Source organism: Bombina bombina, chromosome 3, assembly GCF_027579735.1.
Source record: "Bombina bombina isolate aBomBom1 chromosome 3, aBomBom1.pri, whole genome shotgun sequence".
Classification (NCBI taxonomy): domain Eukaryota; kingdom Metazoa; phylum Chordata; class Amphibia; order Anura; family Bombinatoridae; genus Bombina; species Bombina bombina.
This window is the reverse complement of record NC_069501.1, coordinates 891,991,294-892,135,472: the sequence shown is the minus strand read 5'-3', so window position 1 is coordinate 892,135,472 and position 144,179 is coordinate 891,991,294.

The following is a 144,179-nucleotide window of genomic DNA, read 5'->3' as shown; positions in this document are numbered from 1 at the left end:
ATACCATACAAACTAAAAAAGGTATCCCAATATGGGAGTTCCTTAGACTGAGGCGAAATTGTACGGATGACAATATTTTCTACCAGAGAGTGAAAGAGCTCCAAAAAAGACTGAAAGATAGAGGATACACTCGAAAAATCATTCACACTTCCTTTCAGAGTGCAAAAAGAACATCTCGAGATTCCCTATTGACCCCAAAATTCAAATCAAGAGGTGTGGAAAAATCTGTGAGATTTGTGACCACGTATAATGCTGAGTACAATACCATTCACAAAATATTGAACAAACATGTGGATATCTTGAAGTCAGATATCGTTCTTTCCAAATATGTAGGTGAGAAAATTAAAACAAGTTGGAGGAGAGCACCAACTATTGGAAACTGACTGACGCAAAGTCATTTTGTGAGAAAGAAACCACATAATAAGAACTTAAGCGGTACTTACACCTGTGGGGGGTGCAGTTTTTGCAAATACATTAATAATGAAAGAAAGTTTCATACTGTAATTGGTTCTAAATATATGTATGGATTTGCAAACTGTAAAACCAAGAATATTGTATACTGTTTACTGTTTACTGTGGGGAAAGATACATTGGAATCACGACACACGAACTTCGCGTAAGGATAGGTGAACACATTAACAGTATAAAAACTGTGAATCAGATAAACTGAAAGGCAAGAAATTAACCCTGTGGCCCGACATTACTTACATCAACATGGCACAAGACCACATGTGCAAGTTTGTGTATTACAAGTGATAAAACCAGGGATAGGAGGTGGTGATGTGGAGACCATGCTATTACAGGCTGAATGCCGTTGGATATTCTGGCTCAATACACTTGTACCACATGGACTGAATGAGCAGGATGGTTTTGGCTCATTTTTATAATCCAGATAGCAAAACACTATTTTATATTCTATTATAATATACAGCTTTGGCTTATTGCAAACAAACAGCCAAATAATTTTATTGGAACAGAACCACAATATAATCATCAACTCAAAGGGGTTACCCCATTGCCTCGCTATTATCCCAATCTACACGATAACCTTGATCGCAATGGAAAGGCTTTAAGAACAATGATTTCCACATATTGGTACATAGTTTTATATGGTGAAAAGTTATGATATAAGTTGGAAATGAGATAAGAATTAATTGAAACTGCCCAGTGATAGAGGTTCTATTTTGCTTCAAACAACAAAATGTAAATACATATAAATGTGCCTTAAACTAATAGCTGCAATATGAATATGGACTATACGTGTACCTTGGACTTTTCTTATCACAGAGGATCATCATCAATGCAACACACTATACTGATGATATTAATGGATGCATATTTGTCATATGAAAATAGCTTCTTATCATACCGTACTCTTATCAGCATTAATAGACAGTTTAAACTATACGCGCGTTCAGATATTTTTGTCTACTGTGAAGGATGAGTATGACATATGGGGAATCATATCATTTATACTTTATTTATTTTTTACAGCATATCCGTTTTGATACATAATAAGATACGCAATGGACCCTGACATACTGTTAAGTATGATGTTACATGAAGTATACGATTACTAATTGACCGAAATATTGGTAACTGTCACATATCTATGCTAATTTGAGAATGAACCTATCAGTGGTTTGCTAGTGGGCAAACATGCTGATATCGAATTGATCTGAAGGAGTATGTAAGCCAGTATTTTCCAATATTATATACAGTGAGATTATTATACTAATCCTTTGACAATGGAGATTTGATGATAAATGCCAACCATCTGATATTATTAGATCTGAGAAACAGACACTATGATCAAGTATGAGAGATTCCAAAAGAAGTTAGTGGAGGTGTATGCAGGCAGCACAACTTAGTTAAAAATTAATGAAGTTTATTAAATCATTTAAAACTGATACAAGCACAGAAACAATTGTTACCCAAACACACAGGGGAAAGACTGCCTTCCGACGCGTTTCCTGCTCAGACTGAGCACTTCATCAGGGATGGCAGGTGTCTCCCTTCTAGACTATTTATTGGAGTCGAGAAATTTAACCCTTAGTGTACTACACTATGAAAAAACATGTTCAGTTCAGCTTTTCAACAAATGTTACTACTGAACAAGGGTCATGAATCCTCAATTCCAATAAATCTCACCTTTTCATAACATAAATGCTACATAAGATTATACAATATTTACATTAAACAATTGTAACTTTTTAATTCGGTTGCAATTAGAAGGATAGATGTGATTTCATTGATGATGGGAAGTGCTTGATTTTACATTAGGCATTATCTAGATAGCAAGCAAGTTTAGACCCAGGAATATATATAGTGATTATTTTACTGGGAGCTAGCTCTAAGTTTCAAAATCAGAAAACACATTTAGTTTATTGAGACTGTAATAAATTTATGATAAGATTAATCCCATAGGTATATTTGGCACCAAATATCTACTGATTTGACGGATTGCAAACAAGTTTTTAGTTATAATAAAATTATTTGAGCTATCAATGTAAAAAACTTTCAATTTGAATATGTTTCTCATTGTCGTCAATTAGTTGCCAGTATATAGCTGTAAGTCCCATATTTTGTTCATCCCATTGGGAAATCCTGTTCTTAACTTATGTATCCAGAAGGCCTCTTTTTTATTTAGTTTTGCTAACCTGTCTCCTCCAGAGATTCTATTTGGCACCCTATCTATGATTTGAAATTGAAACATTCTAAGTATCTCTTCTTGCATACTTTTATTATAATTGGTTCCATGTCTATGTGTTGCAAAGTGTCTAGCTACAGGAGTTTTGGGTTCCTTTGCCTCAATAGACAAAAGATGTTCACGTATTCGTTCCTTTACAGCCCTTATTGTATGACCTGTATATTGCTTGCCACATTTTATGCATGAAACCAAATATACTGCATAATCTGACTGGCAGTTGAAATGAGAATCAATTGAGAATTCTTGTGCAGTGGTATGTGATGTAAATTTTTCCCCCATTTTTACGTAATGACAACTTTTACAGGGTCTTACACCGCATTTAAATGTGCCTATTTTTGGGTTTAACCAGGTTACCCTGTCTTTACTATTTGCGATAGAATCAGAGAAATTTCTATTTACATATTGGCCTATTGTCTTGGCTCTCCTTGAGACAAATTTTACACCATCTACAGAAATATTGTCAAGTGCTGATTCTTTTTCTAATATTGGTAAGTATTTCTTTACTATATTACAAATTTTGGGGTATTGAATACTGTATTGTGTGGAAAATACTATTTTATTTTCTGAGTTAGAACACTTACTTTTGTCTTTCAATAAATCTTCTCTGTCCATTAGGCGCACCTCTCTGAGTGTGTGTTCAAGTTGGTTCTTATTGTACCCTCTATTTATGAGTCGCTTTTTAAGTTGTTCTGCATGTATGTTATAGTCTCCTATGCTACTACAGTTTCTGAGTAGACGCATGAACTGACCTCTGGGTATTGCTCCTTTTAGGTGTCTAGGATGATTGGATTCTGCCCTCAGGATTGTGTTACCTGCTATTTCTTTTCTGTAAGTTTCCATAATGACTGTCATATTGACTTTATCTATTTTAATTTTGAGATCTAGGAAATTAATACTTTCTTTAGCATAGCTCCAGGTGAACTTAAGGTTCATACTATTATGATTTAAGGTTTTAACAAAACTTTCTATCTGCTGAACGCTACCACTCCATATAATGAGCACATCGTCAATAAATCTTGTATAGAATTTAATACACTGTTTATGCTCATTAAGCTCTCCAAAGATTTTAAAAAATTCAAAGTAACTCAGATAAATATTTGCATATGAGGGGGCAAATTTTGCCCCCATGGCTGTCCCTCGCTTTTGTAAGTACATTTTGCCTTCAAATACAAAATAATTATGTGTCAGCAAATAGGTCACAACTTCTGTAAGGTAGCTTATGAAGATAGTGTCATAATTGGTGTATAGTTTTAGATTTTCTTCTAAGGCTAAGATTCCTTGTTGGTGTGGTATACATGAGTATAAAGATACTACATCTATTGTTAGAAGGATATCAGTATCATTTAATGCAAAGCCTTCTAATTTTCTAAGAAGTTGCTTGGTATCTCTAAGATAGCCTGGCATATTGACTACCTCCGGTTGTAAGTGGCCGTCTATGATCAAGTAACAGTGTATAACGGTTAATAAACGCTAAGTGTCCGATACAGTGACAAATACGAATGCATGTATTTATAAATCCCAGATTCACATATACTTTGATACAATTGTGACCATACTATCTCATACCCTTTATGCTTATTATCTACTATGTACTTTTGATCAAAACAATCATCATGCACTTGATATCAGTCTGAATTATACTATTAATACTTTACACACCAATCAGATGGTGGCCACAATAGGGTGGTTCAATCATTATACACTGAGACTGGTTGTCGGGACTGATGCTCTAAACATATTTCGGTTCACTTGAATCTTTGTTTACATTTAGCAATGACGTTTCAATCATGTGTTGTTCTCCATCCAATGGGAACACACACATCGGATAGGTTGACGATGGATTTAAAGGCCAGGAGAGTTACCGCGATCGGGTTAGCCTTTGAGGAAGCCGGTACAACGGCGAAATGCGCATCAGGCGTTAAACAAGGGACGATATCCATTAATTGGGCAATTGTTTGGACATTGTTCCATTTCCACACAGACCGGTGCTTACTTGAGCTCTTTTATGCACTAATTTAGTTAATATTGTTGATGGGGTCAATCCCCTTTGCAGTTAATATTGTGGCATTGAGCCTTATTTAAGTTTGCACTGAAACTGTGTGGATTATAGCACTTCAGTTATATATAGTTTCTATGGATATCGATCTCCTTCTAAGATTTTTAATCTAAGTTTTAAGACACTACATACACTCGTAGGGATACACCTTATACATCTTATTGTATATATTAACTAATCCAAATAAACGTTAGGTTTTATATTTAACCTGACCTAGTCGACTCTTCCCGCCACCCTCTATATGACCCATTGATTGCAACAAGAGTGCTTGTATACTGTCGCTTTTCTCCTAATATTTTCTTTGATATTACTTGACAGTTAGCACCCCCCTATCTCACATAATTGAATTTATTGAATCATAGTTAGATCTAGTTTTCAGATAAATAATTCATTCAAATATTAGTGGTTAACATTAGGGGCTCCCATTGATTAACGTTATCCCATTTCTTCTATTTTTCTGAATACACTATGTCCTTTGAACCCTGCTTCTATATTCTTTAGATGTTCTAACAGTCTCGTTTTGTACGCCCAATATACTGCAATTTGCAGGAACATTCCTGGGGGTTTGAATAAATTGTTTTAGTTGTTTTTTTTTGTATCATAAGCATGTTCACATCCTTTTTCAATTGGCCCTGTTGCATTTGAAAAACCCTTTTGTGGTTGAAGTTATCCAATTTGACTTGGATTTGGGTTCTTTTAATCTGCTTGGTGCTATGATTTGTTTAAGATTTCTATTTTTTCTGAAGGTTATTTTTGGAGTAGGTCCTATACTATTTTTTAGAAACTTGTCTTGTTCTAGAATAGCCCAGTATTTTTTCAGAATTCTTTTTATTTCTGGTGCTGCTTCATTGTAAGTAGTTATCATCCCTATAGTATTATTTTTGTTAGTATGAGTACCTTTCTCTTTAATCGAGATTAGTAGTTGGTTCCTATCCATATTTCTAACTTTATTCAGGGAATTATCAATTAGTTTTTTTGGATACTTTTTTGTACTAATTTTTATTTTAATAGCTGTGCTCCCTTATTGTAGTCACTTTCTTTTGTACAGTTCAGTTTTAGCCGTTGAAATTGTCCATATGGTATGTTCTTTATCCAAGGCTTATAGTGACCACTGTCAGCTCTAAAATAACCGTTACTATCCGTGGTTTTCCGATATAATTTTGTGCATATTTGATTATCTTCAAAAAACAAAATAAGATCTAGGAATTCGATATGCTCTTTTGAAATCTTTGATGTAAATTGTAAGTTAAATGAATTCTCATTGATATATTATAAAAATTTGGTGGTGGCAGAGTCATCACCATCCCAGATAAGTATAATATCATCGATGTATCTGCCCCACCAAATTATATTATCTTGAAAAGGATTGTTATAATATATGTATTCCTTTTCCCAAGTTCCCATGTAAATATTTGCATAGCTGGGTGCCATGGTCATGCCCATTGCTGTTCCACTGATTTGTAAATAGAATTGATTTAAAAATTCAAAGTAATTTTTTTCCAAAACAAATCTTATACAGTCTAAAATGAATTCCTGATGTTCTTTGGTTAATTCTGTTTCGCTTAATGTATGTTTCATAGCCAAAATCCCTAGTTTATGGGCTATGATTGTATAGAGGGATGACACATCTAATGTCATCAATCTGTAAGATTCTTTCCATTATATTCTACTCACTTTTCTAATTGTATCAGTCGAGTCTCTAAGGTAAGAAGGTGCTCTTCTAAATGTGAGTCTGTTTCTTATTTCAAGATTTACAAGTTTTGGACCAAACAATATTGGGCCATGTGGCGCTTCTGTTTTTTCTTATCTCTAAAGAAGACAATTTAGGAACTAAAAATAAAGTATATATATATATATATATATATTTTTTTTTTTATTAAAAACAAAGTAGCCTTTTTTTTAAATAAAAAAACTGCACAAAGCAAAAGTTGGTGGGAGTGGGGGTGTTAGAAAAAAAAATGTCACTGAAAAGTGCATTTACATTGTGGTCTATGGGGAACTGTGTGTTCCCTGCAAATATATATGTACATGCTTATTATATACATATATATTTATATGTTAATATGTGTATATATACACATATTAACACATAAATATATATGTATATATTTATATACATATATACTTATATTTGCTGCCCATCGCTGCATGACCCCTTTGCTGTGCTAAGTTCTCATGCTGTCTCTCAAGGCATAACAACAAGGTTGCTATTGGAGCCTAAAGCTTCCATGCAATGCGAACATGAGGTTGGTTTCACATTGTGGCTAACTTGTAAACCAGCGCACATTTTCGTGTGCTGGTATTACTAAGTGGAGCGCTAATACCGCCCTCGTAAAAGCGATATTTTGCTCTCCACTTGTAATCTAGCCCATAAAGTTTATAAAGGTTGCAGTCATTTTTTTGCTGGTTGCTGTGGCACAGATGTAAGCCCTACAGGTTACATATTGAACAATTCTGTTTAGGAAGTTACTAACTGTGCAGTGCTCTGCTATATGTCATTATTTAGATATTTAAATAAAACATTATTGTTTCAATACTTTTGTGAACCTGTAAATCTCTGTAACATCTGAATGAGAACACATGTCTGGGCAATGTGTGCTTTTAGCATTGCAATCAGTCACTTTATTTTAGGACTTTTAATTATAATTGATATGGTTATTTTAATCAGGCTTAAGTTATTCCAACCACAACATTTTATAAACTGAACAGGAAATATTAAGAGAGACCATATACCCAAGCAGCAAATACATTGCATTTAAATGTGTGTGTTGTGTTTTATTCTTCCTTTTATTATTGAAGTTAGCAGATAAGACATGAACACAATATGATTCAAATAAATAACACAAGGAGTTCACAGTGTGCAAAATAAAATACAGGGACAGATTGCCTCTTTAGGCAGATGATGAATAATGTATGCATCTGAAAAACAAGGTTAATCTGCTAACAAAATCATAAAGTGACATAAAGTCATATATAAAGAAACAATCTCAGATCGGGGGTATGTCAGAGTTGCCCTACTCTAAGTCCTGAATGTTTAAAGCGACAGTCTGGTCAAAATAAAACTTCCATGACTCAGATAGAGCATGCAATTTTAAACAACTTTCTAATTTACTTTTATCATTTGACAGTTTATGCATTTGAAAGTTTTTTACAGTTAGGCAGTGCTAGTTCATGTGTCATATAGATAACATTGTGCTCACTCCTATGGAGTTACTTATGAGTCAGCACTGATTAGCTAAAATGCAAGTCTGTCAAAAGAAGTGAGATAAGGGGCAGTCTGCAGAGCCTTATAAAAGGTAACCATAGATGTAAAAAGTATATTAATTTAACAGTGTCTAAAAATGGGTAATAAATGTGTTATCTATATTTTTAAACAATAAAAATGTTCAATTAGACTGTCCCTTTAACTGTTTGATCTGTTCTGAGCTGGGGTCCTGTCTCCTCTGTCATCTAAGTATTGTTGTATGGATTCCCAATAAAATGTACGAGCTCTTCAGGAGGATGAGGCTGGAACCTGAGTAGATTTACAGTTTCGTGCAATCAAGGAGCACCAGCTAATAAGTCCAGTTTGTAGAAGGTCAAATATGTTTGTTTTTTTTTTAATCAACATGCTAATGAAAGAGCATTCAGAATCTTTTTTCCCCTAAAAGTTAAGATTGAAATAAATAAAGTGGCATCAGTTGTACAATGCCTACAAATCACAGGTAGTGGCTAGTAGGATTGCACTAAGCCATTATTTTACCAAAATGGGCAGTATTTTTAAGGTTCAGGTCAAACTTGAACATAAAGATTAAATATAGAAATAAAGATGATATCATGGTCAAGCTTAATCTAAATCTAATTGTAAACAAATGCTAATTTAAAAACAGTCAAACCTCCTTTAATTCCTGATTTATGCTGTATAATTATGTATACAAATGTATGTTGATTGGAGTAGCCGTGTTAGTCCATTGATTTAGATACAAAAATAACAAGAGTATTGCATTAAGCAATGATACTTTATAATTGGAATAACTATGCATTTACAAGTTGACAAGCTTTCGGAAGTATTCCTTCCTTTTTCAAGTCTGAAGCAATACTGACCAATTTAATAGAATTTACAGATTATATCTTGAAACACAGAATAGCTAAAAGGACAATAAGTGTTACAGAGGTCTGAGTGCAGGGAGAGGAGTGGGTGTCGTAAAAATCAAGAGGGGGCTTAGGTGACAGAGGCAGACAGTGCCCAGTGTAGGAGAACAGACAGGGGAAAAACTGTATATAGTTTTACATAGAGCATATACTGACATAAAGTTATATATCAACATAGAATCAATATGTATAAAGATGTGAAATGTATATAGAGAATATAAAATAGTAAAAAAGAAGAAAGGAAAGAGGAAGAAGAAAAATAATAATAATAATAATGCAAAAGTGCATCCTTACCTGTGTACCTATGTATAAAGAGTGTGGAATATACAGACTATATTACAAAAAAAAAATCGATAATGTGTTAAGAACCCAGAGTCCACATTTAGTCCAGAATTTAGTGGGTTGAAGTGCATTATCATTTTCATTTTAAATGTTTTTCTTTCCATGGTGTTTTTGAAAAACTTTTGAAATGAAAATGATAATGCACTTAAACTGACAATTCTCCAGCTTGGAGATATTTTGGCCCCTCAAACCATCCTCTTCACATTGTGTTGAGAGAATATAGACACATGTCCTATTCCAGGTTGATTCATAACATGAAAATGTATTATTCTGAAAATGACTGGAACTTCTTAATGATTGCCCTGATGGTGGAAATGGGCATTTTCAATGCTTTTGCTATTTTCTTATAGCCACTTCCCATTTTGTGAAGCTCAACAACCGTTTGCTGCACATCACAGCTATATTCCTTGGTCTTACCCATTGTGATGAATGACTAAGGGAATTTGGCATATGTGTTACCTCATATTTATACCCCTGTGAAATAGAAAGTCATGGTTGAACAATTTCCTGTTCCTAGTCACACAATGTAAAATATCAATGGGAATATACTATTTTTTTCTCATATGAATTCATAGAGGTGCCAATAATTGTGCCACACATATATTTAACAAATATTTTTTTGGGATAAACCTGTTTTGTGTTTGCAATTGTTTGATATCCATACGAGTAGAGTCTTTTTGTGTAATTTTTGAACAAAAGATCAAAAGGTTAAGCAATAAAGACAAATTTTCACAGCCTTCTTTGCTGATATTTACCAAGAGTGTGAGTGAATATATATGTATATATGTGTATGTCTGTATGTGTAAGGTGTTTTAAAAATGCAAAAAATCATAGTTTGTCAGCTTTGTGGAGTAATTTTAATTTTATTTTTACATAGGGCTAGAACAGGACTGTCCCCAGTATGAGTGAACATTCAAATACTTTTTTTCCTTTACTACTTTTTCAACCAGACTATCTTTTCATTCTGCAAGTCTTTCTGAGAAGCCAACCTTCTAATTATTTATTTAAAGACCTTCAAGCCTTAGCACACCTTTGGTTTAGTGCACAAGCTATAGCCGATGTGAGTTTTTCAGAGCTTCACTTATTACGTGAGCGATTTAGAGCACCTGCCCTATCTAACATCCAGATCTTAGTGCTCCCTAGGTTTTTGCTAGAGTGCTAATAAATTACTTTCAAATATGAGCTAAAAAATAAAAGCACTATTGTTTTACTTGAGCGGTGTTAGCGAACAATTATTCTTTATATAGAACACACCGAAAGTTAGGACAATGGTAGGCCAAATAGGAGAAGTGGAATAAATGGACCTGCCTTGGGGCTCCACAAAGTATGGCCCTGACTGGAAGTACTACTACTGTCCATAACCTCAAACAGTTTCCTATGGTGTCTGGAAACATGTACAGCAGAGAGAGTTTTTTCTGTACGTGTGCTGTACATCACTTTAAAAATGGTGGTTCATTGCAGGGTGGATTTGATTTAGATGAAATTGATTTAAATCATTATTTAAATCACAATTTAATTCACCAGACAGTAAGACCGATTTAAATTGATTTAAATCAAGGTTTTCATTTTTAGAATAATACATTTTCGGTTGAATTTCTGGTTCTATTAATCTGAAACATTATTATTCAGCTGTACTTTATTGGAAGGAGACAAATAATGATTACCTTAATAATAACAATTTAAATAGTTTTGTTTAACTTAAACAATATTATATTTAATTTTGAATGCTTCTCCCTCCCTCCTCATACTTAAGTCCTTGGGCAGATCTATTTAACTCCAAACAATCTTCTATTCAGTGAGCTTCTTGAAACTTAGGGAATTGATCAAGCCCCGAAAAAATGCGCCTAAAAAGTTGCGATTATTTCCGTTGAAGTTCGCAATGTGTGAAGTCAAAAATGTCGCCAGTATTTATCAAAATTCTAGAGACATTTTGGGGCAAAACTTTTTTGCAATGTCAAGCGAATAGCTGATCCTAGTTTTCTTGCGAAAATTTCATTTTCACTTTATTTATCAATCTTAATTTTAGACACCAGTAAATGGTTTATTGTTTTAATCAAGTGATTGTTTGTAAGAATATTATTTCTTATATATTAAAGTTATTTTTATTTTGCCCCTTCTTTGGCTCTTTTTCATTGAGAAAGGTTGCCCGTTTTTTGGAGCTTATCTTCGTTCTTTTTAATACACTTATTTCAATTGCACTTAAATTATTTTACTTTTTTATAAATTTGTGTATACGTTTTTGTTATTTATTTATTAAAATTATTCAGGTTCTGCGCCTTGTTTAGGGCAATTTCTAACCCTAGATACAGAAAGAAAAAGACATATTTCCATTTTCCCTCTAGACAAACAACATCGCTCTTTAATTTTTACCCCTCGCAACCTACAAATTGGCGAGATTAAAAACAGTGAATTTTGCATGCGCCACTTTTCATAAATATATGAGAACTGAGAATATATACGGGCATTTTAAAATGCCAATAGAGATTAATACAAAAATTAGGCATTTCCAGTCAACTTATTTGCATATATTTAAGATTTGCGAATGGTCATGAGTCAAGTTGTTTGCACATATGAAAAGTTGCGACTTTATTGGCGCATAACCTTTAATAAATATGGTGATATCATTTGTTAGGTTTTTTGACGACAAATGGGAGAATTTTCTTATTCTCACTTTGATAAATCTTGCCCTAAGTATGGGTTGATTCTGTGTACATAGATTTACAGGGGAGCAAGGTAAAAATAAGTTTTCATGATCCAGGAAGAACATGCAATTTTTAACAATTTTCCAATTTACTTCTCTTATATAATTTGCTTTGTTCTCCTGGTATCCATTATTGAAAAGCATACATATCTAGGCTCAGAAGCAATGTGCTAGCTGCTTGTCACTGTCTCACCCAATGTGTTCAGCTAGGCCCCAGAAGAGCATTGCTTTCCTTCAACAAAGGATACCAAGAGAATAAAGCACATTTGATAATAGAAATTGGAAATCTGAAAATTGTATGCTCTATCTGAAACCCGAAAGTTTTCTTTCATGATTGTGTACATTTATTTGAAGATGGGGCATGTTATTTCTGCATACACAAATTAACAGTTTTGAGAACTACAAAACCAATAATATGTGAAACCTCTAGGAGAGCATTACATTGTGAATGGATTAATGGAATTAACTTACCAAAAAAAAACAAAAACATTACAGCCATGAATATACAGCTTCTTGCTATATAATTAAAAACCAATCTATATTTTAGAACAAAAAAACTGTAGATTATAATCTTTTTTAAAGAGAAACTATATTTATACAGATTTTTCCTCAAAAAGCATTTTAGTAAAAAAAAAAAAAAAAATCTGATTTAAATAAAAAAAAATCTCATATAATTTTTTTTTGTAAATCATAGCCTAGCTCACTGGCATCAAAACAGAGTGTAGAGGGTGCTTATACTGGATATAAAGAACAGTTTGCTCCTTCTTGCCACCCTCCCTTGTGAATCTTTTCTATTACTATATATATATTTTTAATATGTATTTTATAATATAGCTATGATGTATGTACGCAATGTATACCAGCATTTTTTTATTTAATAAATTATCATATTCAATGATAAAGCAACTGATCAGTATGTTGCTACAATCAATCAAAGTTATTTTTATTAAATTCCTAATTAAATAAGGTTTATTACCAAATTCCAAACTCTTTAGTATAGGTTTGGCATCAGATGTATGATAAGATCTAAAGTTATTTTAAATGCAAAACAGCAGATTTATGCTATAGTTAGAAAACGCACAAGCACTCCCACTCATTATTTTAAACAAGCTATAATACATGTGGTCATTGATTCCTCAGGTTGTCTTTGAAGTTTTTTTCTTAATCTTTCAACTCATTTTTTGGTTTTAGCAAAAGAATTCCTAAATAATCACAAGGGAATGCATTTTTAACCTTTAGCCCTGATGTTGGTGTGCAGGGTATGTATTGCATTGAAAATTAAATTCACACTTTCAACTCAGCAATAAGTATCAGTTAATTATACAGATGTGCAATATGAACCAGTTTATGATATTTCACTGTGAGCAATATGAACCAGTTTATGCTATTGAATTTCTTCCTGTACCCACAGCTCTCTTTAAAGCCTCTTATTTTAACCCATTGCAGAAGCCAGTTGGCAAAGCTCTGCATCTTTAAACTGGGTGTCGCCATCTAGTAGCTTGCGTATTGTTGCATTCTTTGTTAGAAGTGTTGCACTTCCACAGATCAGTGATGTTACTGGCTTTGTGACAGCTGTATCTTGCACTTTATATTATCTTGCACAATAGAAAGCAGAAGCTTTAGATAATTCCATTTTTAACACAGTTTAAAAGTTACATACTAAATATAAAAAGCACTAAGGAATGATATAGAAAAATGCAGCCACTGCAATAATGTACAGTTCCCGCTCTGTTGTATTGTGCCCTCTAAATGGAAGTGCACAGTAATGCTTGCCAAGAAGACAACAATATCACAGATCTGTGAATGCACACTGCTCTGTCGCAAGTGCATGACTTAAACTCCAAGATGGCAGCTCCCAGGGGAAAGATGCAGTTTCACTAACCAGCACTTGTAAAGGGTTAAAATAGAGCTTTAAATATAGGTGCAGGCACAAGAGGAAGAACAAAAGCATAGTGACTAGTAAAGTAGTTGTGTCCAGCAGTTTAATGTCCCTTTAACATATTCCCTGATTAGGGCATTTATTTACATAAATAATGGGCTAGATTACAAGTGGAGTACAGTTGATACCGCAGGTGTTATTTGGTGCTTGGAGCCATGCTAAGAATAACACACAGTTTGGTACTGCAAGTGGATAATAAAGGATTACCAGAAAATCTGAACGCGACTAATGTTTTTTAGTGCACCCTATGCTTTATATGGATAGCAAAGGGAGTGCTATTAGCGCTTATATTACAAGTGGTGAAGTATTGCTCTTGAACGCAACACTAAATAGCGATGAACATTTTGCACTTTTGTACACCTGAAGGAAAGTGTTAATGCTTAGTAATATGCATAACAAACACATCCACAATATATTAAAATAATGTATTTCAATTATATTTATGAATATTGAATGTAAAATAAAAGTTTTGATAATTATATTACTATTAATAGCAAAACACTTTTCTGCCAGTTTTTTTTAAAGACTTTTTGGAATTTTTAAATGCAACACCCTGAAACTGTTAAAAAACAGTTTTTTTTTATAGTCATTGTGCATGCTCAGTAGGAATTAGGTTGCAAGGAATCACACATAATTCATTAATGCTGTTTTTGAACTTGTGTTAATTCATTAATGAAAAAAACAAGAGTTTTGTATGTATAGGTTTTGTAAGGCTGACATTTCCCTGCATCTTACATATACATTCAAATGGATTCTACCACTTCTTACACAAAAAAACCATATTAAATACAAGTTACTCCTCACACATGTTTCAATATTAACAACTGAATAACAATGATATAATGAAAGACATGTTTTCATCCATTTACAACCGTGTTTTTAGAAAACAACATAAAATACAACTATTGCATGGCCAAATCAGTTCCAATATGGATTGCTCTATCCCTCGTGGTTATTTTGCTATGTTGTGGAGAATGAGAAGCCCTGGCCTGTGACATATACAAGGCTAGGTAGAATGAAAGAGTGAGAGTTGCAGTGCCAGAGAGACTGAGCAAGAAGGGAACAGTCTGTGGAAGGGACTTTGGTTTAAAGAATTAGAGGAGTGGGAGTTTTCTAGCAATAGAGAGTCAAGGCCAGCCAGATATACAGAAGAATATAGTGAACCAGCTTGCAAGAGGGGCAGGTCTAGTGGATGCAGGTGAGAAACAGATGTATGACTGCAAAGTAATTAATAATTTGTCAAAGGGTTCTGCTTCATGGGGTAATAAATAATGAAATAGAATGGTATAGGCTCCTTTGCTTTTATAACCTACTTAATGAGATCTTGGAGTCAATACCTCAGCCTAAAAGGCTAATCAGCAGCTAGCTCCTATCTCCTGAGCATGCCTAGGCATGATGTTCAACAAAGGATACCAAGATAACAAAGCAAATTAGATAACTGAAGTAAATTTGAAAGTTTGTTTAAAATCAAATGCTCTGTATGAAACGTGAAAGAAAATTTTGGAGTTTCATGTCCCTTTAAGGACTTGTCAACCGAATGACTTATTCAAAGTTTCTGATACCTAACTTTACATTTTAGAGGGGCACTGCAGGTGGTTTATTTTCTATCTATCTATTCCTGTGGGCATAGGATGGAATGTCATGAGAGCCACAAATTGTACCCTTTTAAAACCATTAAAGTCATGCCAAGAGAATGAGGAACATTGTGGGAACCAGAAACTTTGACTCAATGATAAACTAATTAGTGATTATTCCATGTATATCATTAATGCTTATTCAGCATTCTTTGAAAGTACTTGCTTCCATATTCACATTCCCTGTCATTAGAGATGACGGGGAATGTGATTAGTATCATCTCTTCCCATTCCATGTCATTCCTGTGGGAAATCCTCCACCAGCCTTTTCAAAATTTTCAAATGTTAATAATTGTTATTTAACTTATATTTAATATGAAAATGATAAATTGTTGTTACGGCAATAGCGATTTCATTAGAGATAAATAACACAAACAGCTCAGCATTAGATTACCATTCCCCTAATTTAGACATAAACGTATAGGCATGTTTACCTTATTATGGAATTATGGAAATGATTTGTTGAATAGCCCTACATGGAATTATTGTAAAAATAAATAAAATAAATAAAACTATGATAACGCATGTTTTCTGATATAAAGTTCCCCTCATGTTCATAAATTCCTTTAGTGAATAATCAGAACTAGGGAACAGGATACAGTACATTTTGCATACAATAACAGCCATTTCAAATTCAGCTTGTGGCGCGCAGCACGGGGCACTTTTTATTAAAAAATGTTCTTATATGAGGTTTTAGACTAAAATGTTTGGAACCAGTTTAAAAAAACAGTTACACAATAAAGGAAATTAGTTGGAAGTCATCTGCATGATACCATCTAAGAATTGCTTTTAATGTTTATTAACAAAAAGCATTATTATTAAAAAAAAAAAGAAAAATCAAAGGCTACAGCTTATTAAATGTATTCAATATTTTGCATGTTACTAACGTTTAAAGATAAATTATTGTCTTTAAAGGTCTTAGTTTCCTAATATTTCCAACATGGGTTTCTGCAGAGATGTTCCTAGTGTTGGAGCAGGAACTAAAATGCCCTGAACAAAATCACAAAAGTGGAAATAAATATCGTCGGCAGGAGAGATCTTGTTGCACAGCATGTTGTTTTAAAAATGGTGTTTCATTTGCATAAAATGTTGGAGGCTTGAAGAGACACTAGCTTCTGATGTACATTTTCTTGATTCAGATAGAGCATGCAGTTTTAAGAAACTTTGCAATTTACTTCCATTATCAAATTTTGCATAATCTTTTTATATACACACTTTCTGAGGCACCAGCTCCTACTGAGCTTGCGCACAAATTCACAGTGTATACGTATATTAGTTTGTGATTGGCTGATGGCTGTCACATGATACAAGGGACCAACAAATGGGAAAAAATATATTTGTCAGAAAAAAAAATCTACTGCTTATTTGAAATTCATAGTAAGTGATATTGCATTGTCTTTATATTATGCATGTGTTAATTATGCAACTCTACTTGGATTTAAAGAACAAAAATCCACCCTTGGCATCTGCTCCCTTTTGACATCCACTACAAATGCTCATGAATTCCAATCTAATAATTTCATAAGACCACCACAGTTGGTAATTACAATGCAGGAATTATGCAAAATGCATGATCAACATATTGCTATAGTACTGGTAAGATCAGAATTCCTCTTGTTATAGCTGAAATTTAAGTTCAAACAAGTTCTCACATTAAAGGGACAGTAAACACCCTGAGACTTTTATATAAATTGTTTAGTTATTCCTAATGACACAACTTTGCAATATATTTTCATTAATTATTTTTCCCTCCTTTTCATGTTCTTAAAATTAAGCAACTTCTAATTTTCATAACTTAAAATGATCCTTGATGACTTCTCAAGGCTATGTCTGCTATATACTGTAGTTGTCCCTAATGGGCTTTATCTGAGAACAAGAGCAAAACAGAACACGGTATATTAACCTCATGACTGGGGTTAGCCTTGCTGTCTGTTGACCAAAGACCAGATTGTCTCCTCAAAATAAGGCAAATGGTGGGTAAAGTTTAGAAATTGATAAATAACTGCAGTAAAAATGATATTAATTTGTTTTAAAACATTAAAGGGACACTGTAGTCAAAAATGATATGCAGATAACATTGTAGTATAGTTTTAAAAGTACTATTTTCTAATGTATATCATTTATTAAATATGTACCCTTTTGTTAATAATTTACTTTGAAGTATTAATTGTTTCCCAACCTACTTGTATGTCAGCCGTTACGGATTCCCAATCCGTGCTGACAATTGCAGTTGTAAGATGGCGTTTTTCGGAAGTAATGCGCATGCGCGAGTTACCGCAGCGTCACAGGAAACGTCACCATCTGCAGTAGAATAAGGCAAGTGGTTAACTTTGGCATCTAGGATTACAAATGCGCATGCGCGATTTAGCCGAATTGATGCGCAGGCTTATTAGGAAGGGTTATGCTGCTAAAGATATGCATAGGATCGAAATGTAATTGGTCAATCATTTCATATACACACTATGCCGAAAACGGTGGGCTGGAAAAGGTGACGTCATGGCCGGGTAATATTTATTAAAAATATAAGGTTTGTAAACTTTTAGGTTATATAGGTTAGTAGCTTTTAATAGATGATAATTATACAAAATATGTGACTAGTGTGTAACGAAAAAAGTAAAAAACAGTAATCCTTTAAGAATTGTCTGATTTGTTATTCTATAGCAGCACAACAGAAATGTCATGTAATTACCGTCCCTTTAAATACTGCTGGACAAACACTTTTAAAGGCCCATTAAAGGCAATAGAATTGTATACAGTATTTGACAACTTCAATGATCAAGGCAATTTTCTAACTCCCAATCCCCCTTCAAAAATTCATGTGGATGCCATATATGAGATATATAAAATAATGAATAGCTATTAATCCTAACTCTTTCAATTGCAGTCGGTATCTTATTATTTAATTCTATTTGTCAGTGTTTATGTATTGGAAGACACAATTTAAATGCACTAGATATAGACAACTATAGAATAAAGACAACTAAAGGTTAGTCATATGTAACAGCTTAATAAATTAAAGGGACATGAAGAGATTATTTCAAACAGCTATTTAAAAAAGTGTTTGCAGTAATATTTAATATTTATTATATGTACTCATTTTAAATGTCATAGATCATTTTTTTTAATATATTTATTTTCATGGAAAATAAATTGGCTGCCAGGTATTCAGATCGGTTTTCTCACTAAACATTGCAAAGGCAACATATTAGCACTTGGCAGCACATTTTGCAACATAAGCAGAAATTCACTAATAATTCTTTCTGTGCTTAATACGTCTTGCGCTGGGTCCCTCTGATATTAAATACTCAGTAATTTCACCATCGATTAAACACTTTTCTTGGCTATTATTGCAATTTATTAAAGTAGAATAAAATGTTAACTATTTCTGTACATTGCTTTCTACTTTATCTGGTATTTTGTATGTCAAGATGTCTTTACATAAGTAAAATTCTAAGTATCTTTCGGCTAGATTACAAATGTTGCGGTACGGCCTTTAACGCTGAAAAAATGGCCATTCCAGCGTAATGGCCAGGAATGCATATTACGAGTAGTGTTGGTAGAAATAAGATATACCACAAGCATTTTAGCTTGTTACGCAACGTCCATCCCGCACTCAAAAAAATTACGTTTATGTGTGGGATTTTCATAGAGCCTGTATTACAGGTTGTGCGGTCCGACTAAAATGCTTGTTTTTTATTTTTCGTAAGTTAGTGTTTATTATTTATTGTAATTTTAGATTTTTTTATTTTTTTCGTAGTGTTAGTTTTTTTAAATTTGTAATTTAGATTTTTTTAATTGGTAGTATTTTTATTTTATTAGAATAGTAATGTTAGGTTAATTTATAGTTTAATGTTAGGTTCATTTTTATTTCACAGGTAAGTTTTTATTTATTTTAAGATAGTTATATTAAAATTTTAATTTTAAGGTAGGGGTGTTAGGTTTAGGGGTTAAGAGTTTAATTTAGTGTTTTGCGATGTGGGGGCTGGCGGTTTAGGGGTTAATAGGTTTATTTAGTAGCGGCAACGTGGGAGGCCAGAGGTTTAGTGGTTAATAGGTGTAGTGGCGGCAATGTGGGAGGCCGGAGGTTTAGTGGTTAATACACTGTGTGCAGAATTATTAGGCAAATGAGTATTTTGACCACATCATCCTCTTTATGCATGTTGTCTTACTCCAAGCTGCATAGGCTCGAAAGCCTACTACCAATTAAGCATATTAGGTGATGTGCATCTCTGTAATGAGAAGGGGTGTGGTCTAATGACATCAACACCCTATATCAGGTGTGCATAATTAGTAGGCAACTTCCTTTCCTTTGGCAAAATGGGTCAAAAGAAGGACTTGACAGGCTCAGAAAAGTCAAAAATAGTGAGATATCTTGCAGAGGGATGCAGCACTCTTAAAATTGCAAAGCTTCTGAAGCGTGATCATCGAACAATCAAGCGTTTCATTCAAAATAGTCAACAGGGTCGCAAGAAGCGTGTGGAAAAACCAAGGCGCAAAATAACTGCCCATGAACTGAGAAAAGTCAAGCGTGCAGCTGCCAAGATGCCACTTGCACCAGTTTGGCCATATTTCAGAGCTGCAACATCACTGGAGTGCCCAAAAGCACAAGGTGTGCAATACTCAGAGACATGGCCAAGGTAAGAAAGGCTGAAAGACGACCACCACTGAACAAGACACACAAGCTGAAATGTCAAGACTGGGCCAAGAAATATCTCAAGACTGATTTTTCTAAGGTTTTATGGACTGATGAAATGAGAGTGAGTCTTGATGGGCCAGATGGATGGGCCCATGGCTGGATTGGTAAAGGGCAGAGAGCTCCAGTCCGACTCAGACGCCAGCAAGGTGGAGGTGGAGTACTGGTTTGGGCTGGTATCATCAAAGATGAGCTTGTGGGGCCTTTTCGGGTTGAGGATGGAGTCAAGCTCAACTCCCAGTCCTACTGCCAGTTTCTGGAAGACACCTTTTTCAAGCAGTGGTACAGGAAGAAGTCTGCATCCTTCAAGAAAAACATGATTTTCATGCAGGACAATGCTCCATCACACGCGTCCAAGTACTCCACAGCGTGGCTGGCAAGAAAGGGTATAAAAGAAGAAAATCTAATGACATGGCCTCCTTGTTCACCTGATCTGAACCCCATTGAGAACCTGTAGTCCATCATCAAATGTGAGATTTACAAGGAGGGAAAACAGTACACCTCTCTGAACAGTGTCTGGGAGGCTGTGGTTGCTGCTGCACGCAATGTTGATGGTGAACAGATCAAAACACTGACAGAATCCATGGATGGCAGGCTTTTGAGTGTCCTTGCAAAGAAAGGTGGCTATATTGGTCACTGATTTGTTTTTATTTTGTTTTTGAATGTCAGAAATGTATATTTGTGAATGTTGAGATGTTATATTGGTTTCACTGGTAAAAATAAATAATTGAAATGGGTATATATTTGTTTTTTGTTAAGTTGCCTAATAATTATACACAGTAATAGTCACCTGCACACACAGTTATCCCCCTAAAATAGCTATAATTAAAAACAAACTAAAAACTACTTCCAAAACTATTCAGCTTTGATATTAATGAGTTTTTTGGTTTCATTGAGAACATGGTTGTTGTTCAATAATAAAATTAATCCTCAAAAATACAACTTGCCTAATAATTCTGCACTCCCTGTAGGTTTATTTAGTGGTGGCGATGTGGGAGGCTGGAGGTTTAGGGGTTAATAGCTTTGTTATAGTGTCGGCGATGTGAGGGAGTGGCGGATTAGGGGTTATTAGCTTTATTATAGTAGCTGCCATGTTGGGGAGCGGCGGAATAGGGGTTAATAACTTTTATTAGTATTGGCGATGTCGGGAGCGGCAGATTAGGGGTGTGTAGACTTGGGGTTTATGTTAGGGTGTTAGGTTTAAACGTAACTTTCTTTTCCTCATAGACATCAATGGGGTTGCGTTATGGAGATTTTTCATTTCGCACTTAAGGTGTTAGGTTTTTTTCTTACACTCTCTCCCCATTGAGGTCTATGGGGGGAAAGTGTACATGAGCACGTCAAAGCAGCCCTTGGATTTTGTGTGCTTAACGCCACCATATCTCACGCACAAGGAGGCTTTTCAGTAACTCATAATGGCAGCGCTATGGAGAGTGAAATAACGCACAGGTGGATTCTTTCACCACCCTAAACATTCCAAATAATGTGGCAGCAAATGTGAAGTCAAATAGGTTTATTCAGCACAGAAGACACATGCAACGTTTCGGGAACTCCTTCCCTTAATCATACAATAACATTTGTGGTAGAAACCTTCAAATATATGAAGGGACTTAATAAAATAGAAGCTGAAAGCATTTTTCACAAAAAAATAAATGCCAAAACAAGGGGTCACAATCTAAAGAGAGGGTAGCAGATTCAGGAGAAATTTGAGGAAGCATTTTTTTACAGAAAGGGTGGTGGATTCATGGAATAAACTTCCATTTGAGGTGGTAAACACAAAGACTGTAAAGGAATTTAAAAATGCCTGGGACATGCATAAGGCTATCCTTAGAGAAAAGTAACATGTAATATGGGTAGACTTGATGGGCCTTTTTGGTTCTTATCTAACGTCAAATTCTATGTTTCTATGTTTCAAAGCATCCTAATATACCCCTCAGCCACAAGGAGGCAATAGAGGGTTATTTATATATTTAACTCTTTAACGGCCAAAATAGCTCTAGTCAATGTATCACAGAAAATAGAATGCAACCACAATAGAAACAAACTGATACTATACAATATCATATTAAAATCAATACAAAATTATTCATAACAATGGTTACATAATAATGTAACCAAAAATCTAACAATTTAATTCTCTTTACAATATATACATAGATACAGCAAGGAATTTACCTAACCACAGGCAATAAAAGTAAGTCATAATGATTTTGCTAAATACAGATAAATCTCCATCATGGGAATTAGATTATAGGAATTCAATTATCAAAATTAGATTAAAAAAATTGGTTTAAAAAATACAGACAAGTCTCAGTCCTTATTAAAACCAGTTGGTTCTAAAGTGCCTAACTCATATATCCAAAAGCACTCTTTTTGATGGAGCATGAGTTCCCTATTACCTCTTCTGGGTCTAGGGATAAAATCTATAATTTTGAAATGGAGTTGATTAATAGCATGTCCCATTAAATTAAAATGACAGGCTATAGGGGCTAATTTATTATTGGTCCTAATGGAACTTTTATGAATAATTTTGTATTGATTTTAATATGATATTGTATAGTATCAGTTTGTTTCTATTGTGGTTGCATTCTATTTTCTGCAATACACTGACTAGAGCAATTTTGGCCGTTAAAGAGTTAAATATGTAAATAACCCTCTATTGCCTCCTTGTGGCTGAGGGGTATATTAGGATGCTTTGTACACAAATTTTATTGCATGATTAAGGGAAGGAGTTCCCGAAACGTTGCATGTGTCTTCTGTGCTGAATAGACCTATCTGACTTGACTTGACTGACACATTTTCTGCCACAATGTTTTGGAATTTATGGTATGGTGTGGTGGTATCCCTATGTGGCGTGCAGTGACCTGTGTGCTGGACTGTGCTTTCTTTCTATCACCACCCTGCCATTTTTGGAATCCACCGGGATGCAGCAAAGGCAAATGAAGCATTACAAAAAAAATAAAAAATGCCTGCAATAAGTATATAAAAAAAACCTAACCGGGGGAACTTCCGGGCGGCGCCCATGATAGGTCACAGTTTTGTGTGCTGCTCCAGCCTTGAGAGATTTGGCTTGATAAAACACTGAAAAAAGTCGCCATCTGGCAAAAAACTAAACTTGCTGCAATCAAGCTAATCATCCTTTACCTGATGATCCTAAGGATAGCTGCCAGCACCAGAGCATAAATTGAGGTTGCGGCCTCCAGCTAAACCCCCCGGCAGAGATCCCTCAGGGCTCTACCGTTGCACAGCACAGTGGTTGCGTTGCAATAACCTACCATTTTGGAGACTTTCCTAAAATACTACAGTCCATTCCGAATCTAACAATCTTTGGGGGAAGATTGCAAGGACTTCACAATGGAAGACTTCTACACCACTATGCAAGCCCTCCTAAAACAATATGAGGGGATGATGGCCGATAGATTCAATCAATTCGCCAAGCTTGCCAAATCTACAGATAAAATCACAACCGCATGCCTTGCAGACAAGACAGGAGAAATGGAGCAAGTTGAACGCACAGATCAGCAGCAGCACTTGCCAGGCAAACATTCTGATCGTGACCGAGACATACACCTCTCACTCTACGCCACTCCAGGGGGTTCGGCTGGCCCCCAAGAGCAAGACATAAGCCAGGTACAGGAGCGATTGAGGACCCATGCTGCCACAAATATGCATTCAGTGCCTTCATTTACCTCTATGCGAGGTGGATTGCCGTTGAGACCTCTTAACAACCTAGCCCAAGGGATGCAGCAATGATCAGTCACTCTTAGTGGAGTGGGATCCTCTGGGCTGCGGCTGCTTCCTATCCCCAAGCAACAATGATCTAAGCCTAGGAACGATATAACCTCAAAAGCGAATCATCCATACCCTAATCCGCAACTGGCCAGACTCTGGTACACATGGTCACAGACCGGAATGCCATCCCAGTCGACTGCAGCACATGGAGGCCCCTACTTACCACAGACAAGAAATCCATCACCACTGGCGGTCTCGATTTCCTCTGGTTGCAACATTAAAGTTGGAGTAGGATGAGCTAGACCTCAGGCACTAAGACTACTACATGGGGAATATGGATGATGCAACTTATTGAGCGCTACCATCTCCATTGGAGGCAGGCTGATCGTTAGTATTATCTACGCTGTAGACTCTATTAACTGTAGCTACCAGTCACCAAAGGCTGGTATAGGCTGACATTATGGACACGATCTCCTGATGGGTATGGTGGACTACTGGAATTCTGCTGCCCACTATACTTCTTAATGCGGTTAAATATTTGTTAGATGGGACCATTGAGGAATCGGACATTGAGAATAAGCATATTTTGTGAGGTGTTTATATATTGGTCTGCCAATGTTGTGTGTTATATATATTATTTTTGAGCCCTATTGTTATATACTGATACAAATTCAAGACCTAGTTAATCTTTAGTGATCCTATATATCATGGGTATTTAAGCTATAAGCTTCTATAACTGTTACTCCAGTCATATTACACTAGTTTGGGAATCTATTATAGATTGTAAAGCTATCTAATGGTAACTCCAGACTAGGGTTTAAGTTCCCTTATTTACCATATATGGATCATATTCAAGCTACTAGATCTCCATGTCAGCGGCCGAGACTAGGGAGTATAGTTACTTTTAAAGTGAAACTGACTGGTTCTAACATTACTATATCTAGAGTAGATCAATACTAGAAACAGTAATATGATTAGTCCCCTCTATTCCTTTATGACTATTATTGCTAAAACACAACTTGTGATAAGGAACGTTGTATTTTATATAACAAATAATGTATCCACCTCCATAAGGCCCCTGATTTATATCACTACTGCCTACTTTTAGCCGCTTTATATTTACTATACCTTTACTTCTTTAAGTCCAGCACGATTCCATTAGAGAATTCTGTAAGGTCTCTCAATTCTTCTTATGCAGGGGGCATATAGAAATTCTGTTTCATGTGATATATGTACTGTGTCTAACCAGCTCCATACTCATCTGTCTATCCCACCAAAGTTATTTACATACAGTGCCATGCTAAGCTAGCCCTAAGAATTGTTTGATATCTCCGTAATTATTATGATATGATTTCATATAGTGCCTTTATCATAAGCTTTTATATCTTTAAATGTTGTTATATCACTTATATTTTTGTTACCTTTGTTTTACACTAACTAATGTTATAAGATTCACAGTGCACCATATTGTTCATACCCTCTACATTTAGTTCAGAAGTTGGGTTTAAGCGAGATATTAAGGCGTTTACTAGATACTACATAATTGATTATAAGCTAACATAGGTCCAAGAGTGACTATATATTTCATTCAATTCCCTCTAGATGCTAGTTTAGATAATATGGGTCGAAGAGTGACTCACTGCAATATGAGAGGGATTTAAAACATTAAAAAAAAAAATGAGGTTTCAGTTTAGCTTGTTATGCACATCCACCGTGATTTTATTTATTGTCTTCTTTGAAAATTTTCAACTACATGTTTATTTATTCTTTTGCAGTATCATATTGTAAGCAAGTGAATATGCTTTCAAATATTCCTGTAACGTGTATTTTTAAGAATGTTTTTCTAATAACCTCAAAAAAAGTATTAAATTAAAAAAAAAACCTAACCGCACGCAATAAGTATTAAAAAAAAAACCGAAGCGCCCGCAATAAGTATTTAATAAAAAAAAATAACCGCCCATATTAAGTAATAAGAAAAAAATAAACTAGCGGCCTGCACAAAGTATTAAGAAAAAACAACAACTATCTAATAAAATTATTAACCCCTAAGCGCCCACAATAACTATTTTAAAAAAATAACTGCCTGTACGAAGTATTAAGAAAAAAAAAACTAACAGCCCGCACAAAGTATTAAGAAAAACAAACAAACAAATACCTAATAAAATTATTAACCCCTAAATCCGCAAACCCCAACATCGCAAACTACCTAATACATCTATTAACCCCTAATCAGCAAACCCCCCACAACGCATTAAAGCTAATTTACCTATTAACTCCTACACCGTCAACCCCCACAACACAAAAAACTAATTTAATGACTAAGCCCCCTAACCTAACACCCCCTAAATTAACCGCCTAATTATATTTAAAAAATACATTATAATTAAAATAAATTAAAAAAAATATTACATTAAATTAATCCAAAATTACACAAAATAAAAAAGGCTAACATTGCAAAAAATAAGCACATTATCCAAAATAAAATTTTTTAAACCTAATCCCTATGAAAATAACCCCCCCCCCAAATAAAAACACCCCTTAATCTAAGAATAAACTACAAATATCACTTAAAAGGGCCTTTTTGAAGGGCATTGCCCTAAGTTTAACATATTTTTTGCATAAAACTTACTAAGCCCCCCTCTAACAGTAAAACCCCCCATCCACCAAACCCCCCAAAATAAAAAAAAAACTATTGCAGCAGAGCACCATCGCAGAGGATCGGCACATCTGGGAACACCCCTCCGCATCTCCCCTCCACATCGCCTTCGCTGTGGATGAAGACGATGGATCCGTCTGAAAGAAGACCTTCAACGTCGGACTTCAGCAACCATGAGTACCTATTTGGGGCTTTAGTGTTAGTTGTTTTTTTTTTTTATTTTTTTTTTAAATTAGGGTTATTTGGGCACTTTGAAAAAGAGCTGAATGCCCTTTTAATGGCAGTGAAAAAAACTGAATGCCCTTTTAAGGGCAATGCCCATACAAATGTCCCTTTAGGGGCAATAGGTAGTTTAGGTTTATTAGTGTTAGTTTTTATTCTGGGGGGTTTGGTGCATGGGGGGTTTTACTGTTAGAGGGGGCTTAGTAATTTTTTATGCAAAAAGCTGTTAAACTTAGGGCAATACCCTACAAAAAGTCCTTTTAAGGGATATTGGTAGTTTAGCATTAGATAAGGGTTTTAATTTTTTTTTTTTTTTTTTTAAAGGGGGTATTAGATTAGGAGTATTTTTATTTTTTCATGGGACTTCCATAGCGCAGCCATTACGAGTTTTACGGTGAGGCTAAAACCCTATACTGACAAGATCAGTTTCGCAATCTGAGAGCAGTAATTATGAGTTTTATGCAACAAAACTGTTACATAAAACTCATAACTAAACTGTTACAAAGTACACTAAACACCCATAAACTACCTATTAACTCCTAAACCAATTCCCTCCCGCATCGCAAATACTATATTAAAGTTATTATCCCCTAAACTGTCGCTCCCGACATCGCCTCCACTAATAAAATTTATTAACCCCTATTCCGCCACTCCCCGACATCGTCACCACTATAATAAAGTTATTAACCCCTAAACCGCCGCCCTCCCACATCGCAAACACTGTTTAAATATTATTAACCCCTAATCTGCCGTCCACCCACATCGCCCCCTCTATACTAAAGTTATTACCCCCTAATTCTGCTGCCACTATAATAAACCTATTAACCCCTAAACCGCAAGCCCCCACATTGAAATATACTAAATAAACCTATTAACCCCTAATCCGAAAGCCCCATCATCGCAATAAACTAATTTAAACTAGTAACCCCTAACGCCCGCCCCCCTAACTTTATATTAAAATTACAATTTCCCTATCTTAAATTATAACTTACCTGTCAAATTAACAAAACTAAGTTTAAACTAGCAATTAAACTAAGCACAGGAAGGAAACAGCGCTGTCCACTTCTACAAGATAGCGCAAATGAATATATATGGTAGATATGTATGTATAATCTGTATATTAAAACAAAATACAAACAAATGAGAAATTATTTAAAAATGAAATAAATTAATATGAATAAGGTCAGATACGGAGGTCATGAATAAAAATATATCTTAAAGGAACAGTACTTGTAAATCCAGAGTAAGATATTACAGTGTCCTTCTTGCTCCTTTTTTGTCCGGATAAAAATCTTCTTTAGATCTGAAATGTAATAAATTCAGAGGATGAGCCTAGGGGTGTAGAATGCAATTCTATCTGTCCTCCGCAAGCTTGCTGCCCCTTCAGAAGCGTTTATCCGAGTAAACACCAAATGGTAGCTGAATAGGAGATAAAAAGGAACAGGCGCAACGCCCGACTCAAGTGTAATTAAAACAAATTTATTAGGCCCCTAACAAAGTAATGTGCTTACAAGATAAAAACAACAAATGTGCATATAATAATAAAAGCAACTGTCTCAGTCTCACTCTCCACCACTGTCGTGGATACCATTACACTCAGGGAACACGATCCGTGGATACTCAGTCCTTGGATGTTGGTTGATATTAGAGTCTCCAGTAGTTCTGGGTATACCGTCCATTATGGGGAGAGAGTCAGTAAGGAATGATCCCACTAGCTTATTTAGAGAGCTAGAAAAATTACTTATGAAAGATGCTAAGGAATGGCAAGATCTGGTCTTATTAGATAATTATGTGTTACACAATGTGATCCCGAGAGGGCTAAGAATATTCAAGTTTCCAGCATTTAACCTAGATGAAGTTGAGTACCAAACAGAATGGGAAACTATTCTCCATAATTGTTCTATTGCACTAATTAAACTACTCATTAAATATCGTGAAACTGAAATTTATTCCAATATTGAAAAAGTACAACCTTTTCAACATATAGAGAAATGTAAAGAATTAAATACTAATATTCAGATTAAAGTTTTTACTTTGATACAAGAATTAAAAGCCACTAAAACCAAGAAACTACACAGGGATTTAGAGGATTTTAAAAAGGACCTGGTATACACATACAAAACTAATAGGGAATCATCAGAAGAAGTCAAAGTCCAAGGTAATGGAATCCTAACCCTCGGACACCAACAAGAACTTATACACCTCACAGGGGAGAGGAAAAAAAGGCAAAATGCAAATAGGATAAATATACAAAATCCCATTTTGACCTCAAATAGATTTGCACCACTCAGAAAAAATGGGTTTAAAACCCCAAATAAACCCAGAGTATAAATAAGATTTACCCCCACTGGCAGAAACAAGGAGCTAAACGGAAAGAGAAGAAACAATATCAGGGGGGGGGGGGGACCATAATCACCATACCAATGGAAGTAATAGAAGTACGAATCAATACAATCTCTATAATAATAAAAAAGAGAAGACATATAATAATGGGTATAATGGGTATGGTGGAAATATTCAAATGAATAAACCCCATTTTTTAGGGACCAAAGGGGAACAAATATGGGATTACCATCCAAAAGAGGGACATATATGGGAAAATCAAACACCGGTCTCAGGACCAATAAGAAATCAGAAAAGACCTAGAGGGAGTAGAGGTGGGAGGAAATGTAGAAAAAAGAAAGAGAACAAGATGGAATTAGAAAATGGGATGAAATTAATCTTCAATCTCTCTAACCGTTCTTTTTCCAGAGAGAAAACATTTCTATTGGTGAAAGGCTTGAATTTTGCCCCACGAGCACAACCCAATTCATTTGATGTATATATTGATGTACAACGATACATTAGAAATATAACATTAAAACGTTATTTTAGTAACTTCCAAATGAAAAATACTGAATTTCATATACAATCTGGAGATAAGGACACAGTCCTAACTTTTAAAGAATTAGAATTAGAAAATAGAAATTTTATTCAAGAGAGTGATGCTGCACTTAATTATGTTGAGTTAGATGATATGAACCTCTCTATTTATGAAAAGGAGACATTAAAAGTACAACACTGTCCGTTAAAACGCAAATCCATTTTCTACCTCCTAACTGCCCAAAGTGAGTGTATAAAAATATATAATAAATTGGTCTGTGAGGATCTAGATAGTGAAGTATACTTTAGCACTCATTTTTGGAGATACAATAAATTTACTGATAATTCTAAAGAACAAAAAATATCCAATGAGAAACCAAAAACTACTGAACTAATTAAACCCTATGAAGGAAATTGGAGAACATATAATCCAAGAGTTAATTATGAACCAAATCAATCTCATGTTGAACAACAATAAAATAAATATCGGTATAGTAATATAGAGAGGAGACAGTATTCAAACTATGAGAACAATGTACAATATAAAAATAATGGATATAATGGTTATAATGACAATTTTAGACATAGAAATAACTATAGAAATAATGTATACCAGCCTAACAGGGGGTACGAGAAACAATTTAACTATCAAGGTAACAGATTTAATGACTATAACCATGCTAATAGACAAACACATGGAAATAAAACTAGGTATAATGGGTCCTACAATAGATATACACAAAATAATAATACAAATTATGAGTCATATAATAGATTTGAACCATTAAGATATGAATCCATGGAAAATATATCAAATAAAGAACAAGAACAAAGTACCCACAATAAGGATTTTTTAGGAATAGAACAAAGGAGAAGAGAGGAAGTACCGATAGAAAAAAGAGATTTAAATCCAAAAAAGAGAAAAGAATCAGAAAGAGAGGAACAAGAGGAGGTAATTTACATAAAGCCAAAAGACAAGAAGAAAAAATAATAAGAAAAATTGATAAAAAAGTAGTAAACGAAAACTCAGATTTTAAAGGTATTTTTAATCTAAGTAATTTAGAACTAAGTAATGAACAAAAGGCTGTCCTTAATAAAGGTCTTTCATTTGCCCCAAGTAATAAGTTGAATAAGTTCAACACTTATATAGATGTAAAAAAATATGTAAGATCACTTTAAAAAGATTCTTTTCGAAAAATCCAATTGAACGAAACATATTAGAAAACAATACTGAACAAATAAATAAAATTAAATCATCAGGCCTAAAAAAGAAATCGACTTTCTACCCGAAACATGAAAAGGGTCCTTTTCTAGAAACGTTTGAAACTCTAGTCTTAGAAGATCTAAAACAAATTAAAATACACAGTCGAAGTAAAAAGGAATTGAATTTAAATAAAAAAGAGAGAAGTGTTCTTGAGTCTTTAGAAAATAATTGAGAAATCATTATGAAACCTGCAGATAAAGGTGGGGGAATTGTTATACTTGATAGAGGTCACTATGACAGAATTTGTAAGGACCTTATTGGAGACACAAGAACTTATAAAAAGTGCATAAGGAATCCAACCAGTTTTTTATAAACTGGAACTTAAAATGATTTTAACTGAAGCAAAAAATAATGGAATTCTAACAGACCAAGAATTTAACTATCTCCTACCACAATTCCCAAAGATCCCATTGTTCTACATTTTACCAAAAATCCATAAGTCGGTAATAGACCCACCGGGACATCCGATAGTCTCTATCAGAATATGTATATATCTACCTCCAGAAACAATTATCTCAAAGATTCTACAGATGTTATAAAACTATTAGAGGAAATCATATGGAATGATGAGATGTGGCTCATAACCTGTGATGTCACATCATTATATACATGTATAAGACATATTAACGGTATAAAAGCAGTTGAACACTATCTAGAGTCAGATGATGATTTAAATACACTTCATAAGAATTTTATTTTGGAGAGTATTACATTTATTCTCACACTTAATTATTTCCACTATGATGAGTCATTCTATGATCAAATTTGTGTAACGGCAATGGGGACCAGGTTCGCCCCAAGCTATGCAAACCTTTTTATGGGTTTCTGGGAAAGTGATTTCCTTACTAATACAATGGTTGGGGCGAACCTGGTCTCTTACAAGAGATACATAGATGATGTTTTAATAATTTGGAGAGGGGATAAGAGTACATTTGAATCTTTTTTTAAGAAAATGAATGATAATGATGCTAATTTAAATTTTACTTATGAGATTAATAAAGATAAGATTACATTTTTAGATTTGGAATTTTTTTATTGAGAATAATCAAATTAATACAAGAACACATTTTAAACCAGTAGATAGCAATAATTATATACATGCCGAAAGTTGTCATTTACATCAATGGAAAAGCAATATACCAAAAGGTCAGCTATTACGCATACGAAAGAACTGCACCAGAGATAAGGATTACACAGAACAATCAGCGATTCTGAAGAATACATTTATAGAAAGAGGATATCTGAGCAAATGGTTCCAAACAACTAAGTGTAAGTTGCACAATTGGGGAAGTGGTTTCCCGGCACACAGACGGACGAGTCACTGGCAGGATCCTCCTGAAGCTAGCCTGCACTTCCGGTAGCGTTTGAGAGACGCTGAAGAACTGTATGGACTAACTGTAAGAAGACCGGACCTGGAGGTTTACCATAACACAGTAAGACTCTGTTGCTATAATAAAGATAACCGCTTTGTCTGGATGGATTACAAAAGATCATTTGCATTTACCGGTATTTGCATTTAAACGTTACGTTCTAACATAAAACATTTGCATAAACGTTATTGCAAACCTTGCTTAGACGAGATAGTAGCTCTTTGCCAAATACTACTAGTATTATTTTTTAGTGTGATATTTTATCGTATCAGTGTACACTTTATAATATACATTTTATATATGTTGTTGATTCAGATTAATATTGTTTGCTTTAAGACTGGCCAGTTTATTTGTAATTAGGGTTCTTTTAAGAGATTAATTTACTGTTTTTACAATTTATTAAATTTGAATTATCTGATCTGATATATATTTTTTGTTTTATATTTATTTATATCCCCTTTTTTCAGTGTTAGAGATTACTCCACAGTACTCCACTTTTAGACTATATTGTTTACCTAATATAGGTTTACATTTTAGGTGCAATTAAGCTTATTGTCTTTTATACATTGGGGGTCTATTATCAATATTGAGGTTTTTTGTTTTAGCTAAGTTGTGTAGTGGACTATTGTATATCCTCTTTTTGTGTTCTATCTAATTTATTCTATTATACAATATTAAAACCTTTCTTAGAACATAAGAGAGTGACTTTAGGAGTTTAACCTCTTTTTAAATATACATATATTTTCTAAATTTATATACTATGGCAAATAATTTAGATGTGTTTAATTTAAGATCTACTATATATGACAGTCTAAATAATATATTTGAAGAAATTAGCACGCAAGATGATGAAAACACTACAGATATTATAGAATTAATTAATAAAGAAAATAAAGGGGATATTAACAAGAAATTAATGAAAGATTTAGAATCAAAACTGACTAATGAGATGAGACAAAAAGTAGAGTATGCCTTCCTAACAAAATATATTGAGGAGAAATGGGTTCCACAAGGACTAAGAATAAAAAAGCAATGCTCTTTTAAAACTGAAGATAAAATATTTATTCAAAAATGGAGAGAGATTTTAGAAAATGCCTCTATCAAATTAATGGAACTAATTAAAGAGTATTAAATTAGGTAATGAGATTAATGATCTAGAGAGTAAGTTACAAAAGTTTAAAATGGATAAAGAATATTTGGAGCATGAATTAAAATTAAAAGAGATGATGAAAAAACCCAAAAAGGAACTATTAGATATAAAGAAGAAAAAAATTGATTGTGATAGAGATGATTATAAATATTTTAAGGAAAATGAGGGTGAAGTATACTTTAGCACTCATTTTTTGGAGATACAATAAATTTTACTGATAATTCTAAAGAACAAAAAATATCTAATGAGAAACCAAAAACTACTGAACTAATTAAACCCTATGAAGGAAATTGGAGAACATATCATCCAAGAGTTAATTATGAACCAAATCAATCTCATGTTGAACAACAACAAAATAAATATCTGTATAATAATATAGAGAGGAGACAGTATTCAAACTGTGAGAACAATGTACAATATAAAAATAATGGATATAATGGTTATAATGACAATTTTAGACATAGAAATAACTATAGAAATAATGTATACCAGCCTAGCAGGGGGTACGAGAAACAATTTAACTATCAAGGTAACAGATTTAATGACTATAACCATGCTAATAGACAAACACAAGGAAATACAACTAGGTAAAATGGGTCCTACAATAGATATACACAAAATAATAATACAAATTATGAGTCATATAATAGATTTGAACCATTTAGATATGAATCCATGGGGGGGCGGAGCCAACTGCAGTGCAAAGCAGACACGTTTTAGAGAAGCTCCTCAATAGTGTTACCTAACTAAGTATATTTTCCACTCTATAAGCATATTTTATACCCTGAAGTGCCTTCGTATATATCAGAGAAGGGGTCCGTTACACTTGGAGGTGTTTGCGAGTGTGAAGCTGATCTTGCGCCGTGGAGGACAAGTGTGAGTTAGGCCTGGCAGGCTAGTTCACATGGACATACCGGAATCAACGCAGCTCCAGCAAAAGACCGCCACGCCACTCCGGAAGGTCGGGGCTCCACTCCGGAGTTTGACTTTGCACTAAGCGGTGTGTGGCTGATGGCGATGTCCTGATTGCTGGCCTAAGATACCCCTCGCAGTGGACTAGACTTGCACAAGAGATCCAGAGGAGAGTAAGTGTACGAGTCACCACATAGCAACCCACCCGCTAGTAGACACCAAGCCACATACCTCTCCATACTACAACCATCACTTTTGCAGGAATATACGAGACACTACCTCTTACCTATAGCTGTAGTCTGGAACATTTGTTTTGGCAAAAGTCGCCATTTTCCCCTCTTCACCACTGCAACATACAGTGCAGACCCTCTGGTTGCGTGGTAACCTCATTGACACCACAACAAGCTTTCAAATAAAGGGTTAGGAGATACCTAATTGACTTTCCTATTCACTTACTAAATAGTGGGATATACTGCAAGGGAGGAATCCCTTTGAGTATAAAGACCGCAAACTGAATGTAACTTTATGTGGAACACATGGATTTGCTTTGTCTGTGAGTGTACTTATGGATAGTGGTGTTTGCTCTTTGCTATCCGGATCCTTTGAATTGAGGGCATAATAAAACACCATAGTACTATGGATAGGATTGGATCAAGGGCTATCTGCAACTCAACTACACATTCTTGTGTTAAACACTAGCACACTGTGCACATGATGTGCTAAAGGCACTACTTGCTGGGAGTGGGGGGACCGCATGCCACTGGCCCACGTTGTATTTCACTGACTCACATCTCACACTTCAGCTATTGTTGTTCAAACCCTCTACTGTTGTATGTGGTCTTATTATTTATCCTAAATTATACCCATGGCGCAATCTACAAAGAGAAAGCCTAAACCTGCTACAGGGCTCAAGAGAACTGTAGCAGACCACTTTCACTCTGTTTCACAATCTACAAATGAAGACTCACAAGACAGCTCAACCATGTCTACATCCATGTCTGACACTGTGGCCACTACCCTCAGGGCTCTGCAAGATGCTGCCCCAACAACTGTGACTCCTACTTTTATTTTAACATCATTACAGTCCTTACTCGAGGCTCACCACTCATCCTTTCAGGCCCAGATCACTGCTTCTCTGTCAGAACTAAGACGTGATTTAAATTCTAATTCAGAGCGCCTGGACATTGTAGAGAGGAAACAAGAGGTTTTGGTGGTAGACAAGGCTAATGTTCTTTCTTATGCTCAAAGTCTAGCGGAGCAACTTAGTGCATTAGAAAACAAAATGGCAGATATCGAAGACCGATCCCGCCGTAATAATTTGCACCTATGGGAAATCCCTGAGAGTGTGGCACCGGCGATCTGGTCGCCTTTTTATCTGAGTTTTTTGGCTGTTTAGCACCATCATCTACTCCAAATGAGGGGCTCATTGATCAGGCCCACAGGGCCCTGTGCCCCAGAAGTGTGGCTTCTGATAAACCAAGGGACACTATAGTGAGACTACATTACTTTACATATAAGGAACGGTTAGTCAGAGCTTCCTTTGCCAAACCTGCCCTTCCAGATCAATTTAAGGATATTAACATCTTTGCAGACCTGTCCTTCCATACTCTGCAGCAGTGAATGCTGTTTGGAGAATTTACCAAATTTCTCAGAGCCCAAGGAGTTAAATATAGATGGGGTCACCTGACCAGACTCTTTGTTCTTAGAAATAATCAGCAGCATGTTATTACCACAATGAAACAGAGCCAGCATCTCATGAAGCTATGTAGATCCAAACCAACACACCAAGACCCATCACCAAGCTCTTTGGACCCATTGGTCCCTCAGTGGGACCCGCTCCCACAAAGGAACTCCAAGAACTCTGTTGCTCCAAACCAAGCTCAAGAAGAAGAGGACGGTTAAGTAGAGACGGTATAATGGGTAATATGTTTGATAAAATGTGTCTCTAATATGCTACCCTACTAAGACTGTATGTTACTTCCTTTAATAGAGCCTTGCCACTCTCCACTCTCCATTATTATGTTTTAAGTGAGTCAGTGTAAATAAACGGACCCTTTTTTTTTGTGTTTGTTGTTGTTTGTTCCTCCTTGTGTGTTTCCCTGATTATTTGTCTGGCCTATTCTTTCTTGTTCCCATCTTGTTTCCCTTGTCCCTACCTTGTCTGTTATGTTTTGTCTGGTTTCCCCTGGAGGTCATGTGCCTGGCCTAAGCTTGTGCTGTTTAAATCTTATATTACCCTATCTTTTGGATTAGAGTGTAGATACAGATGGTATATGTCTTAGATGTGTTACTATGCCCTTTTGATATAGGGGTTTACACCATTTTAATTCTGGGAGGGGGGAGGCGAGTCACAGCTATTTCGAAGTTACACCATAAAGATACCAGTCATTACCTATAATGCCCTCACTACGCAATTATCACTGCTAATATTTCTTACTTTAGAGGGTGTATGAGAGGAGGTGTATGAGAGGATGGGATAACTTCCTGCCATATCTCCCAGTTTGGGATGCTTACATTACTCCTAGATGCCAATAACAATGTATGAAGTTGTGGATATACTAGCCGTAGTGATATAGATCTCCCAGAGCAATGTCATTGTACAACCTTGCAACTTCCATAGTTAGACCCAACGCCCTAGCCTCGACTTGCCACCCCTTATGTATTGGTTATGAAATCCAGGAGACTTTGTGGATGATAGAAGGGAAGACAAACTGTAGATACCCTTTCGCTTAGCCATGCAGCTCCTTAAGTGACCATTGGACCTCTAGGTTCTAAGGTGGGCCAAACACAGTACTACTCTCGTTATGTTACTGATCATCTAGTTTTGCACGTAATGGTACCCCACTATTATTTCTGTTACATGACCGTTTTATGCACTGCAGTTTTTGGTTAGAAATGTTAAACTATGATTATATCCAGATATGTTAATAATACTTTGATACACCAGTTATTGCGATAGCCATGTACTGTGTTCAATTATATTACTTGTAATGCTTATGCGGCTGGGGCTTCTCCCTTTTTTTTTCTCCCTCCCCCCCCCCCCAGCTGCAGAGGTTAGGTGTCGATACAAGTTACCTACATACTCCAGGTTTTACTTATGCAAAGTGAGGTTTTTGTTGTATTGATATTAGCCCTCTAATCTGCCGCACAATAATGTAACAGTGGTTATCCATGTTCCATAAATGTTTTATATCCTATAATATTGATCAACAATGTTCAGGCTTCATTGTAACCGAATGTTTCATTAAGGGTTGCTTGCAGGTACATATTCCCCCCCCTTAAAGTACTCTGAATTATGTTTCAGAGGCTACATACGCGGTTTATCTTTACCAAATACCGCATTCATTTGTTGTTCTTAAATTTTATACCATTGTTGTAGATATTTGTGTTGAGTGCTTTTAGCTCTGTTGTTGCTGAGCTTCACTTCAAACCCTTTTTTTTTCTCTCTCTCTTCTTCCCTCCACCCTTCCTCCCATATTTCCCACCCTTCTGACCCTCCTCCCTAACTTCCTCCCGTATTGTGACAGGAGTAAACCCCATTAAGAAAGTATGCCATACAACTGTGTGACCCAAAATGTGAAGGGGCTTAATTCCCCAACCAAACGCAGCATTTTTCTCCGATCCTTGGCTAGAGCTAGAGCCCACCTGGGTTTCATGCAGGAAACCCACTGGGTGAAAGGTATGAAAATCCCTATCCAATCTAAGCTGTTCCCAGTTGTTGAGGCTGCCAGCTTCTCACAAAGTCTAGAGGGACAGCTATCTTTATTCATAAGGATGTTTCTTATTAGAATATTTTTATTGAATCTGACCCTCAGGGTAGATACCTAATCATTATTTGTAGGTTGGATGGTGTCACCTACACCCTAGCCTCATATTATGGCCCCAACAAGCAACACATTTAAATGTTATGTAGGTTCCTTCAGAAACTGGAGTCTCTGCGCCAGGGCCTTCTGCTCATTGCCAGAGATTTTAACATTGTCTGGGACCCATATGTGGATAGGAAGTCAAATGTGACCCGTAAACCAGCTAAGCCTGTAATTGAGCTATCACATAAATTTTGGAACCTAATGTATCAATTTAACCTGTTTGATATATGGCGTGCCCTTCATGCATCTGCTCGTGATTACACCTATTTCTCCTCGGTACACCATTCATACTTACGAATAGACTTCTTTTTTTGTGACCCAGGACTTTTGGATAAAGTAGCTAGGTCGTGGATCCCCCAATGCCCCTGGTCGGACCATGACCCAGTACATATTACTTTACACTCCTCAGTGGAATTACAACACTCCCCGATCTGGCGCCTGTCTCCTCATCTATTCTCCTCTCTGGAGACTGTAGCCTCCATTACTAAGGATCTTTCAGATTTTATACTGTTGAATGATAATAACGAAGTAGATGATTTTACTCTGTGGGCCTCATTAAAAGCGTATATCCGAGGCTCATTTATAAAGATTGCGTCAGCTATGAAGAAACGTAGAGGGGATACTTTGGCACAGCTCCTAACGAGCTTACATAAAATAACAGATGATCATAAAACTAACCCTTCACCCCATCTCCTTAAAAAGCTAGTAGACATCAAAGCTCAGATAGTCCGACTTGAAAATGAAAGGTTGGCAGAGAGGCTTCTTAGGCTTAAAGAAATATATTATCATAAAGGCAATAAAGCCAATAGGTTACTCGCTAATAAGTTGCGACAGAGGACTGCGGCAGCACGTATAGCCGCATTGAAAGTAGGGGGACAAAATGTTACCAAGCCAAAAGATATCGGGAATACCTTTGAAAAATACTATGCTTCCCTCTATAATTTAAAGAAGGACGATACACTCCCTCCTCCAGTCTCCAATGTCATTGATGACTTCCTTACCTCCTTAAATCTTCCTCAGGTTTCCCAAGATCAGGCAGACATCCTGCAAAACCCCATCTCTGTTCTGGAGGTCAAGACGGCTATTAAGTCTCTTAAGGCTTTTAAATCACCAGAGCCAGATGGATTCACAGACATATTTTACAAAAAATTTAAAACACAGCTAATTCCCACTTTAGTGCATTTCTTCAGGCTGGCAAGTTGTAGAGGCACTTTCCCAACCAAGTTTTTACAAGTGGTTATAATCACACTTCCGAAACAAGGGAAAGATCTCATGATGTGTGAGAGCTATAGACCCATTTAGCTGCTAAACCTTGACGTTAAGCTATATGCTAAAATAATAGCTTCACACCTTAACAATCTTTTACCCACCCTGGTTGACCCTGACCAGGTGGGTTTTGTTTTAAGATGCCAAGGCCCTGATAACACAAGACGACTGTTGAATGTCTATTTTGAGGCTCATAGATTACACTTGCCCTATGTCACCCTGTCGTTGGACGCTGAAAAGGCCTTCGACAGGGTGGGCTGGGAATATATGTTTGCAGTACTGCAGAGGTTTGGATTCCCATCATCTTTTATCACAACTATAGCAGCACTGTACTCGAACCCATCTGCAAAAGTCAAGGGATTAGGATTTTGTTCTGAACCCTTTTTCATAACCAATGGTACCAGACAAGGGTGCCCGTTGTCACCTCTTATATTTACTCTCATAATGGAACCTTTTGGCTACAGCCATTTGATCCAACCCACAGATTAAAGGTGTGGAAATACACCATGTAGAGCAGAAAATAGCACTTTTCGCGGACGATCTGATGGTTCTAGTATCTGATCCTCTTACCTCTTTACCCCACCTGTTCTCTCTATTAGAGAAGTTTGCTCTAGTTAGTTATTATAAACTCAATGTATCCAAAACAGAAGCGTATACTATAAATATCCCAGAGGACACCCTTAGCACACTGAAAAATAAATATAAATTTCAGTGGTCCACATCACACATTAAACACTTAGGTGTATATCTCTCACATAATATATCGACCATTATTGACTTAAACTTCTCTCCTCTATTATCTACCATTGCAACGTCCACTAACACATGGAATGTTCCTTCTTTATCCTGGCTTGGATGCATATCAACTTTTTAAATGAGCCTTCTCCCAAAACTGACCTATCTTTTCAGATCTCTGCCCATCCCAATCCCCAGAGCTATGATCCATAAGTTCCAACAGCACTGTAGCAGGTTTATTTGGTGCAATAAAGCTCCTAGAGTGGCTACCAGTACTTTACAACAGCCTATACTAGCTGGGGGGGGGGCGGCAGCTCCCAACATCTTGAGATACCACGAAGCAGCTAGATTGTCACAAGTGACTCAATGGGGTTCGACCGTGCAGAGTAGATGGGCTGAGATTGAACAAGCAGCTATTCCGGCGGGGTTTGCCTTACGAGATCTAATATGGCTCCCCAAGCATACCAGACCATCCGCCCTCTCGCTTAATTATATTGTGGCATCTAATTTGAAGTTATGGGACAAAATACATAATTTATTTCCATTGCTCCCCATTTTTCACCATCCCATATGCTCAGAGGGCTGTTATTAACCTTACCTGACACCCATCCAAATCTGTGGGCTAATCTAGGCTTAGCCAGGGTGACAGACTTTTTTGAAGGGGATAGTCTGTTAACCTCCCAAGCATTTATTCGGAAGTTCAATCCACCTACCATCTTACACTTCGAATTTTGGAGGCTATGTAGCTATCTCAAATCATGGAGATTTGATAAAAGCCCCTTGAGAGCTAAAACTAGGTGAGAAGTTAGATGGGATGCGGCGTCTCCTCCAACAAGGCTGCTTTCAACTTCATGCCTAGATCTTGTGAATCCCCCTATTTTTTATAAATCATCCCCAATAAGACACTTGGAAACTTCCTTAGCTCTTACATATGAACCACAACAATGGAAGACTGCAACGCAACTAACCAAAAAAAAACGGTTCATTGTACAACTCTATATGAGCTGTTCCTCAAAATATTACTACAATGGCATATGACGCCTCTGCGCCTGTTTAAGATCTCACCCATCAACTCTCCTAAATACTGGAGAGGATGTGATGCACTGGGGACTCCATTACATATTTGGTGGACATGTCCACAAATCCAAACTCTCTGGCAAAGAGTAGCCCAGTACTGTACCATGAAAGGTATCCCAATATAGTTGTCTCCAAGCATGGGCTTGTTCCATATGCTACCTGCATATTTGACGCTACCACAGAAGAAGTTCTGTATATACCTATTCCTAGCAATAAAACTAGCTCTGGCCAGAATGTGGCTCCAACAGACCACACCCTCCTGGGAAAAGGTGGTGGATATTCTGAGCTTCGTAAAGACGATGGAATCATATGTTTCCCACATACATGGTTCGGAGGACCTCCAGATTATGATCTGGGAGTATGGCCCTGAATAAATCTCAGTTATAAACCTCATCTGCTCTTTCACCCATGATACCTCACAACCTTGTGAGTACTTCCACTTACCCATCCCCCCACCTTCCCTCCCCCCATTCCCTCTTAATGAAACCGTCCCACATCCCCTTCCTCTCCCTTTTTTTGTTGTTGTTGTTTCTCTTCTTTCTTATTTATACTTCGCTCAGCACCGATCTAGAGGTCAACTTATTATCCTATATTAGCACTACAATGGTTAAATGTTAATGCTGGTAAGAACAATTTTTTTTATGTTCTTTTTTTCTTTTTCTCTCTTCTTTTAATTTTGTCATATCTGTACAATGTTAATGCACTTAGACAAACGTAAATCGGAAATGAGACTGTCCACTTTGAAATGTTTGTCTTGTCTCACTATGGTTGGTTCTTGTTAGCCTCTCCCGGGTAATTCCGGGAGGAGTTTTAGATACCTATGGACAATGGTTTTTGTCATCCAGATAACCTTCCAATGGATGTGTATACTTTGTTAAAAATAAAATAAAAAATGGTATATTGAAAATATTGCAATGTTTATCACTGTTAATTGTATACCTGATTTTGCTGTTATTGTTGTTGATCAATATAAAAAAATATTTAAAAAAAAAAAGATATGAGTCCACGGAAAATATATCAAATAAAGAACAAGAACAAAGTTTTTTAGGAATAGGACAAAGGAGAAGAGAGGAAGTACTGATAGAAAAAAGAGATTTAAATCCAAAAAAGAGAAAAGAATCAGAAAGAAAGGAACAAGAGGAGGTAATTTACATAAAGCCAAAAGATAAGAAGAAGAAATAATAAGAAAAATTGATAAATAAGTAGTAAACGAAAACTCAGATTTTAAAGGTATTTTTAATCTAAGTAATTTAGAACTATGTAATGAACAAAAGGCTGTCCTTAATAAAGGTCTTTCATTTGCCCCAAGTAATAAGTTGAATAAGTTCAACACTTATATAGATGTAAAAAAATATGTAAGATCACTTACTCTAAAAAGATTCTTTTCAAAAAAGAATTGAACGAAACATATTAGAAAACAATACTGAACAAATAAATAAAATTAAATCATCAGGCCTAAAAAAGAAATCGACTTTTTACCCGAAACATGAAAAGGGTCCTTTTCTAGAAACGTTTGAAACTCTAGTCTTAGAAGATCTAAAACAAATTAAAATACACAGTCAAAGTCAAAAAGAATTGAATTTAAATAAAAAAGAGAGAAGTGTTCTTGAGTCTTAAAGTTTAGAAAAAAATAGAGAAATCATTGTGAAACCTGCAGATAATTGGGAATTGTTATACTTGATAGAGGTCACTATGACAAAATTTGTAAAGACTTTATTGGAGACACAAGAACTTATAAAAAGTGCATAAGGAATCCAACCAGTTTTTATAAACTGGAACTTAAAATGATTTTAACTGAAGCAAAAAATAATGGAATTCTAACAGACCAAGAATTTAATTATCTCCTACCACAATTCCCAAAGATCCCATTGTTCTACATTTTACCAAAAATCCATAAGTCGGTAATAGACCCACCGGGACGTCCGATAGTCTCAGGCATAAGCTCTCTGACCTCAAATCTATCAGAATATGTAGATATTTACCTCCAGAAACATGAAAAAAACCTAGACAGTTATCTCAAAGATTCTACAGATGTTATAAAACTATTAGAGGAAATCGTATGGAATGATGAGATGTGGCTCATAACCTGTGATGTCACATCATTATATACATGTATCAGACATATTGACGGTATAAAAGCAGTTGAACACTATCTAGAGTCAGATGATGATTTAAATACACTTCATAAGAATTTTATTTTGGAGAGTATTAAATTTATTCTCACACATAATTATTTCCACTATGATGAATCATTCTATGATCAAATTTGTGGAACGGCAATGGGGACCAGGTTCGCCCCTAGCTATGCAAACCTTTTTATGGGTTTCTGGGAAAGTGATTTCCTTACTAATACGATGGTTGGGGCAAACCTGGTCTCTTACAAGAGATACATAGATGATGTTTTAATAATTTGGAGAGGGCATAAGAGTACATTTGAATCTTTTTTTAAGAAAATGAATGATAATGATGCTAATTTAAATTTTACTTATGAGATTAATAAAGATAAGATTACATTTTTAGATTTGGAAATTTTTTATTGAGAATAATCAAATTAATACAAGGACACATTTTAAACCAGTAGATAGTAATAATTATATACATGCCGAAAGTTGTCATTTACATCAATGGAAAAGCAATATACCAAAAGGTCAGCTATTACGCATACGAAAGAACTGCACCAGAGATAAGGATTATACAGAACAATCAGCGATTCTGAAGAATAAATTTATAGAAAGAGGATATCAGAGCGAATTGATAGATAAACAAATAGATTTGTGTTAATCCTATTGGTTCCAAACAACTAAGTGTAAGTTGCAAAATTGGGGAAGTGGTTTCCCGGCACACAGACGGACGAGTCACTGGCAGGATCCTCCTGAAGCTAGCCTGCACTTCCAGTAGCATGTGAGAGACGCTGAAGAACTGTATGGACTAACTGTAAGAAGACAGGACCAGGAGGTTTACCCTAATACAGTAAGACTCTGTTGCTATAAAAAAAGATAACCGCTTTGACTGGATGGATTACAAAAGATCATTTGCATTTACCGGTATTTGCATTTAAACGTTACTTTGAAAGCAAAGTTTTTATGTTTGAACATTTAAAGTCCTGAGTCTGTTACTCTTTTGGACCACTTGCCTCATTGGTTCTAACATAAAACATTTGTATAAACGTTATTGCAAACCTTGCTTAGACGAGATAGTGGCTCTTTGCCAAATACTACTAGTTTTATTTTTTTAGTGTGATATTTTATCATATCAGTGTACACTTTATAATATAGATTTTATATATGTTGTTGATTCAGATTAATACTGGCCAGTCTATTTGTAATTAGGGTTCTTTTAAGAGATTGATTTATTGTTTTTACAATTTATTAAATTTGAATTATCTGATTGTGTGTATATTTTTTTATATTCTTCTATATATATATTTTTTATGTATATTTGTTTTATATTCATTTATATCCCCTTTTTTCAGTGTTAGAGATTACTCCGCAGTACTCCACTTTTAGACTATATTGTTTACCTAATATAGGTTTACATTTTAGGCGCAATTAAGCTTATTGTCTTTTATACATTGGGGATCTATTATCAATTTTGAGGTTTTTTGATTTAGCTAAGTTGTGTAGTGGACTATTGTATATCCTCTTTTAGTGTTCTATCTAATTTATTTGAGGATCTAGATAGACTTCTTAGTCCGGAAAACAGACACTTTTTAAAATATAGGGATAATCTAACCGGAAAGGGAAAGAGTGGCCCTAAAAAAATCTAATGAAAGACTCCGAAATTGTCGTCAAGGCAGCTGACAAGGGGAAGCATATAATATTCTTAACGATAAAACCACTTATTGTACCTTAATGTACAATCCAACAACTAAACACAAAAGTGAACTAATGAATATGTTGATGAAAGCTAAAAGCATGAACATTCTTAACTAGAAAGCATTTGATTATGTTTATGGTGCAAAACCAATATTAGCATGCTTCTACCATTTACCGAAGGTGCATAAGAACAGCAAAACAAAAATCTGGCAGGCCTATAATTTCAGGAATTGGTTCCTTATGTGATAATTTATCAAAGTATAGAGATTATTTTTTTACAGCCTTTGGTTCATAAAACAAAAGCATATTTAAGAGATACAATAGATGTTATTAAAAAACTATATTAAATGCATTGGGAAGAGGACTTTTTATGGGTTACGTGTGATGTACAAGCGCTCTATACTAGCATACCACATGATAAAGGAATATTAAGAGTGGGGGCGGAATGTAACAAAAGTGAACTACCAGAAGATCAAGTTAAAGGGCCATGAAACCAACATTTTTTCTTTCATGATTTAGAAAGAGAATGTAATTTTGAACATCTTTCTAATTTACTTATATTATCTAATTTGTTTTATTCTCTTAATATTCTTTGCTGAAAAGCATATCTAGATATGCTCAGTAGCTGCTGATTGGTTGCTGCACATAGATGCCTTGTGTGATTGGCTCACCATGTGCATTGCTTTTTCTTCAACTAAGGATATCTAAAAAATGAAGCAAAATAAATAATAGAAGTAAATTGTAATGTTGTTTAAATTTCTAGTCTCTATCTGAATCATGAAAGAAAGATTTTGGGTTTAGTGGCCCTTTAAATTCATTATGGAATCAATCAATTTTATTCTCACACATACTTATGTTATATTCAAAGGTGTTTTCTACAGACAATTACAGGGGGCGGCGATGGGGACTACGTTTGCCCCATCATACACCAACTTGTATATGTCCAATTTTGAGAACAATATTGTCTGGAATGATAACCCATTTAGTACAAATATAGTCCAATATTTCCGTTTCATAGATGATATCATGATATGGCGAGGAAGTGTGGAAGAAGTGGATAAATTAATGTTGTACATGAAAAGTAACAAATACAATCTAAAATTCACTTATAACCATTCAGAAAGTTTCATTGACTTAGACTTAACCTTATTTCATAATAACACTGACAACACTGTAGCAGTTTAAAACTTTAGGAAGTCAACAGATAGAAATGGCCTTTTAAATGCCAATAGCAGACACCTAAAGAAGTGGAAAAACAATATCCCCACAGGACAATACCAACGCATTAAAAGAACATTTTACATACTAGATTTAAAGAAAAGGGTTTAAAGATTTAAGAAATTTTACATACTAGATTTGAAGAAAAGGGTTATAGTGAAGGTTTGCTGAGAACAACTAAAGATAAAGTAGATCAGATGGAGCATAAAAATCTGGTTAAAGTCAAGGAACCGTACACATTAAGTTCACATTACAAAAACGAAGAGCCACTGAAATTCGTAACCAAATATAATGTTCAACATCATATTATTAAACAGATTATGAATAAACATTGTCAGGTTCTGCAGCAGGATCCCATCCTATAAAGAGTTTTAGGCAAGGAACCTAAAGTTAGATTTAGGAAAAATAAAGACCTAAAAAATGTACTAGCACCCACTAAAATTAGAAACATTGGTACTAATTTATCCAATCCCTTTGAGTCATGGGGGGGGGGGGGCGCGGGGGGAGGCTTGTTTAAATGTAAACCTAAGAATTGTGTAATGTGCCCTCATATAAAATCCCCAATGGTGAATTCAATAATTTCAATGACACCAAAAAAATCACCTGTAAAAGCCGGTGTACTTGTGATAGCACTCATGTAGTCTATCAATTGAAGTGCAAGTGTAATCTAATCTATATAGGTAGAACTAAGAGAAAGATCAAATATAGGTTTAGAGAACACCTAAGTAATATTGAAAATGGCCTAGAAAAACATACGGCTAGATTACGAGTTGTGCATTAGGCTTAAAAAGCAGCGTTGGCCGGTCCCAACGCTGCTTTTTAATGCCCGCTGGTATTACGAGTCTTGCAGGAACAGGTGTACCGCTCAATTTTTTGGCCAGACTTGGAAATACCGCAAAACCACTTACGTAAATTGCGTATCCTCTTTTTCAATGGGACTTGCATAGCGCCGGTATTACAAGTCTGCCAAAAAGTGAGCGGTAGACCCTCTCCTGTCAAGACTGGTACCGCATTTTAAAGTCAGTAGTTAAAGGGACACTGAACACAATTTTTTTCTTTTGGGATTCAGATAGAGTCTGCAATTTTAAGCAACTTTCTAATTTACTGCTATTATCAAATTTTCTTCATTCTCTTGGTAAAGTGCTAAAAAGTACACTAACACCCATAAACTACCTATTAACCCCTAAACCGAGGCCCTCCCACATCGCAAACACTAAAATAAAACTTTTAACCCCTAATCTGCCGAACCGGACATCGCCGCTACTATAATAAATATATTAACCCCTAAACCACAGCACTCCCGCCTTGCAAACATTAGTTAAATATTATTAACCCCTAATCTGCCGTCCCTAACATTGCAGCCACCTACCTACATTTATTAACCCCTAATCTGCCGCCCCCAACGTCGCCGCCACTATACTAAAGTTATTAACCCCTAAATCTAAGTCTAACCCTAACCCCCTAACTTAAATATAATTTAAATAAATCTAAATAAAATTACTATAATTAACTAAATTAGTCCTATTTAAAACTAAATACTTACCTATAAAATAAACCCTAAGATAGCTACAATATAACTAATAGTTACATTGTAGCTATCTTAGGGTTTATTTTTATTTTACAGGCAAGTTTGTATTTATTTTAACTAGGTAGAATAGTTACTAAATAGTTATTAACTATTTAATAAACTACATAGCTAAAATAAAGACAAATTTACCTGTAAAATTAAACCTTACCTAAGTTACAATTACACCTAACACTACACCATAATTAAATTATTTCCCTAAATTAAATACAATTAAATACAATTAAATAAAATTAGCTAAAGTACAAAAAAACAAACACTAAATTACAGAAAATAATAAACAAATTACAAGATTTTTAAACTAATTACACCTAATCTAATCCCCCTAACAAAATAAAAAAGCCCCCCCAAAATAAAAGAAAGCCCTACCCTACACTAAATTACAAATAGCCCTTAAAAGGGCCTTTTGCGGGGCATTGCCCCAAAGTAATCAGCTCTTTTACCTGAAAAAAAAATTACAAATCCCGCCCAACATTAAAACCCACCACCCACACAACCAACCCTACTCTAAAACCCACCCAATATCCCCTTAAAAAAAACTAACACTTGAAGATCCCCTTACCGGGAGAAGTCTTCATCCAACCGGGCCGAAGTCCTCAACGAATCCGGCAGAAGTGGTCCTCCAGACGGCAGAAGAGGTCCTCCAGACGGGCAGAAGTCTTCATCCAGTCGTAACTTAGGTTAGGTTTTATTTTACAGGTACTTTTGTATTTATTTTAGCTAGGTAGTTTATTAAATAGTTAATAACTGTTTAGTAACTGTTCTACCTAGTTAAAATAAATACAAACTTGCCTGTAAAATAAAAATAAACCCTAAACTAGAATTATTAGATATATTGTAGCTAGCTTAGGGTTATTTTATAGGTAAGTATTTAGTTTTAAATAGGAATAATTGAGTTAATTATAGTAATTTAGGGTTAGGGTTAGACTTAGGTTTAGGGGTTAATATGTTTATTATAGTGGCAGCTACGTTGGGGGCGGCAGATTAGGGGTTAATAAGTGTAGGTAGGTTGCGTCAACATTTGGGGTGGCAGATTAGGGGTTAATAAATATAATGTAGGTGTCGGCGATGTTGGGGGCAGCAGATTAGGGGTTCATAAGTATAATGTAGGTGGCGGCGGTGTCTGAAGCGGCAGATTAGGGGTTAATAATATAATGCAGGTGTCGGCGATGTCGGGGGTGGCAGATTAGGGGTTAATAAGTGTAAGATTAGGGGTGTTTAGACTCTGGGTTCATGTTAGGGTGTTAGGTGTAGACATAAATTTTATTTCCCCATAGGAATCAATGGGGCTGCGTTAGGAGCTAAACGCTGATTTTTTTTCAGCCGGCTCCCCCCGTTGATTCCTATGGGGAAATCGTGCACGAGCACATTACACCAGCTCACCGCTGACTTAAGCAGCGCTGGTATTGGAGTGCGGTAATGAGCAAAATTTTGCTCAACGCTCACTTCTTGTTTTTTAACGACGGGTTTGTAAAAACCCGTAATACCAGCGCTGTCTGTAAGTGAGCGGTGAGCATAAACTGCTCGTTAGCACCGCATAGTCTCTAACGCAAAACTCGTAATCTAGGTGATAGCGTTTCGAAACACTTCAAAGAAAAACATAGTATTGAGGGTTTTGAAGTTAAAATTGTGGAGTGGATTGCCTCCAATATTTGGGACACCAATAGACTCCTTCATTTAAGACAAAGGGAGACATTTTGGATAAGGGAATTGGACTGCATGCAGCTGAAGGGTCTCAATGTAGATATAGATATCCAAGCCTTTTTTTGTGTAATTTGCACCCTCTAGTGGAAGTTGTGTTTTTATGATATATATACTGTATATATGAAAATATTTTTATGGTATATATGGTATATAGTGGAAGGTGTGTTTTTAGGATATATATATGAAAATATTTTTATGGTGTATACATGGTACATATTTATATGCATTTTGTTATATATGTATTATCTTAAATAGCTCAATTTGTCTTCTTTTTTTCTTTCTTCTTAAAGATTGACAGATAGAATTTTCAAGATAATTTTATAACACCCACCAAATTTACAGGCATAGATTACTGTACAAGGAATAGGTATACTTTTTAATTATTTCTATGTCCTTTTATCTCACAAAATATCCCAGCTTTAAATATGGAAGGTATGTGTATATATAGATTTCGAATGTGGAATGTATATTTTTATAGGCCTAGATTTGGAGTTTGGCGGTAGCCGTGAAAACCAGCGTTAGAGGCTCCTAACGCTGGTTTTAGGCTACCGCCGGTATTTGGAGTCAGTCAGGAAAGGGTCTAACGCTCACTTTTCAGCCGCGACTTTTCCATACCACAGATCCCCTTACATCAATTGCGTATCCTATCTTTTCAATGGGATCTTTCTAACTCCGGTATTTAGAGTCGTGGCTGAAGTGAGCGTTAGAAATCTAACGACAAAACTCCAGCCGCAGAAAAAAGTCAGTAGTTAAGAGCTTTCTGGGCTAACGCCGGTTCATAAAGCTCTTAACTACTGTGCTCTAAAGTACACTAACACCCATAAACTACCTATGCACCCCTAAACCGAGGTCCCCCCACATCGCCGCCACTCGATTTCATTTTTTTAACCCCTAATCTGCCGACTGCCACCTACGTTATACTTATGTACCCCTAATCTGCTGCCCCTAACACCGCCGACCCCTATATTATATTTATTAACCCCTAACCTGCCCCCCACAACGTCGCCGCCAGCTACCTACAATAATTAACCCCTAATCTGCTGACCGCAAAGCGCTGCTACTTACGTTATCCTTATGTACCCCTAATCTGCTGCCCCTAACACCGCCGACCCCTATATTATATTTATTAACCCCTAATCTGCCCCCCTCAACGTCCCCTCCACCTGCCTACACTTATTAACCCCTAATCTGCCGAGCGGACCGCACCGCTATTATAATAAAGTTATTAACCCCTAATCCGCCTCACTAACCCTATAATAAATAGTATTAACCACTAATCTGCCCTCCCTAACATCACCGACACCTGACTTCAATTATTAACCCCTAATCTGCCGACTGGAGCTCACCGCTATTCTAATAAATGTATTAACCCCTAAAGCTAAGTCTAACCCTAACACTAACACCCCCCTAAATTAAATATAATTTTAATCTAACGAAATAAATTAACTCTTTTTAAATAAATTATTCCTATTTAAAGCTAAATATTTACCTGTAAAATAAATCCTAATATAGCTACAATATAAATTATATTTATATTATAGCTATTTTAGGATTAATATTTATTTTACAGGTAACTTTGTATTTATTTTAACCAGGTACAATAGTTATTAAATAGTTAAGAACTATTTAATAGCTACCTAGTTAAAATAATTACAAATTTACCTGTAAAATAAATCCTAACCTAAGTTACAATTAAACCTAACACTACACTATCAATAAATTAATTAAATAAAATACCTATAATTATCTACAATTAAACCTAACACTACACTATCAATAAATAAATTAAATACAATTCCTACAAATAAATACAATGAAATAAACTGACTAAAGTACAAAAAATAAAAAAGAACTAAGTTACCATAAATAAAAAAATATTTACAAACATTAGAAAAATATTACAACAATTTTAAACTAATTACACCTACTCTAAGCCCCCTAATAAAATAACAAAGCCCCCCAAAATAAAAAAATGCCCTACCCTATTCTAAATTACTAAAGTTCAAAGCTCTTTTATCTTACCAGCCCTGAACAGGGCCCTTTGCGGGGCATGCCCCAAGAAGTTCAGCTCTTTTTCCTGTAAAAAAAACATACAATACCCCCCCCAACATTACAACCCACCATCCACATACCCCTAATCTAACCCAAACCCCCCTTAAATAAACCTAACACTAAGCCCCTGAAGATCTCCCTACCTTGAGTCGTCTTCACCCAGTCAAGCCAAATTCTTCATCCAAGCGGAGCAAGAAGAGGTCCTCCATCCGGTAGAAGTCTTCATCCAAGCGGGGCAGAAGAGGTCTTCCATCCGATTGAAGTCTTCATCCAAGCGGCATCCATCCGGAGCGGAGCGGCAGCATCCTGAAGACCTCCAACGCGGAACATCCATCCTGGCCGACGACTGAACGACGAATGACGGTTCCTTTAAATGACATCATCCAAGATGGCGTCCCTCGAATTCCGATTGGCTGATAGGATTCTATCAGCCAATCGGAATTAAGGTAGGAATATTCTGATTGGCTGATGGAATCAGCCAATCAGAATCAAGTTCAATCCGATTGGCTGATCCAATCAGATTGAGCTCGCATTCTATTGGCTGTTCCGATCAGCCAATAGAATGCGAGCTCAATCTGATTGGCTGATCGGATCAGCCAATCTGATTGAACTTGATTCTGATTGGCTGACTCCATCAGCCAATCAGAATATTCCTACCTTAATTCCGATTGGCTGATAGAATCCTATCAGCCAATCAGAATTTGAGGGACGCCATCTTGGATGACGTCATTTAAAGGAACCGTCATTCGTTGTTCAGTCGTCGGCCAGGATGGATGTTCCGCGTTGGAGGTCTTCAGGATGCTGCCGCTCCGCTCCGGATGGATGCCGCTTGGATGAAGACTTCAATCGGATGGAAGCCCTCTTCTGCCTCGCTTGGATGAAGACTTCTACCGGATGGAGGACCTCTTCTTGCCCCGCTTGGATGAAGACTTCTACCGGATGGAGGACCTCTTCTTGCTCCGCTTGGATGAAGAATTTGGCTCGGCTGGGTGAAGACGACTCAAGGTAGGAAGATCTTCAGGGGCTTAGTGTTAGGTTTATTTAAGGGGGGTTTGGGTTAGATTAGGGGTATGTGGGTGGTGAGTTGTAATGTTGGGGGGGGGGTATTGTATGTTTTTTTTTACAGGCAAAAGAGCTGAACTTCTTGGGGCATGCCCCGCAAAGGGCCCTGTTCAGGGCTGGTAAGGTAAAAGAGCTTTGAACTTTAGTAATTTAGAATAGGGTAGGGCATTTTTTTATTTTGGGGGGCTTTGTTATTTTATTAGGGGGCTTAGAGTAGGTGTAATTAGTTTAAAATTGTTGTAATATTTTTCTAATGTTTGTAAATATTTTTTTATTTTTTGTAACTTAGTTCTTTTTTATTTTTTGTACTTTAGTTAGTTTATTTCATTGTATTTATTTGTAGGAATTGTATTTAATTTATTTATTGATAGTGTATTGTTAGGTTTAATTGTAGATAATTATAGGTATTTTATTTAATTAATTTATTGATAGTGTAGTGTTAGGTTTAATTGTAACTTAGGTTAGGATTTATTTTACAGGTAAATTTGTAATTATTTTAACTATTTTAGCTATTAAATAGTTCTTAACTATTTAATAGCTATTGTGCCTGGTTAAAATAAATACAAAGTTGCCTGTAAAATAAATATAAATCCTAAAATAGCTATAATATAATTATAATTTATATTGTAGCTATATTACGGTTTATTTTACAGGTAAGTATTTAGTTTTAAATAGGAATAATTTATTTAATAAGAGTTAATTTATTTCGTTAGATGTAAATTATATTTAACTTAGGGGGGTGTTAGTGTTAGGGTTAGACTTAGCTTTAGGGGTTAATACATTTATTAGAATAGCGGTGAGCTCTAGTCGGCAGATTAGGGGTTAATGTTTGAAGTTAGGTGTCGGAGATGTTAGGGAGGGCAGATTAGGGGTTAATACTATTTATTATAGGGTTAGTGAGGCGGATTAGGGGTTAATAACTTTATTATAATAGCGGTGCGGTCCGGTCGGCAGATTAGGGGTTAATAAGTGTAGGCAGGTGGAGGGGACGTTGAGGGGGCAGATTAGGGGTTAATAAATATAATATAGGGGTCGGCGGTGTTAGGGGCAGCACATTAGGGGTACATAGGGATAATGTAAGTAGCGGCGGTTTACGGAGCGGCAGATTAGGGGTTAATAATAATATGCAGGGGTCAGCGATAGCGGGGGCGGCAGATTAGGGGTTAATAAGTGTAAGGTTAGGGTTGTTTAGACTCGGGGTACATGTTAGAGTGTTAGGTGCAGACGTAGGAAGTGTTTTCCCATAGCAAACAATGGGGCTGCGTTAGGAGCTGAACGCGGCTTTTTTGCAGGTGTTAGGTTTTTTTTCAGCTCAAACAGCCCCATTGTTTTCTATGGGGGAATCGTGCACAAGCACGTTTTTTAAGCTGGCCGCGTCCGTAAGCAACTCTGGTATCGAGAGTTGCAGTGGCGGTAAATATGCTCTACGCTCCTTTTTTGGAGCCTAACGCAGCCATTCTGTGGACTCTCAATACCAGAGTTATTTTAAAGGTGCGGCTAGAAAAAAGCAGCGTAGCTAACGTACCCCTTTGGCCGCAGAACTCTAAATCTAGGCGATAGACTTTTATTTAATGTATTGTCGATTGAATGTATTTTTAAATTTATTAATGATTTATTTTGCTAATTTAATGTTTACTTGCACCTCTATATATACAGGTTTTTATCTTCTGTGTGTATATTTGTACATAATGTTTTGCACAGTTCCTTAAAAAACATTTTCTTTTCAGACTGATCTAGGCACCATATTTAAAGACATATTTAGATGAAATGGACATTGAAAGCCCTGCTTAAATCAATTTCACATGTGGGCATTTTGTAATTAAGAGCTGTGCTTATATAAACCTACCTTTTTAGAAAGATCAATATTCTTGAAAAAGTTTTGACGGTGCAAAACGAAATGCGTAGAGACCTTTTTGTCCCCAGGAGGCACCCGTACTTTCACAGCTATGCTATACAGTGCAAAAAAGCGGACGCCGAGGGACATTTTTAAAAGCGGTAATATTTAACCGGTTTGATGGATGTATCTTTTCCTTACTGACTCTCTGTCCATAACGGATGGTATACCCAGAACTACTGGAGACTCTAATATCTTACAACTACTGTCAACCAACATTCAAGGACTGAGTATCCACGGATCGTGTTCCCTGAGTGTAATGGTATCCTTGACAGTGGTGGAGACTGAGACAGTTGCTTTTATTATTATGTGCACATTTGTTGTTTTTATCTTGGAAGTCCATTACTTTGAGTTGGGCATTGCACCTGTTCCTTTTTATCTCCTAACAATTAAACTGATATAACTATTAAACTAAAATTAAACTAACTACCAATTAAAGAAACTAATTAAAAAAATCCTAACACTACTATAAAAATTACATAGTATCTAATTACAAAAAATAAAAAATACTAAATTACAAAAAAATAAAAAACACTAAATTACGAAAAATAACAAAACAAAATTACCAAAAATAAAAAAGAATTACACCTAATCTAATAGCCCTATAAAAATAAAAAAGCCCACCCAAAATAAAAACAACCCCTAAACTACAATAAACTGCCAATAACCCTTAAAAGGGCCTTATGTAGGGCATTGCCCTAAGTTAAACAGCTCTTTTACCTGTAAAAAAAATACAAAGACCCCCCAACAGTAAAAACCCATAGCTCTTATCCTATTGGCTGATTTGATTTTTCAAATCAGCCAATAGGAATGCAAGGGACGCCATTTTGAATCACATACCTTGCATTGAAGATTCAGTATACAGCGGCGACCATATGAAGAGGATGCTTTGCACCGGATGTCTTCAGGATGGACCCACTTTGCGCCGCTGGGATGAAGATAGAAGACGGCGCTGGGATGAAGATAGAAGATTCCGTCTGGATGAAGATGGAGTCACCTGCCGCCTGGATGAAGATGGAGGCACCTGGATGAGGATGGGGCCGCCGGAATGAAGATCCTTCAAGCGGGACTTCAGCAACTGTAAGTGGATCTTCGGGGTTAGTATTAGGATTTTTTTAAACTTTTTTGGGTGGGTTTTTTTTTTTAGTTTAGGGTTTGGGCTTCTCGTAAAAGAGCTAAATGCCCTTTTCAGGGCAATGCAAACGAGCTAAATGCCCTTTTAAAGGCAATGCCCATACAAATGCCCTTTTCAGGGCAATGGGTAGATTATTTTTTTTTAGATAGTTTTTTTTTATTTTGTGGGTTGGGGGGGTGTGGGGGTTTGTAATGTTAGTGGGTCTTTGTAAATTTTTTTCAGGTAAAAGAGCTGTTGAAATTAGGGCAGTGCCCTACAAAAGGCCCTTTTAAGGGATATTGGTTGTTTATTCTAGATTAGGTCTTTTATTTGGGGTGTTTTTTTTTTAAATGGGTATTAGAATAGGAATAATTTTTATTATGTTTGATAATTCGCTTTTTATTTTGTGTAATGTTTTTATTTCATTTTGGGGTGGGTTTTTATTTTTGGATTAGGGGTTGGGCATTTCATAAAAGAGCTGAATGCCCTTTTAAGGGCAATGCCCATACAAATACCCTTTTCAGGGCAATGGGTAGATTAAGTTTTACCTTATTTTCATTTTGTGGGTTTGAGGGGTGGGGGTTTGTATACTGTTAGGGGGTGTTTGTTTTGTTTTGTAGCAAAAGAGCTGTTAACTTTAGGGCAATGCCCTACAAAAGGTGCTTTTAAGGGCCCACAAAAGTTTGTTATAGATTAGGCTTTTTTATTTTGGGGTGGTTTTTATTTTAAGCAGGGTATAAGAATAGGAATAATTTTTATTGTTTTGGATAATTTTGTTTGTTATTTTTTGTAATGTTAGGTTTTAGTGTAAGGCAGCTTAGGTTGTATTTCACAGGTAAGTTTGTATTTATTTTAACTAGGTAGTTAGTAAATAGTTAATAAGTATTTACTAACTAGTCTACCGAGTTAAAATAAATACAAACTTACCTGTGAAATAAAAATGAAACCTAAGATAGGCAGCTACAATATAACTATTAGTTATATTGTAGCTAGTTTAGGCTTTATTTCACAGTTAAGTATGTATTTAGTTTTAAATAGGTATTATTTAGTTAATAATTGTAACTTTAATTTAGCTCTATTTTAATTATGTTAAAGTTAGGGGGTGTTAGGGTTAGGGTTACGTTAGGGTTAGGTTAGGGGTTGGTTTAGGGGTTAATATAGTTTAATTTAGGTTGTTGTGATGTGGGGGGCTGTCGGTTTAGGGGTTAATAGGTTTATTTAGTGGTAGTGATGTGGAAGGCCAGAGGTTTAGGGATTTATAACTTTATTTAGTGGTGGCGATGTCGGGGAGTGGCGGAATAGGGGTTAATAGATTTATTATAGTGTGGGCGATGTTGGGGTGCAGTGGAATAGGGGTTAAAAACTTTTGTATAATGGCAGCGATATCGGGAGCTGCAGATTAGGGGTTAATAGCTTTATTTAGGTGGCGGCGATGTTGAGAGCAGCAGATTAGGGGTTAATAACATTATGTAGGTGGCGGCGATGTCGGGGGCAGCAGTTTAGGGGTGTTTAGACGTGAGGTTTATGTTAGGGTGTTAGGTTTAAACGTAACTTTTTTTCCCCCCATAGACATCATTGGGGCTGCGTTACAGAACTTTTCATTCCGTGATCGCAGGTGTTTTTTTCTGACACCTTCTCCCCATTGATGTCTATGAGGAAAGCGTGCACAAGCACTTCAAAACAGCACTTGTATTGTGTGCAGTATGGAGCTCAGCGCAACCATATCGCACGCACAAGCCGGCTCTTTTGAAATTTGTAATGGCTGCGCTATAGAGGGTTAAATATGCAACTTTTGTTGCGTTCGCTAAAAACCCTTGTAATCTACCTGAAAATTAGTTAAATTGCGATGTGGGGTGTTGTTAGATTAGGGGTAATTATTAGTGGTGGTTTTGAGGTATGGCGGTAATATGGGTGGCTTTGCGGTTTAGTGGTTAATAACTTTTTTTAGATAGATTGCGATGTGGGGGGTTCTCGGATTAGGGGTTATCAATTTTATTATTAGTTGCATTTTTTTGGGTATGGCGCATTTAGAAGTGTCAGGTTTATTATTGGGAGGCGGCTCAGCCTACACATTATTTATACACTCACTATGCATAGTGACTGTATAAATAATGTACACACTGACACTAACATAATAATCAGTTATAATAATCATGAACATACTTACACTTTATATTATTTTGCCTTATGCACTGAAAGGAATTGTATGTATACGTTTCTCTCTCTCTCTTTCTCCCCCTCTATTTTGCTCTTTCTCTCTCCCCCTCCCTTTTGCTCTTTCTCTCTCCCTTTCTCTTTTGCTCTCTCTCCCTCTTTTGCTCTCTCTCCCCCCTCTCTTTTGCTCTCTCTCCCCATTTATTTTGTGCTCTCTCTCCCCTCTCTCTTCTGCTCTCTCTTATCTCTCTCTTTTGCGCTCTCTCTCTCCCCCCTCTCTTTTGCTCTCTCTCTATCCCCCCTCTCTTTTGCTCTCTCTCTCCCCCCTCTCATTTGCTTTATCTCCCCATCTCTTTTTCTTACTCCACCTCTCTTTTGCTCTTTCTCTCTCCCCCTCTATTTAGCTCTCTCTCTTTCCCCCTCTATTTTTCTCTCTCCCCTCTCTTTTCCTCTCTCTCTCTCTCTCTCCCCTCTATTTTGCTCTCTCTTCCCTCTATTTTGCTCTCTCTCCCCTCTCTTTTGTTCTCTCTCCCCTCTCTGTTGCTCTCTCTCCCCCTCTCTTTTGCTCTTTCCCCTCTCTTTTGCACTTTCCCCTCTCTTTTGCGCTTTCCCCTCTCTTTTGCTCTTTCCCCTTTCTTTTACTCTCTCTCCTCTCTTTTGCTCTTTTCCATCTCTTTTGCTCTCTCCCCATCTCTTTCTCTCTCTCCTCCCTCTCTTTTGATCTGTCTGTCTCGCATGTGCCCAACCGCGCCCGGTCCCGCCCACACCACGCCCGGTTCCATCCCCATCACGCACACTCACGTCTGGCCATGTCCACTCCCGTCCACCGATGTCACGCCATGGACAGCAGATCAGGTAGACTCTAAGTCCAGGTGTGTTTGTCTTCGCACCGTCTACTGCGCATGACAGCTTTGGACAATCACACTTGGCCTTTTATATTATAGGATAGTAGATCATCCAAATAGGGTTTTACTTTACCTGTAGTTTAATTTAAGAACAATATAAAAGTAGTCTTTTCAAATACAGTGTAGCTTAATTATATAAATAACATATTGTTTATACATTCAAATAAGGGTGTCGTTACACCTGTTGGCTATATATATATATATATATATATATATATATATATATATATAAAATTAGTCTGACCATATAGGGAGTTTGTACACCTGTATATTAATTATATATACGGGTGAAACTCGAAAAATTAAAATATATTGTGCAAACGTTAATTTATTTCACTAATGCAACTTAAAAGATGAAACTAATATATGAGATAGACTCATTACATGCAAAGCAAGATAGTTCAAGCTGTGATTTGTCATAATTGTAATGATTATGGCTTAGTGATGTCGCGAACCTAAAATTTTCGGTTTGCGAACGGTTTTATTTTTTAATTATTAATAATACTGTGACAACAAATATGATTGGTGTAAATATTTTGAAAGTAGGCCTGGCACACAGGCTTGGAAGGCAGTAGAAAAGTGCAATTCCAGGGCACGAGCAAACTGAGGATTAAGATCAACAATCAAGATTTTTTTAATTTTTATTAGTAACTATACTGTGAGAACAATTATGATTGGTGTAAATAGTTGGCAAGACGGCCTGGCACAAAACGCTGGCAGGCAGGAGGTAGATGCAATTCAAGGACACTAGGAGACTGATTACTGACAGTCAAAACAGTGATGATTGACAATTTTTGCAATACTGTTAAAAGAAATATGATTGCTGGCAATAATTGGCTAGGTGGGCCTGGCACACAGCAGGCTGCAAGGCAGGAGGAAAGTGCAATTCAATGGCACCAGCAAACTGAGGATTCACAACAACTATTACCAAAAAATTTAATTTTTAATTATTAAGAATACTGTGACAACAAATATGATTGGTGTAAATATTTTTCAAGTAGGCCTGGCACACAGGCTTGGAAGGCAGTAGAAAAGTGCAATTCTAGGGCACGAGCAAACTGAGGATTAAGATCAACAATCAAGAATTTTTTAATTTTAATTAGTGACTATACTGTGACAACAATTATGATTGGTGTAAATAGTTGGCAAGACGGCCTGGCACAAAAGGCTGGCAGGCAGCAGGTAAATGCAATTCAAGGACACTAGGAGACTGAATACTGACAGTCAAAACAGTGATGATTGACAATTTTTGCAATACTGTTAAAAGAAATATGATTGCTGGCAATAATTGGCTAGGTGGGCCTGGCACACAGCAGGCTGCAAGGCAGGAGGAAAGTGCAATTCAATGGCACCAGCAAACTGAGAATTCACAACAACTATTACGAAAATTTTTAATTTTTAATTATTAAGAATACTGTGACAACAAATATGATTGGTGTAAATATTTTGAAAGTAGGCCTGGCACACAGGCTTGGAAGGCAGTAGAAAAGTGCAATTCTATGGCATGAGCAAACTGAGGATTAAGATCAACAATCAAGAATTTTTTAATTTTAATTAGTAACTATACTGTGACAACAATTATGATTGGTGTAAATAGTTGGCAAGACTGCCTGGCACAAAAGGCTGGCAGGCGGGTGGTAAATGCAATTCAAGGACACTAGGAGACTGAATACTGACAGTCAAAACAGTGATGATTGACAATTTTTGCAATACTGTTAAAAGAAATATGATTGCTGGCAATAATTGGCTAGGTGGGCCTGGCACACAGCAGGTTGCAAGGCAGGAGGAAAGTGCAATTCAATGGCACGAGCAAACTGAGGTTTCAGAACAACTATTACCAAAAATTTTAATTTTTAATTATTAAGAATACTGTGACAACAAATATGATTGGTGTAAATATTTTTCAAGTAGGCCTGGCACACAGGCTTGGAAGGCAGTAGAAAAGTGCAATTCTATGGCACGAGCAAACTGAGGATTAAGATCAACAATCAAATTTTTTTTAATTTTAATTAGTAACTATACTGTCTGTGACAACAATTATGATTGGTGTAAATAGTTGGCTAGACAGCCTGTCACAAAAGGCTGGCAGTGGCAGGAGGTAAATGCAATTCAATGGCACTAGGAGACTGAATGTTTGCAGTCCAAAAAATTATGATTTTTATTTTTTTATATACTGTTACAAGAATTATGATTGGTGCCACTAATTGGCTAGTTGGGCCTGGCACACAGGCTGGCAGATATGAGTCGTGGATGGTAGGTAGGGCAGCAATTTAACACAGTATGCTGTGTAAGTGACAAAAACACAGGCCTGATAGAAAATTAAGTTAGATTACACTAGCAAAATATTTTAAAATTTTAGATTTTAATATTAAAATTATGTTAAGAAGTGCAATGCACATATGAGTGGTCGCACTGGCTGGCTGCTACGTAGGGCAGAAATTAACAACAGTATGCTGTGTAAGTCAGATAGACAGTTAGACACAAGCCTGATAGAAAATAAAATTAGATTACACTAGCATAATGATTTAAAGACTTTTTTGGGGGAATTTAAAGAAAAAGGTTAAGCACATACATATGAGTCGTGGCTGATAGCCTTGGAAGGGCAGCTATTAAAAACAGTAGGCTCTGTAAGTCAGATACACACACGCCTGATAGAAAATACTATTAGATTACACTAGAAAAATTATTGAAATTATTTTTTTTGGGGGGGGGGGAATTAAAAAAAGGTTAAACACATATGAGTCGTGGCTCATAGACTAGGAAGGGCAGCAAGTAAACACAGTAGGCTCTGTATGTCAGCAAAACACACAGGCCTGATAGAAAATTATATTAGATTACACTATCAAACAAATTTAAACTTTTTTTTTTTTATATTTAAATTAAGGTGAAGAAGATATGAGTGCTGGGTGGCTGCCTGGCACAGACCAATTAACCAAAAGACTGAAAAAAAAATGAGGTATATTAATGCTGAGTGAGCCTGACAGACACAGGCCTGATAGTAAATGTAATTAGATTACACTAGCAAAATATATATATATTTTTTTAAATTTAAAATAATGTTATAAACGGATATTAACACTGGTGGCTGGCACAGAGCAATGAACCAGAGTATATGCTGTGTGACACAGGCCTGATAGAAAATGAAAAAAAATTACACTAGCAAAATAATTAAAATTTTTGGTTGGTTAAATTTAAACTAATGTTGTTAGGGAGATATCAGTGGTGGCAGTAATCACAGCATATGCAGTGAGCCTTAAGCACACAGCGTGAAAGCCAGGCAAATGCTAATAAAAAAAAAAAACGGAAAAAAAAAACGGCACGAAATATAGCCCTAAAAAGGGCTTTTTGGGGTGCTGTGCTTGCAGCAGAGATGAGTGGAGTCCTTCTGGACTGTAGTGGACACTAAATACACTAGCCTAGCTATGTTTTTCCTATTAATGTCAGGAGCAAAAACACAACACGTCCTCTCATTAAGAAAGCAAGGTCGTTATGAGTCTAAAATGGCAGATTCCGAGTAGCTGGGAGGGTCTGTGAGGGAGTGTCTGATGTTGATTGGCTCTAATGTGTCAGACGGCTGTGACATACAGGGTCAAAGTTTCCTCAATGATGACACATAGGGGCGGATCGCTATGTGTTCGCCCACAAACGCGAACGCGAACAAGCTATGTTCGCTGTGAACCGTTCGCGGGCGAACAGTTTCGGGACATCACTACTTACAGCTCATGAAAACCCCAAATCCACAATCTCAGAAAATTAGAATATTACATGCAATCAATAAATCAAGGATTGTACATACCTGTAGAACAGTATCAGACCTCTGAAAAGTATAAGCATGCATATTGTATGTACTCAGTACTTGGTTTGGCCCCCTTTTGCAGCAATTACTGTCTCAATGTGGCGTGGCATGGAAGCTATCAGCCTGTGGCACTGCTGAGGTGTTATGGAAGACCAGGATGCTTCAATAGCGGCCTTCAGCTCTTCTGCATTGTTCGGTCTCATGTCTCTCATCTATCTTTTGGCAATGCCCCATAGATTCTCTATGGGGTTCAGGTCAGGCGAGTTTGCTGGCCAATAAAGCACAGTAATCCCACAGTCATTGAACCAGGTTTTGGCGCTTTTGTCAGTGTGTTTGCACTGTGCCAAGTCCTGCTGGAAAATGAAGTCAGTTTCCCAATAGAGCTCGTCTGCGGAAGGAAGCATGAAGTACTCCAAAATCTCCTGGTAGATGGCTGCGTTGACCCTGGACTTAATGAAGCACAGTGGACCAACACCAGCAGATGTCATGGCTCCCCAAATCAACACAGACTGTGGAAACTTCACACTGGACTTCATCTTGCAGTGTGTGCCTCTCCATTCCTCCTCCATACTCTGGGTCCTTGGTTTCCAAATGAGATGCAAAATTTGCTCTCATCAGAAAAGAGGACTTTGGACCACTGAGCAACAGACCAAGTCTGTTTTTTTTTAGCCCCAGTAAGACGCTTCTGATGTTGTTTGTTGTTCAGGAGTGGCTTGACAAGAGGAATACGACATTTGAAGCCCATGTCCAGGATCCGTCTGTCTGTGGTGGCTCTTGTGAAAGTCCCCAACACTTTTGAATGGCCTTTTCCTGACAATCCTCTCCAGGCTGCGGTCATCCCTGCTGCTTGTGCACCTTTTTCTTCCACAACTTTCTATTAATATGCTTTGATACAGCACTTTGGGAACATCCAACTTCTTTTGCAATTACCTTTTGAGGCTTTCCCTCCTTATGGAGGGTGTCAATATTGGTTTTCTGCACAACTGTCAGGTCAGCAGTCTTTCCTATGATTGTGATTCCTACTGAACCAGACTGAGAGACCATTTAAAGGCTCAGGAACCCTTTGCAGTTGTTATGGCTTAATTAGCTGATTAGAGTGGGACACTTTGAGCCTAGAATATTGCACCTTTTCACAATATTCTAATTTTCTGAGATTGTGGATTTGGGGTTTTCATGAGCTGTAAGCCATAATCATCACAATTATGACAAATCACGACTTGAACTATCTTGCTTTGCATGTAATGAGTCTGTCTCCTATATTAGTTTCACCTTTTAAGTTGCATTAGTGAAATAAATGAACTTTAGCACGATATTCTAATTTTTCCGAGTTTCACCTGTATATAGGATAGTAGATCATCCAAATAGGGATTTACTATACCTGTAGCTTAATTTAAATATATATATAAGCATTTTTTTTCAAATACAGTGTTGATACTTTTGTAGCTTAATTATATAAATGAAATATTGTTTATACATTCAAATTAGAGTGTCTTTACACCTGTAGGTTAAATATATATATATATTTATATTTAATTAGTCTGACCAAATAGGGTGTTTGTACACCTGTATATTAATTATATATATAGGATAGTAGATAATCCAAATAGGGTTTTACTATACATATACCTGTAGCTTAATTTAAATATATATAAAAGCACTTTTTAAAAAAAACAGTGTTGATACTTTTGTAGCTTAATTATATAAAAAAATATTGTTTATACATTCAAATAAGGGTGTCTTTACAGCTGTAGGTTAAATAAATATATATTTATATATATATATATATATATATATATATATATATAGTAAGACCAAATAGGGTGTTTGTACACCTGTATATTAATAATATATAGTATAGTAGATCATTCAAATACGGTTTCACTATACCTGTAGTTTAATTTAAAAAAATATAAAAGTAGTTTTTTTCAAATACAGTGTTGCTACTTTTGTAGCTTAATTATATAAATAAAATATTGTTTTTACATTCAAATAAGGGTGTCATTACACCTGTTGGTTTTATATATATATATAATATATATTAAATTAGTCTGACCAAATAGGGTGTTTGTACACCTGTATATTAATTATATATGTAGGATAGTAGATCATCCAAAAAGGGTTTTACTATACCTGTAGCTTAATATTAATATATATAAAAGCATTTTGTTCAAATACAGTGTTGATACTTTTGTAGCTTAATTATATACACCTGTTGGTTTTATATATATATATATATATATATATAATATATATTAAATTAGTCTGACCAAATAGGGTGTTTGTACACCTGTATATTAATTATATATATAGGATAGTAGATCATCCAAAAAGGGTTTTACTATACCTGTAGCTTGATATTAATATATATAAAAGCATTTTGTTCAAATACAGTGTTGATACTTTTGTAGCTTAATTATATACATAAAATATTGTTTATACATTCAAATAAGGGTGTCTTTACAGCTGTAGGTTAACTATATATATATATATATATATATATATATATATATATATATATATAGTTAACCTACAGGTTAGTCTGACAAAATATATATAGTTAACCTACAGGTTAGTCTGACAAAATAGGGTGTTTGTACACCTGTATATTAATTATCTATATATTATAGTAGATCATTCAAATACGGTTTTACTATACCTGTAGCTTAATTTAAATATATATATAAAAGTACTTTTTTCAAATACAGTGTTTCTACTTTTGTAGCTTAATTATATAAATAAAATATTGTTTATACACCTGTAGCTTTATTATATATAACATTTTTTGGCTATATTTAGGACAGCAGTACATTCAAATAAGGGTGTCGCTACACCTGTAGATTATATATATATATATTTATTTTAAAAAAATCTGTCCAAATAGGGTGTTGCTACATATTTTTTTTTATATATTTAGGACACAGTCTGTCCAAATAGGGTGTTGCTACATCTGTAGCTTAAATTTAAAAAACATGCCTCCTAAAAAAAAGATTTCTTTAGAAGAACAATCTGATGCAAAAAAGAGGCGAAATGAGAGACTTAAAAAAAAAAAATTTGAATGATAAAAAAGGGCCGTTTACGGAAAGCAAATGCAGAACAGAAAAGAAAAGAGAGAGCAAATAAGAAAGAAAATCAGAGACTTCAAGAACAACAACAAAAAATGCATTTGCTCATAGAATAAAACGTGCACAAAATGAAGTATCTCAAACAAAAACATAACTTATGTAAGAATTTACCTGATAAATTCATTTCTTTCATATTGGCAAAGGTCCATGAGCTAGTGACGTATGGGATATACAATCCTACCAGGAGGGGCAAAGTTTCCCAAACCTAAAAATGCCTATAAATTCATTCACACAAATCCAAGAAGAATTTGGTTTACCGAGACATCATTTCTATGGCTATCTTCAGGCAAGACAATTTTATAATCATTTAATGTATAATCGAGATAGTAATTGGGAGTTAGGAACAATTGGAGTGGGTATCCAAATCTATAGGGCTGGTTTCTTTTCAATTGCAACATGGTATAAAATGATTATGAAAAACTTAGGCAAGTCACATTTAGAAAATTTAGAGAACAAATGGCAAAATATCCTGCCAGAGATTTCAGAAATAGATATTAAACAGAGTATAGAATTAGTTGGATATAGAAACACGCGGTAGAAGGAAACACACAGTTACATTATAAATAATGCATATATTACGCCTAAATTATTGGCTAAATGGGACAAAACTCTCAAAGGAGATTGTTTTCATTGCCATGCCCCACAGGCAGATATTACACATTGTTTCTGGTATTGCCCAAGGATACTACAGTACTGGAGAAAGGTGGCATATTGGTTAAATAGATTTCTAACACAGATTTTTAACCCCACTCTTGCGTCTATATTTTTGTTTGTTCTCCCAATACAATTCAAGAAAGAAGAATATTGGTTGATAACAACTATAATACAAGTAGCCCGGAATTTAATATTGCAATACTGGAAAGCACAAAAATACCTAAGTATAGCAGAATTTAGACAGAAGGTGATCTCTCAACTGATACAAGAACAATTGAATATAGAACCTGATAATGAGAGGCAATTTAAAGTTTTTTTTACTAAATGGAGGAAGATTATTAAGGTACAGACAGCTGAGTTTACAGAGGAAATAATGAAACCTTTCTATAAAGCAGGCTACATAACTAGGGAGGAGCTGTGAAGATGGTGGCATAAAGTTTCTGTACAGGGGCTGATAGAAAGAATTTTGACAGGCCGATATTTATAAATAAGATATACGAGCTAGGTTGGTTCTGTTTTGTTTTGTGTTGTCTTATTCTGTGGTTATTTTTATGTGTGTTTTAAAAGGATGTTTGAAAAGCTCAAGATCAAGTGACAAGAGTAAAATATAGTTGATAGAAGAGGGTTTGTTTTATCTTTTCCTCTTGGAAGGGTGGAGATACGGTTCTATATGTAACCTTATAGTTAGATTATCTCAATAACATATTATTATTTGACACATACAACAAGTGATTTTGCTATGCTTTTATTTTATGCTCCATCCTGTTATTGTTTTGTGATATGTTGCTTGATTTGGTACATAAATAAATAAAAAACAAACAAAAAAAAACAAAAACAAATACGGTTTTACTATACCTGTAGCTTAATTTAAATATATATATAAAAGTACTTTTTTCAAATACAGTGTTGCTACTTTTGTAGCTTAATTATATAAATAAAATATTGTTTATACACCTGTAGCTTTATTATATATAACATTTTTTGGCTATATTTAGGACAGCAGTACATTCAAATAAGGGTGTTGCTACACCTGTAGATTATATATATATATTTATTTTAAAAAAATCTGTCCAAATAGGGTGTTGCTACATATTTTTTTTATATATTTAGGACACCAGTCTGTCCAAATAGGGTGTTGCTACATCTGTAGCTTAAATTTAAAAAAACATGCCTCCTAAACGAAAGATTTCTTTAGAAGAACAATCTGATGCAAAAAAGAGGCGAAATGAGAGACTTAAAAAAAAAATTTGAATGATAAAAAAGGGCCGTTTACGGAAAGCAAATGCAGAACAGAAAAGAAAAGAGAGAGCAAATAAGAAAGAAAATCAGAGACTTCAAGAACAACAACAAAAAATGCATTTGCTCATAGAATAAAACATGCACAAAATGAAGTATCTCAAACAAAAACATAACTTATGTAAGAACTTACCTGATAAATTCATTTCTTTCATATTGGCAAGAGTCCATGAGCTAGTGATGTATGGGATATACAATCCTACCAGGAGGGGCAAAGTTTCCCAAACCTAAAAATGCCTATAAATACACCCCTCACCACACCCACAATTCAGTTTAATGAATAGCCAAGAAGTGGGGTGATAAAGAAAGGAGTAAAAAGCATCAACAAGGAATTGGAATAATTGTGCTTTATACAAAAAAATCATAACCACCATAAAAAGGGTGGGTCTCATGGACTCTTGCCAATGAAAGAAATGAATTTATCAGGTAAATTCTTACATAAATTATGTTTTCTTTCATGTAATTGGCAAGAGTCCATGAGCTAGTGACGTATGGGATAGCAAATACCCAAGATGTGGAACTCCACGCAAGAGTCACTAGAGAGGGAGGGATAAAAAATAAGGACAGCCAATTCCACTGAAAAAATTAATCCACAACCCAAATCAAAAGTTTTAATCTTTATAATGAAAAAAAAAATGAAATTATAAGCAGAAGAATCAAACTGAAACAGCTGCCTGAAGAACTTTTCTACCAAAAACTGCTTCTGAAGAAGAAAAAACATCAAAATGGTAGAATTTAGTAAATGTATGCAAAGAAGACCAAGTTGCTGCTTTGCAAATCTGATCAACAGAAGCTTCATTCTTAAAAGCCCAGGAAGTGGAAACTGACCTAGTAGACTGAGCCGTAATCCTCTGAGGCAGGGATTTACCCGACTCTAAATAAGCATGATGAATCAAAAGCTTTAACCAAGATGCCAAAGAAATGGCAGAAGCCTTCTGACCTTTCCTAGAACCAAAAAAGATAACAAATAGACTAGAAGTCTTCCTGAAATCTTTAGTGGCTTCAACATAATATTTCAAAGCCCTTACCACTTCCAAAGAATGTAAAGATCTCCCCAGAGAATTCTTAGGATTGGGACACAAAGAAGGGACAACAATTTCTCTACAAATGTTGTTGGAATTCACAACTTTAGGTAAAAATGTAAATAAAGTCCGCAAAACCGCCTTATCCTGATGAAAAATCAGAAAAGGAGACTCACAGAGGAGCCTGTAAAGCCTTCAAAACCAAATTAAGACTCCAGGGAGAAGAGATTGATTTAATGACAGGCTTGATACGAACCAAAGCCTCTACAAAACAATGAATATCAGGAAGTTTAGCAATTTTTCTGTGGAATAAGACAGAAAGAGCAGAGATTTGTCCCTTCAAGGAACTTGCAGACAAACCCTTATCTAAACCATCCTGAAGAAACTGTAAAATTCTAGGAATTCTAAAAGAATGCCAAGAGAATTTATGAGAAGAGCAACATGAAATGTAAGTCTTCCAAACTCGATAATAGATTTTTCTAGAAACAGATTTACGAGCCTGCAACATAGTATTAATCACTGAGTCAGAGAAACCTCTATGACTAAGCACTAAGAGTTCAATTTCCATACCTTCAAATTTAATGATTTGAGATCCTGATGGAAAAACGGACCTTGAGATAGAAGGTCTGGCCTTAACGGAAGTGGCCAAGGTTGGCAACTGGACATCCAAATAAGATCTGCATACCAAAACATGTGCGACCATGCTGGAGCCACCAGCAGTACAAACAAACGCTCCATGATGATTTTGGAAATCACTCTTGGAAGAACATATAGAGGCAGAAAAATATAGGCAGGTTGATAACTCCAAGGAAGTGTCAATGCATCCACTGCTTCCGCCTGAGGATCCCTGGACCTGGACAGATACCTGGGAAGTTTCCTGTTTAGATGAGAAGCCATCAGATCTATTTCTGGAAGACCCCACATCTGAACAATTTGAAAAAAACACATCTGGGTGAAGAGACCACTCTCCTGGATGTAAAGTCTGGCGACTGAGATAATCCGCTTCCCAATTGTCTATACCTGGGATATGGACCAAAGAAATTAGACAGGAGCTGGATTCCGCCCAAGCAAGTATCCAAGATACTTCTTTCATAGCTTGAGGACTGTGAGTCCCACCCTGATGATTAACATATGCCACAGTTGTGACATTGTCTGAAAACAAATAAATGTCTCTCTCTTCAGTAGAGGCCAAAACTGAAGAGCTCTGAGAATCGCACAGAGTTCCAAAATATTGATTGGTAATCTCGCCTCTTGAGGTTTCCAAACCCCCTGTGCTGTCAGAGAGCCCCAGACAACTCCCCAACCTGAAAGACTCGCATCTGTTGTGATCACGGTCCAGGTTGGATGAACAAAAGAGACCCCTTGAACTAAACAATGATGGTCTAACCACCAAGTCAGAGAGAGTTGAACATTGGGATTTAAGGATATTAATTGTGATATATTTGTATAATCCCTGCACCATTGGTTCAGCATACAAAGCTGGAGAGGTCTCATGTGAAAACGAGCAAAAGGGATCGCGTCCGATGCTGCAGTCATGAGGCTTAAAACTTCCATGCACATAGCTACTGAAGGGAATGACTGAGACTGAAGGTTCCAACAGGCTGCAACCAATTTCAGACGTCTCTTTTCTGTTAGAGGCAAAGTCATGGATACTGAATCTATCTGGAAACCTAAAAAGGTTACCCTTGTCTGAGGAATCAAAGAACTTTTTGGTAAATTGATCCTCCAACCATGTCTTTGAAGAAACAACACTAGTTGATTCGAGTGAGATTCTGCAGAATGTAAAGACTGAGCAAGTACCAAGATATCGTCCAAATAAGGAAACACTGCAATACCCCGCTCTCTGATTACAGAGAGTAGGGCACCGAGAACCTTTGAAAAGATTCTTGGAGCTGTCGGTAGGCCAAAAGGAAGAGCAACAAATTGATAATGCTTGTCTAGAGAAGAGAATCTCAGGAACTGATAGTGATCTGGATGAATATGAAGATATGCATCCTGTAAGTCTATTGTGGACATATAAAGCCCTTGCTGAACAAAAGGCAGAATAGTCCTTATAGTCACCATTTTGAATGTTGGTACATAACGATTCAAAATTTTTAGATCCAGAACTGGTCTGAAAGAATTATCTTTCTTTGGGACAATGAACAGATTTGAATAAAACCCCAGACCCCGTTCCTGAAAAGGAACCGGCACAATTACCCCAGATAACTCCAGGTCTGAAACACACTTCAGGAAAGCCTGAGCTTTCTCTGGGTTCACTGGAATGCGTGAGAGAAAGAAACTTCTCACAGGCGGTCTTACTCTGAAATCTATTCTGTACCCCTGAGAGTCAATGTTCTGAATCCAATAATTTTGGACTGATTTGATCCAAACATCCTTGAAAAATTTTAGTCTGCCCCCTACCAGCTGAGCTGGAATGAGGGCCGCTCCTTCATGCGGACTTGAGGGCTGGTTTAGATCTCTTAAATGGCTTGGATTTATTCCAGACTGAGGAAGGCTTCCAATTGGAAACCGATTCCTTAGGGGAAGGACTAGGTTTCTGTTCCTTATTCTGTCGAAAGGAACGAAAACGGTTAGAAGCTTTAAATTTACCCTTAGATTTTTTATCCTGAGGCAAAAAAGCTCCCTTCCCCCCAGTGACAGCTGAAATAATAGAATCCAACTGAGAAACAAATAATTTATTACCTTGGAAAGAAAGAGATAGCAGCGTTGATTTAGAAGTCATATCAGCATTCCAAGATTTAAGCCATAAAGCTCTTCTAGCTAAGATAGCTAAAGACATATATCTAACATCAATTCTGATGATATCAAAATGGCATCACAAATGAAATTATTAGCATGTTGAATTAACTTAACAATGCTATACACATTATGATCTTGTACTTGTTGCGCTAAGGTTTCCAACCAAAAAGTTGAAGCAGCTGCAACATCAGCCAGAGAAATAGCAGGCCTAAGAAGATGACCTGGACATAAATAAGCCTTCCTTAGATAAGATTCAAGTTTCCTATCTAAAGGATCTTTAAAAGAAGTACTATCTTCCATAGGAATAGTAGTACGCTTAGCAAGAGTAGAGATGGCCCCATCCAATCTATCAGTCGGCAAAGGATACAGGCCTAGATTTAGAGTTCGGCGTTAGCCGTAAAAACCAGCGTTAGAGGCTCCTAACGCGGGTTTCTTACGCACTCCGGTATTTAGAGTTTATTTACCGCCACTCAAAATACACCTAACGCTCACCTTTCTACCGCCACCTCAGACCCAGTAGTAAACATATACCGACAAAAAAAACATCCACGAATCACAAAACAAATATTACACAAAGTACACTTACACTCATACAAACACAACACTATCTTTATTTTTCTTATTTTTTTTTTTTCATTAAAATACAAAGTATTAAAGTTGCGAGATTTCGGGTGTTTGAAAAAAATCCACACAAATCCATTTTCCCATTGACTTACATTGACACACGGGAAAAGACCCTCATATACCTACATCTAACTAATAACATTATCACAAACATACACTCATCGATGCATACAAACAATATACACCACATGACATACAAAAAATATTTATTTATTAAAAAAAGAACACGATTTATTTACTTTTTCACACAAGATCATGACGTCACTCACTTTACGAGGAAAACCAGTCTTAGAAAAAAAAATTGGAAATCTTTGGAGCCTCCATTGACTTCTATTGGGAAGACGTGCTCGTGCACGCGAAACCCTCATTTCCCTAACGCACGCAAATAGCGTAGACTGAAAAACTCCAAATACCAGCGCTAGAAAATACATGATTTCATGCGTTAGACACAGCTAGGATAAATAGATCAAGAAATGACTATTTCCCTATGGTGGACTTATGGTTTTTAATATTAAATATTCACCACACCATAAATATTTTTCATACTTTTAGATTACATCAACTACAAATCCACATCACTAGTAACACATTATTATTACAATAAAATTACATTTACAATTAAAATAAAATTCAATACACATTTCTGGATTCACAAACACTACACAATGGGAAACATCTCTCATTTACCTTTATTATTGCATTTCAGTTATTCAACTCATATGCTTGCAGCAACTGCATATCTACATAGGCTTAACACATAATCACTCATGGATGCACATATATTACTTTTAACATTCACTCATACATGTGCATTCAAATGATGGGGGACAAACACATTACATTCTCTACAGGAATCACAAAACACAACATATGGATTTGACGGTACTTGTAACATCATGATTCCATCACCAGAAACCATTAGGAATTACGTACAACACGAACATCATTACACCAGATTACAGATGTCACTTTATGGGAAGGAACAACAATGCCACACCACTATATAGAAGTCAGCATATGTGGGACACAATCACAATATATACGTACATGTACATAACACGCATCACCCATCACGCAACCACAAAGCACACATTTAGATTTTATTCAGCACACAATAACAATGTAGCACAATACAACAACACAATGAGGATTTCACAACTACATAGGCAGGTTAATAATATCATGACGTCATTACAAGATTCAACCATACACATCACAGATTCACCACTGTACCGCCCCTTTAGGAACTTTAACACTCAATACTACAATACAACATATACGTAAACCACACTTTTGAACAACATTATTATGGAGATTTCAATGGGACAATTAAGAAATATTGTCAGATCGCAAATCAATTATATATACAATACTACAGATGACAGCCGGAAGTTATTCAGTATTCGTGCAATTTTTATGGGACGCATACAATATTGTCAGATATAAAATCACTTATATACACAATACTACAGATGACAGCCGGAAGTGCTTCAGTATTAGTGTCATTTGAAAGGGACGCATACAATATTGACAGCTCGGCAATCACTTATATATACAATACTACAGATGACAGACGGGAAGTTCTTCAGTATTAGTGCGATTTGAATGGGACGCATACAATATTGACAGCTCGGCAATCACTTATATATACAATACTACAGATGACAGACGGGAAGTTCTTCAGTATTAGTGCGATTTGAATGGGACGCATACAATATTGACAGCTCGGCAATCACTTATATATACAATACTACAGATGACAGCCGGAAGTTATTCAGTATTAGTGCGATTTTTATGGGACGCATACAATATTGTCAGATATAAAATCACTTATATACACAATACTACAGATGACAGCCGGAAGTTATTCAGTATTAGTGCGATTTTTATGGGACGCATACAATATTGTCAGATATAAAATCACTTATATACACAATACTACAGATGACAGCCGGAAGTTATTCAGTATTAGTGCGATTTTTATGGGACGCATACAATATTGTCAGATATAAAATCACTTATATACACAATACTACAGATGACAGCCGGAAGTTATTCAGTATTAGTGCGATTTTTATGGGACGCATACAATATTGTCAGATATAAAATCAAAAAAGAAAAAGAGGGGGCGCCCTAAGTGTAGGAGAGAAGATGTGACCAAATAATTCTATACTTCTATAATAATTCTATACTTATGTATCTAGATGTTAGATTAATATTAAAAAATGCTAAAGTGATAAATCAAGGTGATATACTGTGGGAACCAGTGTCAATGTGGTTTTAAAGTGATAAATCATACAATGTGCAATGTTATACAGTGTTAATCGATAGCAATGTGATACAGGGTAAAAGTAATAAACAATCAAAACAAACACAGTGATAATAAAGTGAAAGTCTCTATTGGGATGGGAGGCAGCTATCTGTGATGATCCAGGCCAGGATCCAGGAGCAGCAATCTATGAAGAGAAAAGACAGAAGCGCCACATGGCCCAATATTGTTTGATCCAGAATAAATAGATCTTAAGGTGATGAGTAAACTCACGTTTAGTAGAGCACCTCAGTTAGTGCTAGATATACGGTCTGGGATCTATTTGGTCACCCAGAAGACCAACTTCCTGCACAGGAGCTGATGTCTGTATAGACAGAAGGAAAACACAGGTGCCAATATGGCCTAGTATTGCTGGTGCAAAGGTGTCAATACAAGCAAAGAGATGAATAATACTCACAAAGTGTAAAGCACCTCTCGTGGTGCTATAGAGGCATGAAGGGGTCAATTCAGTCACCCAACAGACTTGTAGCCAGACATCCAAATGGATCCAGAGGTGCAAAAGGATCCCACAATTGATCCAGAAAAGGAATTAATCCTCAGGAAAAGGATAAAAGATATATATCCCAAAGAAAGATGCAGCAAGTGTTCAAAATATTAAAAAGTGACTTTAATAAAATTGTAAAAATAACAGGCAACGCGTTTCTCAGCCAATGGCTGTTTCATCAGGCTTCATAAAATGTTTACTGAACACTGTTCAGTAAACATTTTATGAAGCCTGATGAAACAGCCATTGGCTGAGAAACGCGTTGCCTGTTATTTTTACAATTTTATTAAAGTCACTTTTTAATATTTTGAACACTTGCTGCATCTTTCTTTGGGATATATATCTTTTATCCTTTTCCTGAGGATTAATTCCTTTTCTGGATCAATTGTGGGATCCTTTTGCACCTCTGGATCCATTTGGATGTCTGGCTACAAGTCTGTTGGGTGACTGAATTGACCCCTTCATGCCTCTATAGCACCACGAGAGGTGCTTTACACTTTGTGAGTATTATTCATCTCTTTGCTTGTATTGACACCTTTGCACCAGCAATACTAGGCCATATTGGCACCTGTGTTTTCCTTCTGTCTATACAGACATCAGCTCCTGTGCAGGAAGTTGGTCTTCTGGGTGACCAAATAGATCCCAGACCGTATATCTAGCACTAACTGAGGTGCTCTACTAAACGTGAGTTTACTCATCACCTTAAGATCTATTTATTCTGGATCAAACAATATTGGGCCATGTGGCGCTTCTGTCTTTTCTCTTCATAGATATAAAATCACTTATATACACAATACTACAGATGACAGCCGGAAGTTATTCAGTATTCGTGCAATTTTTATGGGACGCATACAATATTGTCAGATATAAAATCACTTATATACACAATACTACAGATGACAGCCGGAAGTGCTTCAGTATTAGTGTCATTTGAAAGGGACCCATACAATATTGACAGCTCGGCAATCACTTATATATACAATACTACAGATGACAGACGGGAAGTTCGGAATTATTATTGCGATTTTAAAGGGACGCATACAATATTGACAGCTCGGCAATCACTTATATATATACAATACTACAGATGACAGACGGGAAGTTCGGAATTATTATTGCGATTTTAAAGGGACGCATACAATATTGACAGCTCGGCAATCACTTATATATATACAATACTACAGATGACAGACGGGAAGTTCGGAATTATTATTGCGATTTGAAAGGGACGCGTACAATATTGACAGCTCGGCAATCACTTATATATATACAATACTACAGATGACAGACGGGAAGTTTGGAATTATTATTGCGATTTGAAAGGGACGCGTACAATATTGACATCTCGGCAATCACTTATATATATACAATACTACAGATGGCAGATGTTACTTTATCCTTTACAAACAATATTGCAGCAACATTGATCGATCACATTCGATGCACATTATACACAACTATGCACTTTCATTCATGTTAGCCTGGACGTGTGCTTGTTACTATAAGATCGCGTTTAAGAAATATTGATTACGCATATGAACAAACATTACAAACATGCACTGTATGTGTGATATTTGACACCTTCACATTGAGATTCATTGGGGGAAAACAACATTTCAGCAAACAACAAAAAAACGCCCACTGTGAAAGCATTCGCGCCGCTCACATACAAACAGGTGAATACAATCAGCAATCATTACAAACTCACTACCATTGGACTAATTGTACTATAAATCCCACAAACAACATGGCCAAAGCATCACTTGTGATCCACATCAGATAAAGTGCTTACCTTGTTACGCTGTTTTGAAAGATGGATGACGATGACATGGTAGACGCTGCTGGTGGTGCTATTGGCGAACTAGCTGTTGGTCGAATCAGGCAGCCTCGGCGGCTCAGACCGAGACGAAGGGGTCGTCTGGTTCGAGGTCCTCGTGTCTACAGGGTGAGACCCACCTTGGAAAACATGAGCGACTTTGAGGTTTTTGATAAGTATCGGCTCGATCGCGAACAGCTCATTGGCCTTTACGAGCTTCTTAAACCTCATTTGGAGCCACGTATACAAATAAGGACTGCTGTTCCCCCCATGAGTAAGATGCTAAGCTGTCTATACGTCCTGGCCTCCGGGAGTTTTCAATCCGGAGAACTGTACATGCATGGCCTGGCTCAAGGTACATTCTCTGGGGTGTTTAATAACTTTCTGGACGCCATGGTACGTATCAGTAAGCAATACATAGGATTCCCACAGAATGATGGTGATTGGAGGCGCCTGAAGCGGGAATTCTTTGATATTGCTCAATTGCCCAATGTCTTGGGAGCCATTGATTGTACCCACATTGCGCTGCGTGCTCCAATTGATGACTTGCCCTTCAGAAATCGCAAACATTTTCATAGCCTCAACGTGCAGTATGTTTGTGACGCACGGATGAGGATTATGCATGTGTATGCGAATTTTGGAGGGGCTTGTCATGATGCCCGCATCCTCTCTCTGTCGTCCCTGTGGAGCCAGTTTGAGGAAAGACAAATGCCCCCTGGTTATCTCGTTGGTGAGTATTTGTGCTCAACATGGTTAATTATTTTGACAATTGACCCTGTATTTTTTATCTGTTAGCGTCATGTTCAGCTATAGGATTAAATTTAACCATTTGTTATTTACCGACGCTAATGTCTAGTTTTATTGAAAAGCAGATATGTAGCATGTCTTACCTTAAGTGTTCAGATAGAGAATGCAATGTAACCATGTAGTTAGCATTTTACACAAGGTTTGGTTTAGGAGAAATACGCATATGTAGCATGTCTTAGATGAAATGGCAAGATATTATCTCATGCAATTTAACCCTGTCATTGTCTTTTTCTGCTAATGTCTAGTTTTATTGAAAAGCACATATGTAGCATGTCTTACCTTAAGTGTTCAGATAGAGAATGCAATGTAACCATGTAGTTAGCATTTTACACAAGGTTTGTTTTAAGAGAAATACGCATATGTAGCATGTCTTAGATGAAATGGCAAGATATTATCTCATGCAATTTAACCCTGTCATTGTCTTTTTCTGCTAATGTCTAGTTTTATTGAAATGCACATATGTAGCATGTCTTACCTTAAGTGTTCAGATAGAGAATGCAATGTAACCATGTAGTTAGCATTTTACACAAGGTTTGGTTTAGGAGAAATACGCATATGTAGCATGTCTTAGATGAAATGGCAAGATATTATCTCATGCAATTTAACCCTGTCATTGTCTTTTTCTGCTAATGTCTAGTTTTATTGAAATGCACATATGTAGCATGTCTTACCTTAAGTGTTCAGATAGAGAATGCAATGTAACCATGTAGTTAGCATTTTACACAAGGTTTGGTTTAAGAGAAATACGCATATGTAGCATGTCTTAGATGAAATGGCAAGATATTATCTCATGCAATTTAACCCTGTCATTGTCTTTTTCTGCTAATGTCTAGTTTTATTGAAATGCAGATATGTAGCATGTCTTACCTTAAGTGTTCAGATAGAGAATGCAATGTAACCATGTAGTTAGCATTTTACACAAGGTTTGGTTTAGGAGAAATACGCATATGTAGCATGTCTTAGATGAAATGGCAAGATACAGAATTATATCTAAATTTAATTTTTTTTTTTATGTTTCTGACAACTTTTAATATGGATTATGGTTTTAAAAAAATATATTTATACAACAATATACTAGTTTAAGTATTCTGTTTGAATTATGTTCTGTTCTAAATTTATAGGTGATTCTGGGTACATGAGCCGGCCTTGGCTCATTACCCCCTTGCGTAGCCCAACTGATGTGTCTGAGGAGCGCTACAATAGGGCTCATAAGAGAACCAGGGCGGTGGTTGAAAGGATGTTCGGGCTCCTGAAGATGAGATTCAGGTGCCTGGACCGTTCTGGAGGAGCACTCCAGTACAACCCAAAGAAGGTGGCTAAGATCGTTGTAGCCTGTAGCGTCCTGCATAATATTGCACAGCGGGCTGGGATGCTGCAGGCCGTCCCGGTGGACAGAGACCTCCTCAGAGATGAGGAGGATGATCCTGTTCTAGAGGGGGAATTCCAGGACGAGGGACTTGATGTCAGAGCAGACGTCATCAACCGCCACTTTAGACGGTAAATAATAGAAGTTACACTGGAGTATTTTCAATAGATGTGAACTCTAGGGAAATGACAAGTAGACAATTGTGCAAACATGTTAGTATTGATCAAATGTTAGAATAATCTTTATTTCTCATAATATAGATGATGCTCTGGGCATTGGGTCCTATAGCGAGTCTTTGCCACCTGGTTTTTAAAGAGGACATCAGATGGTAAGTAGAAATGTATGGACTGTTGCTGGCATGATTTGTACACAAATACATCATATGGCATACATTTTAAAAAATATAACTTTGTTTACACATTACTTAAAATGTACATAATCAGAAAGGGATACTCTAGAATGACTATGGTTCAATGTCACACAGAGGTTTGTTCTGCTCAATATGACTCATCTTCACACTTGATAGAAAATAACACAGGTTCATACACAGGCTTAGTAAGCTAGTGATAGATATTTATTATGAAATGGGGGGTGGGAGAGGGGTACAGAACTGATTCACACACTTGTATGAAATCTTTATATATAATTTCTTACATTAGGGAGATGACTTAATCTAAAGACTGAAAGGGAACAATTTGAAGCCTGACAGTGAAGATTTCCAAGACTGACAGTGGGGAAAAAGCCAAGATTGAAATTGAAGTATACCAATGGGATCATGTCTGGCATTATATTTCAATTCTGCTGACCTTGAAAACCATACAAATACATGTTCACATGGTAAGTGCAAACTATTTGATAGAATAAGGCTGTGGAGACATCCTATTGGAGACACTTAGATGATTTTCTAATTTGTAGATGGTATTTCCCAGTCCTCTATTTAATGAACTGATGAATAATACACCTATTGAAGATCAACTGTTTACCCCTGAATTGACTTTCAAAGACCATGCATTGTCCAGGTTGGTGTACCAATGCATGCTAGTGAAGACTGTAGAATATTAGTAGCTTACATACATTAGTCATATTTAGTTCTTAATGAGATATTTAGGGATCACAATCAGAAAAAGGAATACATATTATAGTTGATATAGAGGTATTTGAATGGACATGAAATATTACATTTATGTTCAGCATACATATATTGTTTACATGTGATATACATTATTATGTATAAATTTAATTTTTGATATTTAAATATAATTTTTAATCAACAATATCATGGTGTATGTATTTCATTAATTTAAAATCAATGTAATGATTATCTTTAAAAAATGTTGATCAAAGTTAGAGCATAGACACCATATGATTTTAAATGTATTTTATGAATATTTTACAACGTGTGTATTAACTTTGTTCCATTTTTATTATTTGTCATTTCAGATTGGCATCTGATGACTTCCTGGAATATTTAATTATTTTCTATTAAATATATGTTTCTTTTTAACAGATTCTAATATATATCAAAATAATCTGTAAATAAATAAAACTTGGACTCCCATGACTGGTAGTTGGCTATTTGACAAGCACATGCATAAGAGAAAATAATGCATTAATAGTAGAAAATAAAAATCTTCAGAGAATATTAAAATATATCTTTTAACATTAATTGGGGAGTCAGATTCTTCAATGCTTTTATATTGAAAAAGTATATATTATAAATATTTAGGATATGTAGTAATATTATGATTGTTTTAACATTTAATAAGGTGAAGTGGTTAAATTACATGAAAGTGACAGTGTTGTTGAATGTAAAAAGAATTGTATAAGATCATGTATCTTCCTTAGGTATCTCAAAACATTATTAGAAATTATTTTACAATTATTACATTTATAAATGGTAGGTCATTTAACTTTATATTTTAAAAAAATTAGTTATTGGATGCCAGGTTAATCTATGTAATTTTCTAGTGGAGTCATTTAACTATACTTAGTAATATGATGTATTTATTAAAATCTTACCTCTTGGGTTAGACATCAAATATCTATATAGAATGTAATTTCCCCTTTAGTTTATTTTGTCAATGTTAAATCAAAATACAATATGTTTGGGTCCTTAAAGGGGTCATTCAAAATGTATATTTTGTATAGATTGTTACAAATATCATACAAGAATATAAACATATTTAGAATGTACTATAGAATTACATTCAGTCTTTAAATATACTTGTTAAAATAAAAATAAATGCACATATCTTAGTCAATGATATAAGGCATCTATATGCAAACAACAATCAGCATCAAAATAGCCTATGTAGAGATGTATTTAATCCACGAATATATATAATTACAATATAATGATTGAATAACAAAACATATTAAGTTGGTCAAATATAAGATTATTATACAAAATGCATACATAACATATAGCTTAATGTCCCTCTACGCTGAAGGCTAAAAAAGACCTCATTTAATAAATATATTTCAGTCAGTGTGTAAAACAATCTAGAAGTTAATCTAAATTTGCTTTACTCATATGTTAGACTCATTTAGCAAAAGGAAGGTGCCTAGGTTTATGATATATTAAGCATTATTGTGAAATGTTTATTTAAAGGGACATGAACTCAAAATATACTTAAAGGTAGCCAGTTAAAAAAACAATGATTTATACATTCTGAATGAGTATTCTATTTTAATCAACTTTAAAACTTGTCTCATATTATGAATGCTCATTGTGATGTTGCTATCATTACTTTAGAAATAAGGCAGTAAATAGCTAATTTATTTGCTTCAGTACTCTGGACAGAACTTGATTGTTTGGAATAATTGATGCAACAATCGTCAAGGACAACCCAGGTTTTTATTAAACAATTGTCCGTAATATAAAATATCATTATTGATTTTCAAAGAAACATAACAAGATAACTTAACATTTGATAATCGTATTAAATAATAAAGTTGATTAACATTTCATGCTCAATCACCAATGGTAAATTTGTTTGGACAGTGTCCCTTTAAGAGATTTAAAGAGTGTATTTACTTCTCTTCCTATCTTGACATACTTTGCTTGAAAAGCATATCGAGATAGGCTCAGTAGATGAAGATTGGTGGATGCACAGAGATGCCTTATGTGATTGTCTCAACCATGTGCATTTAAATATCTTCTGCTGAGGATATATAAATACTAAGAGAAAATGATTTACAGTTTAAAGTCTAAACAATCTTCTATCTCTACAGATCATTTGATACAATTGTTTGTTTGTAATGTCTCTTTAAAACTAAAGACGCCATTGCACAATAACATATATGAGCACTTCAGAGAAATACAAGCTTGAGGTTTATTTGCGAATAACAAAGCTGTAGTTTAACATTTATAAACAGATTATCCAAGTTACTGACATTCTAACCTGAATTTTAACATTAATAAATATTGCGTGGGAAACGCATCTTCAAACACCAGATTAGCATATTTAAACATTAGTGTAATGTCACGCAATAGCACACAATCAATGTGCATTATAAATACATTTAATAGAGCAATGTCAATACTTCACAATAAATTTATTTAAAGAACAATAAAGACATACAATATTAAATGTGTATTTGTATTAAAGAAACAGACCGTTATTAAACCGAGAAATGTCTACAACATTAATAATGTGACAGTATTAGATTTTAAAGAGTATTTAATCATTAATATTTCACGGATCACGGATATTAAATCTGCGTCACACATATCCGCATGACAGGCCCATGAGTTACAAATAAGTCTACATGAAAAATGAAGTTACAGCACCACCAAGCGGTATGTGTAAGGAAGTTACTAAGATATGAAACATTAAGGAACGGCCAATCAGAGTTCATCACACAAACACAACTTGAGTCAGGATGGTCTCACAGACATTATAACAATATTTCAAACTTTTATCCAATCAGATGTACAGATAAATTGTCCCATGGTGCATCTCATGTTTACTTCACCATATAAAAGTCCATTACACGTTGCCATCTTTGTCAGTTCTCTAATGCCTGCAGGCGTACTGTATATATAATTTATATATATATCCAGCATATCCGTAAACCCAGCAGGCATGTCAGTTCCCAGGTTCACCAAGGAGGAGAGCGCTGCACTGGTCCACGCCGTCAAGGACTTTTATCCCCAGCTGTTTGGGAACAAGAGGAGCTCGACAGATGCGCCTGTTAAGAAGGCCCTCTGGGAGTCTATCACCAATGCGGTTAGATTGGTGTGTGACGTCCAGAGGACCCAGGATCAGATCATGAGGAGATTCGGAGATATGAGGTTGCGGTTATCAAAAAAAGTCAACCTCATAAGGGACTGGGTACAAGCCCGTAAAAGAGGGGGCCAAAGAAAGGCCCCGCGGAAACTGTACCTACTCCCTTATGAGGTGACTTTATGCGAGCTCCTCAATCTCCGGGTCCCCAAAAGATTTCGATCCTCGCCATCCTCGGCCTCCTCTTCTTCCCTCCCAGCTGCGGGATCTGAAAGTCCTGACGCGGGGGACAGGGCAGATGCTTCTCCGTCCGGTGGCCTGGGAGGAGCCGATAGAGAATCTGAACCAGGTAATTATCCAACTTCATATAATATCTTTAATTTTAAAAATCAAAAATGTGTATTTAGTCAGATACTAAACCTATACAGATCTCACAACATACACTACATATGATGTTTAGATATCTGATTTTAGATTATTGACACATGAAATAGGAATGATGTTTCTTGCGCTCTACAGAGTATGCGTCACAGAGCGGAAATGTAATTTCGCATCCACGTTAACATGGGTTTGCGGAAAGTGGCATTGCTTTATACATGTTGTTCAAATGACGGATGCGTAATTCCGCTTGGAATCATTGCGCAATGATCGCGAAAATGGCATTTCTCATCCACGTTAACATGGGTTTGCGGAAAGTGGCATTGCTTTATACATGTTGTTCAAATGACGGATGCGTAATTCCGCTTGGAATCATTGCGCAATGATCGCGAAAATGGCATTTCTCATCCACGTTAACATGGGTTTGCGGAAAGTGGCATTGCTTTATACATGTTGTTAAAAATTAAATGGAAATTGTTAGATTAGTGAAGAATACAGTATTCTTATTTTAAATATTATAGCTAATAAAAAAAGAATAATACAAATAAATTATAACATATGGCCATCAATTGATGATTATGTAATAACAAGCAGATATTCTTAAAGATACAGTAAACAACACAACTGATTGAAAATAAGAGTCCAGGATATATTTATCATTAATTTAATTGTGGAAACTATTAACTCATGGGACTACCAAAGGATTCATATTTTTCTATTGATTTGTTATTAATGTAAATATTTTAAACATGGCATGATTAGTATTAATGATATGCAATCCTCATTTAATATATTACAGATATGGATGTGGCTGCTGGATCCTCAAGCCAGGGCTTGTCACAGTATGGTATGTCTCATTTTAATTGACATTTGTCTTAGAAACATGGACTGAACATTACATACTAAATACACATTGTTCAATATTTATATGTAATGTCTATTTAATAGATGAAAATTATATAATTATTCGGATATCCTTAAATAACATATTTGATTTTAATTGCATGCTCAATACCATTCATTACATCAACATATGGAGTAGATAATTCATTAACAAACAACAACATTGTGGAATCTATTTAATTTTAGATTAAAGGGATACTGAGCTACAATTATTAATATTGTCTTTCACATACAGTATGCAATATTAATAAACATAAAATATAATACTATCATCATATGTGACATATTCTATTGCTAAATGTAGTTTAAAATAAAGAAAGTACGTTTATGTGCATCTAAATATTTGTTGACCAACCTGGGTTTATATTGATGATTGGTGGATACCTTCAACAAACAATATTTATTGAATCCAATATTCCTTATCTGCCTTTAAGATTAATATCGAGCAACATTCTAATTATAATAGGAGTCAATGTTAAATCATTTTTTACAGTTTGAACATAGAAATCAATTATTTAAATTAATCATGTCAGTGTCCCTTTAAGACAAAATAGATTCATTCATCTTTACATTCTTTTTATTAAAAACTATTGATATATAAATCTAATTATCTGTTGGAGTTACTTTATAGATATCTGCATACTCTAACAGCACCATGATTACATATTTGTAATAATCAAGTTTGTTATGTATTGTGATAAATATGTGTTGTGTCCTAAACAAGATTACTGTACATTGAAAAATTGGTCGATGTGACACATGTTTGTTTAGATTTGTCAACAGATGCTCCTCAATATGTGGTTTGTGTGTATTCTTGTAACTTCTTAAGGACATATGACGGAATTATTCCGTCATAAAACAATAGAGCTAAGTGAAAGCTGTGTCCTTAAAGGGTTAAGAACATTGATCATTGGGTATATTTAGATATGCAATAGCAGCATCTGAGATGAATTTGATGTCTAATGTAGTCTGACATTAAACATATGTTCAATACAGATATGTTTACAGAATCCCCTTGATTCAATCAAGCATTTTCTGGTGTAATGACTGCTCTATTCTTCACATTTTAAAGTTGATTAATGTTAAAATTCTAGACAGATGTGATTTAGTGATATCCAAAATGTGTTTAATAATATATAGCTATATCATTCATAGAGAGAGTTGGTGTGGGAAGCCCACAGGAATCCAGCAGTGACATCGAGCCGCCTTTGCGGTCTCCTGGTAAGTCCATTGACTCATTTATATGTAATTGAAGGTGTATTGCTAATCAATATTATGATCATGATTCCGATGAAGCATAACATTATAAAAAATCATAGAATATATCTTCTGATTATAGATTTATTTTTTATATTGAGCAATTAATAATTTCTACTTTATTAGTCTACACATTTGTTATTCATAAGATGTCTAACATATGTTTTTTTCAATTTTATTTTTTGACAACAGTCATCAAGTGATACACACATGAGAAATCTTAAATGTTCTATGTACTATGCTTTTATGAATTTAACATTAAGACAAACAATACATTAATATTCTGATTTATTGACAATAACTAATCTATTGTCATTTGTATGCTCCATCAAAATGATGTAAATCATAACTTTGTGTGTGTATATCTTTAATGCAACATTGATGTGCGTATTTGAGCAACAGTAACATATGTTATAATATCTGATCTTAAGGTGTACACAACATGTTATGTTTTACAGAGATTGATGTCACATGTGGGATGGAGGAGGAAGAGGCTGCCTTGGAGTCTGATGGTATGTGATATATATCTATCATGTTTCAAACATGTTTATTTTTTTTAAATCATTTTATTGAAGACATTCAAAGTCTACAGCTTTTTCCCTTTAAAAAGGAATATTATTTGTCTGTTCAAATACACTACTGCCCCCTTTCTATATCAGGCAGCATGAAAATCTGCTTGTATATATTTTTTTAAGAATATATAATTCATGCCATCATTATGTCACATGCATATTCCATGCCAAAACACAATAATAAGTTTCAAATTGTACAGACAGTCATTGAGATTCATCTGAGTGCCTATATAGATACCATATCCTCATTTCAGAATAGTTTACAGATTCAAACACACTTCGAAGTATATTGAAAACATAATCAATTTGAAATGCGTTGATTTGATGTCAGGATGTATGAGATGTTAATATATTTCTTTTACATTTTCAGATGGATCCACCACTTCTGGTCATCTGGATTCCGCCCCTGCCCAGTCACAGACCCCTCCCCATGCACACACCCCTGACCATGGCCACACCCCTGCACACACCCAGAGCCCTTCCCATCACCAAACTCATGACCATGCCCCGACCACTGCCAGCCCTTCCCATATTTCATATCCTGTCCCTCCCAAAAAACGCCCATACACCCCCCTTCGCCGCTCTCCCCGTATTCTGGCCCGTACAGCTGCCCAGACCCAAACTCCCCACTCCCCAGCTGTACGGCCTACCCTGGAGCGGCAGCTCACCACTCCCCAAGCCATTCCCATCCCTCCCCAAGCCAATCCCACCCCTCCCCCCTGTTTCAACCTTCATTGTCCTGGGTGTCAGATTGTCCTTCCCAGGCACAGCTGTAAGTATCATTCTAAATACACTTTATAAGATACTTAAAGGTACAGTGAAGTTAAATTGGTTAAATTGTGATTCAAATCCAGCATGCAATGTTAAGCCAATGTATAATAGAATACTCTTATGAATTATTCGTCATTCTCTTGATATATTTATGGAAAACAACTTATTCCTATAATTAGTTGAAACAATAAAATAAATGTGGCCATCATTTCTTTATTGTTGGATGAATGTATCCATCAACCAGCATGCACAAACAAAGTTCATCAACAAATATTGGCTTCCATAAAAACAAACATTCTTGCATTCAAAATATAGCTTGACAATTAAAACATAAAATGAATATGTGTAATATCTAAAGATTTGTCATGTCATGCTCTATCTGAATCAGTCCATTAAATTTTTAGGTTCAGTGTCCCTTTAATTGGATATCACTACATATACCAAACACCACTACTTGGATCCAAAATTTTATGTCCAAATGTGGATACATTATCTCTTGTCTAACCCAGTGGGAATGTAATTTCTTCTGGTTGCTATGTTTACACAGCTTGTCCTCAATGCCAAAATGTTTAAGGATAGGTGTGCCTACCACAGTCTAAATTGAATTTTTAAATTGCTGATGTAAGTACAATGTAAATCCTTTAACAAGATTTGATACACTCAAGCTGTATAAGTGGATCATCTAAAACCAATTAAAGGGGACAACATGTTTGAGTAACATGAGCCTTTAATGATTTCTGTCTGTCTGAATAACCTAATTCATGTGTAAAGAATATATGAAAAATAATTTATGTAAATAATTATTTGTCTTTATGATGACAATGTATGTATTAAAAACTTTTATTCTGTTGTGTAATTATCCTTAATATTTAATTTTATTTTATTTTAGGCTGTGACTCAGCATGGCTCATGCTAGAAGGGATAGCAAGAGTAGAGCAGGCCGTGTTGAGGAACGCAGCTGTCCTGAGAGGGATGAACGACACCATGCAGGCCCAGCTCCGGGTTCAGGACTTGACTCTGCGTGAAATTATGCTATTACGTTCAAGGCCTGAATCTGGAGCTGGACATGCACAGGACAATGAAGAGGATGACCAGTAAGTGGAGGATCTGGATATGCTCCATGGTGGCAGATAATAATCCTCCGTCCACATGTTGAATTTGTATTTATATTGTTGCCATTTGGCCTTTTTATCAGTTTATTGTTGTGCCTGTTGCACTCTTTTACCTTGTCATGTGTCTCCAATGAGGCTATGCTGGCCCTTGGCAACTCTCTTCATGGACTGTGAGGCACTGTGTTACCTTGTCATGTGTCTCCAATGGGGCTATGCTGGCCCTTGGCAACTCTCTTCATGGACTGTGATGCACTGTGTTACCTTGCCATGTGTCTCCAATGGGGCTATGCTGGCCCTTGGCAACTCTCTTCATGGACTGTGAGGCACTGTGTTACCTTGTCATGTGTCTCCAATGGGGCTATGCTGGCCCTTGGCAACTCTCTTCATGGACTGTGATGCACTGTGTTACCTTGCCATGTGTCTCCAATGGGGCTATGCTGGCCCTTGGCAACTCTCTTCATGGACTGTGATGCACTGTGTTACCTTGTCATGTGTCTCCAATGGGGCTATGCTGGCCCTTGGCAACTCTCTTCATGGACTGTGAGGCACTGTGTTACCTTGCCATGTGTCTCCAATGGGGCTATGCTAGCCCTTGGCAACTCTCTTCATGGACTGTGATGCACTGTGTTACCTTGTCATATGGCTCATATATTCCTTATTTTTACAAGATTATTTATAAACGTTGTGTATGTTTTCTTACATACTAATAAAATACATTTTATTTCACTAATCTTTGTCCTCATTCTTCCTGTTATTTTTTGAAAGCTCTAGTTTATGTTGTTTATCCTTAAAGGGACCTAACAAATATATTTGTTATAATGAAATCATATATGTAAGACAATAGTAAATGACTTTAAGATTAACATCTCCAATGTAATCTTATTATTTGTGTTTATATTATTTTCTCTTAGCTCTATCATTGCCTGATTATGATTAGCAGAGTAATTTCTTTATATATGTATATATATATTTGTATTTGTGTATATATGTATATTTAAATGTTCAGATCCATGTGTGTATTTATAAACTCTGCATGAATTGATGCACCTTTACCAAATGATCTGAGTATTGATACAATGATATAATCCCTGTAAAGTGTTCATTTTATTTAAATAGTATTGACTATGTGTATGCTCTTTTTAAAATCAAAATAATGTCCCTTTAAGTGATGTTGATCAATATTGTAAATGAATGTATTTCCATTTGTAAAGCGTTTTTGTCCTTTTTACAAGAACAAGGACATATAGTTTTATTAATAAACAATCTTATTGTAATGTTGACAGCACCTGTATTTCATTTTCAAATCTATATTATTGTCAAAGTGTAACCAAATAAATCTCTGTGTGTAATGCAAATAATGTAGATGATGAATATTAGTTAACTAATATGTTAACAAAATACATCTCCTCCCATATATGGCTATAGGTAGGCTGACAATAATTAAACTTGAATAAATGACACGTTTAATCAATACATGTATAACTATTGTTATTCAACAACAATCCAAACATATCTTAAAACATCAATGGCATATGTATTTCTCATGTGTATCTTTTAAATGTTAAAGATATACACCATAGCTATAGTTCAAGGGACAGTCAAGTCCGAAAAGATGATTCAGGATTTGTTGTCATTCCTAGATAGCAATCTACACACATACTAGTTCCTAAAATATAAATACGTTTCTTAGTGATATGCCAAGATGTCACTGAGTCCTTGTATTGTCTGCGGTTTTTCAGCGATCTCGGATGCGCCATGTTGCTTAAGACGTCACCTGCCAGGCTGTCCAATGATTCCTTGTATTGACTGACGTTCTTACGTGATCAGGAATATGCCTTTTATTGGATTGCGTTTTGACGCGATCAAGGATGCGCCTTTTTTTTTTGGGCGTTCTTACGTGATCAATAATGTGCCTTTCATTGGATGGCGTTCTTACGTGATCAAGGAAGCGCCATGTTAAGACGGCACATGTAAAGGTCAAAAAACGTCTGATTGGATTGCGTAGTCCCGCAATATTTGTGCACGTTAAAAACGTGTGTGACTGCATGCAATTTAAAAAAGCTTGCGAATATGTATTATTAGCATCATGTTACATTGTTGACCCGTAGCTGATAAAGACCACCACATTCTCTTTTGCTGGATGTCTGGTTGAATCAACGAACGAAAGCAAAATGTTTTCATGCATAGGATATTTATAGGCAAGTGCAAATCTCTACAGTCCATGTTTAATATGTTTGTCAACAATGTTCCTTTTTCTGAAAAATTACTGTTGTGTTTAATGTTGAACATATCTAATTAATAAATATGCGCTATTGTGTTTGAATAAAGTAATCAATATGCATTTATCATATGCTAAATATATGATGCCGACTTCTTCTAAATGTAATTTCGTTGTATATTTTATTAAAGGTTCATTAGACACTCACATTATAAATAAAAATATTTGAATTTGTCTATAGTTAGATAGTCCATTGTTTAACCAATAGGTTTATTTTGTCTTGTGTTCTAAGAAAATGTAAGTAATTTTCTTACTCCTCGCAAAGCCTCTGAGTTTCATGTGAGTACCATCTCCAGCTTTGTCCAGTTTGTGTAAAGGGTCTTTTCATATGTTAATGATGGTGTATTGTGTTGTTTTACGGTTGTAATGGTGGTTCATCTATATTTTCAATATAGCTAACCCTATTTTATTTGCAAGTGTTTGAAGCTTTTTAATATTGATATCAGTATATGTTAATCTTGTTGTTTGTAGTAGTGTCTATTACATACAGTTATGTAAAAAATATAGGATACTGTCCCTTGAATGCAAATGTTGTTTTTTGTATCATGTATGAGATCCACATAGTTTAATCTTCAAATATATTTTTGTTAGCATATTTCCCCCCCCCCCACTCCTAAAAGGACTTTAAACCATATTCATTGTTAAAAAAAAAATATTTACAATAAAATATTAACACAATAATGTCTCTTAAAGAAAATAGACTTTATTTAACACGTCAATATAAATGTGATTTTAAAATTTATTTTTTGACAAAGTACATGTAGATATACCAACAAGCTTAAAATATGTGTTAGCATATGTAATGTTGTTAAAGGGACAGTTTAGAAAAAAGTTATTTTTTAAAATTATTCGAAAAGTCAATTCTGTAATATCAAGGATATCAAATGTTTCTCAACAATTGAACATTTGTCTGGGTTTATTTAAATTTGCTATCTAAACCTATGAGGTTGGTGTGCTCATTTCTTCAATCTTGAAGAGTGCTTGTAATCATTATACAATTTGAGCACTAGAGGGCATTTGGATAGCATTTGTATATGTAAAACCTTGTGCTCATACAGCATATTATTGACCATGTATTGATCATTGATATCTAAAATGTTGTTATGTCAGAACAACAAATAAGTGGTCATTTTTCATAGTCATAGATACAAGGGTAAGCACATAAGTCACACATGTATTTCTCCATGTTTTGTTGTTTCCAACTTTATAATGCGTAATACAGTGTTTTCTTTGTAATCAATAATTTTCTGACTGTCCCTTTAAGCTGTGTTATTGGCATTCAAACAGTAATATGCCATCATGGATAATTGTTATGGTAATTTAGTTAGCGATTCGGGAAACAGTTTGGACATCACATCACAGAAACCAATCAATATCATGAACAAGGATAGGTATGTGATGATGTGGTTTTCACACACTTATAACCCACACTCTGCAAACAATCTTCCTCCATGGACCCGGTCCCATAGAAGTCGATTATATACAGAGTGTGGTCCACAAGTGTATGAAAACCACATCATCACATACCTATCCATTACACATTACATAAAAAAAATAATTTGAAGCTGGAAAAAAATACTTACTTCCTCTTCCTTCCCCTCTTCCCACGGGGCTGAGGCTCTGGGAGAGGCAACTGCCGACTCCGAAGAGTCCTCCTTGGAGCTGTTGTGGGAGGAGTGGAAGGAAGAGTACTGGGACGACCAAGGTGAGGAGTAGATGGCTGAGGAGGAGAAGATGGATGAGGAGAAGATGGCTGAGGAGGATGAGTAGATGGCTGAGGAGGAGGAGGAGTAGATGGCTGAGGAGGAGGAGGAGTAGATGGCTGAGGAGGAGGAGGAGTAGATGGCTGAGGAGGAGGATGAGATGGGCCGGCAGGAGGAGATGGCCCAGCAGCAAGAGGCCCAGCAACAAGAGGCCCAGCAACAGGAGGTTGACCAGCATGCGCCTCCCGGAAAAATGTGAACATTTCCTGATGAAGATTAAACATTCTTGTTTGTCCTTCTTGTATTCTATTCAGGATGCTGATTATTTCATTTTGGCCTTGAATTATTTGATTCTGCCCATCAAGTATTCTGCGTCGTCCTTCTATATTTTCTATCCGGGAGGTACGCATCTGGTCTATGTACTCCAGTAGAACCCGCACCTCCGCTATTTCTTCTTGTTGTGCCTGTTGAACCCGTGCACGGCGGGGTGCCCGTGCACGGCGGAGTGCGGGTCTTTGAGGGACCTCGGGTTCCGCGGGTTCCGCGGGTTCAGCGGGATCCTCCTGTGCTTCCGGGGCCTCTTCGTCATCTCCCGTGCGCTGTTCGTCACGGGGGGCCTCTTCCCTCCGAAGTGGGAATTCCTCACCACCACTCTCATCCCGGGGAGATGCAGGAGGCTGTGCTGCCTCGTCCCCAGACTCTGTATATAAATAAATAAAAAAAAAATATATATATATTAGCATATTTGCAAATCAAGGTTTAAATGACTTAGCTTACGATACAATTACAAATGCAGAATCATTAATCCACTTTGAAATCTAACAAACAATCAATACGATTTCCGCTTTTTCTAAACCGTGTTTGTGATATCTGTGGTCAATGTGAATGTTTTTGCGTTTGTTTTCAGTCTGTTTAAATGCACACCTAACCTATAGCCTAGATACTGATGTAACCGCAAAGTAATAGAATGCGTGTAAACAGCGTAATAGCATTAATCTGATCCTTAACACATGAAACCCAATGTTTTATCTTTCATGATTTAGAAGCATACATTTAGTATCAACTTTCGAATGTACTTTTCTTATCTAATTAGCTTCATTCTCTGGATATTCTTTGCTGAAAAGCATATCTAAATATGCTTCTAAGATGCTGATTGTTAGCTGAATATAGCTGCCTCCTGTGATTGTTTCACCGTGTGCATGGCTATTTCTTCATTAAAATATATCTCAAGAATGAATCAAATTAGGTAATATAAGTACATTTGAATGTTTGGTCAAATTGTATTCGCTACCTCAATCATGAAAGTAAATGTTTGCGTATAGTGTCCATTGAAATACATTCGTATGTGAAATTATTGTTGAATGAGCTTACCGTCAGATGAGAGTGGCAGGTTCCCGGTATCGATTCCTCCGATACCGACTACTTCCACCTCGGAGATGCTGGGCCGCAACATTTCCTCCCATCTGCAGTACTCCATTTCAAGGGCAGGGCCGCCACCGGTCCCTGCGGCATGTCGGGCCTCCAGGCTTAACTTTTTTTTCAGTTCAAGTTTACAGTCCCGGTACCGATGTTTGATAGAATCCATATCCCGGTTCCGGCCACCCACTGCATTGACTGCATTCCTAATCTCGTTCCAGAGCCTCCTCTTCTCAGTCGGGGTGGTCTTTTGGTGCTGCAGAATCCTATGCCTGGCCATATAGGCCTCTACGAGGGCCTCCTCCTCCATCGTAAACCTCGCCTCCCTAGTCGCCTTGGCCTTCCCCTGTGACGATGCCCTCTGTTTCCCGGACTGTGAAGCCCTACTCTGACCGCCACTGGGCCCAGCCACTTGGTCATCTTGAACCAAGTGGCTGGGTCCACCCACCGCTTCCACCCCCGCTTCCTGCCCCCCTTCCTGCCCCCCTTCCTGCCCTGTTCCTCTCCCCCTCCCTCTACTCCCCCCTCTACCTGTCCCCTGCCTGGCCTCCATCTCCTCCCTAAACTAAACCCCAAATAATCAAACAAAAAGTGAGTGTGATGAAATGAAAGGGGGTCAAAATAAAGAACTAAAAAGACAAAAAAGGTGCTTAAAGTGTGAGGGATGTAAAAAAAACAAAGAGGGTAAGGAGTATTTAAATAAACGAAAAGAATAAGACTAAAAGGAGGATATGTAAACTAAATGTAACTAGGGGATGGGTATGGGATGGGTATGGGGTATGGGATAAGAGTAAATGGGATGAAAGGGAATGGGACTACAAGGAATGGGGTATGGAGTGTAGTATGAGGGGGTAGGGGGTATGGAGTGTATGTAGTGTTATTGATAAGTGTATGTATGTATTGAATGTGTTTGCGTGTAAATGTGTTAAGTGTACAGATAAATCACTCGCTCGCTAACTCACACTACTTCTAATTCTCACTAACAAACACTCCCACTAACGCTCACTAACTACCACTAACTGACGCTCCCACTAACAACTCTCACTAATAACTTCCACTAACTCACTCACGCTCCCACTAACAGACTCTCTCCCACTCCCACTAACTCCCACTAACTCACTCACTCTCTCACGCTAACACTACCAACTGACTCTCTCACGCTAACACTACCAACTGACTCTCTCACGCTAACACTAACTCACTCTCAAAATTCTCAAACTCTCTATTCTTAAATCTCCAAAGACCCACCAGCAACACAGTCAAAGAAGCCATGCTTGTGTGGTGCTTATATACCCTGTGTAAATGTTTAATGATGTCCCAATTTCCATTGTAATTAGTGTTCAGGTGTGCTTTATTAGCAATTAATATTATTGCAATGTGTATTAGGTGTGTGAATTTGCGCATGCTCATTTCGAGTTGGTATTTGTGGAATGTGTAGAATGCGATGATGTCATAGTGTTCGTTTTAGCTTTCATTGTCCAAAAGTATTCTTTTTAAATGTGAATTTGCGATGGTGTGTTCTTCGTGAAGTGTTGTATATGTATGTTTTTCATAATATATAATGATATTGAATGCGATTTTGTTTCTAGTGTATGTATATATTTTTTAATCCTTGTTGTTATTGTGCGATTTTCCGCATCTTAAAGTATATGCGTATTCCCCGTATAAATAGTATTAAAACTTCCCCCGCTCGTGAATGTGTAATGCTTGTGTGCTTTGTTGATTGATTGTTGTTGTGACATTTGCGGCGTGTTATTGTTGTGCATGATGTGGTATGCGTCATATGACCGAGCTGTGCGTATTCTCGCGAGATCGAGTGTTAGGTGAAAAAAGGCAATTTATTTGCTTTCCCATTGATCTCTATGGGAGACTGTCTAACGCGGGCAGGATTACGCGTGTGACATACACGCGTTAGGAGCATCGTTAGATGGTCTTATCTTAACTCTAAATACCGGAGTCAAACAATGACGTGCGTTAGACATAAACACGCGTGGCGTTAACAGCCCATCTACCGCCGAACTCTAAATCTAGGCCACAGTTTTTTAAACCTTGAAGAAGGAGTAAAAGAAGTACCCAGTCTATTCCATTCCCTAGAAATCACAACCGAAATAGCATCAGGAACTGGAAAAACCTCTGGAATAACTATATGAGGTTTAAAAAAAACGAACTTTAAACGTTACTAGTTTTAATATCAAGAGGACTAGTCTCCTCCATATCTAATGCAATCAACACCTCTTTTAATAAGGAACGAATATACTCCATTTTAAATAAATATGAAGATTTGTCAGTGTCAATATCTGAGGCAGTATCTTCTGAACCAGACAGATCCTCATCAGAGATAGATAAATCAGAATGTTGTCGGTCATTTGAAAATTCATCAACTTTATGAGAAGTTTTAAAAGACCTTTTACGTTTATTAGAAGGCGGTATGGCAGACAAAGCCTTCTGAATGGAATCAGAAACAAATTCTCTCAAATTAACAGGTATATCCTGAACATTAGATGTTGATGGACCAGCAACAGGTAATGAACTACCACTGATGGAAATATTCTCTGCATGTAAAAGTTTGTCATGATAACTATTACAAACTACAGCCGGAGGAACAGTTACCACAGGTTTACAACAAATGCACTTAGCTTTAGTAGAACCGACATCAGGCAGCAGGATTCCAGTAGTAGATTCTGAGACAGGATCAGATTGAGACATCTTGCAATATGTAAAAGAAAAAATAACATATAAAGCAAAATTATCAATTTCCTTATGGGAAAGAAATGCAAACAAAATAGGCCTCTGGAAACCAGAAGCAAAAATTAAGTCTTAAATAATGTCAAAAAGTTTGGCGACAAGTATGACGCCCACATCTGACAAAATATTTTTTGGCGCCAAAAACGTCTGCAACAAACACGAGCGTCATAGATGACACAACCTCGTGAAAGAACTCGGCGCCAACTAAGACGCCGGAAATGACGAATTTAAGTCAACACATGTAATTCTCGCTCCAAAAAAGTCTCGTGCCAAGAATGACGCAATAAATTATAGCATTTTGCGCTCTCGCGAGCCTAATACAGCCTGCAATTTAGAAAAAAAGAGTCAATTTGAAAACTTCAGGTAAGAAAAAAAGTTGTTTTTTTTTTAATGCATTTCCCAGATATGAAACTGACAGTCTGCAAAAAGGAAATATATTGATAAACCTGAATCATGGCAATTATAAGTATAAACATATATTTAGAACTTTAAATATAAAGTGCCAAACCATAGCTGAGAGTGTCTTAAATAAAAGAAACATACTTACCAAAAGACACTCATCTACATAAAGCAGATAGCCAAACCAGTACTGAAACGAAAATCAGTAGAGGTAATGGTATATAAGAGTATATCGTCTATCTGAAAAGGGAGATAGGAGATGAATCTCTATGACCGATAACAGAGAACCTATGAAGTAGATCCCTGTTAGGATGACCATTGTATTCAATAGGTAATACTCCCTTCACATCCCTCTGACATTCACTGTACTCTGAGAGGAACCGGGCTTCAAAAAAGCTGAGAAGCGCATATCAACGTAGAAATCTAGCACAAACTTACTTCACCACCTCCATAGGAGGCAAAGATTGTAAAACTGAATTGTGGGTGTGGTGAGGGGTGTATTTATAGGCATTTTTAGGTTTGGGAAACTTTGCCCCTCCTGGTAGGATTGTATATCCCATACCTCACTAGCTCATGGACTCTTGCCAATTACATGAAAGAAAAAACAGCACACCATAAGCAATACAGAAAGGGAGCATAAAAGCAAACTTAGTGCAAGTCCTGTTCAACACTATCATTCATATTTTGCAAAACATGCTCAGCACATTGCAGCAATTGCGAGATATGATGATTCATTTGATCATCATAACTGTGGAGAGTTAAATGTTATATGCACCAACTGTGATGCTGTACATTTTCCAAAAGAGCAGCCATCAGACAAATTATTCAGTCAATGCTGCAGCAAAGGAAAAGTAATTATTGAACCTATTAAAGTCGCTCCTTTAATAAAAAGCCTAATGACAGGAAATCCTAAACATTCAAAACATTTTTACAAACATATTAGATCTTTTAATAATTCTTTAGCATTTGCTTCAATGGGGGTGAATATTGCTCCTCCTCCCGGTTATGGCCTTTACTGTTTTAGAATTAATGGACAAATTTATCACAGAACTGGATAACTTCATCCTTCCAATGAGGATAATAGAAAGTTTGCACAACTATATATTCTTGATCCTGATGAGGCTGCACAACAGCGCCTTATGATTAAAGAAAATGCAAATTGCAAACCCTGAATTAATGACTGAGTTGAGTTATTTTATGGCTTTAAACAATCATTTTGCTGAAGCATGCAAAATGTTGTATGAAGTAGAACAGGAATGCTTAGAACATGCATCTTGAAATGGTGTTACCCCTGCAACTGTGACAATGGCAATTGTACAAGATCGTAAAAGCGATCAACGTAGAATGCACCTCGGTGTAATGAGGTAGCTATTATTTTTCAAAATGCAGATGGTGAACCTCCTCTTGAGCGAGATCATATTATTCATTGTCGAAGTCCTAACAATGAATAAAAAAGAGAAAGTATAAGTATTTTAGATCCAAATTTGTAGCCAATGTTGTATCCACTTCTTTTCCCTTTAGGGGACCAAAGTTGGTCACCTAAAATGAAACTTAATTACAACCCCACTACTGTTAGAAATATAATAACTCAATCATTAGCAAAGCCAAGAGAAAGGATCACACAAATGCAATTTTATGGATACATACTTTCCATCCGAGACGAGTTTAACCCATTTCTGAGTGCTGGCAAATTGACTCAGCAGTACTTTGTAGATGCATATGTTAAGACAGAAGGTAATCGTTTAAACTATGTTAGACAAAATCAGTCAAAATTGAGGGTTGGAAAGTATACAGGTCTCATGGACCATCTTCAAAGTGTAGCTGCAGACCAGGGCTTACTTCCAGGCAAAGCAGTTATACTTCCATCTACATTCCAAGAAACATGGTACAGAATTACCAAGATGCATGGCTATTGTTAGAAAGTATGTGAAGCCTGATTTTTTCATAACCATGACATGTAACCCAAAATGGTCTGAAATTGTTGTTAATCTGAAAGAACGTCAAGTAGCTGAATTTCGTCCTGATTTAGTGGCAAGAGTTTTTCATTTAAAACTTCAAGAACTTCTTGATGATATCACAAAGAAACATGTTTTGGGTAAACCAGCTGCCAAAGTTCATGTTATTGGATTTCAGAAATGTGGTTTACCTCATGCCCTTATTTTGCTTATTTTATCTGCAGAAGATAAGCCTAAAAATGCAGAAGTAATGATAGTTTTATATCTGCAGAAATACCTGATATTCAACTAAATCCTCGGTTACATGCAATTGTTACAAAGCACATGATACAAGGGCCCTGTGGGGAGCATAATCTAAAATCTCCATGTATGGTTGATGGGGTTTTCTCTAAGTAATTTCCAAAATCCTTCCAGGAAGAAACTTTGATGAATGTAGATGGTTATACACGTTACCAGAGAACCAAAAAAACTATTTCTATTGAACTAAATGGTAAAGAAATTGAAAACTCTTGGGTTGCACCATACAACCCATACTTGACATTAAAATACAACTGCCATATTAATATAGAAAGCTGTGCTTCAATAAAAAGTGTAAAGTACATATTCAAATATATTTATAAAGGGCATGCCTGCTTAAATATTGCAATTAAAGAACATGAAACTCTTCTTCATGATGAGATAACTTCCTTTATGAATTCCAGATATGTTAGTGCTCCAGAAGCAGCATGGCGGCTTTTTGGCTTCCATATGCACCATCAATTGGATACCATTGTGCGATTACAAGTTCACCTTCCTGGAGAACAGTCAGTATATTTTACTGAAGACAATATTGAAACTGCTGTAGATAGAACACATTTTAGAGACACAACTTTCACTGCTTGGTTTAAATTAAGCCAAGAAGATTTGCCAGCTCATGCATACAGTATCTTTACACTGATATTCCTCAGCATTTTGTTTTTCATTAAAAGACAACAAAATGGAAAAAAAGAGTACAAGATCGAGAAAATAACACTATTAGTCACATGTAATTTAAGTTCAGATGTTGAGAGATTTTGTTTATGATTGCTTTTACTTCATGTTAAAGGAGCAACTTCTTTTGAAGATATCCGATCAGTTGATGGTGTTCAATTTTACACATTTAAAGAAGCTTTGTCTTTTTGAAGATGATGAATCAAGGGACTTTTCTCTTCATGAAGCTGCAAGTGAAATGATGCCTAGACTGCTTAGAGAGCTTTTTGCTCAAATTTGTGCTTTAGCATCTCCACCAAATGCTAAAGAACTTTTTGAAAAATACAAAGATAAACTCTTTGAAGACTTTTCAAGACACTCTGGTCACACACCAGAGTGTCAAAGTTGTTTAAATTATGCATTATTCAGGATATTTTAATTGTTAATGGCAAATATTGTAAAAATCCCAGAGATCTTTATGATGCTTCTTTTGAAAGTTATACTGGAGTCCAAATTAAGTCATCTTTTAATGACCTTCAAAGAGAAAGTTTTGAAAAAATCATTGCAGCATCAGAAAATGACACTTTACCACAAAGTTGTTATTTCCTTGATGGACCTGGTGGTAGTGGTAAAACCTACCTATATAAGACTTTGTTGAGGAGATTTAGAGAAAATAGTGAGGTAGCATTACCAGTTGCTTCAACAGGTATGGCGCCAAATTTGCATGAAGGTGGACGAACATACAAATCACAGTTCAAGTTGCCAATTCCTTTGTTGGATACTTCAACCTCTTCCATGAGGAAAATTTCTAATGATGTACAAATGATCTGTACTGCAAAGATTATTATTTGGGATGAATCTACCATGTCTTCCAGTGATGCACTCAGTTAAATCAACAAACTCCTTCAAGAGTTGATGAATAACAACAAACCTTTTGAAGGCAAAACTATTGTGCTCGGAAGTGATTTTAGACAAACTCTTCCTGTTGTTGCATACAGAAGTAGATCAGCTATAGTTGAAGCCAGCATAAAATTTAATCCACTCTGGCATAATTTTAAGATTTTGAAGCTGACTAATAATGTAAGATCTGTTGATCCTGAGTTTAGCTCTTGGCTTTTAAAGCTTGGAGATGGACTACTGACAAACGAGCATGGCTTTCATGAAGATATCTTCAATTGGTTAGAAAATTGGCACTAAAGAGGTTTTTTTCATCTTAATAAAAGTATGGATGATGGTTTGAGGGAACAATCGCCTCCTGCTGTATGTGATGAAATGACAGGTTATTTTGATTTCAAGGATAGTTGTACACTGGAACAAGTTAGAGATCTGGATGACAAGGATAACTATCTTTGTGATGAGAAATGTCCTAAACCTGTAAGAAAAAAGTCAGATTTCTACCCTACTAGCTTCAGAGGTCCTTGTTTAAATGTGTTTCATAAAAAAAGTGGAACAGGAAATTATAGAATTTGGAGAGGCGAATAAGACTAGGGGTTTTCATCATAATCTCTCTGTTAAGGAGAGGCAAGCAGTTAATGAATTACAGGATAACCATGACATTGTCATCAGATCCTCGGATAAGGGTGGCAATGTTGTGGTTATGAAGAAGGAAGAGTACTTTAAGGAGGCAATTAGACAACTTCAAGATTGTACCACCTACAGGAGTCTAACACACAATCCTATTCATGATTTTGACCTCAAGATGAGGAGATTACTCCAGCAAGAGGTGGCTTTGCAAGTTTTGACAGAGGAGGAGGTTGATCACCTTATTCCTGAGCACCCAGTTGTGCCCATTTTCCATTTTTTACCCAAAATCCATAAGGACCCTAAAAAACCACCTGGGAGGCCTATCATTTCTGGGATTGGCTCACTTTTTGAGTCACTCTCGGAATGGATAGATAACATATTACAACCTTTGGTGAAGAATCTGAGTAGTTATCTCAGGGATTCAGGGCACCTGCTGTCTATATTGAATAACGTTAAGTGGAAAGATGGGTACAAGTGGGTTGTTATTGATGCAACAGCACTTTACTCAAGCATAACCAATGCTCTGGGTATAAAAGCCATAAAGTTATTTTTAGATAGAGATACTAATTTCTCTGTGGAGTTCAAGTTGTTTCTCTGTGATGTGGTTGAGTTCCTGCTACAGCATCATTTTTTCATGTTTGATGATGCATACTATTTGAAAATATGTGGTACAGCAATGGGGGTAAAATTTGCCCCCTCATTTGCAAATTTATATGTTGGGTGGTGGGAACTCAACTACATTTATGGAGAAACAAATCCTTTTTGTTCTAATATTATACAATATAACAGGTTCATAGGTGACCTGATTTTTATTGTGGAAGAACCATTTGAATTTGAACTATTTTTAAAGTATGTCAATAACAATGAACTAGGGCTCAGATTTACAGGGGAGTCAAGAAATTATAAGGTTAACTTCTTGGATTTAGAATTGACGGGTTCAGCTGCGCAGGGTTTAATTGTGACTGATACATTTAGAAAATCAACGGCGGGCAACACAATCTTGCACGCTGTTTCCTGTCATCCGACGCACCTGATCAAGTCAATTCCAAGAAGTCAACTTTTAAGACTAAAAAGAAACACCAACTCAGAAGCATGTTTTGAATTACAGGCTGGAAAGTTGATTGACAGACTCAAACATAGGGGCTATGATGAATCAAAAATGTTACAGGATTTTGAGGAAATTAAGAAAATGGACCCCAAGGTCAAAAAGAAAAGAGAAAAGAATTGGAATTTGGGGGGTTAAACAACCAGTTGTTTTCTCCACTGAATATTCCATTCAGTTTAGACAAGTTTGTGATATTATTAAAAAGAACTTAGAGGTCTTAAAAAGTGATGATATTCTATCACCTGTAATAGAGAATATCAGGTTTGTTTCAAAAAAGCCACCAACACTGGCAAATAGGTTGTCTCCAAGCCTGGTATCTCGAAAAAATACCGGTACTGGCACTGACTGGCTTAGGAAAAAAGGCACTTTTAGATGTGGAGTCAGCAACTGTGGCACATGTGAATATATCTCGAGAGGTGAATATTTTGGAAGCACTACAACAGGAAAGGAGTACAAGATTAACCATTATGGAAATTGTAGCACAAAATATGTGGTGTATCTCTTAGAGTGCACAATTTGCCATGAACAGTATCTTGGTCAAACGACCCGTAGCCTGAGGACGAGAGTAGGAGAGCACAAGAGGGACATAAAAAATTACAATAAGGACTCTGGAGTGGCTAGGCATTTTAATTGTTTTCACTTTTTAAATAAACCTAAAATAGGAGTGAAGATAATAGATTTAGCCAAACTGCCACCTAGGGGTGGAAACAGAAATAAAATTTTGTTGAAGAAAGAACTTTATTGGATATTTATGTTAAAAACAAAAATGCCTTTTGGCATGAATAAGGAATGGGATATGAGCTACTTTGTGGATTAAATCTTATTCATGTTGAAATTTACAGAATTAATAGAGAGCTATCGATGAATTAAATGAAGTTGATAAATTGAATGCTTACTTGAATATGGGATAATTATATTGGAATGAAAGGCTAAGCTGTGGATGTTTGTATATACATATAAATTTATATGTTTATGTATCCATGCTTGGATGGATGAAGATAGAAGATGCTGTCTGAGTGAAGACTTCTTGCCGCTTGGATGAAGACTTCTCCCGGCTTCTTGGAGGATGGATGTCGGATCTTCAAAACTGTAAGTCGATCTTCAGGGGTTAGTGTTAGGATTTTTTAAGGGTTTATTGGGTGGGTTTTATGTTTAGATTAGGGTTTTGGGCTGCAAAAGAGCTAAATGCCCTTTTATGGGCAATGCCCAGCCAAATGCCCTTTTCAGGGCAATGAGGAGCTTAGGTTTTTTTAGTTAGCTTTTTATTTGGGGAGTTGGTTGTGTGGGTGGTGGGTTTTACTATTGGGGGAGTTGTTTGTATTTTTTTTACAGGTAAAAGAGCCGATTTCTTTGGGGCCCCGCAAAAGGCCCTTTTAAGGGCTATTTGTAGTTTATTGTAGACTAGTTTTTTTTTTTTTTTGGGGGGGGGCTTTTTTATTTTCATAGGGTCCTTAGATTAGGCGTAATTAGTTTAAATCTTTGATAATTTCTTTTTTATTTTTTGTAACTTAGTGTTTATTTTTATGTGTAACTTAGTGTTTGTAGTTTTTTGTAACTTAGTAATTTTTAAGTGTAGATTTAAATTATTTAAATAGGGTTAGGTTTTTAAATATAGAATATAGTTATTTTAATTTGTAGTTTAATGTAATTTTAGTTTAAAAGTTAGGATAGATTAATTATTATTTTAATATAGTTTAAGGTAATTTTAGTATAATAGGGTAGATTAATTTTTATTTTAACATAGTTTAATGTAATTTTATTATAATAGTGTAGATTAATTAGTATTTTAATATAGTTTAACCCTTTGAGCGCTAATAACGGCTCTGAGCCGTCACAGAGTTTCTCACTCTGGTGCTAATGATGGCTCAGAGCCATCATGAGCACTTTCCCACTTTGAGGGAGATCTGGGGGCTCCTAACCGCTACTACCCAGGCGATCGTTCCTTTAGAGTGACAGGCATCGCCGGGGCTTCACGTGATGCACGGTGACATCACGCGCAATGACGTGATGACGTCACCGCGCAACTTTCTTTATACTTAACAATGTTAAGTATAGGAGGAGGGGCATGCTGCTTAGAAGCCTGTATCTCAGGCATCTAAGCAGCTACAGACCCCCAAGACCCACTGTTGGAAAGGTAATCGTCTAACCTTTCCAACATTGTAAGTCTTGGGGGTCTGTAAACAAAGTTAAAACATTATATTTCAAAAATTAAAAAATTAAAAAAACATAGAAAATAATAGCACCCAGGTGGTAAAGTGCTTAGCACTCAAAGGGTTAATGTAATTTTAGTATAATATTTAGGGTAGATTAATTAATAGTTTAATATAGTTTAATTTAATTTTAAAGGTAAGTTTACATTTATAATAAGATAGGGATGAGTTAATATTTAATATTAAGTTAGTGGGTTGTTAGGTTTAGGGGCTAATAGGTTAATTTAGTTTATGGCGATGTGGGGGGCTGGCGGTTTAGGGGTTAATAACTTTATTTAGTTGCGGTGGGCTCCGGGAGCGGCGGGATAGGGGTTAATAACTTTATGTAGGTGGCGGCGGTGTAGGGGGCGACAGATTAGGGGTTAATAAGTATAATGTAGGTGTCGGCGGTGTCGGTATGGCAGAATAGGGGTTAATAAGTATAATGTAGGTGGCGGCGGTGTCGGGACGGCAGAATAAGGGGTTAAAAACATTATGTAGGTGATGGCAGTTTAGAGGGCAGCAGATTAGGGGTGTTTAGACTCGGGGGTTATGTTAGGGTGTTATGTGTAAACGTTACTTATAATCTCCTATAGGAATCAATGGGATATCGGGCAGCAGTGAACATAGCTCTCGCTGCTTTCAGACTCCCATTGATTTGTATGGCATCCGCCGCCTCCAGGGCGGTTGATTAAAAATCATGTACGCTGGTCCGGAATAGTGGCAAGCGTACCTGGTAGATATTTGTTAACTAGCAAAAGTAGTCAGATAGTGCCGAATTTGCATTCGGAACATCTGTAGTGACGTAAGCATTGATCTGTGTCGGACTGAGACCGGCGGATCGTATGTTATGTCACAAAATTCAACTTTTGCCGGTCTGTAGGCTTTGATAAATAAGGCGAATCAGCCTCTCCACAATTACGCTGCGGAATTCAGGCGTATTTGCGGTTGACGGCTTGATAAATAAGCCCCATAGACTGACAAGAACAAGGCTACTTATTAACTGGAAGTGATGCCTGTTTTACTAAAAATGTTGTTTACAAAGAAATATACTCAAAGTAGACATAATCTGAAGAGCAGAAATTTTGGATATATTTAGGACAGTAGTCTGTCTAAACAGGGTGTCACTACAGGTTACATATTTAAAATAAGTGTGACCAAATAGGGTGTTACTATACCTGTAGTTTATTATATATTTAAAATATTTTTTATATATATTTAGGACAACAGTCAAAAAAAATACAGCATTGCTACACCTGTAAGTTAAATATTTATATTAAAGCAAACTTACAAAATAGGGTGTTGCTACATCTGTATCTTAAGAAATAAATAGACTGCCCTCTGGGCAAGCTTATCACCTAGTTAATAATAATAATAATAATAATAATAATAATAATAATAATAACAAAAATATTTTAATACTTGGTAAAAAACATTGAAACAATTTATATTATTTATTATTTATTTTATTTTTTATTTTATGGTGTGCTTGGTTTACACAGTCTGGATTGTACTGGATGTTATTATGATCATTACATTATATTTGCTGTTGAAACCGCTCTCTGTAAAGACTATTAATGAGAATCAGACTTGCTAAAACTCAGCTGTGGAAACAACTTGTGGAATACCATGAAGTAAATGTGTGGAACCAGGCATATCAGGTACTACCCCATGTCTTCCTTTCCTGTAGTCATCACTCTTTCCTGATAACCTTATGTTTAAAATCATCCAGGCCCAGCTTTCTCTTCTTGTTATGGACCTTGTATGGCAAAGCAGCAGACAGTGAGGTATGGACTAGGGTCCGATGTTTAAGTATACAGCTGGCATACCAGGGGTGCTGGGGCATGCAATTGATCTCAATTATGTTGAGACTGAGGTCTGATGTTTGGGTGTACCACTGGCATAAAGAGGTTTTGGGAGCATGCATCTATTCTAAGGTATGATGTATGGGCATTAGGGTAGTTGTTGTACCTTTACTACATTTTGTTAAGCACAGTAGCCTTCCATTTAAAATGTGCTAGGTATACATACAGTATATACATTTAATTCTGTATTACTTGCATGGTTACCTACTAATAAAATGGTGGAATAATTGTTTTGCCACTTCATAACAACATTTCTTTGGTGCTATTGTTTATTTGCTGTCAGCCATTTTACAAAAGGTCCCATCCTCCTTGGATTTTTTAGCTTTCAAAATATTGCTTGGAATGGTGAACCCTGCATCAGATCATCCAAACTACTTGCCCAGCTGCCCAAAACCAACATTGAACCACAAAACATTGCCTCCATATCATAAGTCACAATTTTAAAAGTAATAGTTTGACAAATATGCATTACATCTGTTTTTTGCACATTTTTGTAAGTGGGAGATTTTTTTTAAGGTCTTAAAATTGTGTTTCCTTTTGTTTCAGTTAAGCCTTTTATATAATTTATTATTAATAGTAATAAGTACATTTTTCATTTTAGTTTAATAAATACTAAATAAGTTATACTAATTTATTTTAAAGCTGCTCACATAGAACACCTTTAACATTTTATTAATTTTCCAATTGTAATCAATTTTTTTGACATTTTACAAAAATATTTAATTAACAGAATTTAGATTTTTTTAAATTAAAAATATGACAGAGCCTTGTAACAAAAAACGAAATGTCATTGTACAAGACATTTACAATTTGTACATATATATAGTACATAATACTGTAAACGGTGCAGTAAATCTGGAAACAATTGGTTGGATATTATGAATAGGATTTTAACCGTCTCAATCCATCGTTTGGTTTTTCAGTCTATTAAATCATCACAGTCCACAAGAAACGACATGATACATTATAGGTATCAAACCTTTAAGTAAATAATTGCTGTACATCTAATTAAACATGACTACTTCTATTGGGACATTGTGGTATCTCAAAAATGTTTGTGTTACTAAGGTAGATAATTGGAGAGCAGGGGTAAAAGGTTTGATAAGTAGGGTCAGCTGTGAATGAACCCCTATTACATCTAAAGCTTCGAAAAATATCATAGGTAAGTCACAAGTAGAAAAGGGGGCATGAGTAAAAGGATATATAAATGTTTTTATGCAAAAGATAGAACTGGAATATGGGGACATTTGGGAAATATAACAATGTATGAAAAAGTGTTGGTGCAGAGACAAAGATAATAAAAAAAGGGAGGGGGGAAGGGTTAAGAGGGGAAATGGGGGAGTGACGGGAACTTAGTTAGAGCAATGTTGGGATACTGTAACTTGGCTATTTAACTCATATGCTTTAATTAGATATGGGCATTGTTTCTAGTTAGCTCTGGGTACCCGCTCAACTGCATTTTCTCCAGGATTCCCAGCACAAACAACAAAGGTCTATTTTGCATGCATCGGCAAAGAGACCACTTTCCATGTTTTCCAAGTATTCCAGAGTAGTTATCACTTGAGTCCATTTGGGGCACTGAGAGTTACACCAGTTCCTGGCAATGACCAATTTAACAGCCATAAATATATATATATATATGCATAGATTTATGAGGTCGTGGTAGAGAATAACTCCCAGATGTTTTGAGTAGAGGACCAGGTGAAAGGGAATAGGTGCTGCAATTCCACAAGCGTAGCTTGTGGGATATTAAGAGAGTAGGCCTCAGTTTTCATAAAGTTCAGTTTATAAAAACTAATAGAGCTAAATAGTTTTACTGGGGAAAATAATGCGAATAACACCACTTTGTGGGTGCAATTGTAGAGGGAAACTCCCTCAATTAAGGTAGAGCAACAGATTGCCTCCGCCAAAGGTTCCATTACTAATGTGAATAGTAAAGGAGAGAGGGAGCACCCTTGGTGGGTACAATTGGTAATTTAGGAGAGGAGCACAAACCTAAACCTCTAACTAACACGGTCAAATGCTTTCTCAGCATCTAGAGAAAGCATAACACAGGATTGGCCAAGTCTGTGTGTTTTCATAAAAATATTTAGAAGCTGTTTAGTATTTATAATAATGTAGGGTGAGGGAATAATGGTGATTTAGTAAGGATCTTAAGGTTTGGATCAATCAGAGGATATGATGTGTAACATACCATACCAGTCTGAACTCCTACAAGTTTGGAATTTACATGCACCGCTGCGTAAGGTGAGAGTAAAAGGAGCACACTTAAATTGGATCACAGCTGACCTCATTCAAATGTACCAATTTCGAGACTCATTGTGGTCAAAGTTCAAGCATACTGGCTCTATGAATGATCACTGTGTATATAGACAATGGCGAAATATATGTACTAAACAAACAAAATTGGCTAAGGCGCAATATTTCTGTGAAAATCTGAACAATAATATATGTAACCCTAGAAATTTTTGGAAACTCATAAATAACCTACAAAATCCACCAATCCACTCCCAACCCTCCACTGTCAATGTGGATAACCAAAACCTGCAACTCCCCTTAGAAGTAGCAAATGCCTTTAACAATTATTTTGTAGGATGCTCCACCACCCTGATTGACAAACTAATAAATGGCACGCATCCAGAAGCTACAAATGTGGATCAGGCCCCACTAAAACAGCAAAGACCCAATATAGAAAAGTTCAATTTTAGACCTGTACCCTTCAATGTCGTTAAGAAACACCTCGATAATCTAAAAATGAAAAACCAGTCAGGACCTGATCAAATCCCAGCAATGCTGTTGAAGCTCAGTGCGCCGGCAATTGCTAAGCCTGTCGCAACCCTAATTAATGAATCCTTGGTGTCTGGATACATACCCAAACTCTGGAAAACTGCAAGAGTAGTGCCTATTCATAAAAGTGGGGAGTTAACCTTGGTTTCTAACTATCGTCCTATATCATTGCTCCCTATATTGTCAAAAATCTTAGAAAAATGCGTCCACACGCAATTATGCGAGTATTATCAACTTTCTAACTATCTGACCCCTGATCAATCAGGTTTTAGACCGAATCACTCCACTACAACTGCCCTCCTAAAAGTTTGCAACGACATCCAAACTGGCATGGAACAAGGAGACCTAACTGGAGCTATTTTCCTTGATTTTGCAAAGGCTTTTGACACAGTGGACCATGACCTACTACTTCTCAAACTAAAAAACTCTGGTATTGCTGATCGCCCGTTAACCTGGTTTAAATCATATGTATCGTATCGATCACAATATGTCTCTGTCTCTAACAGTGACTCCCTCCCTCTCCCAGTCACGTGTGGTGTTCCCCAAGGTTCCATTCTCGGCCCCCTACTATTCACATTATTTATAAATGATTTGCCTAATGTCTGTAAATCCTCAACTGTACACATGTACGCAGACGACACGGTAATCTATGCAAACAAATCTGATCTGCTGCAGCTTGAAGCAGTGCTCCAAGACCAGTTCACAGAAGTAGAGAAGTGGATCTCGAAAAACAAACTCTTCCTAAACACTGACAAAACGGTCACAATGATCTTTGGAACGGGACCTAAAATACAAAAATTACAAAATTCCCATCTTCGCATCAAAACAAAATCCAATTGCATGCTGACCGCAGTCCACTCTTTTAAATACTTAGGTATGTTGTTAGACCCCAATCTATCTTTTGGACTCCACATAGAAAAACTTGCCTCTAAACTTTATCCAAAACTAGGTGCCCTGTACAGAAACAAATCTTGCCTCAGCCCTACAGTAAAGGAAAAGATTGTACAGCAAATGCTGATGCCTATCTTGGATTATGGGGACATAGTATATGCACCTGCTCCACAAACTCACCTTAATAAACTAAATACGTTACATAACTCGTTCTGCCGCTTTGTGCTACAATGTAACTACAGGACCCACCATTGTGACATGCTAAAAGAACTAAACTGGCTGTCGCTTGAATCCAGACGCACCCTCCATCTTTCCTGCCTTGTCTTTAAGAGCCTTTCTGGGAAGCTCCCACCCTACCTGAGCAGAATGCTCTCCCCTGCTATTCCCACCTCCTATAACCTCCGATCCAATAACAGCACATTATTTAGCTTGCCTCAATACAAAAAGAAAGCAGCTCGATCCTCCTTTTCCTACAGAGCGCCACAGTTATGGAATGACCTCCCTCACACTTTAAAAACTTCCCCAAGCCTAAAATCCTTTAAGAGATCCCTCTATACATATCTCAAAACAGAATGCTCCTGTCATGGTTGATTAAATATTTTGTACCTGCTCTGTTAAAAGTTTGCATATATTGTGTATTATTATTATTGTTTTTGTATTTTATTGTACCCTATTGTATCAATGCAATGTTTTGTGATCCCAGGACATACTTGAAAACGAGAGAAATCTCAATGTATCCTTCCTGGTAAAATATTTTATAAATAAATAAATAAATAAATAAATTTAGAATACAGTATGAAAATTGTCATAGTTAGGGTATCTCTCATATATATTGAGGTGGGTGGATTACTCTTTCAGAATGTCTGAAGTATATAACCAATAAAAGTTACATCGGGGGCGTGTACAAGCTGCGTTCTAAAGAGGACGCTTTTCCTAAAGCTCCCAAGGATTCCTCTATAATCCGCCGATTATTAGGCTAAAAAAACAGCATTGATACAGAATTTCACATATCTATCAAAGCTTAACCCTGCAAGGGCTTGTTTCAGGCTGCATTTGCTGTGTGCATGATTCTGGAGCTGAGGAACGGACGATTAGGGCCTGGAGCGGCGGCTCACTACTAGGCGACGACCCCCCCCCGGCCTCCGGGGTTCTTGTCGCTCCCAGACTGCACTATCCAAAATATTATATACCCATCACATCTCTTGGGGGAATACTTAACAGTTGAACAATATTTTCCATACCGGTACCTATGCAGGACGAGGCCATGCTTCAGCGTTTGGACGCTCACTATATCAGACTGGAGCGTCTCCTGCAAAAACTATTATACAAAGCTCCGTCTGAATCCTACCTGAGACAGCTGTGTGAGAACTGTCCTACAGCCGCAACAACCGATGGAGATCTGGAGACTGACGCGCTCACAGTACCGGAAGACATTACCTACAGGCCCGAACTTGAGAGTTCCTATGCTAACGGCCTAGAACGAATGCCGCACCCCACAATGCCAAATATATCACTGGCGGTAAAGAAGCGTGAGAGCGCTACCAAGGGGAAAGCAATGGACGATTCAGCCGATTCACAGCTACCAAACTACGTCGCAACTGCAGGGAGGAAGGGAGGCGATTCGGCTGATATGTTTATACCGGACGGTGTAGCAGACACGGAGGAAAAGGAGCATATCTCAACTAACATATTGATATCGGATGGCGGCTCCAGTGTTTACATACAACCCTCCCATGCAACATATAATGACCTCAAATATCTTTTAGAAGCCCCAGACTACCCGGACACTACAGGGAGCAATGAAGCTATATACAGAGGGAGACAAGAACACAACGCACATAAACCGCAAGCAGCCATAAGAGGTATGATACAGAAGCAAGATCTGGTTTATCATGAGGTGACATCTGCTTTATCTGCTAACTTTAAAGATTGGGCTTCAACATCTATGTATAAGCAAATGGACGATTTTAACTTTAATGTTGGACATTTTGGGCAATGGGAACTGCCCAACTGTGCTTATAATGCACCCACCTTGAAACCCCAGGAGACTAACACAGGCGCTGTTTACACACCATTAAAATCTCACCATATGCCTAAAATCTCATACCACAAAAACCTCACTGCCCTGAAAACTTTTATACCTTCACTCCACTTCCCATTACACGCCATTGGAAAGGACATGGACAGTGGGGGTTAATCTAAAAACTGTATGATGCCACACATGTGTTTTCTGTTTGACTTGTTTCTCTATATTTCAGATGTTTCTATTATCTTTATCAATGACGCAATCCATAAATGTTCGAATATTGTATGTTTGATTATGCCTATTTAACAGCTAGACGTTCTTTATTATTAACTCAAATTGCAGACGTGTTCTTAGCTGCATATTGTTATTCAAACAGTTTAATTTATAGTTCTTCATGATAGCCTCCAGAATTAAGCCCAATAGGTTAGACAGGGGATATATGCAGCTTGCACCTTTCTACTATGATGGGTGACCTGCCTTATGGCCAGCGGCCGGGGCCATGGGCAGTAACTTCTAATCATAATATATCAAATACAAGCCATTATATGATATAATATTGACACCCTACAGAATTACATTTCTCTGTCTCCCATACACTTTTGTTATAACCCAAATGAGGTCATCCTAAGCTCATTGCATTTAACTATATATTCAGTCCACATGGGCAGACAGCTAATTCTTATTACCCCCAAAACAATGCAAAAGAGATATTATACTAGTAGCATACATAACAATATAATCATTATATCTCATACCACTTTAAGTTTAATTGAAGATAACATAGGCGTATACAATTAACACCCCCATATATGGCCAAACCTTTTTTCTTTGCAGTCTGACTGCCTAGATGTTTTGCTGGAGTGTCTTCCGGGAGAATTCTGTTTATGTTGGGTGTGTGGCTGGGGAGCGACCTTTACTTTTGTATTTTTCTTCATCACTACCATGTATACCACTGAAGAGGATTCTTGAGAAATCCTCACCCCTTTTAATATCTCTATGTCACAAAAATAACTTTATAACAGTGGTCCAAGAGTGACCGATTCAGATGTTCGTAGAGATAAAAGGACAGTTTGCTTATATGTTAGTTATTACAACGGGTATATCTCTTAAGCATGTTATATTATCTTATCCTATGTAACCTGTTTTCTTCAAATGTATGTCCTTCAATGAAAATAAAAATAAAAATATTAAAAAAAAAAAAAAAAAAAAAATAAGTTTCACCATATTGAACATTGAATAAATGCAATGGGAGATAATGTACAGAAATAAAAAATAAACCTGCAAGTGATGGGCACTGGATCTCAACCTTAGGAGAAGGTGTACATTTTAGCGTGCCTTAGAGGGTAAATACCATTAAAATTATCCTATATAATTGGGAGAAGCTGTAGGTAGCATGAACCTGTTAAAGTGTCTAGTCTATAGTTATCAACCAGATAATGATAATATATAACAAATAAATAAGAAAAGGGGGTAGGGAAGAGAGGGTGAAGGGCACTGCAACTCCCCTCCTGTGGTAATGTAAAGAATAGAAATAACGGGGGCGGAGCCAACGCTGATACTGAGCAGTCGCATGCTAGTATACCTCTAGCGACTTTTCATCTATAAATATGCAATAAATTGCTCAAATCAGCCTAACTGCCAAAATATCTTATAGCCAGAGAATCAGAGATCCTGAATGTGAAATCTGGGAACTAGAAAGCGTCTGCAAATAGCAGAATTCCGTTTCACAAATGAGACTGGCCTGCGTAGGCTGAGTGAAGTAGCCATTTTTAAGATCCTGCAGGGGAAACAACGGAATACCAACGCAATGGCGCTTTTCAACCATACCTTTCTTGAAGCGCTACAATGCCTACTTAACAAACATTTTCTACGCCTGGAGGGGTGCTTGGAGGAAATGTTGGAAAAAAGTGTAAGTGCCAAAATACACCGCACTGCCCCAGCAACTTCGGCTGTTAACTTAATATTATAATTTCAGGTCAGGCAGACGACTTGGGAGGCGGCTGAATTAACTAACCCTGAGCCACAGCAGACAGTGAAGGCCACACAGAATATTGCCAGTGAACCTTACCAACAGCGACAGATGAAGACAGTAAACTGGCAGCGAGGTAACGCAAAAGAAGATGGGAAGGCCACCACGAGCCATACTTACCCCGATCATCTAACAGTAAAGGCTCTCAGCACAGAACTCTCACTCAGTACAGACATCTGCAATAGTGAGAGCAGCACCGGCGGGCCTCCCGGCTCGCATAAGGCACTCCATTTGAGGGTTGTGAAGCAGAAAAGGAGTAGCGTGTCCCTTTAGATGAGACAACTTTGTAAATTTACTCCAGAGCCATCTATGCAGTGGGCTATGGCTGAGCACAGCGCAACACAGGACAAACTTGCAGCCCTTCTCCTACTGTGTTCCTTCAGAAGCCCTAACGATGTTAGCGGTAACACCGATACTTCACCCACAGCTTCAGGTGCCTTGTACCAATGTGATGGGGATTGGGGAGTCTCCCCGCACCATCTTAAGACCGGAGTGGGATAGATATCATATGGATGAGCCTTTTGGTGACAGTATACTTCCACTTGCTTGAACTGAGTCTCTGTTAAAGCCTGCATTACTATATATACTCTAAGTTGCAGGGACTAATACTTACTATCTCATACTGTCACCAATTTTGTGTATTTTAATGATGGCTGCTTCTCATAAATTATACATATAACTTAGTGCTAGTTGATTAGATGTTTACTAACGCTTACAAAACCTAGCCACCTTGAGAACACACTGTACAGTCCGTATAAGAATTTAGATATTTTGACCTAGTTATAGGTATTCTGATATGGGGATCCTACATGCCTTTATATTTTAGCCTGCTTTCGTATGTAGAACATATTATTAAATAGTTGAAGTTAGAGATTCTCCATATATTTGAATAGGCTTTCCCAGATAAATTGTGAGTTTCCAATAACCTATCTACACATGTTTTATTTATATGGCTCCGGGTTGTTCGCTGTTAACTATTATATACAGCATTCACCAGTCCTCCCAAAAAACTACAATTCCTATAGTTAGGTATATTTGCCTTTACCTTGCCTATACTGTAATAGTTACCTTTCATATATACCATTGCTTAATACATATTAGTTCACAGTTAAGTCCTGAACTCTTTAGGATACTGAGCACGGTTACTGATCATGGTCTGACATAGGTTGATGAGCCAGTTACTGCAGTATGACATGGGTACTAGCTGGTCTATGTATCTGTGGAATATTGTTGGTATAACGCCATATTGTTGCTAGCTTTTAATATTCCCTATATTGAGATAGGCCCTTTATTGTTACCTAATTTTAACTTAATTACTCACCCGACTCCTATGTTACGCCTGTAGACTAGCACCTAGGATATTACTTCATGGAGATCAGGCTGCCAATGGCCGGGGCAGCAAGATCCTCTTTCCCTTCACATTAGATTGGTGCAGGACTCTATCTACATCTAGGAGCTTAGAGGCATGTAACTGCTCATTAACAAAACTGGCCTTTCTCGGTATCCTCAGTATAACTACTGACCCTTCAATACCTAAATATGACACTGGCTCGATATATATCTACTCATGGTATTCAGACTCCCACCTCCCCCCCCCCCATAACATGTCTCCCTACTTGGGGGAATTTACCATGCGGTTTATCTTGCTAATGCCGCACCCTAAATATTAAACTACATCTACATATTATATCATTATTTAGTAAACCAGAGGCGCATTTATTGTAACTATTGATTGAAATACTAATTGACATCCTATCTTAACCCACAACATTTTAAAGCATATCAATGGCGCCCTCCCTGTTGATATTTCTTGCCTAACAGTTCTGTGGCGCTACCGCACCCTAATTATTATACTGCATCTACATAGTATATCATATTATTTGAGTAAAAGAGAGGCGCATTCATGGTAACTATTGATTGACATGCTAATTGTTATACTATTTTGAGACACCACGTTTTATATATTGCACCATGTCTGTATGCCTTATTATGTTATCTAAGCATGCATTTGACGCCCTTCCTGTCGATATTTCTTGTTTACCAGGTTTGTTGTGTTATAAAAAAAAAATTAAGGAAGACACATGAAGACCAGCTGTTTTCATATTTTGAAACGTATGCCATACCTATTGCTTACAATGGACTTACCTTAACAATCTTAAATACCTTCTATTGGCAAGTCTGTGTATTATACCCATTCCTATAGATCTTGATTATGTATAATTTTACATTCCTATATATTCTTATGTTTGCGGGGCTTCGTGATAATATGCATGTAACCTTACTGTTTTTCTATGTCTTCAATAAAAAGAATATTAAAAAAAAAAAAAAAAAAAAAAGAATAGAAATAACGGCAGCAGAATTATAACACAAATTCAACACCTGTTAATATAACAGTATTTAAACATTTAACAGTGTAATTATCTAGTAAACAAGAAAAATAAAGAAACAACATTAAATGAGGAATACTTAACATTAGAAGTATTTTCTTAGTGGCCGCCAGTGAAATAAGTGATGGTGTCACTCAGCCTCTGCCATATAGAGGTACACAGTGTAGATATGTCGGTAAGACTGTCAGGTTGGTTCTAAGTCACGTCTTCTTTGTTGCGATAGATGTTCCCAACTAGATGCAGATATCTTTAGAGGGCTGTGAATTTGAGTAGATGCACAATGGTTCACAGTTGGGGAAGATGGTGTTGTAGGTTAAAAGTTGAGGTAAATGTAGATCTGGGAGATGTGTTGAGTGAGTTGGGGTTTTGTTGGTGAGCTTGAGCATATTGTAGTTTCCAAAAGGCTAGCAGTTTGGTGCCTTGGGAAACCTTGGAGATCCATGGGTTGTGTTATCTTTGGTGATGAAAAGTTTTGTAGAAAATCCCCATCTATATTGGATATGATGTGATCTCAATACTCTTGTTATATCTCCAAAGAATCTTCTTTGCTGCAATCTACATGGGGCCAAATCTGCAAAAAATCTTCAGCTGACCAAACTTCTCAGGTAGAGTTGGGTTGCGAAGTATTGCTGTTTGTATACATTCCTTATAAGTATAAAAGTGTAATCTGACAATTACATCCCTAGGTTGGTCTGGAGCTAAACTCTTGGGGCATGCTGATCTGTGGACTCTATCAATAAGATCATCAGTATCTGTGTTTGGATTGGCCAGGTGATGAAAGAGTTCCGTCAAGAAAGGTAGCAGGGGTGTGGTGGATATGTCTTTAGAAATTCCTCTGATTCTCAAATTGTTACAGCGTGACCTATTCTCAAGGTCCGCCATTTTGTCTTCTAAATCATACAGTTGTATAGATAGATTTTGAGCATAGCTGAGGATGTTAGATTGATCTATCCCCATATCTTCCTGATTTCTTTCAAGGGTTTCAATCCATTCATTAGTGGTTGTTAGATTGTCTGGGGTCTGCTATTGAAGAGGTGAGCTGTTCAAAAAATGAAGCATGGTGTACATCTAAAAGCGTCTTAAGTGAGTCCAGTATAAAAGAAGGTGACACCTGAGCCTGGTCTACCATTTGAAGATCTTTGACTGCCTCTGTAGAGAGGTGTGAGGATTCAGGCCTTGAAGGTTGCGAGAAGTGGTCAGTAGGGAGGCAGATGGGTTTAAGTGGTCAACCACTGTGCATTTTATTGGATGAGAAGTTTTGGATTTCTTCTTTTTTGACTATGACATAGTAGTTGTATAATAGTGTATTTGCTTTGTGTTTTAATCTCCTAGATGTCAAAAGTTAACACTCAATACAAAAAATGCTGCTTTCTAATGTTTCAGGGATTATGTCATGCTAAAAAGTATACATGCTGACCTCAGTTACCCCCTCTCCTTAAATATTTAGGCCTCCATTACACCAGAAATGCTGCCCTGCTATGGAAATAGGGTAGGAGTTGAGATAGAATTATTATGGTACTGAGTAGCCTATGGTCAGGGGATTAGAAGATGCCAGTGTGGAGCAGCTCTCAAAAAGTGGTGCATCTCTCAGAAAGCCTCTCTGTGCATCACTAATATGAGTGGTAATATTAGAGATCGTAGAGAATCAGCCAAGCGGGGTATAATTAGTTTTAATGGGCCTTTTCAAATTCCTAGGTCTTGCATTCTTTTACTATTATAGTCCCGTAAATTAAGTAAAATAAAGCTTAGATGTGGTAGGGTGTGTGGGCCACAGGTTGTTAGTGTCCCTTGTGTCTAATGTGCACTTACCACCCAACCGGACCTGTGCTCTTGATATATTTGGATTCTGTGAAGATAGTGATACACCACAAGGTCAGTTCCGGAGCAGATCCCCGACCCCCTGGCATTTGGTGCAGTTACTAGTTCGCAGCGAGTTGTGTGCTGCTTCCTTGTCAGACTTGTGGCCAGCTTTACTTTTGGTGTCTATACTGGCAGCTGAGATGGTGTACGCAGACTTGTTCGCAGCAGTAGGAGTTAGGCGAGTGATGTGGTGACAGTGGTTTGTGAAGATACCACGCGTCATGCAGTCCTCTCTAATGCCAAAACCCAAAGGTGCAGATCCTGTCCATGCGAGTGCTTGGCCGCCTGTAGTGTTTTTATCCCAGGGTTTGAAAAGGATTAAGAGGGAGTTTTATAAAAGGTTTATGTGCTTTTCTGTGGAGCCCCTCTCTGTTAAATCCGCTCTCGCTTGCGGCTAAGCTCTGCCCCTCAGTTCTAGAATTTTTGGCTACACCTATGAAATTATATACCCTGCAATTACTACTTCTTAACAAAACGTTCTAGTAATGTGTTAAGCAGTTATTGATAACTATTTTATCTATAATGATAGAGAAAATAGATTTTACGCTATCACATCAAATTCTTCAGTGCTAATCTGATTTATTATAATTATAATAGCTATCATTGTTAATGTCTGCATGATATAACATACCAAAGTGGTGGCTCAGCACAACATATTAAATCAGTGGTGGCTCTGAATAATCTATCAAACACTGGTGGTAATATACAAAACACATAAACCTAGAGACAGAATGACCTCTTTTTTCCCACCATTATACCTAGACTTATACTAGCAGGTCTAATGTGAAAATGTATCAAGCTACAAGCAAACAAGATGTTAAGCAGAGTACCTGTCCACCTGCAATTGCCCCTTGCCACTATTTAACACTGCAGAAGAACTCGGTTGTTCAATCACACTGCTTTTGGGCAACCAATTGCATGAGAGTAGGGCCTGTCAAGTACCCCAAACAAGCAAGTTTGTGATGGTTTAACTCTGACACTTAGAATAAGAAGCAAAGGCTGCTTCTTAACTTTTTAGTTGCAGTTCAGGCTTGCAAGAGTGGGTCTGTAAATTCTCAGAAGCTGCAAATGCATCTTGATACATATTCCCATAAGTATACATTTTTAAAACACTACAATAGATCACAATAACTTGTACAGCTCACACTTATTTTGGAAAGAATCACTGTATATTGATGATAATGAATATTTATACACTAATAAAACAACAGGCTACACTATATGATAATGCAAGAACTCTGATAACATATATGCTGCACTGTAATGATGTTGAGGGTTCATACACTAACAATCAACAGGATGCCCTGGATAATGATAATGTAACACTTGGACAAGATCCTTAAGGAAGTTCAGTTGCCCTAAAAGAAGTAAACATATTTACTAATATTTCTCATGAGGAGGAAGATTCCTAGTGGTTATTATATGAACCTCAACTGCAGATAATGTAATTATATGTTGTAGCCAAGAAATCAAGTGGCTACTAGTGATGTTGCGAACAGTTCTGCGGCGAATAGTTTGCAGCGAACATAGCATGTTCGCGTTCGCAGTGGACGGCGAACATATGTGATGTTCGATCCGCCCCCTATTCGTCATCATTTAGTAAACTTTGACCCTGTAGCTCACAGTCACAAGACACATTCCAGCCAATCAGCAGCAGACACTCCCTCCCAGACCCTCTCACCTCCTGGACAGCATCCATTTTATTCATTCATTCGGAAGCTGCATTCTTAGTGAGAGTGTAGCTGCTGCTGATTTAATAGGGAAATCGATAGCTAGGCTAGTGTATTCAGTGTCCACTACAGTCCTGAAGGACTCATCTGATCTCTGCTGTAAGGACAGCACCCCAAAAAGCCCTTTTTAGGGCTAGAACATCAGTCTGCTCCCCCCCCCCCTGTGTAATCTAATTGCAGCCTGCCTGCCAGCTCAGGCTCACAGCGTATACTGTGCCCACTTGCCCAGTGCCACCACTCATATCTGGTGTAACAGTAGTGTACATTTAAAAAAACAAAACAAATTTTTTTAATTTGAAATAATAGCAGTCATTTTCTTTCACACCTGTGCGTTTGAGGTCCTGCCAGGGCACAGTGTGACACCAGTGCAAGTCATATCTGCTAAAAAAAAGTAGTGTACATTTAAAATAAAATGAAAACTTTTTTTAATTTGAAATAATAGCAGTCATTTTCCTTCACATGTGTGCATTTGAGGTCCTGCCAGGGCACAGTGTGACACCAGTGCAAGTCATATCTGCTAAAACAGTAGTGTACATTTTAAAAAAACAAAACCTTTTTTAATTTGAAATAATAGCAGTCAGTTTCCTTCACACGTGTGCATTTCAGGTCCTGCCAGGGCACAGTGTGACACCAGTTTAAGTCATATCTGCTAAAACAGTAGTGTACATTTAAAAAAAAAAAAAAAACTTTTTTTAATTTGAAATAATAGCAGTCAGTTTCCTTCACACGTGTGCATTTCAGGTCCTTCCAGGGCACAGTGTGACACCAGTGCAAGTCATATCTGCTAAAACAGTAGTGGACATTTAAAAAAAAGAAACAACCTTTTTTTACTGTGAAATAATAGCAGTCAGTTTCCTTCACATGTGTGCGTTCCAGGTCCTGCCAGGGCACAGTGTCACACCAGTGCAAGTCATATCTGCTAAAACAGTAGTGTACATACATTTAAAAAAAAACAACCTTTTTATTGTGAAATAATAGCAGTCAGTTTCCCTCACACGTGTGCGCTCCAGGTCCTGCCAGGGCACAGTGTCACACCAGTGCAAGTCATATCTACTAAAACAGTAGTGTACATACATTTAAAAAAAAAACAACCTTTTTTATTGTGAAATAATAGCAGTCAGTTTCCCTCACACGTGTGCGCTCCAGGTCCTGCCAGGGCACAGTGTCACACCAGTGCAAGTCATATCTACTAAAACAGTAGTGTACATACATTTAAAAAAAAAAAAAAAAACTTTTTTTACTGTGAAATAATAGCAGTCAGTTTCCCTCACACGTGTGCATTCCAGGTCCTGCCAGGGCACAGTGTCACACCAGTGCAAGTCATATCTGCTAAAACAGTAGAGTGCATTTAAAAAATAAACAAACCTTACACTACCTGAACGATACAACATCATACCTGATGTTTTAAAGCACGTAATTCCAAACAATTTAGGAATGTTAGGTGATTTATGCCCTTTATGGATTAAAACCAGACTCTGCATCAATTATGTAATTTTCCATGGGAGTTTGCCATGGATCCCCCTCCGGCATACCACAGTCCAGGTGTTAGTCCCCTTGAAACAACTTTTCCATCACTTTTGTGGGCAGAAAGAGTCCCTGTGGGTTTTAAAATTCGCCTGCCTATTGAAGTCTATGGCGGTTCGCCCGGTTCGCAAACGTTTGCGGAAGTTCGCTTTCGACGCTCGCAAACGCAAAATTTTAGGTTCGCGACATCACTAGTGGCTACATGATGGACTGTTTTAAAAAGAACAGGGAATATAACCAATTTATGATTTGACAGCAGTCATATCACAAAACATTAAAGCTGGGAGAGTAGAAAGGCGAAGCACCAGCAGTGATGTGAAAATTAGGCAGCTCCGTGGACATCTTTTTATTCCTTGGCGTCAGCCAATCATAAATAGCTTTTACCTTGTTCTCTTCCATATGTATACCATATGGTGAAATGTGGTAACCAAGAAAAGTGATATCAGTAGTGTTGAAAATACATTTTTCAAGTTTTGCATAAAGCTGATGGGAACTTAGGGGTCAATTTATCAAGCTCTTGAAGGCTCGCCGGAAACTAAAGACCGCTGCTAAATAACTTGTCCGCCTGCTCTGAGGCGGCGGACAGAAATCAACCAGATCGAATACAATTGGATTGATTGACACCTCCTGCTAGTGGCTGATTGGCCGTGAATCTGCAGGGGGCAGCATTGTACCAGCAGTTCACAAGAACTGCTGGTGCAATGATAAAACCCAACAGCGTATGCTGTCGGCATTTATCGATGTGCAGCGGACATGATACGCTACATCGTATCATGTCCGCTCGCATATTAATAAATATAACCCTTAATCTAAACAGGACGGCTCTCACATATATGTGCTCATTTAGGATTGTAGAGTATATGAGGATATAATCAAGGTATATGACTATGCAGGTATCCAAAAAGGTCCCTAAAGATGTTGTTTATAAACCTCTGGAATGTAGCAGGAGCATTGCATAGCCCGAACGGCAAAACCCTATACTCAAATAACCCATAACGAGTACAGAAGGCTGTAAGCCACTCATCTCCTGAATGAATCCATATGAGATTGTAAGCACCACATAGATCTAATTTGGTTAAGATGGTCGCACCTTGTAACCTCTCAATAAGTTCAGAAATGAGGGGTAGAGAATAGCAGTTCTTTATTGTCCTTTTATTGAGTTCTCTGTAGTCTTCTATTGGTCTCAATGTTTTATCTTTGTTCCTGACAAAAAATATTCGTGCAACAGCAGGACAGGTGAAAGGTTGAACAAAGCCTTTACGTAAATTGTCATCAATATATGTCTTCAGCTCTTGAAGTTAGGGTTCTGACAAAGGAAATATGTGTCCAAAGGGTATATCAGATCCAGGAATGAGCTCAATAGGGCAATCATAAACCCTATGGGGTGGCAAGGTCTCAGCTTTCTTTTTATCAAAAACATGCAGGAAATCTGAATATTAAAGGGACACTATACCCAAACATTTTCTTTCATGATTAAGGTAGAGAATACAATTTTAAACAACATTCCAATTTACTTCTATAATCTAATTTGTTTCATTCTTTAGATATACTTTAATGAATAAATAGCAATGCACACGGTGAACCATTCACAGGAAGCATCTATGTGCAGCTACCAATCAGCAGCTACTTAGCATATCTAGATATGCTTTTCAGCAAAGAATATCAGGAGAATGAAGCCAATTAGATAATAGAAGTAAATTAGAAAGTTGTTTATAATTGTATGCTCTTTCTATATCATGAAAGAAAAAATGTGGGTTTCATGTCCCTTTAAGGAGGTTATTGAGGTTCTGTAAGATTTTGAAATGGCATGGAGGGATAACAAGTGGTTTTACAAAATTGTGATTGGAAATTTATGTTGTTATCAGACCAGTAAATGGAAGGCTCATGTAGGCGGAGCCATTGTAAACCTAGTACAATGGGAAAGATTGGGGAAGAGATAACATGGAAAGTTAGATATTCACAATGATTATCGCCAGTGCAAACAACCAGAGGGATAGTCTGGTGGGTCCCAGGTCCTGTAGCTAACTGTTTACCGTCAATGTCACGCACATACACAAGTGGAATTGTATTATTTTGAATAAGAGCTTGGGCCATGTAATTACCATAAGCTCCTGAGTCTATAACAGCGTCAAGCTTGATTTGATGGTGATCCCACTGTAAGGAGACAGGGAGCAAACAGTAAGGCGTTGTGCAAGTATTGACAGTTAGACAATCAGTAATAGAGTTGAGCTTCCCATTCCTTTGTCTTTAAAGTGATGGGCAATCCGTTACAGAGTGTTCCTTAGAAGTACAGTACATGCAAAGGTTATATGCACGTCTACATTGTTTTTCTTGTGTAGTGAGAGATCCCTTAATAAACCCTATTTCCATAGGTTCTTCAGCAGGTATGTATTGTGCAGGGGGTAAGTGGTGTAAGAGTGGTAAGAGGACAATTTTTGAGTAGCTTCTGAGGAAATTATTTCATGTTTCCTTTCTCTTATCCTGCGGTCTTTAGTTAAGTTAAGGACATCAGGGCATCCATCCAAGCTATCAAGCAGAGCTATTCTGGCTAGTTCGTCCTTAGGGATTTCTGAAAGAACCTAGGCAGTATCGGTTTCTAAGGGAATCTTCATTTCATTGGGAATCTTTTTGCCATGTTTTGAACTCTGATATATAATCTTCGACAGGCCTTTTGTTTTGCTTTAAATTTCTTAGTTTATTTTCTGCAGTAAGCTGCTTGTGGGGATCCTCATAAAGTAAGGAAATAGCCTTAAAAAAGGCATCTAAGGGGGTCGAGCCGATAAAAATCGTTGCCCGCAAAAGCCGGCAACGCCAATATTTACGCTGATTTGGTATCCTATATACGGCGTAACCTAGAAGTTACGCGCGTATATTTCTGCCGTCGCCCGTAGTTTTTTGGGCCATAGGCAGGTATACCAAACCAGCGCAGTTTGGTATCCAATATGCAGCGTAAGGACTTACGAGGCGAAAATGGAGAAAACTTACTCCATTTTCACCTTGCCACAAAAAGCAGCCGTAAGAAGCCTTACGCTGACTATTGGAGCCCCGTAACTCCCTAAACTAACTAGAAAATAAACCTAACACCTAACGCATGCGCAATGTCTATCTCCCTGTCAACCGCGATCTGCTAAATAAAACCTAACACCTAACGCATGCGCAATGTCTATCTACCTGTCAACCGCGATCCCCCCCCCCCAAAATCCCTAATAAAGTTATTAACCCCTAAACCGCCGCTCCCGGACCCCGCCGCCATCTACATAAACTAACCCCCTACTGTGAGCCCCTAAAACCGCCGCCATCTACCTTATCTATCCCCTAATTAGAACCCCTTACACCGCTGTCATCTACCTTATCTATCCCCTAATCTGACCCCTTACACCGCCGCCACCTATATAAAAATTATTAACCCCTAATCTAATCCCCCTATACCGCCGCCAGCTATATTAATATTATTAACCCCTAATGTAAGCCCCTTACACCGCCGCCATCTCTATTAAAATGATTAACCCCTAATTTAATCTACCTACCCCGCCGCCAGCTATGTTATCTATATTAACCCTAAGTATATTATAGTTAATATAGGTATTACATTATATATATTAACTATATTAACCCTAATTATATTAGGGTTAATATAGTTAATATAGTTACTATAGTATTTATATTAACTATATTAACTCTATCTAACCCTAACTAAATTTATATTAAATTAATCTAATTCATTTATAAACTAAAATATTCCTATTTAAATCTAAATACTTACCTATAAAATAAACCCTAAGATAGCTACAATATAATTAATAATTACATTGTAGCTATGTTAGGGTTAATATTTATTTTACAGGTAAATTGTTAATTATTTTAACTAGGTATAATAGATATTAAATAGTTATTAACTATTTAATATCTACCTAGTTAAAATAATTACCCAATTACCTGTAAAATAAATCCTAACCTAAGTTACAAATACACCTACACTATCAATAAATGTAATAAACTACAAACATCTATCTAAAAATACAATTAAATTAACTAAACTAAATTACAAAAACAAACAAACACTAAATTACAAAAAATAAAAAAAAGATTACAAGATTTTTAAGCTAATTACACCTATTCTAAGCCCCCTAATAAAATAATAAACCCCCCAAAATAAAAAAATTCCCTGCCCTATTCTAAATTAAACAAATTTCAAAGCTCTTTACCTTACCAGCCCTTAAAAGGGCCTTTTGTGGGGCATGCCCCAAAGAATTCAGCTCTTTTGCATACAAATACAATCATCCCCCCCCCCATTACAACCCACCACCCACATACCCCTATTCTAAAACCACCCAAACCCCCCTTAAAAAAGCCTAACACTACCCCCCTGAAGATCTCCCTACCTTGTCTTCACCACACCGGGCCGAACTCCTGATCCGATCCGGGCGATGTCTTCCTCCAAGCGGCATAGAAGAATTCTTCCTCCGGCGATGTCTTCCTCCAAGCGGCAAAGAAGAATTCTTCCTCCGGCGACGTCTTCCTCCAAGCGGCAGCAAAGTCTTCATTCTTCCGGCGGCATCTTCAATCTTCTTTCTTCGCTCCGCCGCCGCGGAGCATCCATCCCGGCCGACTGCTGTACTACGAATGAGGTACCTTTAAATGACGTCATCCAAGATGGCGTCCGCCGAATTCCGATTGGCTGATAGGATTCTATCAGCCAATCGGAATTAAGTTAGAAAAATCTGATTGGCTGATTGAATCAGCCAATCAGATTCAAGTTCAATCCGATTGGCTGATCCGAACAGCCAATCAGATTGAGCTCGCATTCTATTGGCTGATCGGAACAGCCAATAGAATGCGAGCTCAATCTTATTGGCTGATTGGATCAGCCAATCGGATTGAACTTGAATCTGATTGGCTGATTCAATCAGCCAATCAGATTTTTCTAACTTAATTCCGATTGGCTGATAGAATCCTATCAGCCAATCGGAATTCGGCGGACGCCATCTTGGATGACGTCATTTAAAGGTACCTCATTCGTAGTACAGCAGTCGGCCGGGATGGATGCTCCGCGGCGGCGGAGCGAAGAAAGAAGATTGAAGATGCCGCCGGAAGAATGAAGACTTTGCTGCCGCTTGGAGGAAGACGTCGCCGGAGGAAGAATTCTTCTTTGCCGCTTGGAGGAAGACATCGCCGGAGGAAGAATTCTTCTTTGCCGCTTGGAGGAAGACATCGCCCGGATCGGATCAGGAGTTCGGCCCGGTGTGGTGAAGACAAGGTAGGGAGATCTTCAGGGGGGTAGTGTTAGGCTTTTTTAAGGGGGGTTTGGGTGGTTTTAGAATAGGCGTATGTGGGTGGTGGGTTGTAATGGGGGGGGGATTGTATTTGTATGCAAAAGAGCTGAATTCTTTGGGGCATGCCCCACAAAAGGCCCTTTTAAGGGCTGGTAAGTTAAAGAGCTTTGAAATTTGTTTAATTTAGAATAGGGCAGAGAATTTTTTTATTTTGGGGGGTTTATTATTTTATTAGGGGGCTTAGAATAGGTGTAATTAGCTTAAAAATCTTGTAATCTTTTTTTTATTTTTTGTAATTTAGTGTTTGTTTTTTTTTGTAATTTAGTTTAGTTAATTTAATTGTATTTTTAGATAGATGCTTGTAGTTTATTAAATTTATTGATAGTGTAGGTGTATTTGTAACTTAGGTTAGGATTTATTTTACAGGTAATTGGGTAATTATTTTAACTAGGTAGATATTAAATAGTTAATAACTATTTAATATCTATTATACCTAGTTAAAATAATTAACAATTTACCTGTAAAATAAATATTAACCCTAACATAGCTACAATGTAATTATTAATTATATTGTAGCTATCTTAGGGTTTATTTTATAGGTAAGTATTTAGATTTAAATAGGAATATTTTAGTTTATAAATGAATTAGATTAATTTAATATAAATTTAGTTAGTGTTAGATAGAGTTAATATAGTTAATATAAATACTATAGTAACTATATTAACTATATTAACCCTAATATAATTAGGGTTAATATAGTTAATATATATAATGTAATACCTATATTAACTATAATATACTTAGGGTTAATATAGATAATATAGCTGGCGGCGGGGTAGGTAGATTAAATTAGGGGTTAATCATTTTAATAGAGATGGCGGCGGTGTAAGGGGCTTACATTAGGGGTTAATAATTTTAATATAGATGGCGGCGGTGTTAGGGGCTCACTTTAGGGGGTTATAGATATAATATAGCTGGCGGCGGGTACGGGAGCGGCGGTTTAGGGGTTAATAACTTTATTAGGTTGCGGCGGGGTACGGGAGCGGCGGTTTAGGGGTTAATAGCTTTTTTATTGTTAGGCTAGTGAGGGGGGATAGCGGATAGAGGGTTAGACGTGTCGGGCTATGTTAGGGAGGCGTGTTAGACTTGTCGGGATATGTTAGGGAGGCGTGTTAGACAGTGCGGGTGTTTTAGACTTTAGTCAGGTTTTATAGGCGCCGGCAGATTCTAACGTGCCGCAAGTCACTGGCGACGCCAGAAATTTGTACTTGCGCAGATTTCTGGACATCGCTGGTTTGTCAGACTTACGGCACGTTAGCATCTGACGGCGACATATATGGGATAGCTTGAGTTGCGAGCTGAAACTGCGGGCGACGCCGGTTCCCTCGCTTGCGCCGCAAACTGCGATCTATATCGGATCGCGCCCAAGGAGTCTAGAATGGAGTAATTTAATTCAAAATATGTATCAGCCTTTTATACGGTCTGTTGGATATGTTTTGAACTTAAAGGGACAGTGAACCCAAATTTTATCTTTCATGATTCACATAGAGCTTGCAATTTTAAGCAACTTTCTAATTTACTACTATTATCAATTTACTTCATTCTCTTGCTATCTTTATTTTAAAAGCAAGAATGAAAGTTTAGTAGCCGGCCCATTTTTGTTTCACAACCTGGGTTGTCCTTGCTGATTCGTGGATAAATGCTGTCCAGGGTCTGAACCAAAAATTGGCTGGCTCCTTAGCTTAGATGCCTTATTTTTCAAAGAAAATTTGATAATAGAAGTAAATTAGAAAGTTGCTTAAAATTGCATGCTCTATCTGAATAAAGAAAGAAAAAATTTGTGTTTAGTATCTCTTTAAGGGAGAAAAATAATTTAAAAGCATTATAGAATTCCCTAGACTCCTATCCCCTGAGAATTTGTCTGGAGGACTCACTAAGGGTTCAGGTATATAATCTGCAGTAGCAGATTTGTTAGTTAAAGTATCCTTTATTACAGTCTTTAGGTTTTGGTTCTCAATCTGCAGGTCTCTTAATCCCTGAGTGAGTATATCAACCTTTTGGGATAAAGTCATCACATGGTTATTGAGTTCTGCTGGGTCTATTTCTTTTATTTTGGGCTTGGTAATACTGTAACATAATTTACCCCTTTCACATTAAGTGCACCCACACTAATTATATATTGTTTTTTAGAGGACAAATAGGGCTTTCTTTTGGCATCAAATATTTATTTCTAAACTATAATTTTATATGAAAAAAATCTAAGTAAGTGTGAGAAATTAAGAAATTTTAAGTTTTCCAAACGATTTTATTGTGAATATCATCATCCTGATATATATTACTTCAATAAAACACCCATACTTGTGTTCAACAACACCCCCCATGTACAGGTTTTCTGAGATTTCTGGACTTTACAAGGCTCTACATAGGGCCTTCCGATTTACATAGAAATCTGGCACATTCATTTTCTGGGCTTAAGTCGCCTTTCATACATTATAGCAGCCCAGGAATGAAAATTACCCCATCATGGAATACCATTTACAAACGTAGAAACTCCAGGATATTCTAAAAGAGCAATGTCACGTCTTTTTGTGAAACCCCTTAGTCACAAGACCTGGCCAAATGTTGTGGTCATTTTTGTTGTATGCCTTTTTTACACAAATACTGCCCTTTGGCTGTTTCTGTCATCAACCTTTTATGTTTTGCTGCTATAAAACACACATATTTGTGTTTGTCAATGTCCTACGAGTACAACAGTACCCCCCATGTACAGGTTTTATGGGGTTTACAGAAGTTACAGGGCCAAATATAGGGTCTGCCCATTTACATGGAAATTTGGCACCATGATTTTCTGTCCTCTTTGAGACATTATAGCAGCCCAGAAATAAAAATTACCCCATAATGGCATACCATTTTCAAAAGAAGACACCCCAGGGTATTCCAAAAGGGCCATGTCACATCTTTTTGTGAAGCCTCAAACACTGCACTTTGGCTGTTTCTGTCATCAACCTTTTATGTTTTGCTGCTTTAAAACACACATATTTGTGTTTGTCAATGCCCTACAAGTACAACAGTACCCCCCATGTACAGGTTTTATGGGGTTTACAGAAGTTACAGGGCCAAATATTGGGTCTGCCCATTTGAGTCTTTATGCGTGGAAATTTGGCACCTTGATTTTCTGGGCCTATGTCCTCTTTGAGACATTATAGCAGCCCAGGAATTAAAATTAACCCATCATGGCATACCATTTGCAAAAGTAGACAACCCAGGATATTCAAAAAGGACTATGTTTAGTCACTTAGTTACAACATCTGGCCTTATGTAATGTTCATATTTTATTTTTAGTTTATCACAAAAATACTGCCTTTTTGCTGTTTATATAATCCTTCTATGTTTTACTGCTATAATACACCCATATTTGTGTTCAGTGATATCCTATGAGTACAACAATACCCCCCATGCACAGATTTTATGGGGTTTCAGAAAGTTACAGGGCCCAATATATGGTCTGCCCATTTACATGGAAATTTGGCACATTGATTTTCTGGACCTATGTTGCCTTTGAGACAGTATGGCAGCCCAGTAATGAAAATTACCCCCCTCATGACATACCATTTGCAAAAGTGGATAACTCAGGATATTCTAAAAGGAGTATTTTAGTTGTTTTGTATAATTTATCATGGCCTTAGAGTGGAGGGGCTTAACATATAAAGGGTCAGGACAGGGTCAGGGGATTTATGAAGTTAGGAATACAGAATAATAAAATAAATTAGGAACACATACAGTTTGCTTTCAAATTAAAAGTTTAACTCTGTGTGATATATTCGAAAACAATTAGTGATACAAAGGCCAGGTAGAGAGGGGCAGTCAGGGCAATGGTAACTAGAATCTCTCCTACCTCCTTTTTTATAGCAGACTCTGCATCTTTTCTGGGGTTTTATTTTGCAGGCAGTGGGGGGGATCCTAGTGGGAAAATGCCTGCCACAGAGTCGCTCGACATTTTCAGATTGAACAGTGGGAGGATTAGGGGTCTGGTTAAAGAAATATCAGATGTTACATTTAACACAAATTCCAAAAAAGAATAAGGATTCCCTGTGTCTGAATTTCTGTAGAGCACATATGCATTATATACTGTGATCTGCATAATATAAAAAGCTACCCCCCCCATGTTTTTGTTGTACTTCACAATGCACTTTGGCTTTATGATCTGTGCAGATCTTCCCTTCACAGACACTGGCACTGTAGCTTCATTGTGCATTGTGCATTGTGGAGAGCATGTACACATCTTTTTTTATCAGTGTACCAAACTCATTGTGGTGTAAAGCTGACGTTGTGCCACAGGCCACGGTTTCAAAATAAAATAAAAATTTTAATAGCTCTGTGCTGGTATAAAAATTATTGAGCCACAAATGGTATCCTTTATTTAGCAGGGGTAGTAGGAGATCACACACAATTTTCCCACTTGTACCAACTGAATCTGGGCAACCAGGTGGATCCAAATGGCTATCTTTTCCCTGGTAGATGCGAAATGCCCAGTTATACCCAGTACTGCATTCACAGAGTTTATAACATTTTACCCCATAGCGGGACCTCTTGGATGGTTTATATTGCTTGAAAAGCAATATCCCCTTAAATTTCATGAGGGACTCATCAATGCAAATGTCCTGCTCAGGGATGTAAACGTCTTTAAATTTTTGGGACAGGTGGCTTTTCAGGGGCCTTAGTTTATATAACCTGTCATGCAGGGGGTTATTTCTTGGGGGGCACTGGGTATTATTAAAATGGAGAAACTGCAGCAACTGTTCATATCTGTCCCTCTTCATAACCCCTGGAAAAAAGAGGGGTAGCCAGGATGGGGTTCTGGCTCCAGTATGAACGAATGCTGGGTTTCTTCACAATCCCCATTATTAATGTCAGGGCCCAAAACTTTTTAATCTCCGGTATGTCAGTGGGGTGCCAGATATTTTTTCTGACATACAGAGATTGGGGATTTTTTGACAGATACTGTCTGGCATATAAAGTTGTTTGAGCAACTATATGCTCAAACATGGTATCTGTCAGAATCAGGGAGGTATAGTTTATTGGCTCACATACTGGAACATCAGTTGTGATGCCAGGAATCTCAGTAAATTCAGGCATTTCTGGGGCAGTAAAATTTGGGGGTAGCCAATTTTGTTAATTTGTGCGATGCCTCCTTTTAGGTGGCGGGCAGGGAGCACCACCATTAGATGTATCACTCAGGGGCTCTATATCTGATGCCGTAAGGGTTGCGCTGTCAGACGGAGCAGAGAGGGTTTCACTCCATGAATCTTTGGCAAGAATGGCATAAGCCTCTTCTGCTGAATAGTGTGCCATAAGGGATTTTTTCTGTAATACAAATTACCACTTCACCACCACCAATTCCCACTTCACCTTCTCCAAAATCCCACTAAACCACCCCAATTACCACCCACCTATTCCTACCCACCCTATTCCCTCAGTTTTTTTTAATGATATATATATATATATATATATATATATATATATATATATATATATAAAAACAAAAAAAATAGAAAAGCACTGGGAAAGGTAGTGATTGGGAACAGCAGAGAAAGGGGTTAACAATAACTAAAGATCCCCACAAATAAACTTTTGGGCACTGATCAAAGCCCTGACAGGCTGATCACAGTGATATTAGGCTGATCACAGTAGCAGCTCAGTGATTAGCAGTAATATATATATATATATATATATATATATATATATATATATATATATATGTAACCCCCACAAATAAACCCCTAATGCTTTTGATCAGCACTGATCAAAGCCCTAACAGGCTGGCCAAAGTTATATTAGGCTGATCACAGTAGCAGATCTGTGATCAGCAGCAAAAAAAATATATATTTTGTTTGTATTTATATATTTTTTTTCTCCCTCTCTAGCTTTCTACAGCACACACCAACGCTAAACTGTCTTCCTCTCTCTTTTTAGATCACAAGAGAGGGAGGGAAGAGAGGAAGCGGATACACGTGTAACAGCCAATGATTCCACTCATTGGCTGTTACAGTGTTACAGGGGACAATCAATACACCCCCTCCATGCTGATTGGATCCTGGGGGAGTGCCTGAGGTGCTAGGCACATCCCCCAAACGGATCCAGAACGAAAAAATAATGGAGGGGGCACAGGAGCTACAAACCGTTATGACATTCAATTCCGTCATAACGGCTCTAAAGCCCAGTGGAATTATGATGGAATAGAATGGCATTACGGCGTTAAAAGGTTAAGGAAGCTCAGTTACCCCTAAAAGAAGTAAACATATTTACTAATATTTCTCATAAGAAGAAGGATTCCTAGTAGTTATGAACCTCAACTGCAGATAATCTAATTATATGTTGTAGCCAAGAAATCAAGTGGCTACATGATAGCTGTTCTAAAAAGAACAGGGAACATAACCAATTTATGATTTGACAGCAGTCAATATGCGGAGCGTTTCATTTCACGAAACATTAAAGCTGGGAGAGTAGAATGGTGCAGCACCAGGAGTGATGTGAAAGGCAACTCTATGTAATTGTTATTACTACTGCATAGACATGTGCAACACTAAAAATTTTGTTTCGTTTCGTTTTCATTAGTTAAATAAATAATTTCATTTCAGCAAATTATTTGAGTTAAGTTACAAAAAAAAATGTTTTGGAAAATGAGTTAAGTTAAATTGTTTTTTCAAATCTCTTCGTTATTTTGGATCCATTCTTTATTCATATTCATTATTCTATTCTAAACTTTAGAATAGAATAATGCATATGAATAAAAAATGGATCGGAAAAAAACAAAAGGATAAAAAAAAACCGATTTAACTTAACATAACTAATTTGCCGCTGATTGCCAAAACAAAATGATCTAAAACCGTCTCCACCCACATCGCCAACACTAAATAAAGCTTTTAACCCCTAAACCGCCATACCCTCACACATCGCAACACTAAATAAAGCTATTAACCTCTAAACCACCGTTCCCTGACATCGCCAAAACTAAATAAAGCTATTAACCCCTAAACTGCCGTTTCCCAACATCGCAACACTAACTAAACCTTTTAACTGCTAAAGTGCCGTTCACCGACATCTCAGACACTGAATAAAACACTAAATAAAGCTATTAACCCCTAAACCACCGTACCCCCACATGGCCAACACTAACAAAAGCTATTAACCCCTAAACTGCCATACCCCCACATCGCCGACACCAAATTAACTATTCACCTCTAAAGCATGGTTTCCCGACATCGCCGACACTAAATAAAGCTAATACCCCTAAATCGACGTTCTCCGACATCGACAACATTAAATAAAGCTGTTAACCCCTAAACCACCGTACCCCCACATCGCCAACACTAACTAAACCTATTAACCTCTAAAGTGCCGTACCCCAACATCGCCAACACTAACTATACCTATTATCCTCTAAACCGCCACCCCCCCACATCACAACTAGCTAAATTAAACTATATTAACCCCTGAACCTAACACCCCCTAACTTTAACATAATTAAAATAGATCTAAATTAAAGTTACAATTATTAACTACCTATTTAAAAATAAATACAAACTTACCTGTGAAATAAAAATAAAACCTAAGCTAGCTACAATATTACTATTTACTAACTACCTAGTTAAAATAAATACAAACTTACTTGAAATAAAAATAAAACCTAAGCTTAAACTAAAAAAACCTAACATTACTAAAACTACCATTAAAAAAAAAATACTATTACAAAAAATAACAAACGAAATTATCCAAAATAATAAAAATGATTCCTATTCTAATCCCCCGTTTAAAAAAAAAAAAACACTGCAAAATAAAAAAAAAACTATTCTATAATAAACTACCAAGTGCCCCTAAAAGGGCCTTTTGTTGAGCAAAAAAGGGCTCTTTTGCAAAAAAAAATAAAAACAAACACCCCCTAACATTACAAACCCCTAAACCCACAAAATAAAAAAAAACCTAACAAAAAAAACCTAATCTAACCATCAGGGCATTTGTTTGGGCATGCAGTTCTTTTGCTGCCCTTAAAGGGACAGTCTACACCAGAATTTTTATTGTTTAACAAGATAGATAATTCTCCAGTTTTGCATAACCAACACAGTTATATTAATATATGTTTTACCTCTGTGATTACCTTGTATCTAAGCCTCTGCTGACTGCCCCTTATAGCAGTGCTTTTGACAGACATGCAGTTTAGCCAATCATTGCAGACTCCTAAATAACTCCACAGGAGTGAGTACAATGTTATCTATATGACACACATGAACTAGTACTGTCTAACTGTGAAAAACTTTCAAAATGCTCTGAGCTAAGAGGCGGGTTTCAACGGTTTAAAAATCAGGTTGAGCCTAGCTAGGTTTAGCTTTTCAAGAATATCACCAAGAGAAAAAAAACAAATTTGATGATAAAAGTCAATTGGAAAGTTGTTTAAAATTGCATGCCCTATCTGAATGATGAAAGTTTAATTTTGACTATACTGTCCCTTTAAAAGGGCATTCAGCTATTTTTCGGCCCATTAAAATAAAAAAAGGCCTAATCTAAAAAAACAAACCCTAACACTAACCCCAAAATTGGTACTCACAGTTGCTGAAGTCAAGCGAAATATCTTAATCCCAGCGGCGCAGCATCTTCATCCAGACGGCTTTATCTTCATCCATCGCGGGACCGGCATCTTCTATCTTCTTCATCCCTGCGGAGCAGTCGGTGGATGCGAGGAGGTCCAGACCAAAGTCCAGGCGGAGGTCCTCTTCATGCGATTGTCCACGGCACATTGAGGATTCAATGCAACGTATCCCTTTTATACTGGGGTACCGTTGCATTCCTATTGGCTGAAAAATTAAAATCAGCCAATAGGAATGAGAGCTGCTTAAATCCTATTGGCCGATTCAAATCAGCCAATAGGATTTAAGCAGCTCTCATTACTATTGGCTAAATCAAATCAGCCTATATGTATGACAGTTGCTTAATTCCTATTGGCTGTTTAAATCAGCCAAGAGGATTTAAGCAGCTCTCATTCCTATTGGCTGATTTGAATTTTTCAGCCAGTAGGAATGCAATGGTACCCCAATATAAAAGGAGTACCTTGCATTGAATCCTCAGTGTGCTACGGATGATCATGAAGAGGACCTCCACGTCGGACCGATGGACCTCCGCGCATCCACAGGGATGAAGAAGATAGAAAATGCCGGTCCCGCAATGGATGAAGATGGAGTGGTCTGGATGAAGAGGCTTCATGCTGGGATGAAGATCTTTCGCCGGATTTCAGCAACTGTGAGTACCAATTTTGGGGTTAGTGTTAGTTTTTTTTTAATCATTTTTTTTGGGGTGTTTTTATTTTTTTTTATTTTAATGGGCCGAAAAAGAGCTGAATGCCCTTTTAAGGGCAATACCCATACATATGCCCTTTTCAGGCAATAGGTAGATTAGTTTTTTTTTAGTTAGGTTTTTTTATTTTATTTTGTTGGTTGGGGGGGTGGGGCTTTGTAATGTTAGGGGGGGTTTGTTTTAAGTTTTTGCAAAAGAGCTGTTAACTTTAGGGCAATATCCTACAAAAGGCCCCTTTAAGGGCTATTGGTAGTTTATTATAGATAAGGATTTTTTTATTTTGTGGTGTTTTTTTGTTTTTTTTTAAAGGGGTATTAGGGTAGGAATAATTTTTATTATTTTGGATAATTTGATTGGTTATTTTTTGTAATTGTAGTTTTTTATTTTTTGTAATTTTTGTGTTTATTATGTTTTGTAATTGTAGTTTTAATTTTTTTTGTAATGCTAGGTTTTTTATTTTTAGTAATGTTAGGTTTTTTATTTTTAGTAATGTTAGTTTTTTTTTAATTTAAGCTTAGGTTTTATTTTTATTTCACAGGTAATATATTTATTTTAACTAGGTAGTTAGTAAATAGTTATATTGTAGCTAGCTTAGGTTTTATTTTTATTTCACAGGTAAGTTTATATTTATTTTTAAATAGTTAGTTAATAATTGTAACTTTAATTTAGGTGTTTTTTAATTATGTTAAAGTTAGGGGGTGTTAGGTATAGGGGTTAATATAGTTTAAATTAGGTAGTTGCGATGTGGGGGCAGCAGTTTAGGGGTTGATAGGTGTAGTTAGTGTTTTAGTTAGTGTTGGCGATGTGGGTGTACAGTGGTTTAGGGGTTAATAGGTTTAGTTAGTGTCTGCGATGTCGGGGCACTGCGGTTTAGGAGTTATTAGCGTTATTTAGTGTTTTAGTTAGTGTCGGCGATGTCAGGGAACGTCGGTTTTGAAGTTAATAGGTTTAGTTAGTGTCGGCGATGTTGGGGAACGGCGGTTTAAAAGTTAATAGCTTTATTTAGTGTCGGGGAACAGCGGTTTAGAGGTTAATAGGTTTAGTTTGTGTTGGCGATTTTGGGGAACTGCAGTTTAGAGGTTAATAGGTTTAGTTAGTGTTGGCAATGTCGGGGAACAACGGTTTAGGGTTAATAGCTTTATTTTGTGTTTTAGTTAGTGTCGGCGATGTCAGGGAACTGCAGGTTCTTTTGTGGTGTTTTTTTTGTTAAAGGGGTATTAGGGTAGGAATAATTTTTATTATTTTTTATAATTTGGTTGGTTATTTTTTGTAATTTTTGTGTTTATTATGTTTTGTAATTGTAGTTTTAATTTTTTGTAATGCTAGGTTTTTTATTTTAGTAATGTTAGGTTTTTTATTTTTAGTAATGTTAGTTTTTTTTAGTTTAAGCTTAGGTTTTATTTTTATTTCACAGGTAATATATTTATTTTAACTAGGTAGTTAGTAAATAGTTATATTGTAGCTAGCTTAGGTTTTATTTTTATTTCACAGGTAAGTTTATATTTATTTTTAAATAGTTAGTTAATAATTGTAACTTTAATTTAGGTCTTTTTTAATTATGTTAAAGTTAGGGGGTGTTAGGTATAGGGGTTAATATAGTTTAAATTAGGTAGTTGCGATGTGGGGGCGGCAGTTTAGGGGTTGATAGGTGTAGTTAGTGTTTTAGTTAGTGTTTACGATGTGGGTGTACAGTGGTTTAGGGGTTAATAGGTTTAGTTAGTGTCTGCGATGTCGGGGAACTGCGGTTTAGGGGTTATTAGCATTATTTAGTGTTTTAGTTAGTGTCGGCGATGTCAGGGAACGTCGGTTTTGAAGTTAATAGGTTTAGTTAGTGTCGGCGATGTCAGGGAACGTCGGTTTTGAAGTTAATAGGTTTAGTTAGTGTCAGCGATGTCGGGGAACAGTGGTTTAGGGGTTATTTGCTTTATTTCGTGTTTTAGTTAGTGTTGGCGATGTCGGGGAATGGCGGGTTTAGAGGTTAATAGGTTTAGTTAGTGTCGGCGATGTCGGGGAACAGCGGTTTAGAAGTTAATAGGTTTAGTTAGTGTCTGCGATGTTGGGTAACGGTAGTTTAGAAGTTAATAGCTTTATTTAGTGTTGTGGAACGGCGGTTTAGAGGTTAATATGTTTAGTTTGTGTTGGCGATTTTGGGGAACTGCAGTTTAGCGGTTTAGGTTTAGTTAGTGTTGGCAATGTCGGGGAATGGTGGTTTAGGGTTAATAGCTTTATTTTGTGTTTTAGTTAGTGTCGGCGATGTCAGGGAACTGCGGTTTAGATAAGAACAATGAAAAATTCTGAATATGAATAAACTGATTTAATCATTTTCAGAATATTAGTTATGGTGCCAATTCGGAAATTTAGATTAATTTGAATCTCCAAATTGGCCAAAATTCATCTGAAAACTAAATTCGTCCGAAACAAATAAGCTTTAGTAGAACAGGAGGATTAAGAAGCTTACCAAATGAGAGCGGTATAGCTTGTGAATAAGCTCCGGTTCTGAGAGAAGTTATCTGGTCACTGTGTGAGTAGGACTGCAGCGGAGGGGATCCGGTACTGATTACAGCTAGCTAGTCGCGCAGGTGATGTCACCACAAAGTCTGTGGAGAGGAGAACCAGGCATCAGTTTCCAAACAGCTTCTAAAGGAATCCGGAAGGTAGGTTGCCGCTATGCAGCAAACAGGAGGGGAGGAAGCTCAGACTAAACTAAACCGTCAGAAAGAAGAGGTTGTAATCCAGAGCTCAAACAGAGATCAGGTGAAGGTAAGAATTACCAAGCAACCTTGTGGGAACGAGGTAGGTTTTTATTGGCCATTGTATAATTAGCCGGAGCACTAACTTAAAGGTACAATACTGTGAGCAGTATATGTTACAGATAATGGGCATCTATATACTGATGAAGATCACTCTGTGCTGCATGATGGTGAATGTTTATAAACTAAAAATAAACACACTGCACTGCAATGTGTCTATACATTGACATAGGGCATGTTGTGCTGAATAAGGAATATGGCCATCTATACACTTTAATGTATAGGGGTGCATGCAGATTAGACAGATAGAGATATTTATCTGTATAACTATCTAAAGTCGTAATTGTGCAGTACCACATATCTATCACCTCTACACCAGACATCATGCAGAAGAAGATAGTGCACTGATATCTTGGAGTATAACAAAAGTTGGAGGATTGTCAGTACTCCTACGAGTACCTATTAGCCCCAGTAATTCCTATTAGTCTGTGGATGAAGGCTGCTATAGTTTTCAGAGAGCGCAGGGGCTGTACAGTGGGATATTTTATCTAGTTGCTTCCGGCTGTTCTGGCTGACCTGTACTCTCTGCCTCCCTTTATTTAAGAGGAGTCCCCTCCCTTTCTAACCATTATGCCACCACATATGGCCCCCACCATGAATCACCCCCCACCATGAAGCCAACGTTAGGCAGCAAAAAAATAAATATACACATTAAAAGAAATAAAAGATACTATGTAATGTGGCAAATCCCCCCCCCCCCCACAGAGGTGTCCTTTGACGGTCGCTTAGTCTGCCTCTATTGTAGCACCTGCCCTGCAAGTTACATTATTTCAATTACCTATTCACTTCCTTGATTCAGTTGGAACTAGTATTGTAAATATCATCATAGAAGTTCTTTTCCATAAGTGTGACTCACACACTCGGCACTCTTCATGCAAACCAATAAAAACATAACCAAGTTTTGGGTACAAAAGGCCGCAGCCCGCATTTATTAAACAAACAAATGTTTACAAATAAAACAACCACCTAACCAATGTGGTTACAAAAAAACCCTGGGGTGCTGCCCATCATCCACCACACGTGCCTTCCACTGGCTGCTGCCAGGCACGCCCCCTTTTCTTAAACTCTCCCCATCGTCCGATGAGGTACCATTACAACATAAAACTCGCCTGATAAGGCCAGCACCCGCCCCCCAGCTGCGACTCTCAAAATCCTTAAAAAAGGGAGGGAGGGAGCTTTTCCCGCTTCAAAGGGAATACTGATGCTGGCTTCCGCCTCACAACCCTCAAACACTTTCCCCAGCTCCTCCTCCCCTGAACTCTGCCTAGTAACCCACTGCTATTGGCCTGCAGTGTGGTCACATGCCCCTGCCCTCAATTCATTCCTTCCGGGGCTTCTTTGACTCACACACTCGGCACTCTTCATGCAAACCAATAAAAACATAACCAAGTTTTGGGTACAAAAGGCCGCAACCCGCATTTATTAAAGAAACAAATGTTTACAAATAAAACAACCACCTAACCAATGTGGTTACAAAAAACCCCTGGGGTGCCGCCCATCATCCACCACACGTGCCTTCCACTGGCTGCTGCCAGGCACCCCCCTTTTCTTAAACTCTCCCCATCGTCCGATGAGGTACCATTACAACATAAAACTCGCCTGATAAGGCCAGCACCCGCCACAGGCCGACCTACCGTCGGACACCGCCCAACCGGGCTAAGGCCTTCTGTACCCCTTCCTTCAGGTTAAAATTGAACAAGTGTAACCCTACTTCGTTGAGATGCACCCCATCCTTAAGAAAAAAGCATCTGCCTGATTCCCCTTCAAATTCAACATGGCGAATGCCAAAAACCCCCAACTGAGAAACAAAACCTGATAGTGTCCTATTAACTTTTCTTCTGGATAAGTCCAGCCTCCTGACATCCCACGCCGAACGCCATTCCAACCTTGTCTCAATTTCTGACCACACAATTATAACCTTTGGGAACAAAACCTTCAACCTTCGCATGCCACCCTTCAACTGCTCAATCAAATCTTTCTGAGCCATAAACCCCAAGTCATTTCCCCCAGTGTGTATCACCAAAATGTCAGGAGGCCTGTACAGCCTGGCATACTTACTCACTGTAGCCACTACCCCTTCCCATCTGAGGTCTCTTACCCCAAACCATTTTACCCCAACTTGTTCCCGAGGAAGCCCCAACTGGATTCCCCCTTCCTTTGTTGATGCTGCCTTCCTTGCCCAGTAAAAGAGTGGCCCACTATAAAACAATGCACTTTGTCAAGAAACACAAAAAACTATACTATCATGTTTGGCCGAACATAACGTTTAAAACACCCTGACTTCCACCTTCCCACCTTCTTCACAACTTCCTCACTCAATCCCAACTCATGCACCTCAGTTGCCGCGCCTATTCTAAATGAATGGCATCCGAAGTCCTTCGGATCCACCCCCGCCCTGAACAAAGCCCTCCTAAGCACCACCCCAAACTGATATTTCGACAATGCTCCTCCATCCTCATGCCTCAGTAAAGGGCCCTCACCTCCTGGCCTGATCCTTAGATAGTCCACCAGTGAACGTACCGGGCAACAAATACCCCCGATAGCGAACAACCTGATCATGCGCCCCACACCCTCCTGATCTGTCTTAGATTTCCTAAGCCAAATAGACACTTCTTCTCCTGATACCACCACGTCTCTCCATCCGATACCACCATTGTCCTTTCTATTGGCCCCTACCAACTCCAACATCCTGAAAGCTCTGAAAAAGGCTAATACAAAAGCCGCCCGAAATAAATAATACTCAAACTTCGAATTGCACACCTCCTCCAAGGCCCCCACTACCTTTAACAGTAAACCAAATACAAGCGGACGTATTTTGTCCCCCCTAGTTCCACCCCTACAAACACCTCTCACCGCCAACTTCACCCAAAACTCCTTTGTTAAATCAACTCATCCCATCAGCTTAAACAGAAAGGCTAACGCCGCCACCTGACGATTCACCATGGATTTTGACATCTTTGCCTCTTTCCATTCCTGCACCCAATCAACTAAGTACCACGCCCATTCCTCTTTTGACATCCTGACCCCATCCCTGTACAGCCTACAAAACCACCGTTTCCATACTGGCACGTAAGCTTTTAAAGTACTCTGGGCTAACGCCCCTCTCGCCAATTTCAATCCTTTAAGAAGTCCATCAGCCACAATGCCCGTGGGCATTCTGCCCCATCCAATTCTGCCTCCGGGGCTGTGTTCCGAAACTTCTGCCACTGCAACCGGGAAAGAGAGTCAGCAATCACATTCTGCTTCCCGGGTACATGCACAGCCCGAAAAAACACATTCCCCCTCAAGCATTCCAGGACAAACACTCGAAGGAGCCGAATCACCGGCCTCGACTTCGCTGTCAACTTATTGATCGCAAATACCACTCCAAGATTGTCAGAGTGGAAAGTCACCTTCCTATCCCTCAGCTCTTCATTCCACACCATCACAGCCACCACCAACGGAAACAATTCTAGGAACACCAAGTTCCTGGTCAAACCTTGTTCCCTCCACTCCTCAGGCCATGTATCCAAACACCATCTGCCGTCAAAATACGCCCCAAAGCCATGTGCTCCCAAAGCATCCGTTTATAGGTGCAACACCTCATCCGATACCGGCCCCTCCTGAATGAACGACCGCCCATTGAACTCCTCCAGAAACACCAACCACACTCTCAGGTCCTCCTTCAAATCCTTTGAAAGCCGGATCCTATGGTGTGGTGCCTTCACGCCAACCGTAGCCAAAGCCAGGCACCTTCCAAACACCCTTCCAACTGGGATCACCCGACAGGCAAAATTAAGCTTGCCCAGGAGCGATTGCAACTCCCGCAACGAAACCTTCACCTTCCCAAGCATCCCATTTATGACCTTTCTCAGGTCTACCACCTTCTCCCAAGGCAACGAGCATTCCATCAAGACTGAGTCAATCTGGATCCCCAGAAAACTCAACTTAGTTACCGGCCCTTCCGTCTTTCCTGGTGCAATCGGAATTCCGAATTGCTCAGCCACTTCCACAAAAGTTCCCAACAATGCTTCGCAAACTCCAGAACCAGCCGCCCCCACAAACAGGAAATCGTCCAAGTAATGGACCACCGATGACCTGCCTGCCCTTTCCTTCACCACCCATTCCACGAACGTACTAAATTTTTCAAAGTACGCACAGGATATGGAGCATCCCATGGGTAAGCACAAATCCACGAAGAATTCCCCTTGAAATTGGCAACCCAACAAATGATGACACACCGGGTGGACCGGTAAGAGCCGAAAGGCTGCCTCCACATCCACCTTTGCCAACAATGCTCCTATCCCCGCCCTCTTGACCACACTCACCGCCTTATCAAATGATGCGTAACGTACAGCAGTCAAAGACGGGTCAATCCCATCGTTCACAGACGAGCCCCTAGGATGAGACAAATGGTGAATCATCCTAAATTGCCCCGCCGCCTTCTTTGGGACCAGGAATGGAGGGTCCTTAAAGGGGCCCGCCATTCTACCCAGCGCCACCTCCTTCTCCAATTTTTCCTGTACTACCTTTGGGAATTGCTCAGCCGATCTCAAATTCCCTGGTACCCCCGATCCCCTAGTCCCCTCAAACGGGATACGAAACCCTGAACTGAAGCCCGCTAGTAACAGCTCCGCATCCCCCGCTCTCCCCTTTATCTTACCATACTGACTTAGCCACGGAACCATCTCTCTTACCCTCACCGGGGTCCGAGCCTGCAGCAGCACCCTCACCTCCTTTTCCGCTCCCCTTTCCTTTCCAGAAACACTTTGCCCCAGAGTGCGCACCTCCGCATCCTGAGCACTCGTGCTTGTATTTGCACGCCCCTCCAAACCTACACACCCCTTCATTAAACTGGAAGCAGAGGCCTTTTTTAATTGCCACGGCTGTGGCCCCCACGGTCGCTCCACTAGCCCCCGTTCCTCCGCTCCGAAAGGACTGTCCCCTCAAAGGAGTCATCAACTCCAACCACACCCCCATCTCCCGGTCATCCCACCGCATCTCTGGTCTTACCGACAGCCTCTGGCGGAACTGTTCATCGTACCGCCACCAAGCAAGACCCCCATACGTCCTCTGAGCCCCTGCTATTCCATCGAAATAGCAGAACATAGCCGAACTCTGCTCGGGGAATTTCTCCCCCATCACACTGGCCAATATACAAAAGGCCCTTGTCCAATTTGAAAAAGTTTTAGGTAATTTCCTCCACTTTTTCTTTCTCTCCTCCTCCTCCTTTTTCACTTGTTCCCCCTTTGGATCCTCCTTTATCTCAATAAAGTGGTCCAACGGCAACAATGAAAAAAACCTCTACAA